General features: G+C 46.2%; 10 protein-coding genes, 1 long non-coding RNA gene and 1 pseudogene across 11 annotated transcripts; 5 read left to right on the top strand and 7 right to left on the bottom strand.

Annotated features, from left to right (window-relative positions):
* Positions 1 to 2,588: 2,588 nt before the first annotated feature.
* On the bottom strand, positions 2,589 to 22,703 carry LOC124472332 (receptor-type tyrosine-protein phosphatase S-like). Its single transcript, XM_047027107.1, has 6 exons — positions 22,305 to 22,703; positions 11,222 to 11,433; positions 8,509 to 8,654; positions 8,162 to 8,303; positions 2,813 to 3,001; positions 2,589 to 2,596 (listed from the first exon to the last, which is right to left on the bottom strand). Exons 1-6 carry the CDS (start codon positions 22,367 to 22,369, stop codon positions 2,589 to 2,591), a joined length of 762 nt encoding a protein of 253 aa, XP_046883063.1. The 5' UTR covers positions 22,370 to 22,703.
* Positions 22,704 to 24,620: 1,917 nt separating this feature from the next.
* Positions 24,621 to 28,088, bottom strand: LOC124473011 (protein fem-1 homolog A). Its single transcript, XM_047028227.1, has one exon. It carries the CDS (start codon positions 27,924 to 27,926, stop codon positions 26,073 to 26,075), a length of 1,854 nt encoding a protein of 617 aa, XP_046884183.1. The 5' UTR covers positions 27,927 to 28,088; the 3' UTR covers positions 24,621 to 26,072.
* A 2,071-nt stretch (positions 28,089 to 30,159) lies between these two features.
* Positions 30,160 to 31,584, bottom strand: LOC124472331 (C2 calcium-dependent domain-containing protein 4C). Its single transcript, XM_047027106.1, has 2 exons — positions 30,832 to 31,584; positions 30,160 to 30,717 (listed from the first exon to the last, which is right to left on the bottom strand). The coding sequence occupies exons 1-2, from the start codon at positions 31,582 to 31,584 to the stop codon at positions 30,160 to 30,162; spliced, it is 1,311 nt and encodes a 436-aa protein (XP_046883062.1).
* A 13,508-nt stretch (positions 31,585 to 45,092) lies between these two features.
* On the bottom strand, positions 45,093 to 47,542 carry LOC124472993 (DNA-directed RNA polymerases I, II, and III subunit RPABC1-like). The gene is made up of 7 exons (XM_047028196.1): positions 47,268 to 47,542; positions 46,939 to 47,113; positions 46,709 to 46,824; positions 46,506 to 46,586; positions 46,328 to 46,386; positions 46,049 to 46,127; positions 45,093 to 45,952 (listed from the first exon to the last, which is right to left on the bottom strand). Exons 1-7 carry the CDS (start codon positions 47,322 to 47,324, stop codon positions 45,887 to 45,889), a joined length of 633 nt encoding a protein of 210 aa, XP_046884152.1. The 5' UTR covers positions 47,325 to 47,542; the 3' UTR covers positions 45,093 to 45,886.
* A 131-nt stretch (positions 47,543 to 47,673) lies between these two features.
* Positions 47,674 to 51,356, top strand: gpx4b (glutathione peroxidase 4b). Its single transcript, XM_047028195.1, has 7 exons — positions 47,674 to 47,793; positions 49,416 to 49,510; positions 49,696 to 49,840; positions 49,939 to 50,090; positions 50,303 to 50,327; positions 50,514 to 50,573; positions 50,947 to 51,356. Exons 1-7 carry the CDS (start codon positions 47,710 to 47,712, stop codon positions 50,989 to 50,991), a joined length of 606 nt encoding a protein of 201 aa, XP_046884151.1. The 5' UTR covers positions 47,674 to 47,709; the 3' UTR covers positions 50,992 to 51,356.
* Positions 51,357 to 52,425: 1,069 nt separating this feature from the next.
* On the top strand, positions 52,426 to 60,942 carry LOC124472330 (phosphatidylinositol 4-phosphate 5-kinase type-1 gamma-like; the record flags this gene model as incomplete). The annotated part of the gene is made up of 16 exons (XM_047027105.1): positions 52,426 to 52,777; positions 55,505 to 55,530; positions 55,709 to 55,801; positions 56,127 to 56,257; positions 56,396 to 56,513; positions 57,555 to 57,707; positions 58,441 to 58,740; positions 58,861 to 59,066; positions 59,167 to 59,250; positions 59,448 to 59,496; positions 59,681 to 59,765; positions 59,903 to 60,073; positions 60,303 to 60,423; positions 60,505 to 60,534; positions 60,657 to 60,725; positions 60,849 to 60,942. Coding segments are annotated over exons 1-16 (1,827 nt in total), but the record flags the coding sequence as incomplete, so codon positions are not given.
* A 478-nt stretch (positions 60,943 to 61,420) lies between these two features.
* On the top strand, positions 61,421 to 64,750 carry LOC124473228. The gene is made up of 3 exons (XR_006956704.1): positions 61,421 to 61,566; positions 62,592 to 62,675; positions 62,803 to 64,750. It is a non-coding gene; the product is annotated as an uncharacterized LOC124473228 (long non-coding RNA).
* A 5,487-nt stretch (positions 64,751 to 70,237) lies between these two features.
* epha4a (eph receptor A4a) lies at positions 70,238 to 84,810 on the bottom strand. The gene is made up of 19 exons (XM_047027815.1): positions 84,631 to 84,810; positions 83,951 to 84,018; positions 82,935 to 83,132; positions 82,676 to 82,786; positions 81,935 to 82,289; positions 76,543 to 76,698; positions 75,553 to 76,044; positions 74,711 to 74,835; positions 74,466 to 74,625; positions 74,184 to 74,295; positions 73,643 to 73,701; positions 73,406 to 73,519; positions 73,090 to 73,275; positions 72,900 to 72,961; positions 72,582 to 72,791; positions 72,256 to 72,432; positions 71,842 to 72,029; positions 71,569 to 71,751; positions 70,238 to 71,448 (listed from the first exon to the last, which is right to left on the bottom strand). Exons 1-19 carry the CDS (start codon positions 84,782 to 84,784, stop codon positions 71,331 to 71,333), a joined length of 3,228 nt encoding a protein of 1,075 aa, XP_046883771.1. The 5' UTR covers positions 84,785 to 84,810; the 3' UTR covers positions 70,238 to 71,330.
* A 6,019-nt stretch (positions 84,811 to 90,829) lies between these two features.
* ccl20l (C-C motif chemokine 20-like) lies at positions 90,830 to 91,987 on the top strand. The gene is made up of 4 exons (XM_047027816.1): positions 90,830 to 90,943; positions 91,248 to 91,365; positions 91,453 to 91,530; positions 91,697 to 91,987. The coding sequence occupies exons 1-4, from the start codon at positions 90,862 to 90,864 to the stop codon at positions 91,806 to 91,808; spliced, it is 390 nt and encodes a 129-aa protein (XP_046883772.1). The 5' UTR covers positions 90,830 to 90,861; the 3' UTR covers positions 91,809 to 91,987.
* A 4,045-nt stretch (positions 91,988 to 96,032) lies between these two features.
* LOC124472785 (monocyte chemotactic protein 1B-like) lies at positions 96,033 to 97,191 on the top strand. Its single transcript, XM_047027817.1, has 3 exons — positions 96,033 to 96,214; positions 96,306 to 96,417; positions 96,613 to 97,191. Exons 1-3 carry the CDS (start codon positions 96,145 to 96,147, stop codon positions 96,722 to 96,724), a joined length of 294 nt encoding a protein of 97 aa, XP_046883773.1. The 5' UTR covers positions 96,033 to 96,144; the 3' UTR covers positions 96,725 to 97,191.
* A 2,654-nt stretch (positions 97,192 to 99,845) lies between these two features.
* LOC124472808 (C-C motif chemokine 4-like) lies at positions 99,846 to 100,927 on the bottom strand (the record flags this gene model as incomplete). Its single annotated transcript, XM_047027891.1, has 3 exons — positions 100,635 to 100,927; positions 100,350 to 100,464; positions 99,846 to 100,095 (listed from the first exon to the last, which is right to left on the bottom strand). Coding segments are annotated over exons 1-3 (432 nt in total), but the record flags the coding sequence as incomplete, so codon positions are not given.
* A 1,397-nt stretch (positions 100,928 to 102,324) lies between these two features.
* LOC124472329 lies at positions 102,325 to 106,288 on the bottom strand (annotated as a pseudogene).
* Between the last annotated feature and the right edge of the window lie 17,073 nt (positions 106,289 to 123,361).

Raw genomic sequence — 123,361 nt, 5'->3', positions numbered from 1 at the left:
TTAGAGCCTGAAGTGGAACTAGAGCACAAAAGCTGGGATTACAAGCGATAACACACAGCAGGGAGAATAACACAAGACAGCAACACACATACACAAACATGCTCACACATAAAGGCTTAGAGACATACAGTACACACACACACACACACATACAAACAGCTGGTCTGCAACTCATATGGGCTTAGGGGGGTGCACTGTGACTGACAAAAAAGAGTGCGTGTTAGGCAGGGTGGAGATTTCCCCTCCATAAGGCTGCATATCTGTATAGAGAGAGGGTGACAAGACAGACCTGGGGTCTGAGTCACTGAAGCAGAGCGGCACACACTTTACAAACACATTCACAACACACACACACACACTCACACAAACACTGAAGGGAAGACCATGAAGCCAGCTCTTTGAGACACACATATTGAAACAGACAAGGCGGCATACAGATAGAAAGACATATGGACGTACAGACACACAGACTGACATACAGACACACAGACTGACGGATAGACACACAGACTGACGGATAGACACACAGACAGACAGACAGACAGAAAGACAGACAGACAGACAGATGGATAGACAGACAGACAAGCAGGCAGAACAGCTACACCTGAAGAGGAAATTGTCTGAGACCAGTGGTTCACCTCAGTAGTTTTTTCTGTGTGTATGTGTGGGTGTGTATTTATGTATGTGAGAGTGTGTGTGTGTGAAAGCCATTTTCGAGCAAGTCAACCGCTGATCTAGAGAAGTTCAAGTTATGGAAACAAACTGCAAGCTCGGGGGAGAGAAAGTTTGTCTTATTAAGGAGCGGAAGTGTGTGTGTGTGTGTGCGTGGAGCTTATTGAGCTGACTCTTTACGCTCTGCTAGCTGCAGCTGACATGTCTTTGCTTCTCTCGTCTACAGATACATGAAAGGCAAGCAAGACAGCTCTCCCACCCCCCCTCCCTCTCTCCACCCCCCCCCCCCCCCACTCTCTCTCTGTCTCTCTCGTCCCTATGGTACAGAGCAGAAATAGGCTCCCAACAGGAATATATTATCTGTGCAACAACCAAGGCTTTAGAAGAGTGAGCAAAAGTGTGTGTGTGTGTGTGTGGGGGGGGGGGGGCTGAACAGGTGAAAGCTTGCAATAGGACACATGAGATCTTACGCTAGCAAACAAATACACAACTGCTACTTCTGACAAGGAAATATAGGGCACACATTTGGAAGAAAGCGAGAAAGAGAGAGAGAGAGAGCAAAAGAGGAACAAATGGAGAGAGAGAGAGAGGGAGAGAGAGAGAGACTTTATTAGTGAATCAATGAGCTTCTGACAAGCTCAGCATCTGATTGGACGACGCACGTGGGAAGTGACCTCAGTAAGCTGATATGGACGGTGTCTGTGTCAGTGTCTGTTGCTGTGGCTCTCATCATGTGACACGTAACCATAGAAACCTGACACCTAATGGCAACATCTAGGTCAAGCAGATCCCACCCCCCCTTTCTACCTCTCCTTTTCTTCAACTGCAGTCATCTTCAAATACAAGACAGGTCTCAGCAACTCAGCCTTCTCTTTCATGGCAGAGTGACAAAAGGAAATGAGACAAGGTGACCAATCGGTGTAGGAAAAGGATGGGAGGAAAAGGAAGGAACTATTTGGATGCATCCATAGGGGCTTTGTTGGTAAGTGAAGGTATGGACTGGATTCTAGTCAAAGTCAATATTCCTAATTTCTCATTTTTATCCCTGTAAAGTCCATTGCTATATGTTGTGTAGGTCCCAACTCCAGACACAACATTTGGAGTGCCTTCCAGATGAATGGGTTGGCATATCTGTGATACCACAGCAGATGGTACTGTATGGAAAATAGAGTTCTCCTCTGAGCTCTGGAGACGTCTGGAAACCTTTGACACGGCCCTGAACCATATGCTCAAGCCACAGGGAGCTGAAGATGTGCGTGTGTGTGCACATGTGAGTGTGTATGTCTCTGTGCATGTGTGTGTGTGTGTGTGTGTACTGGACAAGTGAAGAAGGTCCACGTGTTGGAATGGGGGCAGGGTTGCAGACAAGGGCTTTTTGAGGGATCACTTTTGAACACAGTGGTTCTCAAAATGATTCGCCTCCAGACTCCGAGTGAGGCTTCCAAAACGCTCTCGAGGCCCAACAACAAAATAACCCAAATCCGAGGAATGGAGCCAAAACAGAGACTCTGACGGCAGGCCAAGAGGAACTGGCAGCGATCCACTGTTTGGGAAACTGCACGGTGCTGATGGGGTCATAGTGGGTCTGTGCGTGGCCAGGCTGGTGAAGACATACTTACCAAAAGCTGCTGGACAGAAGAGAGAGAGAGACAGATGGGGGAAACAAAACAGGAGTTTTGTTTAGAGATGCTAGACGGAGGTAGAGGGAGATTCTGATTGCAATGATTGTAAGATAGAGGATAGGGTTAGAAATTGAACTTTCTTCCCTTAAAAAATAAAGACTAAAAAAAAGGAAGCACTGATCTGCTTTGCTTACCAATATTTCGCTCGTGACAGGGATGGGGGGGGGGGGGGGGGTGGACTTGTGGGATATTCCAGTGTCAGTGCATTTAGGAATCTTGAAGATATGCTAAATGTTAAAGCCCTGAACGTGATCAGACAGAATGGTCACCCGCACTCAGTGAACACAGTGCAGAGACCAAGCGACAAAAGCAGCCAGGTGAAACTGAACCACACACACACACACACAAACCTTCTCTCTCAACTCCCAGTCTCTTCCTCCACCCCTTCTTTTTCTCTGTCCCTCTTCTCCCTCCCACACCTATCTTCCTCCTCCCCTCTCCCTCCATCCTGGTCTCACCTGAGCGGAGCTGCTTGATGCGTCCATTGCTGCTGCCTGGCTCCACCGGCAGGAAGTCTTTGAACCAGGAGATCTCTGGGTCGGGGAGACCGCTGGCCGCACACAGCATGGTGGCTGTACGAGTCCTCTCCACCACCTTCAGCTGAGGACCCATGTCTATGGTAGGGAAACCAAATGGCAACAGGTCCTCTGTGGGGAGAAGGGGAAGCATGGGGGGGGGGATAGAGAGGGAGGGAGGGATGATTTCATTAGGAGAGCTATTTGATGCCCAAGTGTTAGGTTCCTTGATACATATTTTGATGTATTCTGTGCACCTCACTGGTTTCTAAATAGATCCTGTGCCCTGTGTCAGTGACAGGGGGTTAGGGGGGGAAATCACAGAGCTAGTTAGTGTTCACAACAAACCTCGGCGCACCCACAACATCTGGAGAGTACAGACGGCAAACTGAATGCCAATCACCCAGCTCCCGTCAATCCCCTCTTCATCAAAGCTGTGTGTTGGATCTTATCAGTCTGGACCAGATCCATCAGATTAGTTAGCCATGTGGGCCAAAACACTGATCTGCCACTCAGGGTCAGTCTGGCAGCTGACAGGAGCGAGATGCACAACACTGGGGGATCTGAACCCAACACTCATTCCTGAGAGGTCCCCGTGAATGATTGATGCTGTCAACAGACACTCGTTTGCCCGCGTCATTGATTTAGATGAGGATTACAGTCTAGTCACTGCAGACTAGGACGGTGATGGAGAGAACATCAATGAGGGCTTTTGTGTAAAGAGTCAGTGATCTCTGCAGGAGAACCAGCCATTCTCTGGCCCCCAGTGGAACACCTGCAGGTAAAGGGGAGGTGAGGCCCTACAACCCCCCATGGTGTTGCTGTGTGTTGCTGTGTTGAATCATTATTCCACTAATAACTATGCAGAGAGCTGCTCAGAAACAGCAGCACCAATTAGAGGGTTCCTTGCAGGGGAGGGGCAGGGCACAGGGGGTAATAAGCAGTTGTTAACAGTAATTGTTAAAGTGTACCAACGATTAGACGGACGATCTGGGAGAGGGGCGTACTGTGGGCATGTCTGTGTGTGTGCACGTGTGTGTGCATGTGCACGTGTGTGTGTGCGTGTGTGCGTGCGCTCGCACATGCGTGCGCGACGTATGCGGGGGAAAGTATCGGATGGAGTTGAGGTTATTGTGTGTGTGTGTGTAAAGATCCAAACACACACACAGAGACACACACAGCCACACAGACACTTTTACAAGCTCTTTCTGAATGCAGTCCAGATGGCCAGAAATCTAATCATGCATTCATCAGCCCCCCTTCCTCCACAACCCCCCTCCCCCCTGCCTCCCTTCCACCTGACACCTTTTGGCAGGCTGACCTACACACACACAAGCGCACCCACACACACACATCTCCCCTACCTGGATACCTTTGGTATAATTTTCATTTCCCTTCCTACAGAGAAGAAGCAATCACGATGACAACCATTTTTCTGCCTAATGGCCTCTGTCCTGTCATGCACAACAACGCATGAGCCACCTGTCTCCAAACCCCAAACACAAACACACTCACCCAGACAGGCACACATCCCCTAATATGGTACACTCATCAAAGACCCAGCCAAACCCATAACCTAGGATTTAAAAGCCTCTCAGCTGTCTGAGTTGTTATCTCTCTTTCCTCCTGCACTCTGTCCCTGTGATAGACAGAGCCATATGCCCTGTCAGTCCTGGAGCACGGTGAGCACACAGCATCTCTCTTTCTCCATCTCTCTGTCAGTCTCTTTCACTCGTTCTCTCTCTCTCACTCTCTTTTTAAAAAGCTTAACAGATTGGTTTGTGGAGTGAGGCGACGAGTGGCGAGGAGAGGAGAGGAGAAGGGAGGGAAGGTAGAAAAGGAGAGAAACGACGAAGGGAAGAACAAAGTCAAGGAGAGTCACCGGGCCAGAGGCTGTGACAACAGCCTAGCAGGAGCTCCGACCACGTCCCTCCCAGCTGTCCGGAGGACACTCATCTCCTGGGCACGGGGCGCAGGCCTCCTCACCCCCAACTCCCCGGGATCAATGCTAATGACCCGGCTGAATGGACGGCGGCGGTCCAGCCATTGACAGGGGAGGAGAGGGAGAGAAAGGATGGGGAGGGAGAGAGAGAAGGATCGATGGGCAGGTCAGAAGACTAGCCCCCTGAGGAGAAGAATATGCAAGGCATACATCTGCTCCCCGTCCCCACCGAGAGGGCTCAGATGGGCTTTTTATCACCCTGCGGCCCCAGATACATAGACTGCCTGGATCTTAATTAGGCTGCAGCAGTGTGCGGGGGGGTGGGGCAGGGAGGATGCTTTCCTGTCAGGTCATACATCTAGACCAGCGATGGAGCAGTGGCAGCATATATGATGTATTCAAGATGAGGGTCCTTAAACCAAATGGTTGAAAAGATGGATTAATGGATGGATGGATGAAAGGATGGATGGATAGGCAAGCAGGCAGGTAGGCATACATGTAGATAGATATATAGATAGATAGTTGAGCGAGAGAGAGAGAGAAATAAATAGATAGCAAAGACAGATAGGCAGACAGATAGATGATGAATAGATCAATTTAGATAGACAACTGGATGTGTACAGTGTTTGTGTGCGTCTGAGAGAAAAAAAAGGGCCAACAGTTTTTCAGGGACAGTTGGACAGGACCAACAATGTTTTTTTCCCTGGGGTTGTGTGAGTCTGGAGGCTAGAGCCTGTAATCCTCGCCTGCTTGTGTTTGGATAGGGACAGTCAGGCCTGGAGCCGACACCAGCATGTTTAGCCAACCGCATCCAGGCAAACATTCAATTACCGCACATACACAAGGACAAACAAATACATGACAGCAAACACACAAACAAACACAAAATGGTTTTTGTTCAAGTTCTCACACAGACACACACTCATGGTTGAGAACACACGCCTACATCTCGTTTTCACCCGAAATAACCGGAGCTTATGTTCTTGTCCTTGCCACAGACACTGAGGGAGATTGCTATTCTGTGTTATCACCTACTACTGTTATCCTGCCAAGGGCTAGTCTACCACCTGGACTAGATGAGTTCCATTACAGTCATCTAAAATTGGTTTGAGTCAGTTTTCATTGAAGATATGTCTATGGGACCAGTATAAAATAGCCTAGGCGGCTAGGTGAGCCACTGATTGTGACAGATTTCCTTGGTATGGTACTGTGCAGTGTCGACAGATAGTTTCAAGGAGACACTTTATATGTTAATAGAAATGTATAATGATGGACTCCAGTCTGATGCTCTCACAGACTTAGTGCCACAGACCACCCCCTGACTCCCAACCCCGCGCTCATCCTCTAGACCTGTATGGCTTAGCCCCCCACCCCCAAAGGCTCAAAGGCCTTGACAAGACCCCCACTACTGCAGGCTCAACACACACACAGACACACAAGCACACAGACCAGATATGAAGCACTGCTAAATGTTCTCCCTTTAACTAATCCCACCATGGAACACGACGTTCTCTGCCCCCCTTCCTGCCCCCCTTCCTGCCATACTGATCGGGGCTCTAATCCTCTCAGGATGGCCTCTGAGGTTCCCAGTGGTTGAGCGCTGCCAAGGCAGACACCAAGGGGAATCAGGGATGTGGCCGGTTGTGCAGAAAGGAGTTGATATTTGCTGTGGTGGGAGAACATTGTTCCCTCCCTTGTCAATTTCTTTGTTTATCGTTTAGTCTCTATCTGTCTCTCTCTCCCTCTCCCTGTCTGTCTCACTATCTCTCTATACGTCTGTCTACCTCCATCTCCTGAAATAGGGCACTAGGAGGTGTTGGTATAATCAGGATTACTATACACAACACAACCCGCACACAAACACACACGCTCACCCACAAGATAACACATGCACTCATGTTACTGCAGTGATGAAATCTCTCGCCCACTGGAGGTTTGAAAGGCGCAGAGCTGCAGATATTACCATCCCTTAAGGCACAGTGATTCCAGAGAGAGGGAGAGAGAGGGAGGGGGAAAGAGAAAAGGAGAGGGGGGACATAGAGAAACAAAGAGTTGGTAAAAGATAGAAACAGAAGGAGTGTTTTGAAAAAGAACAGGAATGGAGAGTTTGGAGGGGAAGGAGGAGATGAAGAGAGGAACCCGCTGGGGAGCAGTAGAAAGGGTGGAGAGCAGGGTAAACTGTAGTTGCAGGCTAGCTGCAGGGAAGGAGGGAAGAAAGAGGGGAGATAGGGAGGGAGGGAGGGAGGGAGGGGAGGAAGAGAGTTGAAAACAACAAACTGAAAGGTAGAAAGTGAGGGAAATGTGTTTGAATAGGTAAGTCGAGTGTGCCACTTCTATTCCACTGACTCCAGTGGCAACTAAAGGCAGCTTTGTTTGCAGCCACAATGACACCACCCTCCAATCACTTACCTAGCCCTGTTCCTGCATCCTGTTGCCTTGGGAAGCTCCCATCCGGTGCATGTGCAACATCTATGGCAAGTTTGACTTGTATGCTCTGTTATAGCAGGATTCCACCCTAAAGGGCTCTAATCTAAGTGTCTCCCGTGGACCAGGAGAGTGGAAATTGGGCTGTGCGTGCATGTGTTTGTGTGTGTGTGATGGGACGATGAGCAGATGGACAGGAGACTTTTCCCCAGGCTACCAGCCTTCTGCTCAACATATAACACCGCCAAATCTACCACTTCTCCTGCCTCTCTTCCACCTCCTCCTCTGTACCACTTGTGCTTGTTTCATCTCTCTCTCCATCCCCGACTCATATTCCACCTCTCTCAATTCTACCCTCAAAACCCCTGTCTCTTGCCTCTTGCCATCTTTTTTCCTTTTCGTTTTATATTTTCCTTTTCATCCCTCCATCCCTTGCAGAAATAAGTCTCCTGCCAAGCTCCTGCTTAATCCTCTGCCTCCCCATGTAGAGTTGACCCGGCCAGCCTCCCCTCTCCCTCCTTGTCCTGTACAGGGCTGGGGCCCACAGCTCCCAAGCTCCCGGCCACAATCTGCAATGCTAACAGTCAGCAAGCATTGGCCAAGGCAGCTACATTAGATTAGTTTAGCACTGAGGAGGCTGGCTACATTAGATTAACACTCTCTCAGTCTGGCCAGCAAGAGCACAGATTCTGAAAGAGGAGCTGGAGGCTAAAACGCTGTTAACTGGCACGCTAACTGGCCCTGCATGCGGCAGGCAGAAAAATAACAGGTTACTGTTGGAACAGGTTACTGTAGACTGCAGGGGAAGACTGCTGTGTGGTTTGGTCACGCATACAAAGCATACACATTGTACACACACACGTGCCCGCACGCGCACACACACGTCACAGGTCACACACACACACACACAGTAGAACCTCTCTTACCTCTAAGGATGGCCAGCTTGGCGGTCACGGCCTCTTCTCCCTCACTGTTGCGTGCCACACACTCGTAGACGTTCTCGTCCCGGGGGGCTCGCAGGGGCTGGATCCTCAGCACGGCGCCCGCGCCCTCGTCAAACTCAACAGTCTGTCATCCACCAGGGCAGCAGGGGGTACACAGGACATGCTCAACGCAGTTTCAAACAGACACAAGCACTATATAATATAAAAACAGTATACTATGTATCTATTATTCAATGCAAATTAATATTTAAAATCCTTTTCCTAGGTTTATGTGACACGTGAAACCAAGGCAGTATTGATAGATGATGCCCAGTCTGATGTAGACCCACCTCTATGCGCTGGGAGTTGACCTTTTTGCCCTTCTTGTTCCAGTTGACCATGGGCTTTGGGTCACCTGATGCCTGGCACACGAAGGACGCCACGCCCCCTGACACGCCAATCTGGTCCCCGGGGATCTTGGTAAACTTAGGAGGGGCTGTGGTGGTGGTGTGTGAGAGAGAGTGAGAGATAGAGTGTGTGTGAGAGAGAGAGATAGAGTGTGTGTGAGAGAGAGAAATAGAGAGAGTGTGTGTGAGAGAGAGAGCGATAAGTAAGAACGGCAGCCAGTCAGCAGTCAGTTAATGAAGAGAATACCGCCTGAAAGTACTGAAACTCATAACCTTGGTTTCTAAAGGGATCCTACCCTGCCAGACAGCTAACCCATCAGAATGGTTGGAGAGCTGTGGGTGACACACGGTAGCTGGCCTTGGCTACCAACCAGAGGACCATGTGAAGGTCGTCCTATCTGCTATTAATAAAAGATGTTTGCGAGCATCTTCAGATGAGAGCACTGCTACAGCATGCAGCACAGATTGTCGTGACACATGAGTGTTACAAGAGTAGAGGAGGTATCGGCTGGAAACTCAGAGGAGATAATTGCTGTAAATACACATACGAATATCTCTGCCATTTGCCACTGCTGCACCAACAAATTATAAAAGAGGTGTGTGGAGAATTAGTCCTGTTATAGAAGGTAAATGTGTGTGTGTCTCTGATCAAATGTACCACATATGTAATCTCTGTTCCTGGTACTGTAGGTCTGTTGTTTCCCACTGTCAGTTATTACCACTAATAGTTCAGCCAAAATCAATTTCAGACACAGGAGAGGTCTGTACGTTTCCACAAAGGAGAGAATGTAATCTATCAAACTATTTCATATCTCATCTCAACTCCTCTCTCTCATTCTCTCCGTCTCTCCTCCTCTTGCTCTCTATTGTTCTCTTCCCTTCGTTCACTCCCTCTCCCTCCCTCCATTCCTCAAACGCTGCTCCACCACCTCCCTCCCTCCCTCCCTCCCTCCCTCCCTCCACCTCTTCATTAGAATCTTCCTCTCCCTGTCCAAAGTTCTCTCACTCTGCGTCTGTGGCCTGTTGCCATGGTAGCCGGCTTAACTCCTCCTCAGTGGCGGAATCGCTTCCATCCATCAGGGTGAAGTCAGCCTGACCCTCACCATAGCAACCTGGCTGCCTCCCTTTCCTCTCTCCTCCCACTCTCTCCCACTCTCTCTCTCTCCCCCCTCTCTCTCTCTCTCTCTCTCTCTCTCTCTCTCTCTCTCTCTCTCTCTCTCTCTTCTCAGGGTGAGGTCCTACTGAGTTGATTCACGTCTGCTCTGGACAAGCAGGCAGGCATGCGTAAAAATAAAAATAAACTCACAGTAGCACCCAAAATTCAATGACAAACTGAAATCCCTTTCTCTCCTCAACAAACTTCACGCTTCACTGGCTAACAGTCACGCACAGACCACCTATGAGCTGCACCAAGGGGCTTCAACACAGTGTACTGTGCTGCTGGGTGTACTATGTGAAGTAGATCGGTTTCAGATCAAACATGAATGGAGCGCAGTGACTGCTCTACTTGAAACCTGTCTCTGTCATCCAGTTCAAAAACAAATTTGAAAGATTTGAACACCAGTTATGTAACCTTGCTTTACAATATAAAAGAACCAAACCCCTGACCTACCTTGTAAAAAAAATAAAAAAAACTACAATTCCATAAGGGTAATAATAGGTCTGTCCCTTTAAGAGCAGGTTTCTCTCTCCTGCTACCAGATATAGCTTTAATGACAGGCTGCAATATCAGCTCTGGGCTTCACTAATGAAACACCAGCAGGCAGGCTATGATCATCCATTAACCCAAAGCACAGGAGTGCGTAGATACTATGTTTGTGTGTGTGTGTATAGGTGTGTGTCAATAGGTGTTGATGTATATATCAGTGGTGATCTGGTGGGTGTTCATGAAACCATCATTCTCACATTCTCCTTTCCTTCTCAAAGGAAACAACCTCCGTGAAAGTGCATGACCATGCAAAGCTTCTCCCCTTCTCACCGGCTCTGAGATAACTAGCCATGTCTTGGGCCTATTAAATCCCATCAGATCTGTGAACACCCTACATCAAAAGCGACCCGGGTCACATTTAGACTGGACTGTGCACAAAACGAGATGCTCTAAATAGATCTTCTTTCATTTCGTTAATGTCAGTCTCCTGGTTGTGTTTCAAGGGCGGCAGCATCTAATTGAAATGTGCTTGGCGTGCTCTGCTCCTGTCTCCGCAGCTGCCTGCTCCTCCACCGTCAGGGAGAGGAGACATTTGGAGACCTAATCAAGCTAGTGATGGAGTACGTGCTGACGCCTTCTCAGTGCTCATCACCGTCCATTACTAACACACACGCACAACACACACACACACACACACGCACTCATGTACGCACACATAGGTAGACACACACACACTCACCCACACACAAACATGAAGGCACATTTAAAGCCCCCACACCAAGACTGAGGCAGCACCCACCGACCATCGCTGACCAACACGACTCCTTGTTACAGCTGTCAGTCAGCTGACAGACAGAGAAAGAGAGAGATAGACCAAAAAGAAAGAGAGGGAGAGAGGGGGAGAGGGAGAAGGAGAGAAGGAAAGACAAAAGAAGGAGAAAGAGAGAGCGTGTCTGACACCTTGTCAGTCACTCATGCTGTAGCTGGTGAGTCAAGTAATTTCCTTACCTAAGGCCTCACAGACTTGGCTCAGGGTGCTTGTTAGCAGGAGCCCCAGCAGCAGCCCACAGGAGGGGGAGAAGCTGAGGCCGTACCCAGGGAAGAGCCTTTTGGACTGGGCAAAGTCTCCACGGGGCCTGGGTGGAGACATGGTGCTGCCGTCGGCTTTGAAGGTGATGATACCGGTTGGGGTGGGGCTTTTCTTGACCGGGGTTGAAACTCTGAGGACATCGAAACAAACACATGTATTTGAATATCCCAAAGCCTTCTTTACGTCATTTGAACACTATTTCTATGAAACGTCAGCATGAAAAACATATTTTGGACCAAGACCTTATGTGTTGTGTGTGTATATTGTAGTATTCATTCACTTTTACCCAAAGTGGCGTGCAGTGTGGGGGTGGGGGTGGGTGGGGAACCTGCAACCGCTAAATCTGCAGACAAATACTCTACCACTGATCTATACCCACACAGGATATATATATAATACATGTAATATGTGTAATATGTGTCAGCGGATGAAAATATCCATCCCTGTGAGGGACATTAACACACACATTTCTGTTAATACAGGATTAGGTGCTCTGATTTGTCTGGCACATTTCTGATTTGGGATTAGCAGCTAACGCAAGGCTGCTGTGAACTATGGGGACATTTCAGTTATGCACGGATCAGCTCCCCGATATTTCCGCTGGTGTTGCTGCTCATACCATCAGAGAAGTGTGAGTTCAATCCATAACGCGGAACAGTAAAGTGAAACACTTAAACAAAGAGGTTTGAAGCCCATGTGTGAAGGCAGGGTTGGAGAACCAATTCAATATCAGCAAATGTATCAGAAGCCCCCCACTAACCACTTCTCCCTGTGCGTTAATCCCCAGCCAGATTTAGGGAATCACACACACAGGCATAGGCACGCACACACAGGCATAGGCACGCACACACACACGCAAACACGCACCCAACGATACACAGGCACGCACACTTTGATACTCGTAGCATAACTCAGCTCTGACAGGCCCGAAGAACACAGCGAGCTGAGCAGAAGCTCCCCGTCCAGGAGTCAATAACTCTTCAGCCCTATCGACCAGCACCGCCCCCCCCGCCCTCCCCCCCGCTCCTCCCCTGTGTGCCAGCACGCAGGTGTGGGGCCACAGAAGACAGGGGCCTTTGTTAACCTGCTCAATATCTCATACACACATTTCTCATCCTTTCAATTTCCAACACAGACACACAGAGCATGGACACGCACACACACACAATACTCACTTCGTCACGCTGATTAGAGCTGAATGTTGTTACCCAATACAGAGACATGCCGTTCCCGAGAGTTACGCAGTAATAATGTGTGGTATTATCAAACCTCTTATCAAACTAATGATGTGCTCAAACAAATCAGTGTCTGGCTCTCCGGCCAGTTTTATATCTAAAAATAAACCCTTTAAAAACATGTCTTTCTATCTGATATAGGTTAGACTAAGCATCGCTTCACCTCTACCTCATCTAGCGTGGCTCTAAGTGCTGTCATGATACAGAAGCTTCAGGAGAATTCAATTGATGGAGATTTCAATAGAATAACATGATAACAGAAAGCAGATCAGATCTCATTCAAGTGCCATCACAGGGAATAAAGTAAATCCTCCTCTCTAAGGAACTCAATTATCAACCCGACAATCAAATTAACAGAAGGATGATGCATAGAGAGATAAGGCATGGCGAACACAGGTCAGTCTGCCTGTCCCCAGGTCAGTCTGCCTGTCCCCAGGTCAGTCTGCCTGTCCCCAGGTCAGTCTGCCTGTCCCCAGGTCAGTCTGCATGTCCCCAGGTCAGTCTGCCTGTCCCCAGGTCAGTCTGCCTGTCCCCAGGTCAGTATGCATGTCCCCAGGTCAGTCTGCCTGTCCCCAGGTCAGTCTGCCTGTCCCCTCCACTCGGGGCCTGACCCTTCTGCGTGTCGTCACCTGCTGGCGTCCCCTGATGGAGGATGGAACCTGGTTCTCCCGCAGTCTTCCTCTTAGCCTCTCCGTGATGGACAGAAACAGTAGGACGGTGGAACCTCCTGCGGGAGAACCACGCCTACAGCCTCAGGCCTCTGCTACTGGAAGCTTCAGCCCACACACAAGGAGCGGGGTCAGGGGTCATGTTGAACTCCTGCCAGGGCACAGGGGCTAATCTAATGTGGTGTGCCAGTCAGCCAGCCAGCCAGCCAGTCAGTCAGTCAGTCAGTCAGCCAGCAGGGTGAGGGTCAGGGCACTAGGAGGTTTAACAGGCTTTTACAACTGTTCTTGAACTACTGGGCCAGCTGTTAGTCTGATTGACGGTACTGTGTGTGTGTTTGTGTGTGTGTGTGTTCAACAGCTGTGGCGTGCTGGCTGTAAGCCTTTGTGTCAGTGGACCACTGACATCAAGAGTAGCTCAACTCGAGCAAAGGGGTCAGCAGGAAAAGGGAGGAGAGGATCCATACCTCTGTGTAGGTCTACAGCCCTGTTCTAGACATCATTACCTCTGTGTAGGTCTACAGCCCTGTTCTAGACATCATCACCTCTGTGTAGGTCTACAGCTCTGTTATAGACATCATTACCTCTGTGTAGGTCCACAGCCCTGTTCTAGACATCATTACCTCTGTGTAGGTCTACAGCCCTGTTCTAGACATCATTACCTCTGTGTAGGTCTACAGCCCTGTTCTAGACATCATTACCTCTGTGTAGGTCTACAGCCCTGTTCTAGACATCATTACCTCTGTGTAGGTCTACAGCCCTGTTCTAGACATCATCACCTCTGTGTAGGTCTACAGCTCTGTTCTAGACATCATTACCTCTGTGTAGGTCCACAGCCCTGTTCTAGACATCATTACCTCTGTGTAGGTCTACAGCCCTGTTCTAGACATCATTACCTCTGTGTAGGTCTACAGCCCTGTTCTAGACATCATTACCTCTGTGTAGGTCTACAGCCCTGTTCTAGACATCATTACCTCTGTGTAGGTCTACAGCTCTGTTCTAGACATCATTACCTCTGTGTGGGTCTACAGCCCTGTTCTAGACATCATTACCTCTGTGTAGGTCTACAGCCCTGTTCTAGACATCATTACCTCTGTGTAGGTCTACAGCCCTGTTCTAGACATCATTACCTCTGTGTAGGTCTACAGCCCTGTTCTAGACATCATTACCTCTGTGTAGGTCTACAGCCCTGTTCTAGACATCATCACCTCTGTGTAGGTCTACAGCTCTGTTCTAGACATCATTACCTCTGTGTAGGTCCACAGCCCTGTTCTAGACATCATTACCTCTGTGTAGGTCTACAGCCCTGTTCTAGACATCATTACCTCTGTGTAGGTCTACAGCCCTGTTCTAGACATCATTACCTCTGTGTAGGTCTACAGCCCTGTTCTAGACATCATTACCTCTGTGTAGGTCTACAGCTCTGTTCTAGACATCATTACCTCTGTGTGGGTCTACAGCCCTGTTCTAGACATCATTACCTCTGTGTAGGTCTACAGCTCTGTTCTAGACATCATTACCTCTGTGTAGGTCTACAGCTCTGTTCTAGACATCATTACCTCTGTGTAGGTCTACAGCTCTGTTCTAGACATCATTACCTCTGTGTGGGTCTACAGCCCTGTTCTAGACATCGTGTGCTGTCGCTGGTCGTCCGGCTTCTCACCCAGTATACCTGTCAACACACAAGCAGGATATGGTGAGACAGCACCGCTAACGCAAACATAAAAGTCCAGACACATGATGCACAAACCCAGTACAGTAAAAGATTGTCGAATGTGCTTCTTTTTTTTCAGCGTTCACACCACACTTTGCTTCTTGGTAAATGACAAACCGGCAAGAGGTTCCATGTTCACCATGAACAATAGAAGCAACACTTTTCCTCCCTGTTCCACTCTGGTCTGGCCTTGAGGATTACACGTTTTGTTTTTCTCACCTCACCCTCACCTCCTCCTCCTCTTACCCAGCATGCCTCTCACCACAACTGGGCTGAGGTAGTCTCACAAGGCCTGTCTCCATGACAACAAGCCAGTGCGCTCGCACACAGACCAGATCGGTTTCTTACCCCCCTTCAAGAGCTGAAAGTTCTACACAACCCCAGGACTGTACGGCTCTCATTTCAATAGTATCACTTAATTAAGCGTTTTATTCTGACTGAGTGGCTAGGATATAGTGTTGTGCCATTTACGAGGCAATTAGGCTCAATGTTGGATCCAGGTAGCTGCGCTTGGTGATGGATCCAGGTAGCTGTGCATCGTGTTTGCGCCAGAAGTAGTTTCTCTGAGGATGTTACCTGATAGAGCTGCAGCTCAGTGCTTCATACACACAGCTGGCGCAGAAAGCCTCACATACTCACTTGGCACATGCGTGCAAATGGACGATAAGCACACACGGACGATAAGCATGTACACCTGCAATCTCTCAAAAAGACATTTGAAGGTAAGGTCTGACACAAGGTATGCATGTATTTTCAGATACTTCATGTGGCGCTGAGCAGAGAAACAGGAAGAGATTGTGCCTGTGACAGCAGCATGGTCCCGTGACCCTGGACCCTTTGGCAGAGATTCTCGCTCAGACACACACACACGAACACACTTACAGCAGATGGCAAAGCACCATGGAGTGAGAATTACTCTCTCTCTGCCGACCAAACACACACTCACACACAATCAGGGATCAGAGAGCCACAGGATGAGGCATGAGCTGCACCACCTCACGTTACATTTTTAGCAGCAGGACAACTGTCTGCATGTTGCTGTCAGCTACACCTCTCTCTCCCCCCCCCCCCTCTCTCTCTCTCTTTCTCTTTCTCTCTCTCTCTCTCTCTCTCTCTCTCTCTCTCTCTCTCTCTCTCTCTCTCTCTCTCTCTCTCACATACACACACACACTCCTTGACCAGTCACACTGCCCAGAGGACTGCAGCAGAGGAAGGATCTAACAACATGACTAATAGTCTTCAAATATATATATATATATATATACTGTATATATATATATATTAAAAAAAGTCAAAAACATTCTGAACCGGAAAACTATCTAGAGATTATCCCATTCACTCGTTTTTAAGCTCTTCACCAGGAAGGTTTTGTCAAATCGCAGAGAGGATATGGCCGACATGGCAGAAATACAAGTTACCTCAGAAGCCCGGGTGCTTAAGCCTAGCTGGTAGTGATCACACATCCCTTGGGTCTCAAAAAGCACGAAATGGCTTGAACAGGAAAACAGTATGGAATGTTTGTGTAAAGTATGACATTTCCTTCCAGCTATTTTTACCATCACAGCAACAATCACCAACATGGTCAGCTAGCTATGCATCTGACGCATTTTATGACATGAGCACATCACCTGGGCAACCTCTTGCTTTTCCGCAGAACCACGGCAACCAAAAGTCCCGGCAGTGACTGTGACGGGAGTACACCTCCTATTCTGCCCACCACACAGACTGGAGCTCAGGGACCTCATCAATACAAGGTGTGGAAGCTGAAAACGAGTCACGCTACTAGGCCACGCTCCCTCCATATGTGTCTTGGAGACGTGTCCAGGTCAGTCAAGACTAGGGACGGTATCCTGACTCAAATCAAATTAACAGATGGTAAGGGTTGGTTTTATATAAATAGATAACTCTACATAAAGAAGGAAGGATTATCTGACAGGATATAAAATACAGTGAACGTGCTTAAAGACCAGCTGTGTTCTACACTGCTAAGGTCAACCTATGGTTGTTTAGTTAAGTATATTGTAGGCAACATCTAACATGTCATTAGGATGACAGATGATATATCCAGCATGTGGCCTGATGTTGTTTGACCTTTGCTACGGTGTGGTGTTAATGGTATAGGCCAAGCTCTGATCCCTCTCTTCAAGCTGTTATGATAAAGATGATACTGTCTGATTTAATAGAAAGGCCAATGTTAAATGCCCTATTTGCAATGAAAACAAACTACAATAATATCATAACTACTATAATAATCCTATGCTACATGCTTGCATACAGTGCTGTCTGTAAAAAATGCATGTCCTCTCATGCACGCATACAACACAAACTGACCTACTGATGTGATGAAAACATCTTCCAGTACTAATAGTTTTAACAGAAAGAGGAACACACCCCGCAAACGTCACATTTTTCTTCAAACGTTCTCATTGCAGCTATCACTTGCTTGGGAGCACACCATGTTTCTGTATACTGGCTCATTACGCAGAATGATGTCTGAGTCCTTGTCAGCTCACTGTCCAATTAGCATATCCCAGCGAGCATGTCAGAGACCTCTACCCACAACACATATAGCACACCAGTCCATAGATCTGCCCCGCCGCAATTCTGACTCCACCGTGAATTTCTGATCCTTTTAATGATAGATATAGATTCAGGCCTTAGGCTAAAAGACCGTCAGGAACATTCTAGAACTGGTGTTCTCTCATCACACCAGTCTTCTAACCATGCATTTTGATATTCTACATGATCTGTAGAGATGAATGGTATTTTTTTCTATACATATGTGAGACCTCCGTCTATGAATCAATGGTTAAATCCATCTAAAAATCAATATGATGGAAATCGTTTTATCATATAAATGAGAACGTGTAAGAAAGTTGCTACTTGCACAGTAAAATAGTTGCAGTATTATCGTATACCGTAAATGGTTCATATAGGAGGTTGTGTATTGGTATTCTCAAAAAGGCTGTGTAGGTTACCCATTCATTCCACTGGAGTTAAGTGTAGCTACACATAGTACACATATGGCTAAACTGATGTGTCTCCTCGACCTGCCTCAATGCATCTAACCAAGTACTTATCTATTTATCGAGCGAGCTAGTTACCTACCCACCATAACTAGAGTACAGTCCTGTTAATATTGACGTGTCTCTCTGAGCTGTGCAGCTGCTAAGCAGATGAAGCATTAAAGGCCCATCAGGCTTGGAGGAACAGAGACCAGAGAAGCTGCCAGGCGACGCACACCACAGCCAATTAGGTCGCTTCTGGAGGAGCCGACAGAAAGCTCCCTGACAACGGAGGATCATCTTCCTCCTCCTCATCATCATCGGCCTCATCATCACCCTCCATGAATCTCAATTTAAGTGACTGAAGAAGGAATACCTTCAGCAGTGGTTGATGAAGAGAGTAATAGGCGCTCATAGCCTAGCCCAGTCTTGTGAGTGTCTGGGGCAGGGGTCGGCTGCATTAGCCCCATTTCTGTCTGCTTGGAGAGAAGACTTAGGTGGAGAAGAGCACTAGAAAATGAGTGCACTGTAATCAGAATTGATTCTGTACTGACTAACCGCCAATAATTGGACTCACAACTACAAGTGGTCCTTAATGTGTTGTCACTGTTTGTGTAATATGTCAGTGCTCTTCTATTGGAGGATTCCACAAAGTGGAAAGAATAGAAAAATAGATGAATTGTTAACAGTGAAGCAGATTTTTGCACTTTTTCAAGTTTAGAATTACATCTGCTACAACATGTTACCATACAGTATCTACACCTTTTCTCAGAGTGCAGAGTGGTGGGTTTATGGTTAATGATCGCTCATGCTAAGATATTCATTATGTTCTACCTTCCATCCGCCTTCTATGTAAACTACTATGGTGTTGATTAGTTGACCTGGAGTTGCATGTCTCTGTTTCCCCAAGCCTCCCTCCAGGGTCTAACTGCCTACTGTCATGGCAGCATCACCTGGATGGATGGCCCTCATGGTGCTCTCCCCCACACCCTCCCAGGAGTTCATTATATCTGGCACCTGCAACACCTCTCTTCCTGTACATACTGTAGCTACATTGACTTCAGGACTAGAATACACATCAGGCTGTTAATACTCTTTCTAATTGTAAGATTACAATTAAATATAGTGCCCTGCATTCATAGCACAAAACACATACATATATTTCTTCCTAACATTACAGTAAACTCAAAGTCAATTCATCAAGTGAAAATCCACTTCAGGATGATGTGATACTGAGGAAAAGTGACAGAATTCTATGGTGATGGATGCATTTGTTTCAGTCAATTCAAGAGGCTATTGTGACCAGTACTGATGGTAACCAGCCATCACATACTGAAGCTTTGGGATGGAGATTAGATTTGCAACGCCAAATTAGTGTTTCTAGGTGGGACAATAAAGTTGTAAATTAAATTGAAAGTCAGAGTAATGATGCAGAAACCCTACAGTTATGTTCTGACCTGTCAGTCACTGAGCATACACACACACACACACCAACTCTCAATCCCTCCTGATCCCTCTCTCCCTGTGGTGAGGGATGATGATATGAAGATGCAGCCATAGCCACTGCTTCCAGAGCCTCCCAGCTTTACCCGGTCCACAGAGACAGATAGGCGGAGTTGTGGAATAGAAAATAATTATATAAAGCAATGCCCAAGCTATACCGTAGCCTGACTTACCCACTAACTAAATTAGAAAGGATCAGAATTTCCTGCGATTCATTTGGCTGACCTCCATCCAGGAGGTTTGCTTCACAACAGTAGGCAAATAGAAATTGAAAGGAATATTTTTCTTCGTAGTAATAAAAATTGCCTTGTTTCAAAACCCTTTTCCCACATAGTGCATTAAGGGCTTTTGAACAGAATGTTCTTGTAGATATTCAAGACACTTCTGGAACTTCTGTTGATTGCACAGTCTGGTTGTGACGAGCCTAAGTCTTTTCTTTTGTCAGCCATTTTGTCACTCAGCCTAACCCATGCTTAATGGCTTGTGTCAGTCAGGGATGTGACTGTCAAACTCACTCAACCACTGGACTTCCTTCTCAGTCGGACAATGACCCGTGAGACAACACATTATCTACAGAGCACATGAATATACTTGACATGGGAAAGCCTTTCAAGGCAGTAAAACGCCTTGGAATGTACATGATGGGAAACAGACTCTTTACTTTCATCATCAGAAAATCAATAAGAACCTTTCTCGCTGTTCCCCCTGCAACAGGGCACATGGGCATGTCTACTTGTACAAAACCACATTCAGCCAGGAAGGATGAGAAAAAAAGAGGAAGAGAGATGATGGAGGGATGGCGACAGAGGAGAGCAGCAGCTGCAGTCAGCAAAAGGCTGTTTCTGAGTGTGTGCTGAGAGCAGAGAGGAAGAGACAGGAAGGATGAGGGTGAGAGGAGTGAGGATGTTGTCAGAAGTGGCATTTCTGCCTCTCTGGGAAGAGCAGGCAGGAGAGAGTGGGAACAAGAAGAGGGAGGATAGGAGAGGGAGAAAAGAGAGGTAGTGAAGGAGTGTGCATTATTCATCCCTGCTGACACACCACAATCTCTGATTCATCTGGAGAAGGGCATCAGTTAAGTCACAGCCCATCGTTCAGCTTTCATGCACGCACACACCCCCCCCCCACACACACACACAAACACGAGTTGGCCTCCCTTCAGGGTTCAAGCTGCTATTACGACAGGTCGCACTGAAGCATCACTAGTTGATTGTAGTTCTGGCTGGATTTGAGCAAGGTCAACCTACTTGGCAATAATCTCAACTAGACTAGTACCAGTACAGAAGTAAAAGCTGCAAAAACAGATTCTGTCCTCTGAATATATCAATCTGCATGACAACCGCTTATTAATCCTTTGACTCATGTCAACAGTGAACAAACAGTATACTGCCGTTGCGGCAGATCTGCAGTTACTAATAATCAGGGAATGCACACATGCAGAGAAAGAGAGGGAAAGAGAGGTAGAGAGAGGTAGAGAGAGAGAGGTAGAGAGAGAGAGAGAGAGAGAGAGAGAGAGAGAGAGAGAGAGAGAGAGAGAGAGAGAGAGAGAGAGAGAGAGAGAGAGAGAGAGAGAGAGAGAGAGAGAGAGAGAGAGAGAGAGAGAGAGAATCACCTTCTGCTTTATTTTGGCAACCAGCCCAGACTCAAACTAGTTGGAAAATACTTCATGGTATATTTAGAGTTTGCAAAAACAACCTTAAGCAAGAAGTACTTTTCCTGCTAGAAACGCTGAATGACTATTTCAAGTAGGTATAGTCAGAAGCAAGGGAGACAGATTGGAGATTACAGTTTACTACTGGCCAAGAATCATTAAAACATCGACCACAAAAAGAAAACCTTTTTCACACGAAAGACTGGAAGGCTAGTCTACAAAAGAAGAAATACATGATCCATTATTTTAATTCCAATTTGACTATGTGTGGGCATAAAGGAGTGAATAAATAACTGATTTAAGAAATGTGTTATGTGGAGAATGAAAACTATAGTAAATGCTCCCATTGGATGACAAAAATATTTAACAACTGCCCATGGCTGCATGTCCAGACCAATAACAGCAGATGCAACGGCATTGTAGCAGGTTATTGATGCACTACCCAATTTATAGGCTATAGGCCTAATGTGCATTCTAGAAAACAATGCAGGTTACTGTTTGTGTGGTACTTAAACTGTCCTACTCAGAGATCAACATATTGCATTGATATATTGCTTCTTTTAAACAAAGGAAACCAATTGACCAGGTGTTTAATAGGCGCTAGACAGTCACTCAATTGCCTGATGAGTGATCCGAAATTTAACAAGGCCGTTCGCCTGGCCACCTGGTGTCATCGCCAGCCAAAACGTATGATGGCAAGAGAACTGTTACGAAACACGTTAAAGCTTTTTAATGAGGAAAGACGTCTGGGGAAATAGAGTTGCATATAGGATTGACTGGGCAGAGAACGTTGGGCATCTAGACCAAAGCAAATAGGAAACAAAGGCGACACTTGTCAGTCGGCCTGGGGGTTTTTCTGGCTGGGGGACGCGGGAGATGCTGTTTCAGTGATGCGCTGCTGTCGCCAAACATCTATTTCTCAGAGTGCATATCCGTAGTCAGTTCAGACAGACTGTTGAAAATATGCAAATATACTGTAAACGTAGGCAACAACTACTAAATAAAACAAACTACAAGGAAATGTATTCTTCGCACAATTAGTGTTCAGTGTAAAGGCTGAGGAGTTACCTTTTTTTTACCGGTCGAGGTGTGAATTAACGCCCAGGGTGCGGTAGCATACTTTAACAAGAATAGCCTAACAAATACACCTATTCGATTCGCACATTTAAATAACCGTGGCTGCACAACCCAGCAACTTTTAATTGCTCAGAAATATGTTTACTACGCCTACCTTTGAGGGTGCTTCGTCCTTTTTATTGTCGGGTAAATTCGTGTGGACGGACCTGCATGTGGCATTTTCGTCAGAAACACGACTCAGATTATAATCCTCTCTGACACCAGGGGTTTGGCTTTGTTGTGGAGAATGCCCACATTACCGGCGTCTTCGACTGTTCTCTTGTCCTCTCTGCAGCGTTAGGACAGCTACTCCCAGACCTTGTGTCGGGAGACCATCGCCGGTCAGACGGCCTCAGATACTGCTGGTTGATGTCATTGATACTCCCCGTCTTCCTCCTCAATGCCCTCTTTCCATCCCCCCTCTATCTTGCTTTCTCTCTCTACCTCCCTCACACACACCAATATTCTCCCCTCCTCCCCTCCATGACGTGATGTAGTCAAGATCTCCTATGGCAACCGCATCCTCATCACCCAAAATTGTATCATCAGATAGCGCTGGACCGCTGACACGAAGCTAGGTCAAGCTGAGGTAGGCATTCTAGATCTCGGATTTGATTCACAATGTCAAGTTAGACACATGAATATTTCGTACTTTAACTCGCTTTAATTGTATTGCAACCCTCTGAATAACAAAAATTTCTAAACACAATAAAAGTCCTTAGAAATAATTCAATTTGTAAGAACTTACTGAACTGGAAATTGTAATGTGTATTACAAAACCTTTAGTAAGAAACGTTCCTGAACCTCTTCTGTCAGCCCCCTACACGTACAGCACAGGCATTGTCAGCAGAACAGGGGTTCCTGTTCCCTATCCAAGATGCAATGCTCATATGCATATTCAAACAGCACACACACAAACACAAGCACAGTCCTGAACGCTGACGACTAAACACACACACACACGGCCTCTCACTCTTAGACAGGCCCTTCACATAATTATGATGATGAATTAGGCTACTAGCCAACACACCATAAAGTCCTCAGGTGTACAGAAAACACTACAGTTAGGGAAGAGATGTAAGTGTCGTCTTCAAACTGGTAGTTTCCCTTTCTCTCATGAAGGCAGCCTGACTGTTCAACAAAGGATAATGAGACAGCCAGTTCAAAGCGTGCAGCTGGATTTTCTTTGTTACTATTGCCACCTAGTGGACTGGTTAGGATGTAGCATACTCCTGACAACGACCGGACGACCAACGACAAAAAAATTAAATACAAAAACACACACAAAAATAAAAAATAACATGAATGTGAGAGTTTTGGTGGTGTGATGATGATATCAACATTAGGCCAACCAAAAAGTTTCCATGATATCCGGCTGGATTACAAATGCTCTTCACTGTGATTCCTGTTTGCCTCGACGGTGACTAACTAGCCCTGTCCCTTAGTGATATGCCTGACCATATATTCTTACAGAGTGGCTGGCAGGCTGGGCCGAGGGCGAAAGCCCCTCAAAATAGCAGGGGAAGTGGCCCTGTCTCCACCACTGCCCAGCAGTGACGTTAATTGCACGCTATTTATACTTTGAGAGCGCAGGATGCTGAAAGATCAAGTTTCTGTTATGCTTTTTTTTCCACCTCACGTTTGAGAGAGAGAGAAAGTGAGACCACACTCTCGACAAATATGGAGAGGCATAGGCTATGCAGTTTGAGAGCTACAGAGTGGCTACTTGTAATGCAGGTATGCAATTTCCTAACTAATACAACAATGTCCTACAAACACATTTACCCTTTGAGGTCTTATGGAAATAAATAACAATCTTAAAAACAATGAGGTTGTATTTAATTTGTATTTTTTACCCGGAAAGGCTGGTGAGGCTCTGCATTAACCAGGTGGGGCCCATAGCCTTACAAAACAGGCCTGAGAGGCAGGTGATGGGATCGGGTGTTCTGCCACCACACCTATTTCAATCCATCTAAATATAAGGATCTCCGTAATACGAGTGTGAAGACTATGAGTCAGGCCCAGCTGTCTAGTTCCTTTCCATAACCATCCCACCTCTCCACGAGCACTGGTTTAGGATTAGGTGCACCCACATCATACATGTCCATGACAACTGAAGAGTTGAAAGAGATCTGACCCTAGACCAGAGGTGAAGGGTCATTGGTACAAAGCAGCCCTTGTCAAGAGGGCAGGAGAGATGTGCACATGCTCTGAAGGGAAAGGACAGGGAGGCCAGATAGTTCCTGTATTCCCAGAGCTCAACCTTGCCACGTTCACATCAGCTCAATTACAGACCTGCAAAGACAGAGAGAGGGAGGGAGGGGGGGGGGGGGGAGAGAGAGAGAGAGAGAGAACAGATGCATAGGGAGCAGGTAACAGAGAGAATGACACCAATTACTACAAGCTGGGCACAAACTCACAGAGAGAACAGTTGCCGTGATACTGAATTTTATTCAAGTATCTCCAACACAGTTTTTGTTCTGAAGTTATCATCAGTTAAATTAATCAACCAGTTGAGAGAGAGAGATAGGCTCGGCTGTGAAAGTCCATAAGCCTGGATGTAAAGCCGTGTTTTAGGATTCAGAGCATTTCAAAGTGCATTCAATCTGATGGGGTTTTACAGAGGAACAGACAAACAAGAAAAAAGTAAACAAACTTATGATAAAACAGGATCAAATTTAACTGAGATTAATAAAAAACAAAATAAGACTACGATGCAGGTGCAGTTGGAGACCACATGCATCTGAGATTATCAATAATAAATTATAATCATCTCATTTGATATCAAACACACTGCATAGATTCCAATGTTTCTGTGTGGATCAAGGAGAGGATTGCCTGAGACTATACAAATTAAGCCTGACCGGTCACTTTGGAGTAGGATAATAGCCTACTCTTTATGGCCTAAAAACTCCTCATAGTTCTGGAGCTAATTGCTGCCCATCCCTGGGACTACTCCAGGGGTGGACCAAGATGTAAAGCAAACACACTCATTCTACAAGGCCTAGGCCATGTGTGCAAGGCTAAGCTAGGCTAAAATAGACCACACTAAAGTAGTACCGTTATGACAGTCAGTCCCATGCGCAAGTTAAGTAGGTTTTCACCTTCTCCCTTTCTAAAAGGAGAAAAGGAAAAGCTGATATTTGGCACGCTGTGTTAACCCTCTCCTTTACATTTGTAAGGTAGGGGAAGGGGGTTAAATAATGCAAGGTTGATGGTAAAAAAAAAGAAAAAAGAAAAAAATCTATGCTACAGAATACCAGTCAGCCAAGCATAGCTTCATTGGTTCAAAGGAGGCTTACTGATAAACCTGCAATGCAAGACTTTGTAACTAACAAGCTATCCTACTCACTCGTCATCCCTCATGCAGTTCACCAGATCACCATGTCTTAAGCCTGCCTAACACAGCACTTTTCACTCCCACAAAAACAATGAGCCCCACCTAACCCCTCAGACACGGCCACACGGATGACAGTCTCTCTTCTTACCAGGGGGAAAAGAGGAAGAAAAGAAACGATACACAAAACCCAAAGCAAGTCCAATGTTGTACCCACCAGAGAACAGCAAACAGAAATCGAGCACATCAACATTGTCCATGTGTTTCAAGGTACCTGACCACATCTGGGCCTCCAGACCCCACCAGACATCCCCCCCCCCCCCCTCCAAGCCCTATGTCAGTGTGTGTGCAGTCGCCAGCTGGTTTATTACGGTGTTTTGGTCAAAGACAGTCTGCTTTTGGACGGAGCGGGGGGGGGGGGGGGGGGGGGGGGGGGGGGGCAAGGGAGGCTGGGGGAGTAAATAAAGAGATGTGGGGTGGGCCCAGGGGACAGTCCCAGGGTGTCTGGTTAAGGGACATAAGGAAGGGTGGGAGGGGGTGGATGGGTCAGTGAAGCTCGATGAACGCTTCCATCTCCTCCGAGATGAGGCCCTTGTAGGGCAGTCTGTGCCTCTCGATGGCTCGGGCAGCCAGGCACTGCAGGCTGACGTAGCTGAGCGGGTAGAGGGCCGTGTGCCCGCTGCTCTGCTCGTCCAGCAGCTCGTACGCCGTCTTCCGCTGCGCGTTGGTGGCGTCGAAGTGGGCCCCTCCCCGCACCAGCAGGGCCATGATCTCCGGGCAGCTGTTGGCGGCGGCCGTGTGCAGCGGCGTGTTGTTCTCGCAGTCGCGCGAGTCCACGTCGGCGCCGCACTCCAGCAGCAGCGAGGCCACGGCCAGCGAGGGGAAGCGGCCCACGGGGTAGCGACCCACGGACGTGGTGTCCTTGTCCACCGCCATGTGGAGGGGCGTGAAGCCGCCGCGGCCGCGGGGGTTGAGCTTGAGGAGGCGGTAGACGGTCTGCTTCTTCTGGTGCTCCTGCTCGGGCGAGCACTCCAGCTTCTCCAGCAGGAACACCAGGTGGAGGATGATGGACAGGGCCTTGGTGAACTGGGGGGCCTCAGGGGGGTTGTCTCTCTGGGCCACGGCGCGCTCCACCTCCCTCACGCTCTTCCCCAGGACGCCCATCAGGTCGTGGAAGGTGACCCGTGTGGCCAGGGTGCCCTTGGCCCGGTCCTGCAGGACGAAGGAGAAGAGCTCGGCGAAGGACAGGAAGCTGGAGGCCGTCATTGGGCTGAGGGGGTCCAGGTTGCTCTGCTGCATGTCCAGGGCGTACTTCCACAAACTGATGCAGCGCTCAAAGTTGCCCGAGTCCGCGTAGACGGCCCCTCTGTAGCGGATGTAGTAGGAGGTGTCCGGATGAGAGGGGCCCAGGATGCGCTCTCGGACCAGCAGCGCCTGCATCCGCATCTCGTCTGGGTCTGTGATCAGAGCCTCCAGCTCCTCTGCCGTGCTCACCTCCTGCGCACAGTCGTAAGCTGGCACCGGGGGCCCTGGAGGCGGCTTGGCCAGCAGTCCAGCCTTGTCCCCGGGCTGCCTCAACTCCATAGCCCTCCTCCAGTATCTCATGGCCCCCAGGAGATCACGTTTCTTATCCACAAAGGTCGCCCCGAGGAGCTCAAGTGCATCGATGCGTTCCTCTCTGGAGGAGCGAGGCTGGTGGGCGAGGTACTCCACTATATTGGTGTGGCCTGTCACACTGGCGGCCAAGAGGGGGGTCATCCCATAGCCGTCCCTCTCCATGCGGGCATTGCATTTCAGCAACATCTTCATGATATCCAGGCTACCAGACTCTGCACAGTCGTGGAGAGCAGTATTGCCTTTCACACTTTTTCGGTTCACGTCAGCCCCTCTCTCCAGGAGGAACTTGGCAATTTCTTTGTGGCCCTTGTAGCAGGAGATCATTAGGCAGGTGTGACCATGGCGGTTAGCTACCTCCATGTCAGCTCGATTCTCCACCAGGTAACGAACAATCTCTAGGTGGCCGTCAAAGCAAGCAGCCCGAAGGGGAGTTGAGTTGGTCAGCGTAGTGTTGTTCACAGAAGCACCGTGTTTGAGTAGCGTCCGGACCACAGGGAGGTGACCGGCCGCAGAAGCCGCCCACAATGGCGGGGCCCCTTCAATCGTCTCGCCGTCAAAATTGACCGAACCTCCGAGTTCCACATTAGCTTTACAATGTTCAAGGAGGTAATCAACTACCTCTAAATGTCCATAACGAGAAGCGATTAAGAGAGGGGTGCCTCCTTGTGTTTTCTCCTCGGCAAGAGCCTCTAACTCTTCGGGACTTTTGTTGCTCAGCAACTTCTGGATAAGTTTCAGCTTACCATCTCTGGCCGCGTTGAAAACCGCAGTCGTTATATCCATTTTACCGTCCTTCGACGCTTGCCATCTACCCCCTAGCTATGTTTTTAGAACTGCGAGGAAGGAGCTGCCTCTTTAAAACCAGCAAAGAAAGCTTGTCTGTGGCTCGTTTTCTCCCTGGCATTTTCCTGCCATTTTGAGGTTGCCGTCAAGATGGGGTTTGTGTTGTTTGACAGGTCTATGTTTACAATTTACTATTGGGAGTTTGGGTAGTGTAGTTTCTGAGACCATTTTGTATAATGAATCGAAACCAATGTCCTCCAATCAGCACTGTATTTCCCATCAGACATTGCGGAGGGATGACGTATCTATCAGACGCAAATATGTGGAATGTGTAGTTTTTAAGAAAATGCGTCCCCTTCAACGTAAACCTAATTAAACTACAATTCCCAGGAACAGCGTAGACACAACACGAATGGGGATCAGCTGGTAAAATGTATGGGGATGACTCAAATTCAATTTACGAACGATGTATCTATCTAACCACCGTTAGTGTATTAATACGTAATCAAATAAGCATGTATTGGAGATTTGGGGTGCATGTGTGCGTCTACGTTTCTGTCAGAAAGAGAACGAGACCACACGTAACTGGGAAATCTCCCATTTGACACCGATACTGTCTTTCTTACCCTTTATCAATAGGGGGCAGTACAGGCTACGGTGAGTAAAAAGAAAATTGCATTCAAAGACGCTTTTATCTAAGCGATTTACAGCACTGGGGAAAATGAAACCTACTGGTCTGGAGTCAAATGCTCTAACCACTGAGCTTACCCTCCTTCATGGATGGAAGCTTAATTTCAAAGCACTTTCGAATTATTTTGTAAGCATCTTTGAGTAGCGAGATCATTTTAGTGAGAGACAGTGCGTGTAGGCCTATTTGTGCATAGTGTATCAAGGCCATTGAAAATGCCGAACAATTGAGTTTTTCGGAAATCATAGCCTCACTGGTCAGCAGAAATGCACATCAGAAACTGATCCGAAAATTAGCAGCTCTAACCAACAATATCAATCTCAATAAAGGCTTTCTCTGTTCCAACAAAGGCTTTTTTCCACAGAGAGCAAGAGAATGAGTGACACTGAGATTGTAATTTGTTTGAGTTCAAGCCAAGCCTTGTCTGTCCTTGCGTAATCTTTCTTTCAGAGAGGTGTAATGATAGTCAGCTCATTCAGCTATCAGCTTTTAATACCCCCTACTTGTCTCATTCCCAGAGGAGACAGACAGGCTTGAAAAGAGAGTGAGGCTGTACAATTTTAATGGTACTTTGAAAACAAAGAGACGGTCTCTACAACCCAGGGAATTACACTTCCTGTGCAGTTACCTCAAAATAATTGTTATATGGGCGATGACTTACAGACGTGTGATTATGCGAATGGTCTCGCCTTGTCAGAACTTTAGCAGACCTTTAGGTTTTAAAGGCACATCACTAAAAGCTGTGAGCAAACTTTACAGCTCAGATAAATTGCTATGGAGGATAAAAATAAAATATATGAACGTTGACAACTTCACTGTACCCATTAGCTTGGAAAGAAACGGTTTTGTTACAGATTTTTAATTCACCATTTGGCCGGTGGTAAACAAGTCACAAACATCAATCATCTTCATGTGACATATGATTCATAGAAAACAAAGCCAAACATACGGTATCACTTTGGCACCTCCCAAATAATCCATCACACTCCACAAACACTGCTTGTGCATGCAAAGGTACATCTTGTAAAAGCACATAATCATTACAAAACCTGACTGTAAACAGAGCATCACAGCTCATTATCACTGATATGGAACTCAGTTACATCACAATATTCACCAAGAGCTGGATAGGCTTATATCTGCAGGCCACACAAGGCTGTGTGTGTGTGTGTGTGTGTGAGAGAGCTTAGTATTGTACTGCTGTGAAGTCAGATTTGGATGGAATTCTATAAAGCCCACTATTGAGAGACATAACATGAATCAGTAATATGTGCAACTGAACATTTCTCGTCAGCTTGTTTTTGTTTGAATAATGACTTGGGTGAGGATATCCTCTGAACGTTAACCTGAGGTCAGCGTGTATACTGTACTGTGAGTCTGAGCCATAGCTGAGTCCCATGTCATTCACCTATCCTGTCTCTGTCAATATCTAGTGATGAGAAGAGGAGTCGAACAGTGTGTGTGTTGGCATGCATGCATGCAAGTGTGCTTGTGCATGCGTATGGGTGTGTGAAGCTATACGCATGGGAAGCGACGGCGGAGGTCCTAGCAGCCTGGCAGCAGCTCCCTGAGCATCACCTCCCGCTCCCCCAGCAACACGTTCCTCTTCAGGCTGGTGCCCTTGTTCACCACCTTCATTTTCATGGCCAAGTTCTTGACCTGGGCCTGAGGCACGGCGTCGAAGAAGAAGTCCTCGTTGAACACGGGGTTCCTGCTGTTCTTGATGATGGTGCTCCTCTGCTTCTGCAGCTTGCCAGGGTTCAGGTACAGCGACACGCAGCAGTTGATGCTCTTCACGTCCGTCTGGCGGTCGTACAGGTCCTCGGCCGCCAGCACTCGCACCCTCAGCCGGGACGCGTCGGCGTCGTAATGCGTGCTGAGCCGCAGGGTTCCGCCCTTGTGGAGGTTGACAGTGTGCTCCCGCTGCTGGAGGTCGGACGCCCCCCCGGCGCCGCTGGCCCCGCCCTTGCGGCCCTTGCAGAAGGCAGGGGAGGGCGGGCAGCGCAGGCGCCGGCGTTGCAGGTTGGGGCTGTTGTCCGCTGAGCTGCAATCATCCGTGGAGAGGGAGCTGTGCCGTGCCAGGGTGCGCTTGGCACGAGACACCTGGCAGAGAAAAGGCAGCAGGGAGAAAATATGCTTAGGAACGTTCTTGATTTGACATGGAGAGAGAGAGAGAGAGAGAGAGCAATTGGCACACAGGTATTCAAGAGCCCCTACCTTAGCTTGAGTCTCCTGGGTGATGGAGCGTAGTAGTGAGGCAGAGCGGGAGAGGAGAGGGGAGGTGAAGGGGGAGGACTCTGCCGAGGAGCAGGTGTCACTCTCCCCCCCGCTGAAGTAACGGTATGGGTTGGTGTCTGCAGGGGCCAGGTGGTTCCCCCCCTGGGTGCTTCTCTGAAGGTTGGGGGAGGTGAGGGGGCTGTTGGGGTCGCTGTGGAAGAGGGATTCCTTGCGGCGGGTGTGGGGAGACTCCACCAGGGTGGAGAAGCCGTAGGACGTCTGGGCCTTGGGGACGTACGGCAGAGACATCGCTGTCTGGGACTGAGGGTCTGCGTTGGTGTTGGGGTCACCTCCGTCTCCCGTGTCTGTCGCGGGGTCGTCCGCACTCTCAATCTGGATGATGTGGCGGTTGGCAGACTTCAGGAGGCTGCGTGTGTCCCCTGCCAGGCGAGAGAGCAGGCGGGGGCTGCCAGGGTTCTTGCTGCTCCGGCCGGGCGTCTGGCTGCAGATGGCGTGGTCTGAAGCAGAGGAGCGCAGGGAGGAGCGAGGCTGGGGCTCCGGAGTGAGAGACTCAGCCTCGGGGGGGCAGCAGATCAATTTGGGGGGAATGAAGAAGTCAGGGATCTTGTCTGGGGTGAGGATGTTGCTGTAGACCGAGACTGGGGTTGTCTGGTTCTGTCTGTTGTTCCCGCTTGAGGAAGATTGAGATCCATTGCCATCTATCGAGCCGCGGAGCTTTTCTAGGAGCCACATGCCTCTACAGGAAACTCAAAAAGCTGCACACACACACACGCACACGCACAGGGGATTAGAGCACTGAGACATTATTGATTTGTTCCATGTAAAACATGGAAGATGTACGACTGACATCTAATTACATTTAATTGTAGAATAGAAATCTATTTTCACCTGTCAGGGGTTTCAGACCAGTTTAGCTCGATCGATAATAGGATATGAAGCTATGTTGGCCCATTGACTTCAGACGCAACAGCGGCCCTCTCTTCTTAAATGTCACGGCACGGGTGTCCTTCCTCTCTAAGGACTGAGCCTCCTTATTGAAGTATACAAAAGATTCCTCAAAATTGTACATCAACCAAAACAACGTCTCATCAAAGGTTCATAAGCCTAAAGTGCCAGCAGCCTGTTGCTTCCATGCCTGCTTATCCAAACGAAGAAAAAACGGTTTCGGTCTGCAAGGCAGTTTGAATTTCCCTTCTTGTTATGGTAAACATAAATGCCAATTAACATGCGAAACAGTTGTAAAAACTAATGAGACAACTAGACCACAATTGAGAGTTGTCTCATTCCAGTACTAAAGACTAGGGCGCGCAACCGTGCCACGGTAGGCAAACTGAATCGTAAATTAAAATTCGAACATACAGTATTGCATTGTATATATTTAATAATATTATAATTTAACAAACACATGTCGATGAGGGCAGATATTTGCCGCAACCTAACTGTAAATTGTGGAGTTGTATTAAAAAATCGACTTTTACGCTCTTCGGGCTAAATGCTGTTTTGTCATAATATAAAAGAAATAGTTAATAATAAAAATAAAAACAACTTAAAAACATGATTCCATAACAAGAATCATGAAAGGAATCGACGTAACTTACCACACAACGGAGCACCTGTTGAACTGCGAACTGTCGGAACTCACCGTTCAGCTGAAGTGTTGACTTGTACGCCCCCGAATGAGACAGAACACTCGTTCACATGCACTCATCTCCGTCTCCAAGCTCTCCGTGCGTAAAACACTCCACGGGGTTTTTCCCAACATAGAAGACCCACGGTTTAGGTTAGCCTTGAGAACAAATATTGTGTCACTGATCAATCCCATTTAATACAGGGACCTTTATACAAGGTATTGTTGAATATAAACCGGTGGGAAGGTCCCAAATGTCTCAATGCGCCAAAGCGATTCTGTAGTTTAATCAGTTTTACCTTAATTGTTTATCGTTAAATTCATACCCTATACATTATTTGTTTGAATTCAAGAAAATTGGCCCAATGCTATTTGTGTTTACATGCTCAGGAAAATCCTTTCAAAGAAAGATGTATCATGTCACCACCATCCCTTGGGATTTAGAAGTTAAACAAAACCAGATATCAAAGAACAATAAATGCCTTTGAATCTTATTGGAATAAAACTGATTTTTATACTTTGCACAGAGCCATTCCCAAGTAATTTGGGGCGTCCTTCTTCAGTCAGATTTCAGGACATCAGTACGCAATGGAGTAGATGGACTGGTCATCAATGCTTCTCTATTGGGTTACAGTATATTGCTAGGCCATCTGGAGCAGGTAGGGGAGACCTGTATAGGAGAGTGTAACCTTAAAATGCATTAGAGTGTCTCTTGCTGAAGCTGCAACACACCCACACAGGCCTCAGTAAACCAATGAGAAGACAGTGATAAACAGCCTGCCGGCCAGAATGGTCCTGCTGAGAAGATGGGCAAGGTTTGGCCGAAGAAGCAATTTTAACGGTGGTATGCAGTGTGCTATTAGCCACCAGTAGTAATGTTCTAGTAATGTTGTAATGTTATATATGACATATGTATTCATACTATAGTCTCAGAAAAGTAAAAAATAAATATATACTGTATATTATATATATATATATATATATATATATATATAGCATATCCATACTATACATGACTACAGTCATAAATTCAGACTACTAGTTCCATCCCCACCTGGCCAGAACTACATTTTAGTCTACCCCCTTCTTGAAGACCTTTGAGCCTTCTACAACTATCCTTTCAGCACTACATCCACGTAAGGACCACGGACAGCTCCGCACTCTCCTCATTCAGAGTTCCATAAATAGCTGTAGCAATATGCTTGCTAAAGCAACTCTGTTAATGTAAACAGCACCCCTCTGGTTCTTGATAAAGCCACATGCTGGAGGAGTGTGATCAACCGCCCTGGCAGTCACTATGGTAACCATGGCACAACAGAGCAGTTAGGCGTTGATAGGGTTGAAGAGATAGATAGATAGATAGATAGATAGATAGATAGATGGAGAGAGATAGAGAGAGTCAGACAGACAGAGATAGAGAGAATATGATAAAAAAGGAAAGAGAGAGAGAGAGAGAGGCTGAAATAGCAGTTGAAGTGGCTGTCAGGTTATTGTTTTTTGGCATTTCAGTTGTGGTAAATGTAGGCCCCAGTTTAACAGCCCAGTTAGGACCATTTGTGTGAGGGCATGGAGAACTGGGTCCATGTCATCCTGACACTAGAACAGATCCCTAAGTGCTTCTGTCTTCAAAGAGGTTTAACACTGCTTCTGAGATCAAGAACCCCCCCTCTCATGTTTAGGGGAATGAAGTAGAAAAGTTCACTTAAGGTTTTTTAGTTGTCCAGTGTAAAATATAATCCATTATTAATATCACGTAAGACTGAAAATACGTGATGGTGCAATTTTCTGTTGTTGTGCAGGAATAGATCGGATGGTTTAAGAGAACACATCTGCATTTTATTATACCATTTTTTCCCCAGTGACCCGAGACGTCAGGCCAGGTATTGGGTGTTTACGTCTGTGTTTGTGCATCTGCGTGTAATATGAGTATTGTTTGTGTGTATGCATGAAAGGGTTACAATCAGTATCCATGGTGACGAACACCGAAGCGAACACCTGCAAATCAGAATTGGACTGTGCTCTTAGAGGAAAGCTCTAATTGGGAAGAGAGCAAAGGGGGATTTGAGAGAGATAGAGGTGTAGGGGCGGGGAGACACTTTTTATTTATTTTAGAAGATGAAGAGAGAGAGAGAGAGAGAGAGAGGGAAAGAGGGAGAAAGAGAAAAGAGAAAGAGAGAAAGAGAGCGAGAGATAGTTAAGACTAAGTGAGAGTTACAAGTGATTAAGGTGAACCTTAACCCTTAAAGGGGAGCATGCATCTCATCTGTCTAGTAAATGTGGAATACCACCATCTAATGAACTGAGCCCAGGCTGGACGGTATGATAATGAAGCCATCTCGGTTCCCCTCAATCAACAACCTCACATTCCTCACCAGGAATTATGTCATCAGAGTATTGATTTAAGATCTTTCTAACCCCTACATCACCGAAGATGGGCTGTGTCTCTATTGTTCAGACTGACGGAGAACATGTGACTCATACCCCATTGTCTACACGCTGTACTGTATGTGGCTCCTTATTTCAGTTTGACATATTGCTCAAGCCTCGGTAGACTGCTCAACGAAAGCGTACACTTCCTACACATGATAAATACAAACACATACATGCTGCTGTATAAATACTTACAATACGTCGCCCACCACACATTAACGCACACACATGCACAAACGCACACATACATAGACAAGGCTATGCAATGTTTACGGTGAGAGTGTTCAGTTCTGTAAGCTCAGTCAGTTTTAATTGGAGTCAGTTGTAAAGCTTTGATAGAACAAGTTTGCTTCTTTTTTTAATGAGCTCCAAGCCAAATCTCCATCTTCCTCCCTCCCTCCTCTCCTTTCTTTCCTCTTTGCTCTCTTCCTATCCTTCCAACCAGATGCACAATCAGAAGCACAGTGCCCCCTCTTGTATCTCAGTTCCCTTTTTCTTTTTCATAGTACTGTTGCTTTCCAGTACATGAATTGACATTACCCAACTTTCCATGTAAAATTGCAATATTCAACGAGACATGGTTCATTACAAAAGCTGACTGCATTTTAAAATGCCAATGGATGAACCTTTTAAGGAACTACAGAGTTATTGACACTCTATCGCCATCTCCATCTCATCCAACCTGTGTTAACTCCCCAACTCTGTCTCCATCCCACCATCACTTGGGGCAGTGGACATCTGAGCTCTCACTGGTGCAGGACGAGTGGCCAATTAAGCTCGGTTCCTGCCCGCTTTTTAATGAATGGTTGTAGGGAGAGTGAGAGACTATGAACAAGACTGGGGCGACACAAAGACTTTCAAAACAAGAGAGGAAGTGTGTATTCATGAAGTTATGGCTTGCTTTGATGGGCCTGATCAAAGAGCCGACAGGAGGGACCTCACAGTCTTGGAAAAGAAGGAGATCAATCGGCCTTCATTTCAAGTATGAGCGACACAAACACGAACGCACATTCTCACCCTTTCACTCATAACGACACACAAGTTTGGCTTTATTTATCTGGCAATCTGCAAAGAAATCTGTAAACTTTTTATGGTTTATCATAATATATTGTAGTTTGAATGTAACTTTGATGTTGGAGATCATTATTTCTATGTGGATCTGCTTGTGTCGCTTCAGAGAGAGGTGCCCATATCATGAAGAAACAGAGAGTTAAACCAAGGGAGATGAAATGGGGCCCTAATCAACTGGGGTGAAATACAGTTGGCCAAATGACTTTGGACAGAATTGGTTTTCTCGTCACTAGTGCTTAAAGGGTTGGTTAATGATACATTTAGTCTCATCTCCTGGGTATGTGTTTATGTGTGTTGCACCCCTCCAGTTTCAACACCAACAAGCACACACACACACACACACATAAAGAGGGAGTCAACACAACTCAGGAAGACATTACAGTAACAAAAGATTTACAACTGAAAAGACGGCAAGAGGTTGAGAGAGAAAGAAACATGCCCCATGCTATAATAGACGTGATATTTTCTTTCTTTTTTTAAATCCCTCTTTCTAGCTTTCTAACTGTTTTATGGGTCCTGTCTTTGTTGTATAAGCTGCCTTCTGTCTTGTCTTTTGGCTTCCCTTCTCTCACTCTCCTCTTCGGTCTCTCTCCTCTATCTCATTCTGTTTGTCTTAGTATTTGCCCTGGGCTTTCATTTGTTGGTCTGTGTCTTCCAGTATATCAGATAATCTATGTGCCCAATTTTCACCACTGCAGCAAAGCACCCACCACTAAGCCCCTTGGAATCCACACAAAGAGTGTGTATGTGTGTGCATCGGTCCGGATGTGTTTGTGTGTGTGTGTGTATATCTCTGTTACAAGCACATACGCAGTCCCTAACCAGCTGGGTTTGTTGTCTCAGGTCATAAAAGAAGACATCAACTCTGTTATAGGAGCATTCATCACTATATTGGATCAATGTAATTCAGCATAATGTTTCTCTTCATTGATTTGGTAAACAGACAGTGTTAGATCCATACTAGACATCACCAGTCTGTTAATCAGCACACACCTGCCTGCCCTGCCTATATTTACATTACTAAATACATGTCCTTGTCAATGGTCTCATGGTACATCAAGGTTCATAACAGAATACAGCTGTCATCATCAATGAGGCCCCGTTGAATAGTTCTGCATAATATATTATTCTACTGGATGTGCAACATATTATCATTAATTAAATAATGTGTACTGTTCTGACACCTGTGCCTGGCATCATTACATCCTGTGTTACTTTCAAACGTAACTTTATATTATCAACATAAAATGACCAAAAACTAATCTGCTGGGTTGTGTCTCGGCATGGGAGTGATGTTTCTCCTGGTAAAGGACTGGGAAGTGAGACCGAAACAGCTCCAGGCCCAAACAGGTGGTCGCATTCTCACTAGCACAGTCACATGACATGAGATGAATATTGTGTTGGAGCGGTGGAGGAGAGCTTTATCCCCTGTAAACCCTGCCTGATCCATCAATATCTACATATGCCATAGCAATCCCTTAGCCCCTCTGCTTCTCATCTTCCTCCCTGCTGTATAGTGCCACTTTAGTGATAATAAAGAATCCAGCCGATAAAGCTGTAAGATTTCTGTTTGATCTTACTTGTCACAACTAATCACAGAATGTAATTGATCAGAAATAACGTTGACGGGATAGATTGGAGAGGAGATTTGTGAAGTAGGTAAGTCAACCTGCCTCGGTGCTACCGACTAAGAGTTAAGGATTACAGTCAAACTAGGTTTACTCTAAGCAAGGTGCTATATGTAATAATGGGGCATTATTTGTAACTTCAGCCCTCCAGTAACCATAATTAAAACGGCACATGTTCCAGACATAACGCTAATGCAGGCGGAGCCCATTCAGCGTTTGGAGTTTGCTCCTTGCCTACCAGTACTGACATTATTTCCAAATTAAAAAGCTTCAGTCTGTGTTAAGCCATTTCATTTCTGACCTACCTTTTCTTATTCGATTCTAGCTTTCAATCTTCAGCTCACCTTTCCTCATTTTCTCTGAGTTGTCACTCATCCCTGCTTTATTCCTCCCTCTACTCCTTCTTCCCTGGCTCTCCCTCATGTCGTTTTCCCATGCTGAGTCTGTTAAATGTCAGGAGTGGTTCTGATTAAGATTCTGTGTTTTCATCCTCCTGGCTACTTACTGTGTTGATTTGACAGACATGATAAAGTCTTCTAGTTACTTTCTCGTCTACCCCCGCATCTAGTCATTGCTGCCTGAGTGTGTGTGTACTTGTGTGTGTGTGTTTGTATAAATGTGTGCTTGCATCTCTCCTCCCCCTGTATCTCCCAGGCATCTGTGCTTCCTTGACATGTCAAACAGAGAAGTCACAGCATGTCTGTCGTAGCAATGAGTTTGTCATCAATCTTTAGTTCCATCTTCAATCTCCAACCAACAGTTCATTCTTACTAATAAGCCAGATAACAGAGGCTAGTTTGAAATATGTTTCTTTGGATGAAATAAAATCAATTAACAACAATGTGTCACAGAGGAATTGAAAGGGATTTCATAAAGTTCACCAAGAGAACTCAGTATGGGGCTGGAAGCCTATCTGACCAGACTGGGCCCTTTGACATTAGAAACACACATCTTAAATTCTGGGAACTGTTGGTTCCATTTTCCAAGGTACAGTAGTGTATAATGCTCTTTGAGCTTTCATTTGGTGAATGAATAGCTCCACATTAGTTTCTAATTCCCATTCATTGTTATATTTAGAGAGACTGTTCCAGGCTGATGGATTCTATTCAGCGCTGCCCCAGTGGTAAAGTGCTCTCCTGCCGTCTCAGAGTTTGATGCCCAACATCAGCAGTGTGCCCTGAGGGGGGGAGAAGGGAAATGGAGGAAGTGAAGCAGCTCTGTAATCAGAAAAGTGCAATGAATTGAGGACCCTCTCGGCATACTTCTAAGGCCGCTCTCGATCTCTCGATTCCGTTTCTTCTGAGCGGCTCGTAGCCTGGATATTAATAGGGAAGCTAGTGAGTGAGTCACAGCAATGCCTCAGTCTCTAAGTGTTTGTGGATGATTTGCTGTATTTATAGTAGCCCAGGCCCACAGCGTGAAGGCTTTAGATACAGAGCAGTACAGGTAATGACAGGATGCCACTCCTTCTCACTGACATAAACATTAACAAGTGAGTGTTGTTTAAAGTGAGGATCATGACAATGGTCATCAAGGAGATTGCTTCATGTCAGGATGAAATGACATTTAAATCTATGTTAACTAGCTAAGCTCTTTTCTAATGGTCAGAATTGGTATGTGTTTGACCGACTGTGATTTTTCATGTCTTTTCATGCCTTTATGTTTTTTACCCCCCTTGCTGTTCAGGCCTTTTTTAAGGTTAGTCAATCTTTCGTCCCCAGACTTTTCCCAACTACTCACCTCTTTGTCTCACTATTCCCTCGCCCTCGACTCCTCTTCCCGCCTGGCCTGGCCTCCTGTGGAGGTCTGAGATGAGGCTGTCAGTCCGACACTGACATGGCAAAGAAGCGGAACCAGGAACTTTCTGAGGTCTCTCAAAAACCCTTCCATTCCAGGTTTGTGTTCTATAACGCCAATCATGACATTTGATTTTGAACCCCAATTTTGGTGGTCAGTCAGAGATTTTGGTAGACACAGTGTTAAGTTCTGTAACCACATTTCAGTTACCACTCATAAGGAATAAAAATAATCTCCCAACTACAGAGCAACAATAACATCTCAACCACAATAGTGCATGTTACATACAGTATCGTATGCTAAATAACATACTCAAATGTCTTTGTTTCTGACCATCACTCAGTACGTTACCTTTTGAACACTACATACACTAGTCCTGTGTGACAGGTCAAATCAAGTGCATCCCAGCATCTCAGCAGTCAGACAGAGACTGTCAGAGCCGGGACTCAAACTCGGGTCTATGGTGTGAGGGTCCGTCTCACAAGACAAGCAATATACTGACAGAGACATGTCATCTGGCTCCTAGCAGGCTTGATTAGAAGGGCCTGGAGTCACAGGAGTGTGGTGCTTCTCTGCTGCTGTCTGGCTGCTAGAACACGTCTCCGCAGTTTGAATAAATGGCCTAGGACACATCTACGATCTGTTAGCATTCAGAGTGGAGGAAGAGGAGAAGGAGGAGAGAGGAGATGGGCGAGAGGAAAGTAGAGAGAGAGATTGAGAGGGAGGGAGAGGGAGAAAGAGGCCGGAGGTGGTGTGATAACAACAAGCCTGCAAGGAGAGTGGGAGATAGCACGACATCATCTGTGGTTATTTCTATGGTTTACACTCCCACTAAGTGGAGCAGACTGTCCCTCAGTTAGAGGTGGACAATAAGACAATGATCTGAGTGTTACATGATATGTTGGGGGTGGCAGTCTCTGTTCAGAATTTCAAACTCGAAATGTTTAACCAAACATTTGACTTAAAAACAAGAACATGGCATTAATCAATTATCACATCTAACAACTTTAGCTCTTTATGATGTATTTGTACTGTTGATCACTCAGGTTAAAAGTGTATCTTGTATGCACTTGATTGGTGACATCCACCCAAACACTTCACAAAACAGTGTCGGAGAAATGTAGGATGTAATATTACTGTTATATATACTGGTGCTAGCATTCCTTGCCAGCAGAGAACCCCCTCCTCACATGACCTATAGATGACACTAGGCTTACGTAGACAAACTGACCTAGGTTGACCATTATCATACTAGAGGTGCAATACATGTGTTAACCTTATCTGTGTTGAGTGAATCATATGGTCAAGCCTAGGGTCAGGGAACTCTGTAAGTTTCCATGTGCATGCGCACTCTGTCTCTGGGATCGATCATATTGACATCTGACATACTGAGGAGGGGACTTCTCACCAATTAATGGTCTACCTGAAGACTGGGGAGTTAGAGAAACTTTGTATTGCGATCAAACTTTGTCTCCTTGCTGGCAAGCATTAAACCATTGTACTTTCTTTGAATCCGAAGACTCTGTGCTTTACTTGAGAAATGATCCTAACACACAGTCACTCAAACCAATACACATCCACACATGCACACACATAATCAAACACACATTCTCAATGTATCACATATTTGCTTACTTATGTATTGTGTACGCACACATCCATAGCACCCAGTCCATCCCATCTCTCCTGTCTGTGCCCACAGGCTTTCAAGTCGTGCCAACTCTTTGATGCCATCTCAGAAACACACAGGGGAGAGTTTATGGAAATGCAAAACTCAAGAGGAATCACATCAATTCCCTTCAGCTGTTCATCTTTTACTATTTCATCCATAGTGTCCTTCTCACAGTTCCGCCAATGACACCTTGTCACATTATCATTTGCACTATTTGTATTTTTTGTGCTATCTGTATTTCTTGTATTTTTAGATGTGTCTACTTTATATTTTACATTTTGTTTTTTATTCTAAATCCCCTCAGCTAGACTTTGTTTCTTTTGTATAGTTAAATCACATATTTCAGTTTTAAGATTCCTATATGTTTAATGTATGCACCTTCCTGCCAAAGTAAATTCCTTGTCTTTCATGGCGATTCAAACCCTTTCTGATTGTGATCCCTTCTGTGTTCTGAGTGTGTTCATGTAATCCCTTGGGCTTCTCTTGCAGGTGTGAGAGGAGTTCAACAGGTCAGTACTCTACTGGAACACCTTGCTCTGCCTCTACTCCTTCTATAAGCCAATATCCAAGCTCTACAGGGCCAATGTCCTTTCGGTTGCAGCCCTGTGTGATCTAGCCTGAAGTGTGGGTGTCATGAGGTGAGTGGTGGAATAATACAACCACAGTATGGCACTCAGAGCTCGTATATACAGTGGTGTCTTGGTTGGTTAGGGTCACATGTGTGGGCAGTGGAAACACTTGCAACGCTTCCCATCCAAAGCTGCACATCTAGCACCACTTGTGTGAACGAGCCTGAAGAAATGAAGGTTCAGCCAGTCACAAAGGGCTACAGCCACTCTCGCGTGCAGGGCTAGCGTTGGTACAGGACACAGGTGACCATCTGAATGCGTGTGTGGGTCTTAGTTGTGTTCCAATTTGATCCAGGTCACAATCCCCAGTGGGAGACTGGAAAAGATCTTAGAATGTTGAGGGAAGGTGTCAATGACAAATCTTAGCAATGAACCTGCAAATTAACCTAGCACACATATCAATGCAATAAACCACAAGAGCATACATTCAAGTTCCTTTCTGTGAATGTCTATCAAAACTGAATAGGCTTACAAAATCTATATAGCACAAAGGGCAGACTGTTGTAGAACTTACATGTGTTATGCATAACAATACAGTACAGTGGTGGGTGTTCATTGAACAGGTCTGAATGGCTTGACTTAAAATATTTCCATTTAACACCATCTGTCAAGCTCTAGTTTATTTCAGACTTACACACATTGTATACTGCACACACACACATACACATTACACACAGTAATAAAGAAGGAGATGAAAGGAATAACTCACATCAGTGGGAAATGCAGTCAGTGCATGGACCACAGCAGGGGTTCTGGTGGCAGTCACCAGCACACAGGCTAATAAGGAACTGTGAGTGTGTGTTAAAGCAAATCAGTGGCTTCTGTTAGAGAAGCAGTTTATAAACAAAACTGATACCCCAGAGGGTGAAAAAGTAAAGCACTGAAAGTAAAAGCCCAACAGAAATAGCAAAACTGGATATTAGAGAAAAAGCTAACAAAGTAAATTAATGTGGAAGAAATGAATGAAAGAAGGAAAAGAAAGCATCATCATGAACACACTCCCCCTGGTAGCAGGTCAGGCCAGCTTGGAAGCAGCAGACAGGTGCTTGGTGAGTGCATGGCTCTTCTCTCAGCTCGGTGGGGTTGTTAACATTCTCATTTCCCTCCTAACCCCAGAGCTGGGGCCAAGCGCTGGAGCAGTGAGTGGCAACAGCTTGTCTTCATCCTCTTAAATGGATCAGAAATACACTTGCTTGTCACAATTTCTATTCTTGATATTGAGCTCACTGGTGAGTCCTGTCTTTTCCGGGTGTCCTTGTGTGTGTGTTATTTCTGATGTTATGAAGCCGTTTTTTGCAGTCTGATTTTAGCCTCTTGACAAATAAAACTGGTCAAGTACCATGATCTGTGTTTTCATATCCCTAAAGAGCATTGATCTGCTAGAATGACACTTGAACAGAATATGCATGCCTTTAATATCTACAGTGGTGGTGGTGGTGGTGGCGGTGGGGGCTAGTTCTGCGTTTGTGATTGTGAGATGATTAACATGAGCATGCCATGGGAAACTCCAAGTCTAAGAAGTTAATTAGTGGGGCTGAACATGAATCACTCACAAACACACATGCAGACGCACACACACACACACACTATCATACTATGGGGTTCACATCTTCAAAAGATGAGAAGCTTCTGATTAAGGGTTGATTAACTGTTGTGTCTGCCATGGGTTTCAAACGGAACCCCTCCAAACACTAATGAAACACCTTACAACCAATTAAGAGTTTAATTCGGGTTTTGCTTCAAAGAAGCGCATCACCGCAGGGGTGATTCACTGTATATGTGGGATACAGACCTCCAGAGCAAGTTTATGAAAAAAACAGGGTTAGGGTTGTTTCTCTTATCTTGTTTTTTTGTCCTTACTTTTCCTACACACAAACACTTTAACATGCTTAAGCAGAAATAACACACACATGAGCAGAAAACAAAAAGATAATTACAGTGATGAACATAAGGTCAGAGCGTGACATTTTAACATCATGGGGTCTCAATCATGCTGCATGTCGGCTTAATGCTCTTCTAAAAACAAATTGCAAAATATGGAACACGCACACAGACAAGCGCTCACACTAACATGTTTTGGGTGAAAAGGGTTTTTCACCAAAGTTTGTGTCTGATCGTAATGACCGGTGGTCAGGTCATCACTGCAGTGGCAGGCGAGTCTCTATGAAACCATCCCCACCAACACCAGGAACCAAAACCATAACATCCTGCTGCTGTTGTTACATAGAGGAGGAAAGGTAGAGGAGTAAATGGGTGCAAAGGTAAGGCAGTGTTAATGAAATCAGAATGTCATAGTTCACAAGGAAAGACATGCTCAGTTGGGAAATATAGCTAGACAGAAGGAATAATCCTTTTTAAATGCCTTTTGCTTTAACCCCACTCTTATTATGAGTACAGAATGTCTAATATTCTGTGTGTGTGTGCATGTGTGTGTTCTCTAATATTTCATCTTAATACATCAACAAGATACCAATCAAAGTTGCAGTTAACTTGTTGCTTGGAAACAGCCTCACTGTAACCGAGCCTCCACTATTGCCCTCCCCACGAGACAGCAAAATGTTTGAAGAAAAGTTAGGGTGAATCCTCACTGTTTCTAAGCAACACGTCAACCGTGTCTTTCCTTTGAGTATCCTTATCGACTCCAACGTAAGGGGGCATGTCAGATGGCAGATTTAATGAGTAAGTCAGAGCCATCTTTCCACTGGTTTTCAGAATCTTGGACCTGGTTTTCTGGGAGGCTGAGTTTGGAACATCTGGTTTTTGAAGGCTCAGACTCTGACTCCAGCTGCTCCTCTGTCAACAAACACACAGGCCCACATGCACACGCATAAACACACAGGCCCACATGTACCTGCATACACACACAGGCCCACACACACACGCATACACACACAGGCCCACACACACACGCAGGCCCATGTACACGCACGTGCACAAAACCAAACAAGCCAAGAAGCAATAGGGCGGCTGTTGCAAAGTCACAACAAGACGCGTTGTGGGACTCTTTCTGATCCTGGCGTAAACCTTAGTTTGAGATAAATTGTGTTTTAATCTTCCCGCTATGCATCCATTCCTTCTGTTTCCAAATAATATGATGGGGGGGATATATTTCATCATCACACTTCAAAATGTCATTCTTTCCATATCGACTCCCTTGACATGTTTCAGTGTGTATGTCAAAGCACATTCTTTAAAACAGATGGCAACCTATATTTACATGTCGACATTACCCTTGTGCAATATGTGGTGGAACGGTTGGCAAGGCAACAGAACCTGAGGACTGCGTTCCACGGCTCAACACCTTTTCCCTATCTCCTCACCTGAACTAATCTGAGACAAGTCCTGCCCCTCCATTTTTCCAAGAAAAAAAAAATGGATCTGTGTTGTTCTTTCATTGTACTTTATGACTTGATCAAGTAGGTGTCTTCTGCGGGAGCAAAAGGATAGGATGGGTAGGAGAGCTTCTGCTATGTAGCCTGTGTGTCAGAAAGCACCTCTCCTGCTGTCATACAAACACACTGTCAGATATTCACAGTTTGGCTTCACAGCATCACAGTACACACATAGCACCGCCTGGAAAGGACACACGAGCCAGAAGGAGGAATAGGAGACAGTCCGTTCCTCTGAAACAGTCCAAGACATACAAATATCTAAATGTTTAATAAGGAAGATTTTGTTATTTACATGCTAATGTATAATTGGTAAATATGACGCCAAATGACGTTGTGTCCTTGGGCAAGGCACTTCACCCTACTTGCCTCGGGGGGAATGTCCCTGTACTTACTGTAAGTCGCTCTGGATAAGAGCGTCTGCTAAATGACTAAATGTACAAATGATGTAAAAATATAGTAAACCAAGTTCAATATTCTATACAAAAAGTCAATGCTAGGCTTCTAGCGCTCCCTGTTGGTCATCTGCTATAACTGCTTGTGTCCTTTTATCAGTCGCTAATAAAATCAAGGCTACAAAATGAGCATTCACAGTAAATTTGGGGTTAGAAAAGCGCAAATCAGAACAGATAGGGTGATAAATGATGTATAACACAATGGCAGAGCTACAACATTCACACAGACTTTAAACACATTTAAAAAAAAACATTTTCATTTCCAACATAAAATTAACAGTTTGCGGAACAGTTTTGAGTAGTTGATATCAGTTGAACGTAGGTGCGCTTGTACATCTACTGCACTAGTCTGTAGGTAATGTAGCGCCCCGCAGTTTCACTTGGCCTGATGATTTTCACCACCTGTTAGAGCAGAGGAAGAAGGAACAGTCATCAGCCATGCAGCTCCACGATGGTCCACCCTCCCAGGGAACTGCATGGTGTGTGCATGTTTCAGACCTGTCCTCTTTTCAGCCCAAAGTATCTGGCCACAGGGTCTCCTGCTTGGATCCTGGGCAGCTGGCTCTCCTTTAGTTTACTGACTGGTCAAGGAAACCCGGACGGCAGACATCATATTGTCCTATACTGTATATATCAACACCGGACCACAGCAACCCATGTAGGACGAGTCACTACAGCTTACTCCTAAATGATTATGAGAAGCCAGTACTTCATTAACACACACACACACACAAAAACTAGTTTTATCCATAAGACTACATGTGTTAGAAAGGATACTATCGAGTCAATAGTTCTGTAAGCTCCTCCTTGGCCATCACTATGTGCTCTGGAACCAGCTGAGGTAAGACAACAGAGGATGAGAAGTGTTCATATTTAATCGGTTAATGTACTAAATCAGTTGATTATGAAGACATTAACAATTAATGTTGTATGTTGCGCAAACTCACTCACATACCTCATGCTCTGTGATGTTGATGAGAAGCTCCTGCTGCAGAAACTGCTCCAGGATGTATTTTGGTGCCATGTCAACTAACGACTGAAAGGGAAGGGACAAGGAAAGTTGACAGGCCTGGCAGGTCATTAGGAATCTGACCATGTTATGGTCTGCTTGTCCCATCTTCTCCTTCTCACTGATATGAAACAGGAAGCTGACAACACCTGTTTGGCAGAAGGTGTCATGCCCATCTGGACCACAATTATGGCTCGCGTGATGTTCTCCTCCTGCATCCGCTGGCAGTACATCTTGATGGTCTTAATTCCCACCTTGGGCTCCTCTGTAGAATAATAAACATTAACTTTATATAATACGGGATGAACACAGCGAATGTAAAGCAGCGTCAAGTGGGTGTTGTACTAGAACTTCGATGTCTTAAAAGATCACTAAGTACCTGGAAAGAAGATGAACATTTGGTCAGTTGGATCATCGTTGTGGGCAACAAGCACAGTAAGATCTGTCCGTCGTGGGCGTCCCTCGCTGGGCTTGTCGCCAAACTGGCTTTTAAATTCGTCCAGAGTCTGATCTAGCTCATCTTGAGTCACCAGGTACCCGCGGTCGTGGCACAGCTATAGGATTTTGAGGAAGATATCAGAATTCACCAGCAAAACACTGCTATGTCAGAGTAACTGTATGTGTATAATGTGGCTGCCTGTTGGTTAGCTACCTGCCAATGCATCTTTATTTCCACGTGTTATGGACGTATGATGTTGAGGAACTAACCTGCATGATAGTTTTCCGGATTTTCCATAATCTGTAGGTTTCTTCTTCGTCATCCATTTGTTGATTAAGCAATTATGCCAGAAATATACAGAATATGCCCAGCTTTAGCTGTTTGGCCACAACGTTCTGAATTCAAAAAACTGTCATTTTGTCACATCCGAACATCTTCCGTACTACAAGGGGTTTCCGTAACGATCGCCTATTCAAATATCGTCTCAAAACCAACCATTATACAAATATACCATCACATATAATGAACACATCCTAAATGGATAATTAATGATTGTATATGCTGTATAAAGCCTGCACTGCGATGGCTAGGGCTTGTCAACTGATGTCGATTTTTTTTCCGGCGAGGTTTTGGCAACCAAAAAGAGCGTACCAAGTAGGGTTTAAGGGGTCCTTGTGGATTTGACCTTAATGGGCGGGTTTATAAATCGTTATGCTGTTGCCTACGATGTGGGTCGTAAAGCCAGCGGTGTTTGTAGTCGGTCTGCTAGGGTGCAGAGGAATATCTAGAACGATGGTATGTATTAATTATTTACATAAACACTAGATGATCATAATATATTCTCAGTTGTGTTTCATGTGTTGTTATACATTTTCTAGGTACAAAGGTCATGGCCACTTCAATTTTAGCAAACTTTATTGTCAGGGTCCACAGTTAAACTAGTCCGATGGCAAACATGCACCCTAATCTAGTTTACACACACAGCTAACTGTACAGTACCACTGGCTACTTGGCTTCCTTAGTCTCACAAGCTAATGTTACCTATCTTATTCTATTGTACGTTAACAACACAGTTAATGTCACCGTTTGAAAATGAGAGATAACATTTCTTGCTCAATTGTACGGTATGTTGTCTAAGTGATGTATTCAAGGAAACGTAGCAGCTAGCTATTCTAGCTTTCTTGAAGAATGACCTGTAGTTTATGGAGTTATCTTGTTAATCTGCATACGCAGTTCAGAAATTGAATTGAAATGAACCATCTGGATAGTTGTGGTAATTCGTATGATTTTGGCATTCTTATGCACTCTGACTCTTTAGCAGTCGCAAAGAATACACTAGATAGGCCAAGCCTTTACGATTGAATGAGTCATTCACGCCTGCTCTGATAAATTCAATTTGACAGATCTAGGATCAGTACTCTTTAAACTGGTCAACACAATGGAAACCAAACCACCTCGTTCTTAGTAAGGACCTCAAACTAGAGTTTAATATAACAAATGTATCTTAATCTAGCAAATACCTAAGCATTAGGCTATTCAATTGTTGAAGAAACGTTCAATCATCAACAGTCCTTTTTGCTGGTACTGTACCGGTCAGGGGGGGATGGACTCCGGACTTGAGTGTTTTAATTGCGCAGTGCCAGAAGCAAGGAGATTGCTCCTGTGCTCGATGATCGACAACTTTGAAATAGTCTCCGGATAGCTCACAAAAAATAATTTGTTATGCGATACCAGGTGTGTTTTAATAGATAATTTTACGAACCAATCAGTCAAGCTGGTTTGGCAAAGGTTTCAGATATCAAACCCTCTTCACCTAGACCAGTCTCTTTATGAACCTGCTGCTTATCCCCTTTAAGGATAAGACCACCTGCAGTCTTTGTGCGCTAGCCTAAACCATAACAGACTAACAGTTAACTGGATCAGGTATTAACCTCAGAGCACAACCCAACTGTTCATTACCAGGATCATCTTGATGTGCTTATGTGGTTGTGATGAGGATAGCACATATATCTCTCTCCATGTGCAGCAATGTTGGCAGTTTGGATCAGTCCTATATCCTAGAGTAGGAACTGGAAATGTTTGTTGTTGTGCAACACTAACCCTCCTTGGTGTATCAGGGTCTTGGATCGCTCTCCACTCCCTCTCTTACCTCCAAGGTCCATTCATGGAAGCACATTCCATTTACGCAATATTGACACTATTGTCTCTGATGTAAAAACATATGCACGGAATGGTGTGTCAATTAAATGTTTATGACAATGAAACCCGATAAGTATAAGTGAAGGACAGTAAGCCATCATACTATCTGTCCTTATGAAGTTGTCTGACCAGCTTCTCTTCGTCTTTCAATCCTTTGTTTGGCACATTTTCAGTCAGTCCACTCAGTCTTGACTGAATCCTATTTTCTTCTTCTGCAGTGCGCTCAGGTAAATGATTGGAAGACAGCCAAGTCTATTTACGAGTTCTCTGCCAAGGATATAGATGGCAATGATGTGTCTCTGGAGAAATACAGGTGAGGCGGCAGAGCAAGATCATACAGGTTTCTCAGCAGATTGCTCATCTCATCTTATCTTTACTATCACAATACACTGCTATAAAATAATTACATTTAGTCATTTGGCAGACGCTCTTATCCAGAGCGAATTAAGTTAATATTTCATCATCCAGAACATGATCTTTCTCAATCTCTCCCTTCAGAGGGTTTGTGTGTATCATCACTAACGTAGCCTCTAAATGAGGTAAGACCAGGGTGAACTACACTCAGCTAGCGGGAATGCACGCCTCCTACGCTGAGAAAGGTTTACGTATACTTGGCTTCCCCTGCAACCAGTTTGGGGGACAGGTAAAAACACATTCTCTTTCGATTTCTCTCGTTTGAGTTTTTTAGGACATGGATGGGTTATTTTGAACATTCTAGTGTGCTTTGTCACTGTTCTCCAGGAACCCGGGACAGAGGCTGAGATCAAAGAGTTTGCTAAAGGCTTCAATGCAGAGTTTGACCTCTTCAGTAAGATTGATGTCAATGGAGATAATGCACACCCTCTCTTTATGTGGATGAAGCAACAGCCCAAGGGGAAGGGAACTCTGGGAAAGTGAGTTTTTGTTTTTCTGATGGGACAATATGCCCTGGTCAATATCTGTCCCTGATTTAGCCTACACACAGACAGCAAAAAGAGGTTAAATGGGTAACCTGTCACTGTGACAATAGACGAAGACAAATAAATCAAAAGTAAGAATACCGCTTACTTTTGGCTCAGGATATTTTGTTTGTAGTGGTTGATTTTCATTTTCACTTCCTTTGCAGTAACATCAAATGGAATTTCACAAAGGTAACAATTAGATGTTTTCCTTAAATGTAACATGCTTCTGTTGACCGACATCTTAACATGCTGGTGGGTTGGCAAGTAGTCTCTTCCCTAAGCAAGCAGGGTGCTTTCTGGAACAGATTCATTTTTCAGGTATTTGTGACTAATGTAACGTACCTCCTTTTAAATAAAATGTTTCTTTTCCAATAGTTTCTGATTGACACAGATGGCCAGGTTGTGAAGAGGTACGGACCAACGGATGATCCCAGTGTAAGTACAGGAAGTATTTCATATCGCGTCTGTTGGCGGAAGCTACCTGCTGTCAGTCTTCCACATACATCACGTGGTATAACGGATGGCCTATTTAGCTCTGAAAGACTGACACCTAGTGGCCAATGTAGGGGTAGCAGTGTGGCTGTTATAAAGGGTAGCTGTATAAAAGTTGTATGCCAAATAATCTTTAATACTCTATAGTTATCTATATTTTGTTTCAGTGATCATATACCCAGGATGGTTTTGGTATATCAGTTGTATGAATTGTTAGGGTTCAGGATGTAGGAGTCAGACTATTATTGTACCCCTGTCCATGGTGCTGAAAACGACATGCTCTCCCTAAAGTTCATTCTAGCCTCTGTCTCGACAGGTGGTTGAGAAAGACCTGTCCAAGTACCTGCCAAAGACTCCGTAGTATTACTCAGTAATACGTCTGACCCCCAGACCTCTCCTGTGAGAGTGTGGGTGTTGGTGGGTGTGTCTGGACCAATGACGGCCTGTCTGTAAACCCGCCCAGCGTGGAGGACAGACCTGATGAACCCAGCGTGCAAAACCCCCAGAACCAGCCACACTACACCTTACAGGACCACAGGAGAGGAGGGCTGTCGGACCAACACAGCCGTTTATCGTTCCGTCCCCCTCCCCAGATAATTTATAACCAAGGCTGAACACGGTACCTATTCATCTTTAATGGCACGTATGTCTGTAGTGTCGAGCTTCTGTCGTTTTGTTCCTTAAAGGAAATTAAATAAATTTAAAACGAGGTCACTGACCAACATATTCATGAATTGTGATTTATTTGACATTTTGAAAGTTTTGTGAGTTCAAAGACATGTTTTAGAACAGATTTGCAGTATGCCAATCCACCGTTGGATAGGAGGAAGCATGATGCCCAAGGTACCAACATAAACCCACGCAGATTAGAATTAATCCCGTATTTCCCGTCTTCCACCACACGAGGATGCTCTAGTGCAGGGGTGTCAAACTCATTTCGCATCGTGGGCCACATACGGCCTAGGGAGATGTCAAGTGGGCCGGACCATTAAAATTATACCATACTCTGCTATAAATAACCAAAATATCATGTCTTTCTTCTGTGTTATCTAGTTTAATTGATATAAAGACCATATCGTATAAAGTCCGTCCAACCGCTTTAACAAGTAATGATCTCTTCGGTGGTGTAGTTGGTTAAAGCGTTGTACGACTACATATTGTTAATGCGAATCTGGGATCCCAAGTTCGCGCCCCAGTCCAGTGAATCTCGTACGATATTCTTTAATTTTTACTGTGAGAAAATGACATAATTCTAAAGGCCTACGGATGTATCACAACATTTTAATGTGTGAGCACTAATCTCAGATCAAAATGAACACATGTAGCCTTAATTAAATATTGAATAACGTAGGGTAGTCTACCGTCGGAGACAACCACTACGCCTCATTCAGCCAGTTTAAACGGCTGCTAGATGACGCTGTTCATTTTCAAAGCGCCGATAGTTCGGCTCTTTGGGCCGGCACAATCCGGAAGAAACCACCAAAGCTTAAAACCAAGGTATTAACAACGTCGTAACAAGCAGCAGATGGCGCATTGATACCGTCTGCTGTTTTCAGTCTGTCTCAGTGATGCGGCTTGTCTTCTACTCTGATGGAAAGAGTGCGCCCCTTAGCGGATAATCCATGAATTGCAGCGAATTAAAAATATTAATTCCATGTCTTTTATGCATTTTTTCCACTTTCAAATGATCCTGCGGGCCTGATCGAACCTCCTTGGGGGCCGGTTCCGGCCCGCGGGCCGTATGTTTGACACCCCTGCTCTAGTGGCAAGGTATTTCAAAAGGCAGAGTGACGCACTACAGCGGTGGTTTTACAAGGCTGCATCTGGATCGAATGCGAGGGAAAGTGGGGTGGAAGGCAGACAACGTGCCATATTCGACAGCCTTTAGGTTATGACATTTGACCGAGTTGAACGAAAATACTGGTAACGGATGCTAACAAAAAACGACGAGGACGGTGATGTTTCCAGCGTGCTGACTGAGTGTGCGCAAACCATTGCATTCGCCCTCTCGTTGATGAAGGACACTGCTACTCGTCACTGGGGACTGTAGATGGAAGACACTACCGCTGTAGCGGGGGAGGCCGGGAGACGGGATGACAAGGAGTCGGCCCTGGGCCTCACCCTACCGCTGGACGTCGCAGACATGGGTTTGTATTGTAACACATTTCCCATCTAGATTAGGGTAGGCTCTGTAGGGACATTAATACATTTGATTGTTTTCGATGCAAGTTCGAATGGCGGCGTGACTGTGCAGATAGCTACGATACATTTCTTTACACAGGACAAGATAATAAATTATTATTACTAAGATCTTTTCAAACCAATCTTCTATTGATGCTCGCGTGCGTTTATGCTGGCTCAAAACAGCCGCTATACTAGTTTCCAATCCAAATTGGGTTTACCGCAGTGACTAACTACGGGCCAAATTCCAAAATGTGTCAAAAACTATAAATAGCCTACGTACTTTTATAATAAATGAGAACACAATACCGGTCCGAGAAAGAAAGACTGAGATGTGTGATGTGTCCCTCAAGGCGTTTACCGACATGTCAAGTGTCCCTGTGCCAAGGTAGGCTACTTGAATTAGTTTAATAAATACAGCAGTCACTAATCATACTTGATCTGAGTAATCTATAGTCCCAACAGTGCTGTGGCTAGGAAGAGAAACAGTATACAGTGGTCTGAATATTTAATAGTCAGTAAGCGTTCCAACTTCGGGTTCCTCGGGTGTCACAGAGTTTTGCTGAGTACAAACTCAGTCACAGCTAAGTGTCAGAAAAAATTACAAATATTTGTATTTAACACACACAGACAGTTGCTCATAATCTGTAATACAGTGTACTGGCTTGCAGGGTAAATACTTTTTATTTCATTTTTACAACAGTTGACAGTTCTCTTGTACCAATCACTGAGGGGATTCTCTCTCACACACACACACTCACATTGAGAGGAGGAGCACATTAACCACTGTAATCAGCTTATCAGCACACAGGCTCATGTGTCAGCAGCAAGGCAGGCATCTGGTCCACTCCTCCCTTCAGCTCATCCCTCACTCGTACTCTCCTCTCCTTACTTATAAACCTAAAGGTTCTAGACACTGATCTAGATTGGCACTATACAATAATCAGCACACATACTGTCCGATTCCCCATGAGTAGTTTCCAAGTAAAAATGTTGACTGTATATGGTGGGGAAGCTTACAATAGCTATCAGAGTGCATGGCTGAATGAGTGAAGTGCCAGCCTGCCTATATCACCTAAATCTACAGCACCAGAGTACATCCTGTTCTGCTTCTGCCAGCTCTGATCAACCCTGTCAGATTTAGACGTCTCCTTTCCCCGTGGTTACTGTACAAACTGGTCCATGGATGGGGTGTGTGTGTGTGTTTATGTGCGTGCGAAAAATAAGTGTGTGTTTGTGTTCCTGTGTGGGTGTGTTTGTTTGCCTATGCGTACAGTGTGCATGCTAACAGATGTTCCTTGAGGTTTAATGTAATGAGAGAGAGAGAGAGGATAGTTGTAAACAGAATGGTTCTCCAGGCAGCAGGGATGCCTCTTCAACTCATGCTGACTGTACTTCCCAATAGCACTCTGCAACAGGCGGCCATTTTCTGAGCTGACTAGTGAGAGGTCTAATCCTTTTTGCCTTTAGACAAACACTCTCACACACAGAGATGGTCACAAACAAGAATATCAGAACCAGTATCAAAACATTATTGATTTACAGTGCACTGCTCTTTAAAAGATTCTTAAAGGTTTAACTTGGCTCTGTTGAGTGCTGCATAGCAGCATTGTGAAGTCATATGAATGTTGGAAAAGTGCTGTATAAAATCACATGTAATGTTGAGAATCGTCTGACCTGATTTTAGTGTATAGAGGACTGTGTGTCTCGCTGGGTTCTGGCTCAGTTTTTCTTTCTCGCTGGGCTCCGTTTCCGTTTTCTCGATCTATCTTTCCCTCTCTCCCTCTCTTTCTGCCGGGCCAACTTCCTGGTGCTATATTTCCCATTGGCCAGTACCAGTCCTCTCCCTTCACTCTGATAGGTTGCTGGAGGAAGACATGTGGTGACCCAGGAGACGCCACAGGTATCAGCCAATGACAAGGAGATCAGATTAGTCAGGAAGTCAATCCAATAGAATGTCACCTTCCCAGGACAGATCTGACCCAGGAATAGACAGCAGAGTAGCAGCAGACATTTGCATTTAGTCAGACACAGACCTCTGGGATACCACAGGCCCAGCCTGCACAGTGACTGGAGGGCTGGATTTTGTCATTTTTATTGTGTTGGATTATCCTACAACTGGAGTGAAGTTAGAAATCCTGCAGGTGAGAGATGTTTGCAGTTCAGAAAACTGTGTGCTCTTGTAAGGTTCTCATTTATACTCTCAAGGAGTTAATCCGCCTTCTAAATTGCTCTTAATATTGAAGCCTGCCTTATTGCTGATGTCTGCTGCATTACAATGAAGTGACTTTCCATATAAAATATATAAAATATAATATATATATATAATAAGAATCTTAATAAATAGAACTGGAATTCCGATGTAATGTGGGTGTACTGCGTAGGGAGTTAAACTTATGCGACTTGTTACATTGTTTGTTTTGTTTCAGAATTGTAAGAGACAGGGTGATCACTATGAGATGGACCATTCATTCTTTTTTGGAGACCATTAGAAAAAATGTACATAGGATGGAGGAACCCCCAAGATACATGAACATCCCTAGGAGGTCCTTTACCTATCAGGGCATCTCTCAACACAATCATACAGCAGAGATAGAAACTAAGCATGACTTTCAGCCACTGCTAAATGTAGTATTGATGATCTCCTCTACTCTCTTCTCTCTCTCTGCTCTTTTTTCTGTTTCCGTTAACAGACGCCAAGAAAGCTCAGATAACAGAGGTAAGTTCCTCGTCCATCTCTCTCTCTCTCTCGCTCTCTCTCTTTCTCTCTTTCTCTTTCTTTCTCTCTCTGACTCTCTCTCTCACACACACAAACACATTCACATACATACATGATGTTCCACAAGTCTCTCCCATTATCGGTCATTCTGATGTTTCTCCATCATGCCTGTTTTCAGATGCCGTCTCCTACAATCCAGCTGGGGCCAGGCCAGGAGAAGAAGATAGGCCACCGGAGAGTAGACGCCTCTGGAGAAACCACCTACAAGAAGGTCCTCTCCCCCCCTCTCTCTTCTCCCTCTCTCCCCCCCCCTCTCCCCCCCCTCTCTCACCTCCCCCTCTCTCTCTCCTCTCCCTCTCTCACCCCTTAACCCTCATCTTCCTCTTCTAATTGTAATTCATCCCCCTGAGAATAAAAGATTCACCATAAATAGAGCTCCTCCAGACTCACCTGTAAATCGTCCTTTACGTATAGCTTGAAGGATCTCACAAGATTCTAGTATTCGGCCATCTACAGTATGAGTACACTCTGGAAATGTGATGTCCAAGCTTTGTCTCCTTGTTTACTGAGGCCTTCTGTGTGTGCCCCTCTTCCAGACCACCTCGTCTGCCCTGAAAGGTGCCATCCAGCTGGGCATCGGCTACACCGTGGGCAACCTGAGCTCCAAGCCTGAGAGAGATGTACTGATGCAAGACTTCTATGTGGTGGAGAGCATCTTCTTCCCCAGGTGTGTGTGTGTGTTTGTGTGTGTGTATGTGTCTGTCCTTTTTGTTTGAAGAGTATCACATGGCCAGTTTCTCTCTCTTCCCAAAATGAATGTAATGCAAAGAATTGTGATCTCTCCCCTCCCTCCCCTGCTCCCCAGTGAGGGCAGTAACCTAACCCCTGCTCACCACTACCCAGACTTCAGGTTTAAAACCTACGCCCCTGTGGCGTTCCGCTACTTCAGAGAGCTGTTTGGGATCCGACCGGATGACTATCTGGTGAGTCAGTTCCTGTAACCCAGCTATCACTGATGATAAGACCCAACAACCTTACTAGGAGTATCCCACATTGTTTACATAGCGCTTACTTGACATAGAGATGTTTTATGACAAAGGATTTTTCATCTGGAGGTGCGTCTTTATGCAAGATAAATAAAGCTGTAGAGGTGTGTCCTGTGTATTCAAACACACACACATATACACAAACACAGGCACATATACCTGGGAACCTACCCGTGCTAACAGAACCTAACAGTCTCAGACATCCCCAGACACATTCAGTCACACGTAGAATCTCACATTTGACCTGCACCAGATGGAGATTAGCAGACTAATACCTTCTTTTTAAAGCACGATGGAAGACACCCAATTTTATTAAAATTTTTGTGAGTGAGAGAATGTGTGCGTTGGTTTGCATGTGTGTGTAGTTGTGTCTTTGGTGCACGTTTGGGTTGGCCTGTGCACAAATGCATATGTGTTTACAAGTATGTATTGTATGACAATGGCACTAGATTAATAATCATTGTTCATATTCAACACAAATACCGTAATTTTCGGACTATAAGGCACACCGTTATATAAGCCGCAGCAACTAAGTTGAGTGATGTGTACATATATAAGCCGCACTGGACTATAAGCCGCAGGTGTTTTCATGTTTAATCACCATATGTAAGGGTTCGTGCACAGAGGGGATTGAGGGGAAAGAGATGGCTGCTTGAGGAAGCTCCCATTTATTAACCGTTAGCCGTTGAAACTAAAATTACGGTAATCCAATTTTTACAATTTCTCTGATAAATCCAGGCCACAGGCTCCATGTTGACCTAGACTACAGAGTATTGAGGTGTGTACCAGCAGAACCACAGTAGAGTAGTGATCTCCATCTCTGTAAGCTTGTTAAAGTGGCTGATCCAGTCTCAGGTGCCGGGCCAAATGTCCTGTCCAGCTAACAAGGACTGCAAGCTTCTGTCCTGTGCCACTTTAACCATTTTAGCGTAACTAGCTATTGACCTTGTGATCTAATCTGTGTGTGTGTATCTCCAGTACTCTTTGTGTAACGAGCCTCTGATCGAGCTCTCCAATCCGGGCGCCAGTGGTTCCATTTTCTATGTGACCCGTGATGATGAGTTTATCATCAAAACTGTGGATCACAAGGAGGCAGAATTTTTGCAGAAACTACTTCCTGGATACTACATGGTGAGTGTAGAGACTTGGCAAGGTTTGATACATGGCTGTCTTTACCTTCAGCCTTACATCCTGGAGTTGACCCGGCTCAGCTGTGACGTGTTTAGAGCTTTGTGTGTGTGTGTGTGTGTGTGCTATCAAGTAGACATGGAGCACCTGGGCTGACCCAGGCCAAGAAGTTTAAGGCCACACACACTAAGCACATGCATGGCCAGGCTTAGCCTCTGAAAACTCACACTGTCTGCCAGGTGGCTAGGCCAGGGGAGGGATCCACAGGGATCTCTCTGTCTCTCACCCTCTCTCTTTCTCTCTTTCTTTCTTTCTTTCTCTCTCTCCCACCCTCACTCTCTGTCTCTCTCTCTGTCTCTCTCTCTCTCTCTCTCTCTCTCTCTCTCTCTCTCTCTCTCTCTCTCCCACCCTCACTCTCTCTTTCTCTCTCTCACCCTTACTCTCTCTTTCTCTCTCTCACCCTCACTCTCTGTCTTACTCTCTCTGCCCTCCATCTCTCTCCCTGTCTCTCTCTCTAAGGAGAAGCCTTGTAATGTGGACCAAGTCTGTTTCTCCCCATTCTAGATAGGTTTACCTAATTACAGCCATACCGACAGCTGTAGATATAGTTATATTCCATACATACGGTATACTGGTAAGTGTTTAACATGTGTATGTAATATAATGAACAGATCAGAACTCCATTCTTTCTCCCACATTTCCCTCTTTCATCCTCCTCCTCTCCTTCCTCCCCCAGAACTTAAACCAAAACCCACGGACCCTGCTGCCCAAGTTCTTCGGCCTCTACTGTGTCCAATCAGGAGGCAAGAACATCCGCATCGTGGTCATGAACAACGTCCTGCCCCGCTCCGTGCGTATGCACCTCAAGTTCGACCTGAAGGGCTCCACCTGCAAACGCCGCGCATCGAAGAAGGAGCGGGAGAAATCCTGCCCCACGTACAAAGATCTGGACTTCCTGCAGGATGTCCCTGACGGACTGTCCCTCGACCAGGACACCTACAGCGCCCTGGTCAAGACCCTACAGAGAGACTGTCTGGTGAGGAGGGAGAGAATGATGGAGGGAGGGAGGGAGGGAGGTGAGAAATGGGAACATACAGGGGGATAGAAAACCACTCTTCAAAAAACCAAAGTGTGTGTGTGTCTGTTGTGTGTGCAGGTGCTGGAGAGTTTTAAGATCATGGACTACAGCTTGTTGCTGGGTGTCCATAACAAGAACCAGGCTGAGCGGGAGCAGCAGTCCCAGGGCTCTCCCACAGGGGGCGATGACAAGAAGCCAGCCCCACAGAGAGCCCTCTACTCTACTGCCATGGAGTCTATTCAGGGAGGGAAAGCATGCAGGGACACACTGGACCACGATGACACGTGAGTCACACACACAAACACACACACACACAGACATACACAAATGCACACTAACACACAGAAACACACACATAAACTGGGCTTTCCCATCTGTCTCCAGGATGGGGGGTATTCCAGCTGTGATTGGCAAAGGAGAACGAGTTCTGCTCTTCATTGGGATCATCGACATCCTCCAGTCCTACAGGTAGACCTCTCTGACCCACCCAAGCTTCTCACACGAGTCATAAGGGACGACTTATGGTCCACTGAGTCACTGAGTCGCATCATAACCTACAGTATGTTCCTGACCGATTCATTGATCCTGCCCTGTCATTTCAGTAATGGATCTGTTACCGCTTTCTCCTTCTCCTTTTGATCTCTGCTCCTTCTCTTGTCTTCAAGGCTTATCAAGAAACTGGAGCACTCCTGGAAGTCCCTTATTCATGATGGGGTGAGGCCTCTTTTTCCTAGTACACATTCATGAGTACACACTCGTCCACACACACCGTGCTCATATATACACACACACACACACACACACACACACACACACACACACACACTCACACACATGTTCACAGACACACACACATACACTCACACTTCTAAATACACCCTCTCATTATCTCCCTCAGGAAACAGTGTCAGTCGTCAGGCCCAGTTTCTATGCTGAGAGATTCTACAAGTTTATGAACACCACCGTTTTCAGGAAGAGCTGTTGTGAGTACGCACACCCACAGAAACTCACACATATTTACAACACAAAAAATGTTTACCAGTGGTGGGAAACCTACATTTTTTATCAGTTGTGGGAAACCTAGAAAAAACCATGTGACCTCTCCTCTGTCCACCCCCAGCTCTGCGGTCCTCCCCATCTAAGAGAGGGCGAGGGGCACTCCCTGTGCCCAGACACAGTGCTCCTGGGGCAGGCTGGTCGGCCGGCCAGCAGCCCTCAGAGAGTGAGGAAAACCAGGAGAATCTAGAGAACCTAAGGGGAGCTCGCTGCCTCCCCCAACTGGAGGAGGAGGGTAAGACAGGACTGGTCCAAACAGACTTGCACTGTGAAGGTATGCATAACATCAATGTAGTTACATTGCTCTCTCTCTCTCTCTCTCTCTCTCTCTCTCTCTCTCTCTCTCTCTCTCTCTCTCTCTCTCTCTCTCTCTCTCTCTCTCTCTCTCTCTGTCTCTGTCTCTGTCTCTGTCTCTCTCTCTCTCTGTCTGTCTCTCTCTGTCTCTCTCTCTCTCTCTCTCTCAGGTCATCCATGCACTCCTCCCTCCTTTGAGGATGCCACCACTGTGTCTATTGCTACCACCCTGTCTTCTAACAACTCTCTCCCCACCACTCCCTTTGATACACCAGAGCATCCCCGCTACAGGTACATACACACACAAACACACGTACACTCAAACTGGATAGAGAGACATGTATATTCTCACCCTTGTTTTCTCCCCTGCAGACGACAAACCCATTCGCCTGGTGTGGTCAGGTAAGCCCAACACAAACATCATCTGGAACTAAGCTTTGAATCATGATGTAGAGAAATGTCTGTGTCTGAAATTTCCTTCTGGCTTCTAATTTCACTTCCTGTGCTGGCCCATGTACTTCCAGGTCTCAGCAGGAAGTGGTGGAGGTTCATGAGGAGAAGCAGCAGAACATCACAGTGGAGGTGGAGCTGACGTAAGCCTAAAGCACACACACACACATACACACACAAACAGACACACACAAACATAAAATTTCTGCTGTGTTTTTGAGGTGCAGGCCGTTCCCTGTGGAATAAACAGTGTATGTTTCTCACAGTCAGGCTCCTAGGACCCCTGAACTGACACAGGGGTCTGAAGTGGTCTCCCCTGCCCCGCCCTCTGCCAGCCAACCCTCCTCCACCCTCCCCCCTTCATCCTCACCTCCCTCCATCCCTTCCTCCTCTGCTCCCCTATGCTCTACCCTCCCCCCTTCATCCTCACCTCCCTCCATCCCTTCCTCCTCTGCTCCCCTATGCTCTACCCTCCCCCCTTCATCCTCACCTCCCTCCATCCCTTCCTCCTCTGCTCCCCTATCCTCCACCCTTCCCCCATCCTCCTTCCCTCCTACTTCAACCGACCAGCCTTCTGATGTCCCTCCTTCCACTCCTCCCTCTGCTCTCCCCCCCTCCTCCCATCCCCCCAGCTTGCCTTCCTCAACCCCTCCATCCACCCCTCCATCTTCTACTGCTCCTCCCTCCTTTCCTCCTTCCTCAGCTCCTCATCCCTCCTCCTCCTCCACCCTGCCTTCATCCACCATTCCATCCTCCTCTGCCTCGACTGCCTCCCACTCCTCCACCCTCCCTCCTTCCTCTATCCCTCCCTCAGTTCCTTATCCCTCCTCCACCCTCACCTCCTCCACCCTTCCCTCGACTCCTCCCTCCTCGCTTCCACCAAGCCCCCAGGTGAGGGCGGGGCCCCCCGCATCCAATCATCTCTCGGCGGCCAGCAGCCACAACTCACTTGAGGGGGAGGTGCCTGTGTCTGACATCTACTTTGTAAGTCCCTCCCACCTCTCTTGCTTCCTGGTCACATGTTAGCTCATTAAGCAGACAGTGTTGGAACTCCTGGTCCTTGTTGAGTTCAGATGCTGTGTCTTTTTTCTGACAGTGGCACAGTCAGGACAGCGTGTTTGAGCTTTGAGGGTGAGGGCCAGTGTGCCTGTGTGTGTGTGTGTGTGTGCGTGCGTGCGTACGTGCCAGAGAGAGTTGAATTTCACTGTAGCTATTTGCTTTTTTTTGAACGAGAACACATGGCTACCATTGCATGTGCCCGAGTCTTAATATATGGACACACCTACTGAACACTTAATGACATTTAGTCATGTAGAGGTAATTGCCTTGGGCTTTGCATGCTGCATGTGTATGGATGTGTGTGTGTGTGTGTGTGTATGTGGTGTCCTTCGTCTTTTATCCATCCATCATCACCAGTGACATTCTAAAGCAGAGCATCATGCTTCATGTGGTCTGTAATCTGTCCCTCAACCTTTTGAGCCATGTCTATATGTTCTCCATTTTCACTCTCTTTTTCTTTTTCTCTCCTCTCTTCCATCCCACCCCTGTCTATTATTTCCCACCTGTCACTTGTCTCCTGTCCTCCACACACCCTCTTTCCTCCTCGTGTGTGCGTGCGTGCGTGTTTGTGTGTGCGTCGATCAGTATGCGGATGGAAGATATTGGGTGTACTCTCCCGTTCTTGGCCGTCGTAAGCTCAACTCTAGCTCGAGCTACAATGTAAGTCCCAGCCTCTGTAGAAACCTATGGAACACCAGTAGCTGCCCCCCCTCTCCTAAACCCCCCTCTGCCTCAGTCACTGGTGAATGGGTGGTGTAGAGCATGCTGCCACTGGAACAGGACTGTACTGCACCTTTAAGGAGTAACCCTCTGCTCTCTTCTTCTCTGCTTCAACTCCATTGAACTGTTCTACTGTGCTCTACCCTAATCTGTTCTACTGCACTCTGCTTTACTCTCCTCTGTTCTACTCTACCCCCCCCCCCCCTGCTGGCTGGCTGGTGTGCCTGCAGACTCAGGAGGACAGGAGCTGGGTATACTCTCCTCTGCACTACGGCTCAGAGTCCAGACCAGCCTCCGACGGAGAGAGCGAGACAGTGAGTACACGCTTCACTCGCACCCTTCAGACAAGTGTGCGCTTGTCATTCGCGTTTGGTCCCTCCCTCTGTGTTTCCTTGAATGCCCTTCTCGCATTCACCCCGTTCTTGATCCGTCTCCCCCTAGTAAGCTGAGTGCTGTCCATGCTGAGGAGAGGACCTACACTCTGTCCACGCACTCGCTGATGCTTTATGAAGCCTGTACGAATGCTCCCAGATGCTTCCATGATGCTACATAACCTCTGGTGTCACAAGCTGCACATGAAGACCTGTAATACGGACTGAGATTGAGATAGAGGAAAAAAACACACAAATATATACACACGCACATACACCAATGTATAAACAATCACACACACACATATACAGACCTAAAAAAAAAAGTATGCAACACTATTGTACTATTGGGAAGTAAACCAACGTATTGAATAGGATATCTGTAACCATCTCCAATACACCATGTACAAACTTAACTCCATCCAGAAGAGAACTCTGTGTCTGACCCAGAGAAGTGACCCTGGCTCTGTACCTGGTAATGTTATGTGGTGAACATGCTTTTCCGGTGTTTGATATTTCTGTTCCTCGTGCTGGTCTTTCAGTCATGACGTGTTCATGTTAGTTCAAGGTTGACTATCATGTGTTCTAATGAAGTATTTGACTGGTGTTTTTTTTTTTTTGTATCTTTGCATGGTGGAGGTGTGGCTTTTATGTGAAACAACCCCTTTTGGTTTCCCAGTTGTTGTTTTGTCATGTGGGACAATGTTACTGTCTCCAGGTGTTCTGACATGCAGTGGACTCTCTCCCTAACACGGGTACCGACCAGTCTTGTTTTCCTGTGTTTGGGGTCCTGTACCGTGTCTGTCCAGACTCTGGCTATGCAAACAGACCAAGGTGTGTGTTTACGTTTCCCCTGCAGAGCTGTCCTGTGCTCCAACACGTCCTGTGGTCATCCCAGCTCCTCAGTGGGACACTTGTTGCAATATTCATAATCAATGTATTTTTAGCACTTTATAAGACATGTATCCAACAGTGGTATTGAAAACTGTTTCTGGTTTCAATCATTGGTTATCTTTGCTTTCACAGATGTATAGTACTTTGTTTATTGATGTATTTGTTTATTGAACTTACTTTTTGAAATGATCTGTAGTATCTGGTGGTTGGCTTATCAGAGTGATCCATATGCCCATTCTGTCAACTGCAGTGTTTATTGATGATATAACTGCCTTATAGAGAAGACATTCTTCTATTTTCAGTTCCCCTACATATTCGAATGCTTTTAGAGATGGCACTAATGTTTTTTGTATTATTATTGATCAACAATATGATTTGATTTTCAAACATTTAAGGTTTTGTCCTTGGCTTTAAGGGAGGTATCCTAAGTCTGATCTAATCATTTCAGGATCCTCAAAGGATTTATTTTTTAAAAGAAAATGAAAGGAAATAATCCATAATCCTGTTTGTTGATGAATTGTAGAAAGTCTACATCCTTGTTTCTGTGTGTGCATGCATGTGTGTGAGTGAGTGTGAGTGAGTGATGCCTCGTGTCAAAATGACAGAACAAAAGAGAGAAACAAATGGATGTAACGATGTACTGATCAAAGAAGACCTGTTGCTCTCACCCTGCCTACCATTAACCAGAGGTACAGAGTTCTTCCCAGGACTCTGTCCCATCAGCTATGAGCTATTAGCTGTCAGCTTTCAACTATGAACCATTAGCTGTTAGCTATCAACCATGAGCTATGAGCTATCAGCATGACTACGAAGGATATGCACCTCCAGGGGCCTCAGAGGCTCACATTGGAACACTAGTCATTACTAAGTCTAATAAGGAAGCCTGGGCATGAAGGGATCTGCTTGCTACACAAGCTGAGATGAGCCTGCACGTCATGTGGACCAGGTTAGCCCAAGCTGGTGTGGGGACCAGAGGATTGGGTTTGGGACTTCCTGTATATGTTGATAAGAGTATACTGTGATATGTAACTGTGATGGTCACATGTGTCTGCTGAAAACAACATGCCTGTCTGTTTGTACAGTGTTTGTAAAAGACGTTAGATGATCACTGTGTAAAAAGATTAAAGGATATCTTGTGTAAGAAAGGAAATGGTGGGGAACACATTGTCAATTTGTGATTACTAACACCTGAAACATCTTTCCAGCTATAATGTTTGAGATTTTAAGTGAACAAGGGCATTTTCTGCACAGGAGAATATATTCAAAAGAATGCACAAAGTACAATTATTTGACCACGTGTTGTGCTGGAGCTGGCACCATACATTGTGTTTACCTAAGCCAACCACTAGATGGCAACAGAACACCCAAAAATACAACAACATTATAACTTACCCTACCACTCAATCATTGATTCCACTTCAAAATGGTTGGGAGTTACCAAGTGTGTGTGTATGTTTGTGTGTGCGTCAGACCAATGCTTATACATTCCCTTTCTTATTACTTGGGGTGGTGGTATCTCTATAAACAGACACATAGTTTGACGTGAATATCCTGTTCTTTTTGCCCTGGGTCGAAATGACTCAGTCTCAAGCAGCATGAAGAGATATTGTTAGTCTCTGGTAACACACAAACATACACATACAAAGCATCTCCGTTTCTTGCTTACACTCTCGCATGCTCAGCCTGGGGTAAGAGGAGCACAACTTAAAGGGTAAACAAAGGAGGAAGAAAAAAAGACAAGACAACAAATGTCTAATTATATGTTTAGAATATGTATTTTACATTGACCTACTATCAACGTAGTAACCAACATAAAGCAGGCTCTTTGAGCAGCTATCCTGTGTCTGGGGGTAGGAACTCTGGGTGGGGTCAGAGAGTCACAACCTGTGTGTATACCAGAGGTGAAATGAACCATCACACAGTACAGCTTTCATCTGCAGCACATCCAAACAAATGGCTTTGTTCTTTCAAAGGAGAGGGAGAAGAAAGCAGCCAATAAACAACCAACAGGGAGGGACAGACAGTGAGAGTGTTCGTGTGATTTAGAGTCTGTCTGTGTGTGTGTGTGTTTGTGTGTCTGTTTGTGTGTGTGTGTGAGTGTGTAAGAGATCAAAGCTGCGAGGAGGATTTGGAATCCCTGCGTGGGAGGTGAAGCCTTGCACACCTGCACACCTTCCCTTCCCCTGACAGCCCCCACAGTAGTAGAAGACCATCTCACTGTAGGAGTGAGTTGAGCGCCTTTGGAATCAATACCATCATATCTTCCTCCCCTGCCATAGATATTTCTTGCTCTCAACACAAGGATATTGTCTGAAACACAATTTAGGTGACGTGCACAACATTTTGAGGAAAAATCCTTTCTTCCTTTTCTAGTCTTTCACAATGTTTCTTACTAGGCAGTATCTCTCTACCTTCGCCAGGAGGGAGAAAACAAAGCCATCGATTTCTAATCCTAATCCCCCTTTCTACTGCCTCTCCTATTGATCATCACTCCATCCTTAATGAGATGAGGAATAGAGGACTGATGAAGGACAAATCTCCCTTGGCCTCTGCTGCTCGGATCCTTTTCCCTCCTTGTCTCCTCTGTTCCCCCTCCCTGATACGAGGGCTCTCCCTTCCCCCTGGTGTCTTTTGACCCCGTGGAACCAAGGAGCCCCAAGGTGCACGAAGTGCTGTGTGTTGGTGGTGTGTTTCTGGTGATAAGGACACCAGAGTCGGACCAGGATCGGGTGTCTTCCTCGAGGGGTTGAGGGTGGGTGCTGATCTGTTGGCGTCTGGGAAGCCCTCTGGGTCACTGCTTGGAAAAGGTCTATACAAAGAAAATGTGATTAGATGTACTTTGATTGGAGTGGTTGAACACACCTACCCAGATCTGGGTCTCTGTTCTGGGGACTGTGTTCATGGCCAAACCAGCCTGTGCAGCGAGAGGCTGAGGCTGACTGATCACCTTCCTCCTCACAGTTTCGTATCTTGGCAGTAAAGATATCCGCCCTCCATCCCCAAAACTCTCAACACCCCCGCATCCAACCTATCCTAAACACTCCGCCCACAGCCAGCCCCTTGCTCTGTCAGCGAGGGTCTAGTGTTTCAGTCTAAACAGCAGTAATGGTCCAGCCTGTGTTTGGCTTTAGAGTGCCATGTACTGGGCTCTGAGTACCTGCTATTCTATGCTAATGGCTTCCCCCTGCTGGAGTGTAATGCTATAGCTGGGCTTTCATCCACTTGATCTTATGTAAACATTGTACAAGCTGTGGGTCTACATCTTGGTTGTCCTGGGGGTCATTATGTGGGTTCATTACAGTGGCTGCATGACACCAGAGTAGGTTGCTGTGACTTCACTCACTCACTTCCTGGTTAGTGTGAACTCATCTGTGAGACCACTTTCTCCCAGTTTTCCGACAGTCTAGTCTCTCTCAGCCCAGTCTCTCTGTGTCTAATCTCTTTCGCCCCAGTACATCTGAATCTTGCCTATCTCTTGGCCCAGTCTATCTCCATCTAATCTCTCTTAGTCTAGTCCCTATCAGGCCAGTCTCCAGACAGGCAGGGCAGTGCCTGCAGCAGCACCGTGGCAACCCTCAAACTACTATTATGGGCTGTTTCCCAGAAACACATAGAAATACTGGGAGTAAGGTATATCTTATCTTTGTTTAAGACGGTATGTTTTATGTATCCAAGATAAAAAACTGTAAAGTGTCAAACGTGATTGCCTACTGTTGCCTACAGATCAGAGTTACGGTGTGTGAACTCAAGCAGATGGAGAGGGTGTGTGTGTGTGAATTTGATGTGTATGTTATGAGTGTGTGTATACAGCAGTGTGGGATTAATGTTCATCCACAATCCTATTCCCCAAGGGATTATGGGTAAACAATGACAGGGACGTGGGAGGTCTGCAGACCACACCCTCCAACCCCGACCTCAGGAACGACCTATGAGTGACCCCTGGTGTGCACCAATAAGATCTAATCATCTGCCACCAGCAAACCTGTTTGGGGAAATCAGCTTGTGTTGTGGTGCAGCTCCAGTATTGCTTCCTACAACCGAAAACACCCCCACTCATCCAGATGAGTCTGTGAGTTATTTCCAGTTGTTTGTTACGTGTCAGTTTTAGTGAGTTTGTGACTTATTAGGCTTCCCTTCCTTTCCTAAAAGGTTTCCTTTCCAGTGAGAAAAAACAGTAATCCACATTTGACAGTACCAAACAGCAATTCTAATGTGACTCTATCAAAGATCAAATAATATTGATGTATCAGCACACAAATGAAGAGCGATATACAGTCACTGCAGGACACAAAATGCTACAGGTCTGCTCATTTAAACTTTCTCTAATCGCCTTTTAATGTCTGTTAGACTCATGAATCGTCTGATAATGTCTGTCAGATGTTACCTGTCGGCTAGCAGCAGGCAAACTGGGTTCAGGACACGAGTGAGTGGCTCAGATAATGAGAGAGAATGAGGTTGCCAGATTGGGCAGGTGGTCAGGAAGAAGAAGGGTGGGGTGGGAGGGGGGGGGGGGGTTCTGGAAGCTGCTGAGAAAGAGAGAAAGTGGAGAGAGACATTACTTTGGGTGACATTCTATGTCTCCTCTCTATCCTGAGCCCATAGCATGCACACACACACACACACAGACTTACGGCCACTCCATCAGGGTTACCGTGGGAATGCCTGTGGCATTATATCATTCATTGAGGTGAGGATTTTAATCCTGAAACAAATGTAGACCCTGTGAGTGTGTGTATGTGTGTGTGTGTGTGTGTGTCTAAACCTCATCTCACACACATTAAGACATGGCCGACTGCGCAGTAAAGACACCCCACTGCCACTCCCACATGGAAGAGCAGACAGGATTAGCCAGCTCTATAAGAACACTAATCTGGTGACAAAACCTCTCAATAATGTCCCACTGAGAAAGAGAGAGGCGGAGAGACAAGGAGAAGGATTCAATTTAAGCTGTCCCTCTAAGTTTCATATATGGAGAGGGCAAAAAGATACAGACGGAAAGAGAGAATGAGAGAGAGAGAATGAGAGAGGCACATGTCTGCTTTTTGGCCTGTGGGACTGGTATGTTCCCTATGAATCAACACACAGTGTATTAGTGGGCCACAGTATCTGCTGTGTGCAGGTGGAGTGACAGAGGCGTTCACGATGTAAAAGCTACTTTTCAGTACGAAACAAAATGTGCTTCTCGAGGGTACCAACATTCATGAAAAGATTCATTTAAATATTTTGCCAATAGTCTGAATTAGAGTCCCTCTATTTGTGCTGATTCCTTGATGCTCAAACCAAACACCCATATTTACAAACACACAGACACACAGAGAGCTATCCAAATCTGTGCCTTACACAGTTAACAGGATCAGCTCTGCAAAATAACTGTCCTACCATATCTCAGCCCTGCACCCATACCCCCTGAAGGCTATGCGTGTGTATGAGGTTGTAAGTGTGTGTGAGTACAGAGTATTTTCTCTCTCTGTACAGACTCATATGTGTATATACAGTGGTGATCCTATGCTCTAAAGCTATGCTAATTGTAATATTTTAATGGAAGACGACTTTGGCCAGGACCACTGGAGCAGGTATTGACATAAAGCACTGTGCTGGAGGCTGAGCCTGAGTCTGGGGCTGGCTAACTGCACCACTGTGCTGGAGGCTGAGCCTGAGTCTGGGGCTGGCTAACTGCACCACTGTGCTGGATGCTGAGCCTGAGTCTGGGGCAGGCTAACTGCACCACTGTGCTGGATGCTGAGTCTGGGGCAGGCTAACTGCACCACTCTGCTGGATGCTGAGCCTGAGTCTGGGGCAGGCTAACTGCACCACTCTGCTGGATGCTGAGCCTGAGTCTGGGGCTGGCTAACTGCACCACTCTGCTGGATGCTGAGCCTGAGTCTGGGGCTGGCTAACTGCACCAATGTGCTGGATGCTGAGCCTGAGTCTGGGGCTGGCTAACTGCACCGCTGTGCAGCGTCACTTCAGCGTAAAGCAGCCTTTCTTTCTCCCCTCCCTCTCTCTTTCTGTGTTGCACACTCTCCTTCAGACAGATCCGGCTCATTAAACATCATCAGCATACTGCCTGCTGTGTGAGTGTGGATGTGTGTGGATGTGTGTGTGCACCCGTAATATATGCGCTTCTCGTTAGTATGGGAAAACATTGACGTTTTGCAAAGATCCCGGATCATGTTTTCCTCTAGTTTATGTATCAAAGGCTTCCTCCAATCAGTTCTTCAGTGTGTTTGTTTGTGCCTGTATGTTTCGTGTGTCTACGTGTGGCGTGTGTGTTCTGGAGACAGATGTTTGCTGATTAGACGAGTTCTGACTGCCAGCTCAGCTGCCCGATTCACCTCAGACAAAAAATTGACGAAACACAGGCTCTCATGGGGACAGCTTCCTCCTTCACACACACACACACACACACACACACACACACACACACACACGTGTGTGAGTGTGAAGGCAACTCTCCAGCAGGGTTTTCCTCAGGCTGTTTATTCCTACTGTTTGGTGCAGGAGACCTTCCTCTGCTGACACACACACACACACATCTGTCTGAGCACACTGCTCAGGCTACCTGGCACCACCTTCTCCTCTCTGTCATCAAGCCTGCTCCTGACACACAGTGTGTATTTAGGGCATTTATTCAAATCCACGCATCTTTCAACATCAACATCTTTCAAGTTTCTATTTTACAATGTACAGTCTAAATAGAGTAAAAAAAAGAGCATAAATTAATTAATTCCTTCATATAGTGAAATGTGTTTGAAAATGCTAACATTACAGATAAGCTGCTGCTGATCTATATCTCTAGGCAGAGCTAAATAAAACAAGACCATTTATACAATGTTAGCATGTTCATGTAGTTTCAGATCAGACACACTGTACAAGCTGAGAATGATACATTCACCTGGATTCCTCCCTCTTTCAGAATTGTATCTTTGCATATAAAAAATATTCAAAGGCTGACAGATCAGTTCATCAAACACTGTCTTGCTCGCTCATACGCACACGCGCGCGCACACACACACACACACACACACACACACACACACACACACACACACACACACACACACACACACACACACACACACACACACACACACACTTTCAGTCATGCATGAGTATTACACTCCTTCAGCTCCAACAGAAGTGAAAACAGCCCTTTAAGAAAAAAGACATTAGCTGCACCAAAAAACTGCATCTACTGTAATGTGACATCCTGGAGTTCTCGAGTGCTCATGGGAGATGTAGTTCTTCTTGTAATAATGACTGAATGGGATAATGAGCAGGACAAGAGGACGTCTGAAGGACACCAGGACTTTGGTAGCCATATGTCACAAAATACTAACTCTGAACAATACAGTGAATTTCTGTAAGAGCTTAATATTTCAACAAGCAGGAAGAATAATGACTAAAATGGCATTGACCGTTGGACATTCAGAATAGTCAAGACTATACAGCAATGAAAAAAATCACATTAAAGTCACACGGACGCCACAGAAACGAATGTAGTTCTTTAGTTCTGTCCAGCAGCTTGTGCTGTCTGTGTCCACCACCTCATGTGTGACGGTGTATAAAAGTGCGTTTCTTCCATCTTCCCTTTCTCCGTCTCTCTCCTGTCTGTTCTGTGGCTCATTTTGCTTCCTTCCAATGGAACTCCCTCCACACCAGAAGTCTTAAGTGTGTGTGTGGGTGTGTGTGTGCACACCAGGCTCACACTGGAACCATCCCATCCTGCACTTGTTGCATCTGGGACAGCATTTCCTGTTGCAAACTAGCCAGAATCAAGTCCTGGTGTGATGCTGTCAGGATTCCTGCCCTGGCCATGTCCCTGATGAGATGAGAAACAGGAAACAAATATATACATTTGGGGATCAGAAAGTACAAAGACAATCCCCTTTGCTGGAGACGCTGGTGTGGTGAAGGTGTGATCTTTGGAGGATGTACTCACTGGTGTGTGAGGCCCAGCAGGCTGGCTGGCCTGCTGTATCCTGCTGCTACCAGACTCTCCCAATACCCCTCCATGCCAATAGCCTGCAGCCACTCCAACACTGACCACTCCGCCACACACACCTCCGGAAGCACGGACACACACACCTCAGAGCCCACTGGCCCCAGCAGAGTGGGAATGGGTCTGCAGACAGATGGGGAGGGAAAAAACGACTGCTTAGACCCTGTGTAGAGCTGACGGTGAGTGTGTGTGTGTGTATGTGTGTGTGTGTACCTCTCAGAGCCTGTCCGTCTCAGAGTCCCTGGGTTGCGTATGAGTTTGTCCAGCATGTTGAGGATCTGGCTGAAGCTAGGCCTCTCTGATCTCTCCCTCTGCCAGCAGTCTAACATGAGCTGGTGCAGACACACTGGGCAGTCCATAGGGGGCGGCAGACGGTAGCCCTCTTCGATAGCTTTGATCACCTGAAGAGAGTGAACGACAAGGAGAGAGAGAGACAGAGAGAGAGAAGAAAAGAGAGACAGAGAGAAAGAGAGAGAAGAAGAAGAGGTAAACAGAAAACGAAACAGAGACAGAGAGAGGAGAAAATAGGTTAAAAGAGCGGTGAAAACAGTAAGTGGTATTCAGGAAACATCTTCATGTTTAGAACAGGTCATTCCACGGTGACACTGGTCCCTTAGTTGTGCTTACGTCCTGGTTGTTCATGTCCCAGTAGGGCCTCTCCCCATAGGACACCACCTCCCACATGACAATGCCGTAGCTCCATATGTCACTGGCTGGGCTGAACTTCCTGTAGGTGATGGCTTCTGGAGCAGTCCATCTGATAGGGATCTTCCCCCCCGGAGAATGGTACGTCCCAGTCAGCTCCTGCAACAGCCGGAACAACAGATTAGATTACAAACGCTGTATTTCGAAGTTATCAATGCTATTAGAGCTTTAGTAGGAGATTGTAATAACTAGTGTGTGTTTGTGCCTCTGTTTGTGTGTGTGTGTGTGTGTGTGTGTGTGTGTCGTACCCGTGTGGTGTATGCAGCCTCTGGGTCGTCCTCCAGGACTCTGGACAGGCCGAAGTCAGACACCTTACACACCAGGTTGCTGTTGACCAGGATGTTGCGTGCTGCCAGGTCTCGGTGAACGTAGCCCATGTCTGACAGGTACTTCATGCCAGAGGCCATGCCACGCAGCATGCCCACCAGCTGGATCACCGTGAACTGGCCGTCATGTTTCTGGAGGGGGCAGACAAGAGGCAGGTCTGATGACGGTGCACAAACTCACAAAGACACGACACTCTTCATCTCAACACACAAACTTGTTATCAGAACACACACACTCACCCTAAGGAAGCAATCAAGAGATCCATTCTCCATGTACTCTGTGATGATCATCACTGGTTTGCCTAGAAAAGGAAGACACAAACTTTATGTAGGAAAACTATAAACAACATGTAACCATCAGCAAATTGGCCTATGAAAGCCACAGAGAAATGTCAGATGATTCATAATTTTTCAGATCTGTCAGACTCACATCGAGTGACCACGCCCTCCAGCCTGATGATGTTTGGGTGGTCAAACTGTCCCATGATGCTGGCCTCAGACAGGAAGTCCCGCCTCTGTTTGTCAGAGTAGCCCGCCTTCAGACTCTTGATGGCCACGTAGATCTCCCTCTTCCCCTGGAGACGCAGACGACCACTGCACACCTCCCCAAACTCTCCTACACACAGACACACACACACACACAATACAATGGCAGTTTGTGTGTGTGAGAGTGTGTGTTTATGTGTGTGTGTGTGTGTGTGTGTGTGAGAGTGTGTGTGTGTTTATGTGTGTGTTTGGCTTCTTACCCATGCCAATGACTCTCTCTATGTGGATGTTAGAGGCATCAATCTCCTTGGCAAACTCATGGACAGCTAGGTTAGGATCCTCATAGGTGAACGGGTCTATGTAGATCTTCACTCCTAGGGAGACAAGAGGAGGATAAAGAGTTTTGTGTGTTTACGTTTGTGTCTGTATGTATGTGTGTGTGTGTGTGTGTGTGTGTATGTGTGTGTATGTGTGTGTGTGTGTGTGCAGTAGTGTACCTGGGTTGAGGTGTTTCTCCTCCTCTGAGTCCTGCTTGGCTTTGCTGTACTTACTCCTCCTTTAAGAAAACAGTAGAGGGGAGGGAGTTGACTAAGATCTTAATGATGGATTGGTCCCTTTTTATATTATTTGTTTGTGTGGGTTATATATACTTCCACTGTAACTGGAGGAGAGGTGAGGGAGGGAGGGGAAGAGGGAAGGAGTTAGGGAGGGAGTTAGGGAGGGAGTTAGGGAGGGAGGGAGGACAAGGACTCAGGGCCTCGGGATGTTGAGGATGATATGAAAGGTGTGTCATGTTACAAAACCTGTCGGAACACAACATAGTGTGTGTATGTGTGCGTGTGTAGGCCAGGGTTATTGGGATCCAGGAGCTACACTGTTGTTGTAGACACGACTGATAAATCAGGCACAAGGGGATTATCACAGTCTCCACTCTAATCCCCCATGAAAGCTCCAGGTGACACACACACATCACTTTACAGAGTGGTGTGTGTACTAGTTGGTGTGTTTGTGAGTGTGTGTGTGTGTGTTTGTGCGTACCTGCGGCCAATGATGAAGACTGTAGAAGAGATCAGCAGTACAATTCCAACCCCGCTGATTGACAGCAGCAGGAGGGCTGGGTTAACTCCCTCTCCAATCAGAGGGAAAGGATCTAACAGGCAGAGGAGAACACAGGCTTAGAACTAGGAAGTTTTTTGGAACCACAAACCAGTTTGATGGACAACCAAAGAGCTGAAACAACAATATCATAAGGGACCCAAAGTGTGACAAGGAGGGTAGAGAACATGAAACTACTAGAATGTACAGCACAGTAGAGGGTACCTGAGTTAGTTGAGAACTCAAACGGAGCGCTGAACTCTCCGTATCCGGCTGCCGTCCGAGCGCGCACATGAAACACGTACACGGTGAGAGTGTTGAGGCCCGTGATGTCAGCAGTGCGAGACAGCGTCCTCATGATGCGATAGGACCTCTCTTTCTGATCCTGAGAGGGGGAGGGAGGCCTGAGTCAGTGCCTGATGAGAAAAGTTCACAAATACACAAACCATATTTCCCAGCAGCCACTTCACCTTCTCGTAGTACTTGACTTCATACTCCAGGATGACCCCGTTGGGTCGGTCTGGCTGTTGCCAGAACAATGTCAAACTGTGCCTGGTGACGTCACTGGCTTGGACGGACGTGATAAGTGAAGGAGCTGAGAGGAAGAGAAGAGAGGAGAAAAGAGAAGAGGTTGGGTATCACGGCAGAATATGTCAACATACCATTCCAGATCAGATTGTTTCCCCTCGGGTCCGTGTTTGATGTTACTGACACACCGCCCCACTATCCCTAAGCCTTGACCTAGATCACACCTCCTCATCACTTCCTGTCCTTTTCTCTTCATCATTGTCTCTGCTGCTTTTGTGTTGTTCTTCTCAGCGCTGCCTGAGAAGACCAGCGCTGCCTGGTCTGTTGGACACAACAGACCATGTTGTGTCCAAGACATGTTTAATAAGTCATGTGACCAGGGCCACACAAACTACTCTTAGACAGTTGAAATGAGACGTCTTGTCATGTTTTTGCAGAGCTCCTCCAGCAGACTTTCTCATACATGCTGAGGAAACTGATACACACACACACACACACAGGACAGATGCAAACAGCACTGCACACATCATCACATACTCCTAATCTGATGATCCTCCCATCCCTTTCATGTTTCTGCCCCACCTATGAAGCTGGTCATAAGATCTATGAGACTTTGTGTGTGTGTGAGTGTGTGTGTATGTGTGTGAGTGACTGTGCGCGCGCTCGTCTATGTGGCGCTGACCCACTTAAGAGGCCACAAGCATTGTTTGTTGCTGGAGTAAACACATTATTCAGGTATTCTGTCGAAGTAGGAACATGCACACAAACACACTGTGACACTCACCAGCCTGATTTGTGGTGACAGTCACAGACACGCTCTTGGCCGCCCCTACGCTGTGGGGCTGGGAGACCCCGTTGCGTGCGTGTATAGTGAAGGTATAGCGCGTGTGCGACCTGAGCTCGCTCACACACACTCTACTGGTGCTCAGATCCATCTGCTGGGGCAAGAAGACGACATCCGGACCACAGGGCAGGCAGAACTGGAGCCCAACACCTGGAGACACAGATCCAGAGGGTTCTCCAGCCTCTTCAGATCCAGGTTGGACTACAGATCCCAGAGGGGACTGACCTCCAGGTCCAGTCCACGAGCCCAAAGGCTCAGTCAGAGTGTGGTTGCCACTGGGACTCCCGGTTTGACTCTCACTGCCACAGATCAGGCAGTCCACGCTGTATCTGATGTCAGTTCTCCCTCCCAGCCAGCGAGGGGCGCTCCACTCCAGGACCACAGAGGTCTCGTTCACCACAGAGATCAGCTGCTGCGGGGCCGAAGGGGGTTCTGGGAGACAGTGGGGGTAAATTGAGATTGTTAGCTGAGGTTGAAAAGGTTAACTATTCAGAGTTGAGAAAAGAGCGATACATTGTGAGTGGTGGAACATTAGTAATGTTCCATCTCATACTCCTAACATGATTTGGAGATGTTTTACTCTGTGGCATGTGTTTTATCAGTATTTCAATGTGTCGTTATGGGAGAAAAAGAGAATGTTTGTGTGATGCACATTTTCTCAGGCTGTGAAAACCATGAGCTGTATATAGGCATAATTAAGTTTATGGCAAACAGAAGGTTCCAGTCATCTATGTGTGTGCGCGTGGGAGAGCCAGAGAGAGGCAGAGAGAGGACACAAAGAGGACAGCAAGAGAGAGAGATATCAGAGATAGCTATGCAGCCAGTGTCAGCATATTCAAGCCAGAGAGAACATGACTGGCATCTTAGTCATAAGTCACTGGGTCAAAAAACAGAAGCAGCATTGAGGTGTGGATGCGTGTGTGCACTTACGTGTGCAGGGCATGGATGCAGGGTCTGTGTCTGAGCGGTAGTGACCTGGCTGGCACTCACAGATGGTGGCAGCCTCCCTGAGAGACTGGCTGTGGGGAGGGCACTTAGAACACCCCCCCTCTGAGGACAACCCTCGGTAGAAACCCACTTCACATGCTAAAGAGAGTGAGAGAGAGAGAGAGACGTTCCTCCGTTTACATTCAACACAAATAGCTGCTAATGATGAATGCACCGACATGAAATCAACGCTCAAATTGCACTGAGAGACATGTCTCTATGGTGCACCCTTTTCTCACTGATTTCTTTCAAGGACGCTTTTCTTTTTAATGAGGTTCTCATCTCTCTGCGTTTGACAGTCCTCCCATTTCTGATAATCCCTCGTTTTCATCTTCCCTCCATTCCCGTTTCCAAGGGTGATGAAGTCATCCCACAGGGAGGGGAAGAGGAATGCAGGAATGACAGAGCTCTGTGTGTGTGTGTGTGTGTGTTTGTGTGTGTGTGCGTGTTTGTCAGAGTGGTTTATGACACCCTCATCAGAAGAGGAAGTCTTCTCTGTAATTTACACACACAGACCATTCCATCCCATCTGTACAAGCAGCGATAGGATCTCTCGCACACTCCGGCTCTCCCTCCCAATCACCCTCTCCAACCCTCTGTTATTTTCTTCTCTCACACTTCCTCCTCATCACATGCCATCTCTCCTTCTCCCTCATCTTTCTAGTCCTCCCTGCTTCGGCGTGTGAAAGACAAAGGAATGCTTAGAAGCTTGCTAGTCGTTTTTATAGCTCTATTTATCGATACTGGGTCAAAGATAGACAAGCAACACACACTGAACACGCGTGCACACACACACACATACACAGGGCCATGAGTTACAAGTTATGGCTGTGTTTATAGATTTTTGCCTACAGGTTTAAAGAGGGATTGAGTTGATGTTTTGCTCATCCTTGCCCTCCTCATTGACTACTTGTGTTGGTGGAGGAGCCAGACAGTTCAGTCCTCCATCCTCACCCCACACCAGTATGGGCTTAGAGGGAGGGAGAGAGGGGCACAGACTGAAAGAGAGAGAAGTATTCCATCTCTGATCTACCGGGGATTTCTTTGACAGGCAGGAGAGGGTTAATTACAGAGCCAGGGGGTAAGCGCGCACGCACGCACGCGCACACACACACACACACAATGGCCTGAGCAGCTTTTGTCCCCAGCCATCTCTTGTTCCCCGGTACAGAGGGTAAATTCAAGGCAGGAGAGAACGTTTGAAGCCACAGTCAGTCTTTAGCTGTCTCTCTACTGCGTCTCTCATCATTGTCTCTCTCTCTCTCGGTTTTCTCATCTTTTTGTGATCTCCCTCTCTTCTGTGCTGTGATGGTTTAAAGAAGAGGGAGCGTTGACCTGAAATAATAGTTCATAAGAGAGTCATTAACCCTACACGAACCCTGCACAGCACAGGGCCAGATTAGTGCTGACACCACCATCAAACCTCACACACACGCACACATATCACTGCGTGTGTGTGTGTTTAAGTGAATAACAGGTTGGGTGTATCATGTGTCGATTTGATTGACAGCTCTACGGTCATCCATCAGGGCCTGCAAGACAGGGACCCTGCCCCTCAATAACAACCTGGTGTGTTGACATTCTTTAGTAGTCAAGAGAGAGAGAGAGAGAGAGAGAGAGAGAGAGAGAGAGAGAGAGAGAGAGAGAGAGAGAGAGAGAGAAATAGAGTGAGGGAGAGGACACAGAGGACAGTAAGCACCCCCATACATACATCTACTTGGAGGGTAGCCCAGGAATGTCCAGTGTCTGCCAGGAGAAGCAGGGGGGGGGCATTGGGATGGCAAGCGGGGGTGGAAAGGAGGAGGAGGGAGAGGAGGGGAGGCGGAGAGGTTAGGAGGAGGAGGAGGGGAGGGAGGAGGAGAAGAAGGAGGAGAGGTAGTGGGGGGCGGCAGGTGACAGAGAAAGGGAAACAGTTATGAAGCTGTGTCTGATGTCTGTGGAACCCCAACCACGCAGGCCTCGCATTCCTGCATTCTATGTGTGTGTGTGTGCGCGTGTCTGTGTGTGTGTGGTGGAAGTGGGGGTGGAGTGGGGGTGGGGTCTTTTGTGTCCTTCTCTCCTAGGTCTAACATCAGTAAGCAGTTGCCAGCCAGCCTTTGCAGCCAGACTAGCTAGAAGCTATTTGGCAGTGCAACAAGCCTCCTTCCATCTCCCATCAAACTACTTTTCCTGAAGCATAGAGCTTAACTACTCTCACCCTCTCCCATCTCCGACCCCCCCCCCTCTCCCTTTCTCGCTTCATCCTCCTTTCTTTTCTCTCTCCTCCTGCCTTCTATCTATCCAGGAAAGAGGGGTGGAGGGGTTATTGTTGCAGCAAGCTTTTGACATGCTAATGGATTCCCTGTTACTTTAATAGCTCTCCAATACACACGTTCTCCTTCCCACTGAGGCGTTCTGTCCTCCAATGCAAGCCTCCGCTGGCAACAGAGCTTTCTCAATCAAAGAAGAAAAACCCCAAACACTTTCTGCACCGATGGCACAACCTCTCGATAAGGCTCCGTGTTAAAACTAGAACAATGAACAGACTGACGTACGATCCCTCTTCAACCAAATTCCTCCAGGCTAAAAGAACAAGACCCTCACTTGACGTCTGTCCGTCCGTCCATCCCTCCTCTCCTCCCTCTATCAATCACCAGGACAGGTGGCACATTGGGGCCTCTCCTCCTCTCCGCCCAGGAGAGAGAGAGAGAGAGAGAGTGTGAGAGAGAGAGAGAGAGAGAGAGAGAGAGAGAGAGAGAGAGAGAGAGGACGGCCTATAACAGTGGGTCAAGGAGAAAAAACAAACACGGGCACACCCATTCTCTTAGCTTGATTTGCAATGTGCCTCATTTGCATCTGAGGTGCATGAACAACATATGTAAATGATGGGGCTGATAGCAATCAAAGGGCACCTTTCTGGGGTGTTTAGTCTCTGTTCCCTTATCTGCTCTCTTTATCTTCCCCTCTCCTCCCCCTCCACTACTTCATCCGTTCCTTCATCCCTTTCTCTCTGCCTGCTAAGGCTCTTTCTCTCATTCATTCCCTCACTCACTGGCTCGATCCCCTGTCTATAATCAGGCACACAAACACACAATCATTATTCAAACTGAGCATCCCCTTGTTTTAGAGACAGAAGGAAACAGAACACACATATCCATGTGAGCACTCACACACACGTCCAAATATAATGAGCACAGTCTCATATCTGATGATAATTACCCTGGCTGACAATAATATTCCAAACAGAGCCGTTTCATTATCTCTCACCACTCCCTCCCCCTCTCTGTCCACTCTTTCTCCTCTCTGTGCTCTCTTTACTTCTTCTCGTCTCCATTCTCTCTCTCTCTCCCTCTTTTCTCCTCTCCCTGCATCTTTTTCCCTCACATTCCCATATTGTTCTGTGTATGGCCTACTGGTCTGCAGGTGCAGAGAAGGTAAACACAAACCTGAAATCTCTCTAAACGCTCAGACACTAAACTTATCTCCCTCCCTCCCTCACTCCCTCCCGAATGCCAAGTTAGAGCCTCCAGAGTCGCAACAGATGAACAGCTAGATCTGAACACAGTCCTACGCCGGCCCTGAAACCAAACAGACAAAACCAATAGATAATCTTTCTCTTCTCAGTCCGGCTGTGTCATTCACATTGAAACTCTCTCTCTCGTCTCTCCTCCCCTGTTGTCTCTCCGTCCCTCTCTCGTTTCTCGTCTCATCGCATCGCAGCTGTCAAACTTTTGACGGCTTCATCAACCGTCGTGACCCTGCTCTGTGCAGCTTAACGGGAGGTGTGTGTGTGAGTCATTGTGTGCGTATGTGTTTGAACGCAGGAGTGTGTGTGCCTGTCAAAGTTTTGGATGGCTTCATCAACCTCGGTCGTGACCCTGCTTTCTGCAGCTTAACTGGGTGACTGTGAGTGTGTGGGGTGTGTGAGTGTGTCAGAGTTTTTGACGGCTTTATCAACCCCAGTCTTGACCCAGGCCATAACGGGGGGGGGGGGGGGGGGGGTGAAGTTGGGTAGATAGGCTCCCTTTCCACCCAGTGACATAGCAACAATAGTGGTGGTGGGGGGGGGTTCTCATTGATGCCTTCTGCCGTCAATGGCTTTTCCACAGACCCCTCCCCCCATTCACAGACTAATCCTGCCTTCCTCCTCCCCTCCCTTCCCCTTCCCCTTCCCCTCCTCTCCACCTCCTCTCCGTCTAACATTGAAGATGAACCACTGCACCCCTCCAACCCAGCTCTCAGCACTGTGTTTCTGTGTGTGCGTGTGTGTGCTGCGGTATGTAGACAAGAGTCCGGGCACGCGAGGCTGGGAGAAGGAGACACCTTTTGACCTCCTTCATGAGAAAGGAGGAGAGGGGGGGGTTCAAACTCTCTTCTCCCTCCCTCTTTCTCTCCGTTGCCCTTTCCGCAATCTCCCCACTCCCTCACTATGAATTACTTTCTCGCTTTCCCCCTCATCTGCTAACATCTCACCCTCTCTGTCTAACCCTTTCTCCCTCCATCTCTCTCATTGGTCTTCCTGTGGCACATGAATCCTCACAGAGTAGTCACCAGTCACAGTGAAACACTGTGGCAGCTTGTGGACTCCGGAAGCTTCTTGAGAGGGTTTAGAACACCCTTGTCTTGGCGTCTGATTCATCCCTGCTATGAAGAGGGGCCCAGAGAGATAGCACTCGACATCTGCTGGGGGAGGCAGAGTCAAGGGTCCCTCCTAAATCGTGTTGAAGAGAAACGTCTTTGAGACGTCAGGGACTCCCATCCCACAAACACCCCTTCATCTCCACATTCAAAAGAGAAAAGAGAGAGAGGGATGGAGACGAAAGACAACTTGGTGTCTGTCACATAAAACATTTTCCGAACCACCGGTTTTACTTCCAAACACACACACACACACTGATACTGTACAACTGTGTTTGTTATGCAATTGGGACAGGCATCGTAAATAATACTAGATACTATGCAGTATTTCACTGACCCTCAATACAGTGTGTGTGTGTGTGATTGAGTAAAGGGAGTAACGGCCTTGTAAAACGTCTGTCATGATAGCCTGTTGCTCCAGGACTCTTTTTCCTTCTCTTTTTCCCTCCAGCACACAACATCCAAACCACCAACACTCATGTTAAGTCCTAGAGCCTCGGGTTAACCAAGACCTCATATAGAGAACAATTACTCACCACCAAACATAGCCTGTGGGTTGGATAAAAAGCTATATAAAGCCATATAAAGAATGTCAATTCTGCTTGCAGCTTCCATCATTTGCAATTCCCCAAAAATGCGGATCTCCCAACTGACTAGCAGTCTCACTTAACATTTTACACTCAGTTAGTATGAAAATGTAGAAACCAACACGGCCTACCTTGACAGGCTCCACCTTTCTCTTCGTATCCAGGGTCACAAGCACACCCACCAATAGGAACCAGCCATTCTCCGTCGGCGCCGCAATACATCTTAGGCTCTTCCCTCTCCTCGGATTGGTTTACACACGACCCCCTGACCTCCACCAGAGAGGAGGTGTCGGCCCCAGTGACGGTATCCGGGAAGGTTGCCAGGTTCCGGACGGTGAGTGGACAAGTCTTATAGAAGACCCGGACAGAGACCAGGGCGATGCAGGCGCCCACGTCCTGGAAGGCCAGGTAGAAGCCCTTCCTGGTGGTGACCTTGACGTCACGCACCTCCGTGTTCAGCTTCATGACGCGGTCGCCTACGTCCACCTGGTGACAGAAGGGCAGTCTTGAGGCTTGCTACTGAGAGAGGAGAGCATGTGACTTACTCTACACAGCATAGCCAGCCTCACAGGCTCTCTAAAGTCTTAAAGTCTTAACTTTTGAAGAAAAACTCAATAAGTGGGAGATTGAGGGTAGATGCCAGATAGACTGACAGAGATAACTAGAGAGACTGACAGAGATAACTAGAGGCTGACAAAGATAGCTAGAGAGGCTGACAGAGATAACTAGAGGCTGAAAGATAGCTAGAGAGACTGACAGAGATAGCTAGAGGCTGACAGAGATAGCTAGAGAGGCTGACAGAGATAGCTAGAGAGGCTGACAGAGATAGCTAGAGAGGCTGACAGAGATAGCTTGATAGGTTGTGGTGAGACCTGGGTAAAACTCTCGTCAGCGGCCACTGTGTCTATCTTGGTGAAGCTGCTTTCTCTGATGTAGTCCTGCTTGGCATCATTGGACTCGTGGGAGTACAGGTTAAACGTTTCCTGGGTGACGAGAAGAAAACAGACCAAACAATGTTCAATTGCGATGTAAACACCAAATGAGTTTTCATTGTTGTGTGCCTATTCTTTGACAGTGAATAGCCAGTAAGTGGCTGGACTGAGCAGTTCCAGCAGGAAGCTCCGGAGGTACCTTGCAGGTGCCGGTGACCCCAGGCAGGCTGTTGCAGTCCCGGAGGGTGAACTTGACCTCCACATAGACCCTCTGGGCTCCAGACCTGGGGATCCAGTCCGTCCTCAACCAGTTGTTCTGACTGGGTTCTAACACGTTGCACACCTGGTAGGTTCTGATAGGAACGTTCTTCTCATCCATGATACTGACTTCCTCCCACTGGCAATGCGCACACACACACGCACACACACACACACACACACAGTTAGAGATGAATATGTCAACATCATGTCAGTGATTACACAGCTCCCTTAGTTCTTTGACACAATTGACTAAGAGACTTGGACTGTGACCTTCCAAATAGCTGCATTGGCCCAAGCAAGCTTAATTGCCATTTTATTACTGCCAAATTATAATCGGCCTTCCATCACCCCAATGATGAGAGCTGTGTGTTTGTGTGAGAGTGTGTGTTTGTGTGAGAGTGTGTGTTTGTGTGAGAGTGTGTGTTTGTGTGGGAGTGTGCGTGTATGTGTGCACGTGTTTGGCAGAGGTTCTAAAAGCCCTTATGGGGCATGGTGCCTTCTTTTCTTCTCTTGTTTGGAGTCTTTATAACCAGACAAAAATCACAGCTGTCGGGAAAAATAAAGCATTACACTCAACCCAACTGCGCATAGATGAAGTGTGAGAGTGTGTGTGTGTGTTTGCTTGTGTGTGGAAAGGGATGAATATAGTGAATGTGTGTGTGTGTGTAATCAAAGGCTCAGTGCGAGAGGACCAGGACCTTGTCAATCATGTGGTGTGAGAGAGAAAGAGAGCATGGTGACTGCAGAAGGAAGAGTCAAGTTCACCAGGAACTGTTAAACCAACAAAGAGGTAGGAAGGTGGAGGGTGGGGGGATGGTGGGGAGGAGGGGGAGGAAAAAGAGGAAGGGGGGGGATTTCAGCCAGATCCTTCCAACTACATATCTGAGCTAAACACCATCACCCAGTCATGTCTTAGCCTGGCCAGCATCAGTGGGGGAGCAAGGCAGAACTCACCCCTCCCTCTGTGGGGCTGGCTAGCCACTTCAGCTCTCCAGGGACGGTCCTTGTGTCTAGTAGCGTCACTAAAATACACGTATTCACACAGGTGAGACGGGTCACATCAGGAGAGAAAAAGCAGGACACGATTTCTCTCCGTTCAAGTTATGATTGACAGTGGCCCAGGTTCAACGATTATTTTGGTGTGATTAAGTTGTAGGCTGCAGATGTTGCAGCCGAATATAGATGCAGAATATTTAAAGGATGCCTGGAATTTTACATTCAATGCATAATGTAGGCTAATTGGCCACATGCCACCTTTTTTTTAATAACAGACGATTGCTTTAACGAACAGATCTTTACATATTATCTTTTTAAAGTCTAAAGGTTAGCTTGAACAATTTAAAGAGCACGCAACAGAATGATCATCAGTGACCAACATGGTCAAGACCATCCAGGGGGCAACGCTCTGAGCGGCACTGGAAAGGGAAGGACATTCCACTAAATCCCAAAATTCAGCATTTTCCCAATGCGAACGCGAGTCACAATAACATTTTTGTGTTTCAAATGTGATTAAAAAGCCTATTGTTCTCATGACGTGTTCCCCTATGCGGATACGGAGCAAATTCAAAAGCAGCTGAAGTCGCTGAGCCCCCCCCCCCCCCCCCCCCCCCTCCAATACATCTACAGACTCCTACCTTCGTTTGGAGGGTATATCCGTGAGGTAGAAACAGCACTTAAAATCCAGAATGACAAATACGACAATCGTAATAAATTCGTTGCCGCCATTTGTGCGTTAGTGAAGTATGTGTGTAATCCGTTTGCTCCGCGCACGGGCTGCAGAAGCTTCATCCCGAAGGGAAAAGTGTGTGTGTGAGTAATTGAGTGTGAAAAAGCGCTGCGAATGCTGCTGGCACGGGGCGGTCTTTCCCACTCTGACGCATGCCTCGCCATACCCACAATTATCAAACAGGTAAGCATGTTGGTATATAAACCCCTTTGTAAAAAACATTGAACAGTCGAGGTTTGTACCATAATGTAAATACGTATTTAAAGTTCATTCATATACTATGAATTCATTTATGTATTCCCTGTTCACGTTGCCTAGTTTTATCCTATGGCATAACACTAACCGGTAAAATTAACAGGAGTGACTTTATGACAGTATCATGACTAGACTATCGAACAGACACCAGGTGTGACATTAGTCAAAAGTGATTCATTTAGTGTTAGGTGACATCATTTAAGCAAAACAATAGCAACAAAGTTACTATGAGTGAAATCACAGCCTGTGGTCACGAGTGTATAACATGTCAAAGTTTAAGTGGTTGGGATAAAAAGATACGCGATAGTACAGCCCAGATGAACCTACAAAAACGGACTTAGTAATGATTAAAATGTTGTCAATCATTTCTATATACAAGGAAGGACAGCACTTGAATGAGAAAGGATTGGTGGGTAAAAGAAAGGGGTAGACACCAAAGCACAACAGCGTCCTCTGTTGGCGCCACAGCCAGGAGGAACTACAACTAGACGTCTACAGATGGAAAGTATTCAAAGCAACACAAGCTATCATCCTAATTGATCTTTTATTGGTAAAGAGACACATCTAATAATCCCCTTCAGGGCAGCAATCTCTTCAGAGACACAGCTACTGAGGGGATGGAACAAGGAAAAGGAATCAGGACCTCCAAAAAGGATGAGGATGATTTGGAGGGAGATGGGGAGGTGAAACAAAATGGAGAAGAAACAAGTATTTAGAGGCAGGGTTAGTGACTTGTCCGCCCACGCCCGTGATACTGGTGAGCAATGGTACAAAGCTCATTCCTGAGTGAGCTCTGTAAACAGATTATTCTTTTTTTTATATAGTTTGCAGCTCTTGAGTTATGTACATGGCTGCTGCTTGTGTTCGCCAACACCGAGAAAATTTAAATAGTGTTTTCGCTGTGGTCTAAATGTATAGGACTGATCTTGTGTCGGGCGGGGCCCTGTGGGTAGTGTGTGTGTGTTTGTGTGGGTCTGGGTGTGTGTGTTTGTGCTTCCGTCTCCACCTCGCTTTGTGTCGCTTCAGTTGCTACGTTCTAACCATCTCGTCCCCCATAATGCACCATAATGGACCCAGGAAGAGCATCTGGCGCTTTGAGTGTGTAAAACCATCGCCTCGCATCGACCTGCCACTCATGCCTTTGCCTCCATAATACCGTTTTCACGTTGTCATTCTCCTCCAATCCCACGACAGACTGCGCAATCACAAAGACCCAATTAGCCAAAAGGGGATGGCGACTTCGCCCCGAGAGCACGAACCAATCGCATGGCCCGATGGAGGACGAGGACCTATCGAGCGGCGGCGCAGGTGGGAGGGGTCTCGCCGCAGGGCAGCGGTGACAGGGTGACATGGTTGGAGCGTTGGCTGTTGTTTCTGGTCATTTGTGTCAGGAGAGTTTTGATTGATGACCGTCGGGATGCTTGTCCTTTTCTCCCTTGAGGTTCCCATGTCTGCAGGGACAACACACAACCACCCCCCAACACCCCCCAACACCCCCCGCTCCCCTGCCCTCGGCCCCCTGGCCCACAAACCCACATATACCTAGTTACTCACACAAACACTCACCGGATCACACGCAAGCTCACACACACACACACACACTGGTTTTGTTCCTGTTTGGGGCCCCAGATGGCTCCTGCCCACACATCTGCATTGTGTTCCAATAGTGAGCCTGAGTGTGTGTGAGCTGGAGATAGAAAGAGAGGGAGAGGGCAGAATGGTCATGGTGAGGAGGGGGGGGGGCGGTGGGGTGCAACCTGCCAGCTAGTCTCGTTTCATAATGGAGTATAATATAAGGTGTAGTGGAGTGTGTGTGTGTTAAGATTTGGCCTCGGGGATGGTAGGTGTGTGGGTGTACTGAGACAGATGAACAAAGGGAGAGAAGAGACTTTTAGATATTTCGAAAGCTCCACCCTCTCAGCCAAGCCTGGATCCTCAGAGAACTACAGAAGACTTTCTGTGGAGCATCCTGTAGGCAGTGTCTGGGCGATTTGGGCAGGCACCATGCTACACACTCTTCTGCTGCCGTTCTCTGTACTGTATCTGCTATTTTGCGTGCGTGTGTGTGTCTGGGCCTTATATAGAATCAGAAGCTCATTAGCATGTTGGAGGCGTATCTTCTCTCAGCGCTCGCCGTTACAGCTGTCCCTCCACGGAACCAAGAAAGTGTGTTTCTGTGTGTGTGGGTGTGTGTATGTGTGACAGTGAGTGTGATACGGTTCACTAAGCGCACAAAAGAACAAGAGAACAGCAGGTGTCATCAATAAAAAACAGGAGGAGGCAAAAAGTGTGTACGTGTGTGTGTGCGCCTATATGTGTGTGGTTCCATTAGTTTGCTCACTTTGATGCTGGAAGAATAAAGCCTGGAGCCCTGCCTGTCCGTCTCTTCTTCCTGTCTCGCTCGGGTTTTCTGGGTGTCTTAGAAGGAGAAGAAAACGTCAAGTGTTTTCATGTACTGTTTGTATACTGTATACTGGTTGTGTTGTGTGTGTGTGTGCAAGAGAGAGTGTGTGTGTTAGTGTAAATATTGTGTCTCGGCAAAGCAGTGTTCCTAAAACCCATCTGTTCCTCTTGTGTGCAAACCTTCTCAGAGCTACACTAGGGAATACAGTGAGACAGAAAGAGAGAGCGTGAGGGAGAGCTACCTGCGCTGGGAGAGAGGGGGCACGAGGGAGAGAGAGGAAGAGAGATTCCGATGTGGTCTTGATTCCATCTGTCAGTCAACAAAGTCATGATGACACCCTTGGGTCACCTTCTGACCCACAAGACTCCATCCCCACTTTCCCCTGAGTGTGTGTCTGTGACAGAGAGAAAGAGAGATTGTGTGTATGAATATGTGAAAGTTGATGTGTGTGTGTGTGCCCTTATCATCCCTCCCCTGAGGAGCCCATCCTGTTTCCCCTTCAGCAGGGCGACCTGGCAGGGAGATACCATGACCTTGTCTCTACGGGGGGGAGATAAGAGTGCACCCTAAAAATACTCCCCTCTGAGACGTACCCCCCTCCCTCTCTCCATGGCCCATCCTGGGGGTCTCCACCACCATGGCTGATACGGAGAGAGTGCGACCAGACTGAAACTCCTCCAGGCACTGCTAAATGTCAGTGTGTCCTGCACTGTCTTTCTTTTCCCTCGTTCCCTTCATCCTCAACCTCCCGCTTCCACACTCGGTCTTCTAACTTTCAGTGTCACCTAAATGACTAATTCCTTTTTTTCCTCCCACCCTTTTCTGTGTGCATCGGCTAACCTACACTCTCATCTCGACTGTCTCCTTAGTGTTCTCCCACTCTCTCTCTCTCTCCCTCCCTCTTTCTCCCTCCCTCCCTCTCTCTCTCTTTCTTCCTTGGAACACATTGGCAGATGGGATGTGGGTGGAGAGGAAGAATCTAGGTTGTAGTGGGCTCACTTCTATCAAACAACTAGCAGTTCCTCTCTAATACCTTCACTTTTACTTCAAACAGGAATCCAACATGTCATTAAAACGGGGAGCCGGATCATGCCATTGGCTGCGTCCATGGCAACGTTCACTTTATGTGTTCTGTATGTGCCCTGGGATGGCACTGTGACACGTGGTCTTGTTCGGGCACCATCAACGCATGGCTGTTTTCTCATTACCACCGGCCTCTGTCCATGTCGCCTGTGCCGTTTCGTTAAGGGTTAGTATGTTACTAGCGTCTTTTCTTTGGGGGGCAAAGACTGGGGGAGGGGGGTCCCTTTACTTCAGTTGGTCCAAACCCACACAGGAGAATACAATTGGGTAGATGTGTGTGTTTGTGTGAGGGACCTTTCCTTCTGTTGGCCCGAACCCACACAGGTGAAGGGGTCTAGGTGTGGGTGGACAGCTCAATGAGGACTCCCTCCCTGCCTCGCCCCCTCCCCCTGCCTCCTTCCATCCACCATTGTGGTGCCAGAGTGATGGAGAGAGGCCCTGGGGGAGTCCGATGTGACCAAGCAACTAAACACGACTCGAGTCCTGTTCCTAGTGCATTTGTTAAATGATAAAGTAAATGATACAAGTTTTTACCAAGCACAAAAATGCCGTCCAGTGATTATGAGGGTTCGTGAGCCCTGTGTAAATGCTGGCTTCATGATCTCGTTCACACTCTCTTTTACATACACAACACCCCCCCCCCCACACACACACACACACAAAGTCATCTTATATCAAATGCTTTCCTGGGATATCCCTTTCAAGTGCTTCCCACATGTCCAGAGGGCCAGATGCCTCTTGCTGTGTGTGTGTGTGTGTCCTCACACACATAGAGGATGTTTTCTTTGGCAAAGATAAGATCTCAAGTTATATGGTTATAAGGAAATAACTATACAATATGATTAGTACACACCTTTTCAGGATGTTGTGTGTGTGTGTGTGTGCTGCATGGGGAGATAAGAGCGGGACATAAAGAGGATTAGCAGGGATTAGGCTGTAAAACCAGAAGATTGCTCGGTTATCTTGTCACCTTTTCGTTTATCAACAGTGAGGGAAGGGCACCACGTACCCACATACACACTTACGCAATCCTGTCAAGCTTGCAGTGAACATGAACGGGAGCCCAGACAGGAGTAGACAGGAAGAGAGGCGCTTATGAGACAACAGAATACTACCCTCTACTGGCTGTGCTAGGAATTGCATAACCAACTCTGGAAAATGCTTGTGTGTGTGTGTGCGTGTGTGTGCGTGTGTGTGTATATGGGGGTTAATGTAAATGTGTGGCATATGTGTGTACGAGTGCAGACGATAGCAGTGAAAAGCACCTCCAGTCAGGCCACGGTGAGTCATAGTTTTGAGAGCTGCATCTCCGGATCTTGACCCTAAACACGAGTTTCACATCAAAGATAGTTGTTTGTCTTTGCCCTCCATGAAAACTCCCCTCTCAGGATTGTCATTCAGTCTTGTACTCTTAAGGGATAAGAAACCCTTTGGATATTAAGTTAAGTTATTACATTTTAATAGTTAGCGAAATGTTGTCATTATTTCAAGTCAGGTTAGAGTGCTTTAGTATCTACTATCTACCTTTTAGCACATTCTGTAACTTTTCGAGTAAATTTTAGTTCTTACTGTTTAACTAATACTTACTAACTACTAGATAGTTAGTAACTTATAAGTGTGTTATTGTTTGTTTGTTTGAAGGCATATAGGTTGAAAACTTAAACATCATCTCTTATCTAGGTCAGACTAGCATGACGTTTGTGTGAAACTTCTGCAAAGACCACTAAATAGGTCACAGTGACGAGTGGTTTTATTCTAATCATCTAGTGCTTCTGAAGCTCACCACACACACACTTCCATTGCCGACTCAGTTCAATGTGCATCTTTGAATTCTGAAAATAATGTGAGAATGTTTCACTCAAATAAAACATTATTCTGTATATTATATAAAGTATGATATATTAAACATTACAATAAAACAAATAAGATGGTTTGGGTGAAAAATAACTGCATTTAGAAGAGTCCCTGGCAGCAGTGTGATGAAGTCATGTGTTTTTGTTTCCTTTATGGAGATCAGTGCTTGTCCATCCACATGGCTGATGCTGAGTACTGTGTCTATCCACGTTCAGCCTCTGTCCATCCACTTATGGTTTGAGAGCACATGCTGACATCTCAGCGTTACACAGCATCAACAGCAGTATACAAGGGGTTGTGTGTGTTTATGCGTGATGTAATTGCCCCACTAGCATCTCTGGCTGAGGTGACACGGTAGCAGGAGTGAGCATCCTGTTCCCAATTCACTTACCACATACAGGCCTAGAACGTACAAAACAAGTAATATAACATGTATTTCACACACACACACACACATACACACACACACACACACACACAGGGTATAAAGGAGCAGGCTGTGTGTGCTGGTGTCTATCTTCTCTGGTACTTCATACCCTCATTATGGCTCCCAGATACCTGGTTACCGTGGTGATCTCCCTGCTGTGCGTCACGCTAAGCATGCTCAGTCCACCTGCATCTGCCTGTGAGTTTACCTGATTATCCCTACGTCTATCTATTAGCTAAGGTGGAGGTAGATTACACTGGTTTAGATAAGACAACTGTAACTGGAAACTCAATGGTTTTAAGTGTTAGCAGTATTGGTTGTTACAAAAGGCAAAGTATGGGGGAGGTGTAAGGGTTAAGTAGTTGTTGAAAAGGGGACCAATCTCTTCCACACTGTACCAAGTTTCGCTTGTCTTATAACTAATAATTTGTGTTGCTGACTAAACTATATCTTATAGTAAGATTTCAATGAAGTGGTTTTATCCAATGTTGTGTGTGTTCAGATGGCCCCCGAAACTATGCGTGCTGTGTGAGGTACACCAAGACCCCCCAGGATGTGGCTCTGATCAAGGGCTACATTGAACAGAAATCAGTGGAGGTGTGCCGTATCGAAGCTATCATGTAAGCTTGAGAACAACATCCCGCCAGCACGCACAGGCTCTCCTTGGGAGGTACTGTTGAAGATAAACTGTGTGTTTGCTCTTGCAGTTTTTACCTCAAACCCAATAGAAAGGTGTGTGCCGACCCGAAGGCTGGCTGGGTGATGAGGGTTCTGAAGCAGCTCAGGTACAGTCTGACGGCTCACTTATTTCAATGGCTAATCTCAGGACATCTCACTTCACCATGACAACTTCTGTCTCTCTCCCGCTTGTCCCAGTGCTTCAGTAAGTTAGCATCACTACCGGTCATACCACCAGTTCTAGACCCCCCTCCTGTTGTGTGTTCTATGCAGTATCAAGCTGGAGGAAATGTCTGGTAAGACCCTGGGTAGAGGCAGGAGCCTGGCCACGTCCTTCCCCAGCAGCAGCAGCAGCAGCAGCAGGAGCAACAACACCACCCTGTAGAGCCGACACGGCATGGACCACACTGCTGAACCAGCGTGACGTGGTTGTTTTGGATCGTCAGGCATTGCTTGAAATGTCAGGGGTCTTTCTGTTATAAGCTGAACTATTAGTCCACTGCTTTAAAAGAAAAGCTTTTTTTTTAGAACTGTCATCTTTTAATAAATAACAATTTGAGATGATACCTTGCTGACTGTGTCATGTTGTCATGAGTAACATTTGAAATGTGGACCATCACTATACAAGCACAGTGCTGACACATGTCATTCCATAGACACACAGATGAACAACACTGCGTTACATGAGGTGTGTTACATGTTATGTGTGTGTGTACACCTGAACATCCTCCACACAGTGGATGGAGCAGTAACTGGAGTTCTTCTTCTTTGTGTAGCCTGCAATAATACTTTGCACCCAAAGGGTGGCAGCAACCACTCAGAACAAACAAAGCATTTTTATGAGATTTTCACCGACAAACTTCAAACTTCATGACCCAAACTTAAATGAGTCAATGCCTTCAAGACATGAAGGCATTGTAATAACAAACTTCATGTTTCATATTGTAAACATTTTTTATTGGTTTAAAACTGACTTTACACAATTCCAGTAGTCACTTGAAAATGTTTCTAGTCTTAATAATTTAACTAATGCATCATTGTATTGCAATGGAAATTGAAACAGCTAATAATAAATACAATACATTAAATAGCTTTCATAATAATAACATAAATTAAGATAGAGGTTGAAGAATCGAACATTGCTGGTCCCTCAGGCAAAGATGATAGTGCTGGGCGATAGATGAAGATGAAGGCTTCCTCTATGGAGAACTGGTAGTAGTGGCTGCCTGTACCTTGCGGGCTCTCCTTGAACTCCTGGAATACACAACACACAGAGCAAGTAAGACAGTTAGTAGGTTGCTTCAGAATATATCTCCTACAATTCTTTTCTTTCCTTTGAGTAAAATCCAAATTAGGAGATTTGAATATGACTACTAGTGTTACACCACTCCGTTCATCAGTTCAGTGTACTGTGTCGTGTTTGGATACTCACTCGAGTTCTCTGATCCTCTGGAACACCCAGTCCTGTTTCCAGTGGCTGCAGATGTGTCCCGACTCTGTTTGGAAACTGAAAGAGAGAAAAGAACACAACTTTAACCTTGACATTGAGAAGATTACGTTCTCAAGCACACTCCAGTTAGCATGGCACGGATGCTTGTTGGTGCAGCACTCTAACAGTGTTGCAAGGACATGGCCTTCTGTCACTGCCTTTAGAGAGTGGTTGTGGTTGTGTATGTAGGGAACAGGGAAAGATGAGGGTCGTTCTTACATGACTGCCTGGACACAGGGAGGGTTCCGTTTCTGGATGGAGTACCCTATGATGGGAACCGTGATGTTCTGTGTGGAAACCTTGGTGCAGCAATCGTAGATTTTAGACTCTGAAAAAACACACTCGCATGTTAATCGTATGCATTGCATCAAACCACATTTATAGATGTTTGTTTTTCCACTCCTGGGGATCGGAAGACTACCGCCTTAGTACAAGAGGAGTCTCTCCCAGCCAAATGCATTGTGTTCAGGACTCCTACTAAGGGACTGTACTCACCAGTCCCAGTAGCCATGAGTGCCAAAGTCACAGAGAAGAGAGTGATGCAGGCCAGGGATCCATAACTCAGCTGCATAGTTGCTCTGGAGGTTGTGTGGTGATCTTAGCTGGTGCTGGAGGCTGGAATGGATGGAGGATGATTGCTGGCTCTTGAACCAACACCCTTTATATTGTAAAAATGAGGAACTTGATGACTGTGGATCCTAATCTGAGGCTGGGGGACGGAGAGGATGGGGACAGAGATGGAAGGGTGGGGCTGCTCAGTGAATGCTGTATTTCATCATCAGAAGTTTCCCAGAATGATTGCTTAATGCAGCGATGGGATCTTCTGACTTACAGTAAATATGTGAGCTATACACTCTCTGGGTGTATGTACAGGAGACATAGGCTGGGTGATTCTTAGGAAACCCTGAAGAGCTTAGGCAGGGCCGGACCTCCCTGTGAAGAGGTGGTTAGGAGAGGTTTCGGATCATAATGTCATGCTGCATGGTGTCAGTTTTGTTCCAGCTCTGCCAGGTAGCGGTGAGCTCTCTGCAGGGCTGTGGTGAGGGGGGGAAGTTTATGCATCAGGGATAGAAAACCTGCCTGCGTCCATTTGTGATCCTTTTTAGATAACTTACCTTTCTGCTCATGTGTTGCTATTTCCAGAGGCTTTCTTCTCAAAATGATAAAGAACATTCGAGGTCATGTGGTGATGTCAGCAGGAAGGGCTGGCATCAGAGCCATCACAAGATCATGTCTTACTGATGACTGCATCATTTCTTCACCCCTCTCTATTTCCGTACCTCCCGGCTCCACTCCGGATCTCGTGGTCATGGTGAGAGCAGAAGAGAAAAAGGGGAAGGAACAAGAGAGGAATACTTTTCGAAACCCTGCCTTCCGGCGGGACAATTCTCGCCCAAAAATGGTCAGGTTGTGGTGGATGGAGCTCTCTAGTCATCATTGTTGAATTGGAGGGGAATGGATTAAACCATGAACCTTTTACTGGCCACCGAGCCAAGGCTTTTGCTGCTCAGTCAGCCCATATACAGCTGATGCTGAAGGGGATCAACTTGTGCCTGTCCACCAGTACTTAGAGGTGTAGGCTATACATGCTGTAGAGCTCTGCAGAAACTTGGGATTCCCCATAACTGAAAAGGAGAAGCAAGGATTTCTGTTTGTGTGTGTGCACTGCTCAGGCTTTTGAAGAAGACAGAAGATTGTGAAATATGGCAATGACTGAATGAATGAATCTGAAAATGTGCCAAGAACTTCCCCCTTTTCATTAAGTTTCCATTCTCATTCATAAGTCATGTGCTTGCCAGCTTGCCATGCCAACCTGACCAATGCATCAGGTCACCATCTAGGTAAACCTGTAGCAGTAAGTTCCAGTCATGTTACTGCAGTAAGGTCTGTTGTGGAGAAGGATATATCCAATATGTCCATAGTCAGCTAGTAACCTGGGTCACAACAGGGAGCAATCATCTCCCCACCCACTTAACTAATGCACTCAATAAACAACCAAGTAGCAGGACATTGGTTGGACTAAGAAAAGGCCGATACTGTCTTGCTGCAACTTCCTGTGTTATGAAAGGGTCATTGTTGTCTTTGTGTAACACACACAGGTGACCAGTCCCTCAGGTCCTTGGCTGAATCCCCTTCTGCTCTGAGATTCAGCCTGTTCGGCTTATCTGAATATGAATACATTGGCTGTAATCGTTAGTTAAGATGTTAAACGTTTCTTATGTTTGAATGGACTTCTACAGCCTCAGCGTGTGTTATTTAAAGACTAGCCCCAAGGCTGTATTCTCTGTGAGATTCTCTTTCTCTGTGTCTTTATGTCTGTCTGGGTGTCGGTTTCTCTCTTTCCTACTTTCTATCTCTATTTCAATTTGAAGCCACACCAGACAAATGTGTGTTTAGGGTGTCTTTTTAAATACACCCCCCCTCCTCTGCGTCTTTGCCTGGAACTGGTGTACATTGACCAGATAAACTACACACTGGAACAAAAGTGTACGTGTGTGTGTGTGTGTGTATTTCTATGTATGAAAACCCCCCATCTCAATGTAGCTGCTGCAGTTTTGAATGCATCAACAATCTATTCTATGAACATCAACTCTAGGAAGTAAGGGAGAGTTTTAAAAACCTAACCAACAACCTCACAATGGATTGTGGTAAGCGTTTAACAGGATGTGACTGTAATATATAATTATTTGGCTGTAGAAACAACATCAGCCTAGTACCAGATCTTGGCTGCTGCACCAGAGATGTACAATTTTGTTTCTAAATGAATCTCATATATATTTCTAATTGTGAGTGTTACAACGTAGCCATAAAATAAATGATGGTTACAATTTTCAAATTGGTGCAGAGACATGCGTGTTGCCACACTCCGGCTCTTTAAAGAGTTGGTGGTTGAGCATGAAAACCTCCCTTGATCTCTGTCCATGCAGCACAAGGCTTGCACAGCCACGAGTGGGTTCTTTGACCTAGCTAGGGGTTTGTAAAATGGAAAGCTTCTATGACACCTCACCTCCCTATGTGGGGGGAGAAGACTGTTTTAGTGGGGGGTGAGGGCCACAATAGCTCTGTACTGAGGGAGGAAACCCAATCGGGTAAATTTCCTGTGTGTGTGTGTGTGTGTGTATGTGAACATGGCCTCAATATGGAAAAGTGAATGCCTTTGTTTGATGTTGGTGGGCTTAAAAGGGGACTTCAGAAGAGAGTATGTCATAACTGACAGAAGCAGCCAGACACGATGAAGCTGGCCTGCGCTCTCCTTCTGCTCAGCATCAGTTGTCTCCTGATGGACACGACATCAGCCCAAGGTAGGTTTCAGACTGGGTTCATCACATTCTGGAATTACAGTGGTGATGATGACGGGGATGTTCATGAAGATTCATTTTCCATCCTGTATAGTTAATAAGGTGGGCAGCTGTTGCCGTAAAACCTTCAGTATGCGGATCCCTCTACGCATGCTGGGTTCCTACTACGTTCAGGACATCGCCATGTGCCCCATCAAAGCAGTGGTGTAAGTTATCAAAACTTCTGATAACTAGATGTTTATATACTGGTTTAACATGTTCTTCTTCAACTGTCCAGATAATATTATTATATAGTAAAATATACATGCTCACTTTTGTTGGCTGAATGATCACAGATCACAAATTGCACATACGAGTATTGTGTATAGTTTTTGTTCTGATTGTTTGTTTGTTGCCTCCAGTTTTGTTACAGTGAAAGATAAAAGACTGTGCTTAGACCCCAAGGAACTCTGGGTCAAGACCGCTATAGACTACCTGGACAAAAAGAACACCTCTCAAACACGCCAAAACTGAAAAATCAACAACCCTTTCCAAAAGGCTAACACAAGGCCTTGTAAAGCAACACACACAATCCTCAGGACTCCAACGAGCAGGAACACTGACACTGAATATTTGAATGTATGACAAGTATGCCTTTACTATATACTAATATTATTAGATTATGTGTACATTTTTCCTTGACTGTGAATGTGGCCCATTATTGTGGCTCACCTTGATTTATGGATGCTATTATACTGTATATTTATATTTGTAAATGTACAAAGTAATGGCAGTTTGGCTGGGAAGGCTGTCCATTGCTATTCTCAATAAAACTTTGTGCAGTAAGAAAGAATGTGTTTAGAAACGATCACCAATACGAATATTTCAATCACTAAATTGAATTCACGTGTTGAGCTTGAGTGAATCCAGCAGGTTTATTCACAGAGGTTATGTAGAGGGCAGTGGTATAGAACAGAGAAACACAAGGGCTTTGGGGACAGCGCTGTAAACAGCAGCACAGTAGCGCTGTCGCTTTAGGCTGCTCATGCTGCATGTAGAGTGGAGAAGCTTCTTCTCCCCTCCTTCTTCTGGATCTCATCGCCTTTGAAATCATTAGAAGATGTTAACACGACACCTACACTGATATATCTGATTTGGCCGCCATTCCTTTCACCTTAGTTTTAGTCTCAGATTCAGATTCAGTGGCTACAGGATCTACCATATGAAAGGAACCTTCTGGAAACGGCATTTGAACAAAATGGCCTCCAGAGTGTGCAGTGGCCTCTCTGTGCCTCTAAGCTGTACGTTCCAAACCATCACCATTCCAGTATGACGTGTCGGTCATTATTTAGCGGACGGTGAGTAAACGGTGGTCCTAAAGACAGTGGGTTTCTTAATTTAGCATGTTTCCACGGCAGTGTGAGAAGGAAACGTGGGTTTTACTGTAGTGACTGAAAGGTCGTGGGAGTGAGGATTGGTGAGGCAGAAGACTTGTCAACCACAGCGGGTTTTTCCCCCGTCTGCTGTGCTCTACCTCCATCTCTGTTTTAACCTACATGACTGGAGGTTGTGGGCTAGTCACATGTAGGGGATGAGATGATCACTATATTCTGCAGATGATATGAGCATCAAACTGTAACTTAACGTTACTGTCGTTGTATGTAAAGTCCCTGAGATTCTACAAGCTCCAAGGAAATGTATTGTGTGCTGCATTTCCAGCATGAGCCCTCTGATATCCTCGACAACGATACGTGAGATTGGAGACAGGAGACAGGATAATGGGTCTCTGACCACCATGCAGTGGAGCAGACCTACATTGTGATTGTTCTCCTAGTGACCCAGAACTCAAAATGACCTGTCTCTTTGGTTCTCCCCTCAAGGTCTAGCTCCGAATGCCAGGGTCAAGACGCTTGACTCCTTGTGAAGCCCATGACTGAAGGGATTGCTGTTAACAGTGAGCAAACCTGCTAACTGTCTAGTGGTTTACAGTTTGTTTGGTTGTGGGAGTGATGTGTTTCTTACCTTAGAGAAAGTTAATGTGTTGTGGTTGTCAGGGGAACAACAGTGGGAGTCATAACCTTTCTCTCTCTGGCAGACCACACACACCCTCTCCATCTTACTTTGGATGATTTCATGGAGACACACACGCACTATTTACACACATTTTGTGAAAATCCAGTTAGACTTTAATAAAGACCCTGCTCTATTGACTTCAACATTGAGGATGCGTTTGCATATCGGTGTCAAGCTTTCATTCTTTCTCCACCCTGCAAGTGTGGTGTGTTATTTGTATTGCTGCAATGTTTACTTGAGGTGAAGAGGAGATGATAGATTGCAAGCCATGATATTTCCTGTTCTACATACTAAAAGGGTATTTCTAAGAACAATGGCCTAATGATTGATCACTATCATTTTCAATGTACACAGACAATGTTGGGCTAGGTGGGGTGCAGGAAGTGGTGAGTGTTGTGGCTGACAAAGCTACACATCAGTTCCAGAGAAATACACCAGCCTAGCACCTTAAAATGCAAATAATGCTATCAACACAATGCAATTGGTTTGCCAAGTCTTGCAGACTCAATGTGTGTTATAGACAGGGGTGTAATCACAGACACACATACATGAGATCATATCTAACCCACATGTAAAAATTTCCTTATAATGAATGTAACTGTAACTGTCAAATCAAGTTAGTGGGATTAAATAAGTCTCATTTATCTAAGTCTACCCTGACTCATGTGTAGAGCACCCACAAGACCAAACACATGACACGCACACACACACACACACGCTTTATTGGCCATCCCAGTGACTGGTGGCTATGTCGTAGCAACAAGGACTGCAAGCTCAAACCAAGCCTTTATACTAGTGGTAATGTGTCGCAATAAATATTCATTTTGAGGTTTCTGATTTGTGTAATAAATTAATACAATTAAAAAATATGTCTGGAACCAGGATGTTTTTATTGACTGACATCAACAATATTCTATTTCATTTGTGGAGACAAAAGGAAACAAAATAATGTGTATGTCTTAATATGCAACAATACTTGCATACATATATCATATGCGATATAATACTGTATATATTATATATACAAGTATACACGTATACTCATATATTCATATGTATTGCTACATACTTCCATCACATCAAACAGAGCTATTTGTAAAATGTAAATATAGAGATTTACAGTCAATCATGAAATAAACATAAAACAATATAAATACATGTGTGCTCTGTGTCATGACAACAAGCTCAGTTTGACAGTCCGTGTGCTGCATTACAATAAGACTCTCAAGGTCTAAACTTCTCTGCCTTTCTTTGCGGGCTTCCTCTGCCCTCTCTGTCTAGGTTTCCTGTTCCTCCCGACTTTCTTCTGTCTTTTTCTTTGACCCCCATTTAACCCCTTGTGTGGTTCGTGAGACACGACTGGTGCAGGGCTGGTTGTGTCTCTCTTCTCCTCCTTCCTCGCTACCTCCCCCAATCCTCTCTTCTCCTCCTTCCTCTCCACTTCCCCCAATCCTCTCTTCTCCTCCTTCCCCTCCACTTCCCCCAATCCTCTCTTCTCCTCCTTCCTCGCTACCTCCCCCAATCCTCTCTTCTCCTCCTTCCTCTCCACTTCCCCCAATCCTCTCTTCTCCTCCTTCCTCTCCACTTCCCCCAATCCTCTCTTCTCCTCCTTCCTCTCCACTTCCCCCAATCCTCTCTTCTCCTCCTTCCTCTCCACTTCCCCCAATCCTCTCTTCTCCTCCTTCCTCTCCACTTCCCCCAATCCTCTCTTCTCCTCCTTCCTCTCCACTTCCCCCAATCCCCTCTTCTCCTTGTCCACCTTACCCATGGCCCTCTTGCTCCAGTCACTGTTAGGTGACGAGCAGATCCTAAGTCCTTTCTCGGTGAAAAACCTGAAAGTGGAGAAGGCATTCACATCAACCTCTGTTGAAGAAGCTACAGTACATATCACATGCTGCATTGTAACAGTTTATTCCAAAGTTCTAGTAAACCAAAAGTAAATTTGAGTTTTGTTGACAGTCTAGTTAATAAGAGTAAATCAGAGGGACCAAGCATTGTAAGGAGCCCGTACAGGACAGTATTCGACTCCTGTATGGTCCTGTGTTTAGTACTTCTCCAGAGAACATAACCCCGCTGGAGTACTCACACTATGGCTGGGATATCACAGAGTCGATCAGTCTGAACCGTGTAGTTCTGTATCTGGTCCAGTCGGACCCTTGTTGTGGAATGGCCTAAACAGCACTTGGTGAGAGGTCCATTATCTGTAGTGAGCAGAGAGAGAGCAGACATTCACTAACACTGGACTGGTTTACACAAACGGGAACCAAAGTCAGACAGACAAGCACACATACAGTACACACACAGACACACAAACAAACATAACTACAAACACGACAAACACACACAAAATCGAGATCATTGGAGAACTCACTTGCGTACGCCCTAGCCATCCATGCTATGATGGAGAGAAGCGTGGAGGAGACCAAGCTGGACCTCATCTTCAGGTGCCTCAGGTTCAAGCCTGTCAGTAGCAGAGTAAATATCGGATATGTCCTGTTGCTGCTTCCCTGGATCCAACCTAGGACTAGTACAGCTACAATTACCCGTACATATGTTTTGACCAAAAGGACTACTTAGCTGTCTTCTGTTTAGATCTACCTGCTCCAATCCCCTGACCTCTGTGATGTTCAGTGCTCCTCTGGCCCCCTGGATCTTATAGAGATCTTATCCAGTCCCTCCCCTCTCCCCTTTAGTTCTCACCTCCACCCCCCACCTCCACACAGACAGGCCTGCACACTCCCCCTGCCCTCACCAGAGGAAACAATGAGAGCCTCCTTTGAAAACGACCCCTCTTTGTGGCTTACACAAGTATGCAATGGCACACCAGCACACACACACTTTCAGAAAGACTTACACACAGAAACCCATACACACTACAAGCCACAGGTCGTTCTCTGAAACACGAACACGTCTGTGGTGTGGAAAGTGACGGCATGGTTGCAAGGTGTTCATAAATGTTTGTGGACAGGAAGCAGCCCCTGTTCACAGAATGGCACAAAGTCTCCACCACAACTCTTTATCCATTTCACACAACATGCTAACTTGTGGACATGAACGTGTATGACCATGACACACACACACACACAATTTTGCCTACACACCACATGTTCCTTTCCGCCTACCCATGTACAGGTATAGTCATCTTTCTCTTTCAGGATCTGGTATGATGTGTATGCATAGGTGTGTCGTCTTTGACAATTAAGTACATTTATTTGACTGGGGTGAAGATTTGCAATTGATGAGCTGCATTTTGTTAGCGCTTTTTTTACTGGAGGCCTTAGCCACAGTTTAATGTAACTCCCAATAGACTGTCTGAGCACAGACACACTGAGGGAGAGACAGAAAGAGAGAGGGGGAGAGACAAAGACAGAGAAATAGGATGATATGATGAGCTTAGCTCTACATGTTATTGGAAGATCATCCGTATTCCTGAACAAAGCTGATGTCTCATGTGACGAATAAAGTTGTTTGCTGTCCCAGCTGGACCAGTAGATGCCTAATACAAGTTCCCTTTCTCTTTGGAAAACATCAACACGAATAAGCACGGCAGCTCTTTCTGCTCTCTTTTTCTCACAACAGCTTGTGTAAATACAATGTGTTCATTCTCCATCTACTCAGATCAGTTCAGAATGCTTTATTGGCATACATGTTCAGGTTACTGTAAACAATATTGCCAAAGCAGTCCACAATGAAGGGACAATATATTATTTACAACATATATCACAGCATATGATATGTACATACTCACTCTCTTTATCTATTTTACTCTGTTCCTTCCTCTCTCCCCACACTAGCACCCCCTCCACCCCAACACCCCCCCCCCCCCCCCCTCACCACCACACACACACACAATCAACAATGCATACAAGCAACCAGTTTATTGACACAGGCTAGAAACAACCTAGCTAGATTATTCATTTGTTGTGGTATCCAGTCATTGTCCCTTCGGTGTGTCTGCAGGTTCAGCATTGGCGTGGCAGATGGGAATTAGGATCTTGATAAAGCGGGAGATTGGAACGGAGCTTCGCAGGAAATTACAATCAATACTGACTCTCATATCCTCATCCGATATTGATCTGAATGTGGGTAGCAGAGGCACATTGTCAGACTCATACATGCATGTTGAATGGGAACACACACACATCCGCATAGGGGTTGCATTAAACAAGCTTATTGTTTTATAGAACCCCGGGGAGATAATAAGGGTGAGAGCAAGACAAATGTCAGACATCACACACACACAAACACACACACACACAAACACACAGACAGACAAAAACCAGAACTCTGGTAAGTCTTTGATTGAATAATTGAAAAGCGCACCGCATTGCATGGGTCTACATTGGTCTGTTCTGTGTATGTGTGTACCTGTCTGTTGTGGGTCTGTTTCTCTGGGAGTCATCAGTCATCAGGTACTGGGTATTGTGTGATTAGTGTGTGCTGAGGCTGGGATTTTGAGATCACTGTCTTTTCTCATATTCTAAATATCTGTCTGTGAGTCGAAAGCTGGGACTTGGCTGATGGCAAAACACACACACATACACACACAAACATACACAACAGACTGTCTGTAGCCAATGCCCTGAATAAGGCATCTTGCTCCAGACAGCAAGTTAGATAATTGTACAAAAAAAAGATGTGGGTTACACAGATGTGGGTAACACAGATGTGGGTAACACTTTTCATGCAAGTCATGTAATACAGTTTTTTCCAATTGCTTACAGTAAGCACAATTTTGAAAACAGGGCTCACTTTGTCAAAACACAACACACAACTACACTCAAGCAGCAGAACACTTCCAATCTTTTGCAAAATGAAACACTTCGTTCAAAACTATACAATCATGTATAAAAACTAATTTCTGTCACCATATGCCACACATATGGTTCATAAAATTGGACTCTGTTTGAACCAGTTACACACTGTAGTGCAACATTTTAAACACTTTTACACTAACTATTCTTCTCTAATGATATTACCTGCTTGATTTCGTCAGAGATATTGTTCCAGTCGAGTACGTACAAGTGTATGAATATGTTGACCAAACACAACACACAAGACCTGGGGGCCCGTTCGTCGTAAGGGTTGAAGCTAAGTTAACCCTCACGCTCTCCTCATTGTCTATGCAGCTTGCATTTATCCCTCGCGCTGTCTCCGGGTCGTTGTGACCCACAGCTCCGTCTATTACGCCACCTTCGCGCTGTCTCGGGGTCATTGTGACCCACACTGGGGGAATATAAAGGTTTCACTTTATTTTATTTTTTTTGTATTATGAGAAGTTGTCAGAAGACCGCTGTGGGTCACAAGGAACCGGAGACAGTGCGGGGTCGCGTAATAGACGACACAGACATTGCAGTGTAAAAAAAAAATATATATATATAAAGAGGCAGAGACAGCACAAAGAACAAGCAACTCCCCTTGTGGTCTAGTGGCAAGGCTGCGAGCCTGTCAACTCCACAGCCCTGGATTGCACCCCGGCCAGGGAAAATATGATTTATTTATATTTTTTTATGTAGACAGATAATGTTTCACTTTTATTTTTGTATTACGAAAGGTCGTCAACACGAGAGTGGCGTAAAAGACTAGGTATGGTGAGTCACAGCGCAGACCAGGATACAGCGCGAGAGTGTAATAATAGGCAGGTAGACAAGGCTAGAAATAAAAAGTTTCACTTTATTTATTTATTTTTGGCTATGAAAAAGTTGTCACAATGTCAGTTTGACTCACCACGACCCCGAAACGGCACGAGAGTGGCGTCATAGACTAGGCAGACAACGCGAGGAATAAAATCAAATGTTTCACTTTATTTTATTTATTTTTGTACCATAAAAAGTTGTCACACCGTGCATGACACCGTGCATCACAATGACCCTCAGACAGCACTATGGATAGACCTCCAGCCTGCCGTCCTGATACATCATCTATTCATCCCATGCATGTAGTGGTGGTGGTGGTGGTGGTGGTGGTGGTGGTGGTGGTGGTGGTGGTGCTGCTGGTGGTGGTGGTGGTGGCGGCGGCGGCGGCAGCGGCACTGTGCTGTGACTTGAGCAAGCCCATCTTCTGCATTCGACTGAGTTGTTCAGTCTCCTGCACACACTCCCGCAGGTCGTCCAGGGTCAACGGGAACCTCTCCTTGGCCGAAGCCCATCTCGGTGGGGCATGTGGGGCAGTATACACGCAAACAGGATTTGCAGACATGCCTCTTACAACCGCGACAAACCGTGAACGTTTTACGGTCCTTCTTCACCGGGCAGACTTGACATCTCTTCCTTTTACTGGCAGGGACCGGCGAGGTCGGTCCTGCCGATGAGGAGGCGGCGGCGGCGGCTGCTGCTGCGCCATCCTCTTCGGGTTGTCGTCGAGGAGGTGGATCGCGACAGCTGGCCATCCGTAGATCTTTCACAACCGCGGCAGCAGCTTCCGCGCGGGGCAGACATCGTCTCCTCTCGATCAGCGGAGTCACGAGGGCCCTTCCGAGCTGCTCGAGGAAAAACCTCCTCTTGTTGCGCTTACGCGGCATCCAGTTGGGGTGGACCTCTCTACATATCACAAAGGCGTTGTAGGAGGAGACGTCAACGATGTTGCTGAAGATGACGAGGGGCCAGCGGGCTGTCTTCCTTTTACAGCTGTAGGCCGTGATGACCTTGTCCAGATTGTCTACACCTCCTTTGTTGCGGTTGTAGTCTAAGACGATGGTCGGTTTGCCGTCGTTTCTGTCACTAATTTCGTCGTTTGCGTGGCGTGTGCTCATGAGTAAAACGTTCTTATTTTTCTTTGCGAGGTAGGAAACCAGAGTGGTGGTGGGAGTGAAGGCGAACTGCGACGACAGCACCCGTCGCCTCTTCGTCGTCGTCAGCAGCTCGGACGGGAGCTCGGTCCTGTTCTTTCGCACGGTGCCAACCATGGTCAGGTTTCTCGTCGCCATGAGCTCTCGTCCGAGTTCGTAGGAGGTGAAGAAATTGTCACACGTGACATTGCGATCCTTCAGGCCGTCTGTCATATCGAGCACGACGTGCATCCCCTGGTTCCTCTCCGGGGCTCCGTCGCTCAACCTCCCGGTGTAAACTTGCATCTTCCAAGCGTAGCTTGATTTTGCGTCGCACGTGACCCACGACTTGATCCCATACTTTGCCGGTTTGCTCGGCATGTACTGCTTGAAAGGACACCGTCCTCTGAACGCGACCAGTTGTTCATCCACGGTCACTTCGGGCCCTGGGTCGTAGAGGCGGGGTAATCTCTCTACCCACATATCCCAGACCTCTCGTATCGCCACCAACTTGTCCGTGGCGCGTCTCGTCGCTCGCGTCCCACGGTCGTCAAATCGTATCAACGTCGAATAGGTGTAGAAGACTTTCAGCTACATGGTAGCGCGGAAAATCGCTCTGCCGCTTTGCGCGTCCCATAGACTGGCGGCCGCTTCGCCTCGGGACTTGTACACCCCTGCCAGGATTAGCAGCCCTATGTAGGCACGTAGGTCAGAGGCGTCCATGGCTTTCCACTCCTCTCCGCGTTTCAGATAGCCTTCCCGATTTGTCTCGTCCAAGATCACTGTTTCGATTTGTGGCGTGACAAAGAGTAAAAAGCAGAGACGATGTCGAGAGCGTGGGAAACGCCGTACGCTGTGGGTCCTCTGGGGGTCCTCTCACGGCTGTCACGTTGCGACAGCAGCCTCGGATTCCTCAGATACGCAACCGAACGCCATTCAATTTTGCCATCTTTCGACAAGAAAGTATCTCTGTCGATTTCAGGGGCTCGGGCGGCGGCGGCTGCTGCGTTGTCGTCGACTGCATTATACTCTTGCCCGTCTGCTTGTTCCGACACATGCTCCGCGTACTCTTGCCCGTCGTCTTTTTCTTCTTCTTCTTCTTCTTCTTCTTCTTCTTCCTGCTCTTCTGCCACATGCTCCACACACTCTTCGCCGTCTTCTATTTCTGACACATCCTCGGTCTCCTCTTCGGACTCACTTTGCTCGATATTTGCAAACATCTGTTGTAGAACTTGCAGGGCACTGAAATCCCGAGCCATAGCTGCGTGACCTTAGACGGCTGTCCTGACCCCCAACGAATGTGTGTTAGTAGCACTTGCCTACAGCTCACGTGATTACATGGACAAATGATTGATGATATGATCGACGATCGTAAAGGCCGTGGTTGGACTAAATGGAATGGGAGAGTGCGATGTTTATATATTTATATAAAGGTATATAAAGGCAGGCATGTCTCGCCGCGGTTTCCCCTGACGCTCGACCTGACGTTGCCCCGGCCTCAAATTCCGAGGGGTGACACGCCTCTGGGCGAGCGAGCGTGCGGGCGGGAGGGACGCCCGGCTAATTCTCCCGCCTAGAGGGGTCGACGATCGTAAAGGCCGTGGTTGGACTAAATGGAGTGGGAGAGAGGGATGTTTATATATATTTATATATATATTCTCCGGCCGAGAGGGAAAGAAGTTTGAAACAGCACAGGAAATCTGACAGAGTTCGATGCAAAGTGTTTCATTAGAATCCAAGAAAGCAATTCATTTGACTCAACTTTTCATGATGAAATAAATAAATAAAGTGAAACATTTTCTTTACACTCCGCGTGCTCTCTCTCTCTCTCTCTCTCTCTCAAGCCCTAGCCACCTAGTGTTAACTAGTGATATAACGTGGTATATTCACTTTGGGGGTCACAATGACCCGAAGGTAGCACAAGGGTTAGGTAAAATTATTTACCTACACGACGGTGGGTCACAATGACCTGAAGGTAGCACAAGGGTTAATCACTTGTCCCTTTAGCCCGTAAACATTAGCGAGCTAATTGAGAACCGCAAATATCGGCGAGCTACGACGAATACCCATCATTTTTTAGGCTAAGATAAAAAACGCCCCTCTTTTTGGTTCATGAAAGCAACTTTCGATAAATCACCACTGTAACATAATTTAGCACTAACCTGCTCCAGAGCAGGCTAACGTAAGTGTAGCTGGATATTTGCCACACCCCCGGAAAATAATTGGCAGCTCCCTTTTTGAGAGACCCAGTTGACCGAGGAGATATATTCTGGTTCGATTAGCTTTCCATACCAATAGAGTAGCCTACTTCGCGATCGCCAAGATCCTTTATTTCACACGGATGAGTTCTTGTTTGAGCGATATCAATTCAGCAGACAAGGACTCATTTATTTGCAAGACCTTCTCGGGCATTGAAAATATCACACGCTGCAGCAAGCTTTATGCTTTATGGGCTTATGCTGCTGTATGTGAATGTAACGCTATGTTTTAAGAAATGTCTTGTATTATCTGTTGTGCCTGTGCTTTTTATGTTTCACTGTGGGAGAGTGGGAAACTTCATATCGATTCCTTTTTATGTCTTGACATGTTCTTGAAACTTTTACTGTGCTTCAGATTCTATGCATAGCCTTCAGGTTTTTTGCGTCAGGTAGGCCTACATTTTTATACAGTAGGCCTATAGGCGATGCAGAAAACATTGGCAAGCCGCAGCTGATGAATCAATTCATATTCCCTGGCCATGTCCCAGTCAATGAAATCAAAGAGGGATTTACACATAGGCCTACATGCATATACACGTTCATAGTAGGCAGACATCCCAACCTGCAGAGACTCATATCCGGGAGGTGCTCCCCCCCCCCCCCCCCGGCATGAAAGGCTACTTTTGGATTGCTAGAGGAAACAATCAGTGTGGCATTGCTTTTCGGGCAATGTACCCAATTGTATAAAATGTGCAGCATCAGTTGAATGGTTTCAAGAGTTTTTTTGTTTGTCAAATGAAGTTCAAAATCAGTAAACCACTCAACTTTGCAAAGGTGCATTTCCTTTTCTTTTACAAGTATTTTTTGGGGGTCTAGCTTGGCATACTTAAACAATGGCACACTCCACTTTCTGCTATGTACACAGTAAGTAGTGTCCATCTACCATATTTTTACATTTACCATAAGATAAATGCATTCCCTGCATTGAGCATGTCTTACTTTGAAATAAAGCATTACTAAAACAATTGAAATTCCTTTCTATTTGATCTTATAGCGTGAGTACAGTATATGGGTCAGCAAATAAACATTCTGCTGGGTTAGGATACAACATGTAAAGCTGTATGGATAAATTATGGATGTTATATCTAGTCAGCAGTGGAGTTCATGTGTTTGGCACAGCACAAAATACGCAAGTATTGGCAGTAAAGCTGTCAATTTTTTGCTTGTTTATGCTGGTAAAATTGCTGGTATATGCTGGTAAAAATGACTATTTCAAAAATAATTAGGCTTATATTATTTGATAAGGGAAGAATATGCTCTTTTAAACTGCTACAGTCAATTCTCGTTTATTGCCAATATGCTCTACTAGGTCTCTGTCTTCATTCCTTAGAAGATTTTCGAGAAATTTTGAAACTGATTAATTAATAAAGGACAGGTGATGGGACGGTTTTTCCAAAAATTTGAACTGCTGTGTGGTTAGATGTAGGTTACCCAACTGAAACAGTGGCTGTTTTTAACCTGAACCCCTTTCTTTTAGGATACGCCTATTCTTTGCATGTCAGAGACAAAACGTACGGCCTTTGGGCAATCAAGACCCAGATTATGAACTCCGCTGGTCTTTTATTGATGAGGGCATGAAGGTTGTGTTCAAGAAAACAATTGTTCACAGGTCTGTCAGTTTGGGCACACATTGTTAAGTCTGTCTAGAAGTAGGAGAATGAAGAAACTTTCTTCACAATTGACAATTTCACTGTTACTGTAGATACGCTTCATGGTTTAGCAGTGTATGTGGCAGAAGTTCAAAAGTGGGAAAACAATGACTAGTTTGTCTTTTTTCAATCATGGCTAGATCCAATTCCAGAGAATCCCCTGTCTCTGAACATGAAAAGGTTCTTTGATGAGACAGACTGACTGTCTGACTGGTCAGGCAATGTGTCTTGTAAAAAGCAGATGACTCTGGTCATTTTTTGAACTACTATTCTGAGGTTGGGTGATGCTTTCAAACCTCCCAACAGTGTCTCCCTGGATCGATACACAGACCTTTGGAAGACAGGCCGAAAAGGCTCTTCTCTCTTCCACTATCTTATTCTATTAATCTTACATTATTTTATAGGTTGTTTTAAAGATGCAACATACCACACAAACACACACACCAACCCACTTATCTAAGTGCATTTCACTTGCAGTGGATTTAATTAAAGTCTGTATATTCCTACCTACATAAATCTAATTTTACCAATAAATGAAATCAAACTGTTACAATGCATTTGGTCCTGTTTGTAGGGTACCATGTTCAATGCAGAGGAATGATAGTGATGTCCCAATAATGATCACGCTGCCTCCCTTAGGTCTGTGACAGGCAGCTTTTCAACATTGGTGTAAATGAATATCAATCCAAAGGGATTAAAAATATATTTGAAAAAGTCCAAGCACCATTCAGGCTATTTTCTAATTAATTCGAATCAAAGAATACATTCTCATTTCATTTATAAAATTGATGGAGTTCATATGAAACTGACCTCCACCCCGGTATCAATCTCCTCTCCATTGACCCTTCACACAATGCCTCGATTGTGGATCAACCGTCCGTTTAGAAACCATCAATATCGACCATCACAGCCGACTGTATTACCATACATATTAGCATACATTCTGCCAGGAGACGAATATTCTAGAGTATTAGAATAGTAAAGAATAGCGACAGCCGCTGGTCACGACCAGCCTCATCTCAGGATCCACGGTCCATCGAAGCTGAAGTGCGCTAATCAATAAACGGTTTAATTATTGGAGCACTCGGCTTTGCGGCTCTTCACGGTTGAGAGACGATGCTGCAGTTGATCTAGAAAAGATCATTTCAGATAGATTAGTTTTACCGCCTCAATAATAGGCTGTATCGCTGGTCTCTGGTCTTTTCAATAAGCTGGCTACTGCCCCTCCGCCTTTGGCTTTGGAACATTTGTTGAAGATGATAAGACGCAAGCTTAAAGTTTTTCTAGTTCTGGGATATTAGAACCGTTCTAGTTGGCACTGACGTTTCACAAAGACAAAAAAAACAAGTACTTACAATCATGCACTTTTGGTAAGGTGCCACTAGATGACACTCTTTGCTATAAAAAAACAAAACAAAAAACGAGCCCTTAATTAGAGGCAGCTTTGAGTTCAACTGGTTTGTTACCTAAAAATGCAGAACAATTTAATGACATGTCCCTACTATGGACTTCACTCTGTAGGCTTGTCTAAGGGGCTCATGGTTTTTCTGCATTACAGTGATGAAACCTAGCTGTGAGTACAGACGGAGACATGTCATCTGTGGTGTAACCTACCTGTAACCTTCTTTTTGGGGGACTTCAAATGAGCTTTAATGGGTTCATGCTTGAACCATGTATTACTGAGATCAAAGACCCTGTCCCTTTGGACCACTCTTCTCATTCATGCCTTGGTGCATCCACGTCTCCCTCCTGCTCTGTTCTGCTTTGATCCTGCACTTTAACCGCCCCATCTGAGCAACAATGAATTCACCCCTTCTTAGCGTTCCCCGCTCCCTCAAACGCACATATTTGAATGCTCTCTCTATCTGTGTAGCACACACACACACACACACATCCTAATCTTAACTTTCACTCTCCCCCTTTCTTCTACACCCTTCCCCCAATCTGTCTCTCCTTCCGTCCTTCTGCCCCCTCCTTCTAGATCTTCCCCATTCTTGTCGCTGAAGGGTTAAATAGGGTCACAGTCAAAGCTCAGAGCTGAGAAAGTGTGTGTGTGTGTCTAAGAGTGTGGCCTCTCTGTTTGGCCGAGATTATACAGAGTTCCCGACCTCTAGGTGCTGAGAGGCCCATGTTTGGAAACACAGGCAGTGGCTTTGTCCTCACTGGCCCAGCAGGGGATGTCTGTCTGGGGGGCTGTCCTCAGGCGAGCCCCTGGATAAAGCTAGGCCTCCTGGTCTGGCGTGTTCTCCAGCCCTGGGGACTAACTAAACACAACTTGGCCAGCTGACCGCCGCGTGCAGGAACTATGGTTAAGTTGGATGGGTAACTGGGATGTATTGGACCTCTAGGCTAAACATTGATTCCAACTCCCTCAGCATTGACCCAGTGTGCTGGCCCCTATTGCCATTCAAGTGTATCAGCTTGATCAGATGTTTCAAGATATGAGAGAAAGCTCCAGGGTGCGTGCGTGTGTGTGCGGACAGATATTGATCAAGGCGACATGGCAGTTTGGATGGAGTGTGGATCGCAGACAGCTGTGAGGCCTGAGTGAGGCTCTGTTGATCTCCTTGTCATGTACATAGATTCCTGAATGTGTCATTTGATCAACGCAAATGAATTTGTTTCAGTTTTAGGTCAAAGTGAGTCTGATCGGTGGTCTTGGGGCACGCATACACACACACACACACACACACACAGAGCCAGCGAAGACACACGTGGTGCCGTGGTTATTAGGAGCATTACCACAGGCAATGTGATCAGGGTGCAGACAGGATGATGTGTTTATATCACAAGGAGGGAAAAGGGGAATAGAGGAGGAGAGAGATGAAGTGATGAATGTGAAAGAGAGGAGACAGGAGAGGGGGAGGGGCTGAGGACCGAGGTGGGGAGGAGATTGAAGAGGGAGATAGAAAGCAGAAAAAGAGACTTCCTGTACTGGTGTGAGGTGTGTGGACTGAGTACAGGATATGATGGGGGAGGTGTGTGCCAATCAGATTATAGACCAATCACATGTGGCCCATCAAGCTCGGCAGGGTTAAGTCAATTACACACACACGCACACATATGCATATACACACACATAAACTTGATCTAGACATTAGTATGCATGGAGATACATTTATTTTGCCCCCTTTTTCCGGCTAGTTTATGGTGTGTGTGTGTGTGGTGTGTGTATTTGTATGACGAATGGATGGATGATAGTGCCCATGTACTCTCTCATGAGAGCCTGAGAGATTTTAGACGTCTAGCCTCAGTGATGGTTTGAGAGCGCACCTCCGGGAGTGGAGTGACACACACACACCCACCCACCCACACACACACACACACACACACACACACACACACACACACACACACACACACACACACACACACACACACATAGATCCTCTGCGGACTGCCTGATAAGCAACATTACTCTGCCCCTCTCTCCCTCTCCCCCTCTCCACGTATTGCCTTTCATAAATCTCTCCTCCCCTCTCGCTCTATCTATTACCTTTCACTACCATCCTTCACTTTATCTTGTACCCTTCTCTCTGTCATGCCGGGCCTCACTTTCTTTCTCTCCTCCCTCACTCTTCACTCTCTCTCCCTTCTCTTTCTCTCTCTCTTTTTGTCTCTCTCTCTCTGTGTAATGGGGCTAATTTGTTTAGAACACAGAGAGTGTCTGTCCATTAGTGCACGCCTGTCTGTGTTGTGAGAGATTGTGACAAATCACACACGTGCATGTGTGAGTCCATGCATGGGTGTGTGTGCATAGGTGTGTGTGCATGGGTGTGTCTTTACAAGTATACACATCTGCGTTCCCATACATCCTCGGTTCCTCTCGTAGTTTTCTCGTAGGTTAGAATGGAAGTTGTATGTCACCCCAAGGGACACCGTATAGAAAGCATGGTCTCTTCATGGACATAAATCAACAACATTTTATGGAGTGACATTTTCTCCCAAAATCAACAAATGATCAGAATGAAATCATTGGAGTTTGTTGTTCACAGTCAGTTTCCCGGCCCATAATGACATCACCACCAAACCAGGCAGGGCCATCTATGCCCAGATGACAGACTACCGCCAACAGAACGACTGTGGTCTTATTCTTAATCATCTTATTCCTGACAGCCCCATCGATAAGGCTCCGACCACGCAGGAGTCTTTCCTCCCCTTCGCCAACTAGCTGTCACCCCCTGGCCCAGCTCCACTCCTATAAAATGCCTGTTTCTTTCCATCCTTACCTCCTTCCTCCTAATGGCATGTCATGCTGACTAGACGACAGCCCGAGTAGGGCTGGGTCCTTTATTTTCTTCAGATTTGTAGATCAAGGATAAGGGGTTGGGGGGGGTCAGAAATAGGGATGAAATAATTCAAGGGTAGATTTGTCTTTTCAACCTTTGTCTTTATAGAGAATGTTTATCACCCCCGCCCACACGCGCACACACACACACACACACACACACACACACACACACATGTACCTATGACATACTTCAGTTTCTCTATCTCAGTGCTGGGGTCACTTCAGTTCCTGGAGGAAGCTGATACAGCAAATCAAGGTCAGTTTTCATTGATCATTAAATCATGCTTCTTGTTTCAGAGCTACAGGGCTTCCCAGAATCCTCCTTAGTCTTCCTGGACTCAGCTCAAGAAAACCCTCACTCCATTTCAGTCAGCAGTTGGAGCAGTATAGGTGTGTGTGTATGTGTGTGGTCTTTGTGATACAGGGGATGTTGTAAAATCATTACTGGAGTGTCACAGACCAAGTAGACCAAGCCAGCTGAATGATACAGGTGCACACAACAGACCATTTATTTAGAATGCTTTCTTTCTTTCTCTCTTTTAATGGTGTCAACTCTGTGAATAAGGAGAGAGCTTCCCTTTCTCCTGTAACCAGCCCAAACTGGCAGAGGTTCCTTAGTTTGAACAGCCAACAGCAGAGGGCTCTGATGGAGGGAGGATGGGGCCAGGAGGCCGAGGGCCACCGATAGAGGAGGGATCTGGACCTGGACCTGGACCTGGACCTGGATCTGGATCTGGACCTGGATCTGGATCTGGACCTGGACCTGGACCTGGACCTGGACCTGGACCTGGATCTGGATCTGGATCTGGATCTGGATCTGGATCTGGATCTGGACCTGGACCTGGACCTGGACCTACAGACCTGCTACATGGTCAGAGAGCTGGGGTTTTGGATATACGTCTTAAACAGTGTTGATAAGAGTGGGGTAGGGGAGATTTGGGCTAGGACTCGAAGGCTGGGGTTAGCTGGGGGTTTGGGGGTCTTCATGACTAGGGGGCTCTGGAGGCTGGTGTTTGGCCCAGCCTAGAGAGTCAGATGGGGGCAGGGAGGGCTTTGTGTGCTGGCCCTTTCCCACACTCCCTTTCACCTTTTGTTTTGTGCCAGCACCGGGATCCTCTGACATGACGAATCACCCCGTCTGTCTGTCTGCCTGCCTGCCTCTATCACAGCGTGTGTGTGTGTGTGCATGTGTGTGCATGCGTGAGCGTGTTTGTGTGTGTGTTTAGATGTCCATTTTGTGCTTGGACCCATCAACACTACCTGTCTTCTATGCTCAGCCTCTCTTCTTCAGACTCCAGAGCTAAAGGAGTTGAGGTCTCTATGCACTCAAAGCCTAAAACACACACACACACTCACACACGCACACACACACACCATACAAACAGACACACACACACTGGCCCTAAATGCCAGCACCAAGCTGTTGGCCATAAAGTGTTCAGCCAGCCACAATAGAGCCATTACCACATGAGTGAGTGAGTCTGAAAGGAGCAAAGGATATGTGTGTGCTGGCTGTGTGTGTGTTGTGTGTGGTTGTATGTCTGTGTTGTGTGGTGTTGTGTGTGTGACGGGGTTCCTAGCAGGGCAGACGACCCTGTCATCACCTCTGGCCTACCCCTGCCCCTCACTTCTACCCTGCTACCCTCCTTTCATACTCTCTTTAATGATACTGTTTAACTGTGTTTGGAAAAGAACATCTCATGTAGATGTATTTGTTGTGTGTGTGTGTGTGTATGTGCGGGGGGGGGGGGGGTGGTGAAGGAGTGTGTTGATGTTGAGAGAAAGATATAAAGAGAGAAAGAAAGGGAGAAATTTAGAAAAAGAGAGAGCCCAGAGGGGTGAAGGGTGAGACACAGAGCAACAGATTCAAACTGAACTCAAGAGAATTACAGAAAGAAGGGTTGGGGTCTGAACTGTTTATATAGGAATGAAAGAGGAAGATTCACTTCCTCCAGAGAAGAAAGAAAGAGCAAAACAGTGAAGAGAAAGGTGGAAATTAAGAGTCAAATAAATTATAGAGTTCTTCAAAACTATTCCGCGTACAAATGTCAGCAAAAGCAACAATTTACACTGGTCGACTGATGACCTCAGTTATCCCTTTGGGCTTCCACCATGTCAGTGTCTTGTGAGTGTGTTGTGAGTGTGTTTGTGTGGGGGGTTGTGAGTGTGTTTGTGTGGGGGGTTGTGAGTGTGTTTGTGTGGGGGGTTGGGGTAGTGACAGGGATTTAAGGGGCACATCACGCTGTCACTGGTGGAATGCATTACAGAGCAGTGTTTTGTCACCAGACGGATGAATGCAGCTTCATGGTGAGAGGGAGAGAAGAGAAGAAGAGAGAGAGAAAGAGTGTGAGAGAGGGAAAGAGAGAGTCAAGAAAAAAAAGAACTGGTCGTTTTTTCTCCTCACACTCAACTAGGAAATTAGGTCATCCGACTAAAGCCGGCGCACGGAACAAATCGTCATCATAATTGGACCCTTAACAAATCTCTGGAAGTAGGAGTGTGTCTGTTCACACACACACACAGAACGACAGACACACACACACACACGTACATGAAGGTTGGAGCAAGGGAAGGATAATCTAGACATAAATCACTGTATGTTTGAGGGTTTTATAGCTTTTTCAACAGGCTAATTTCAGACAGAAGCCTGATAAAGAAATGTTAGTGGTGGTAAATATAATTGTGGTCGTGAACCCACGTTAAATCATCCTAGGGCTTGCCTTGTCTGGAGGGGGTTGGAGAGAGCGGGGTGGGAGGGGGGGGGCTCTAGTCCAGGAACTGACCCATGGGGCATCAGTTCGCTACTGATACAGCAGCGTATAAATTGATGGTAAACTCAATTCGATGCAATCCTAAAGATCCTATTTCAGGCAGGATGATGGAAGTTTCAGATGGGTGTCATCCAGTGTGTGATTATTTTATGGATCTGAAGACTTTGGTTGAGGGAGACACTGACAAGACTGTAAGTGGTGGAATCCTTAACATCCTTCACAAATGTGCACACACACACACACTCACAGCACACACACACACAGCACACACACACACACCCACACCTACCCACACACACACAAGAACACTTGAGCAGTTAAGCGAGAGAGGGTGAACATGCTGGATGAAACACACGTCCCTGTTAGCGGAGTCTGTCTCCACATGGGGTGTCACAGTCTGCTGGGTTAAAAAGCATCAAGATTGAGAGGTTGACCTCCTGCACTCTCCTCCTTCCCCCCTCCTCATGCTTTCATATGACAGGCAGAACACATGATTTATTCATCCAGAGCCCCCTGCACACATACCGACAGTCTGACACACACGTCATGCTAACTGCAATTTAAACACACACTTTACCTCTACCTGAGAATACATCTACATCTAGAATCTGAGGAGATTTAAGATGACAATGAAACCCTCCAGGCTGTAGCCCAACACTCAGAAAAGATTGTCTCTTTATATATAAGGGTGGTTTTGTAGATTAGAAACTGTTCTCACATGAAGAGTTGCTTGACCATCTCTGGAACTAAAGACCAAGGCTAATGTCAGGGCTTAAATTAGTCTCTAGATTGTTGTGAGTCTTCAACCTGACACTGATGGGGTTGGAGTATATGTGTGAAAGAGATGCTGAGGGGCTGATTGTTATGGAGTTAATTTGGTGACAAGGGAGGGAGCGATGACTCATTGAAGTGATTCCAAAACCCTAACACCCACCACTATGTGGTAGTATGGAAAATCCCACCATGACAATGCATTGTCGCAGTCCAATACGTTTATGTAAGCTACTGCCTCAAAATGAACTAAACTACAAAACTAACATTCGCGTTCTCCCCTCATGACCTTAAGCTCATCTTAGACTGATCAACAACATCTTGGATTTCTTGAAAGTATTCCCAAAAGTAGACTACAGGGATGGAGAGTTGTGCGCCCGTAGCCTGAGGGTTCTCGCGCATCCATAGCATATCCCACGGAGACTTCGTGCATGTGATTGACAGCGCTTGGCTTGCGCCGGACCCTCCTTCCCACGTCTCCTCCTACTTTCCTCCTCTCATCCTCTGTCTCCTGTCCGCTCCTCTCCCTCTCTTCACAAACGCGGGGACTCGTTTACCAACTCCATAGCGAAAACAGGGATGCAGCGAGCGCGCGGCGCAGCCTGAAAATGGCACCATTCTTTCCTTGGATCTATCCATCTCTTTTATTTTCTTCCCTTTTTATTTTTCACGAGCTCGTGCCAAGTGCTGCCTTGCGGAATTACCCGGAGAATGAAGGTGAGTGCAAAAGGGGTTTTTCTTCTATTGGTTCGGGGATGAAACGCTGGGGTTTTGCGGTGTGCGGTAGGTGGTGGGCGGCAGCCCCCGTTCCTCTCGTCGTAGATGGAACGGAGAGTCAGCCGTTAAGTGCACTGTCGGTGTGGTCGCTATGAATCATACATAAGGGGAGACCGGAGAGAGTGAGAGAGATAGAAGTAAAGAAAACAGTCCATCGTTTTTTCGTTTTTAAGCACATTGACATTAAATTTGTATGCTTCAATCACGCAGTCAGCATCGTGAGTAGAGTAGCCTACACAGTTGCTTATGGAATCATAACAGTGACAGCATAACTTATACTTATGTTTTGTTGCTACAGCAAGCATTTAGGAAACACTACATTCAGTGTTAGGTCTCTATACCTAAGGTGAATAATGCCAACATCTTTATATCAATAATTACCAAGATAGGCTACCTCCCACAATGATATGCTAATGTTAAGCAATTGTTGTATCAAATCATTCGGATGTACGTCTGTAATTTTCTTCATAGACTAACCCCTGACTTTGGAAACAGCAATAACATTTGATTTGTCACAGCTGCCTCTGAGCCTCTTGTTTTTTATTGTATTACCATTGATGCTCAGCTTGAAACGAAAGCCAAGGCGTAGAAGCTTCTACGTATGTTTATACTTCCTAACAAACTCCAGAAGTCAGGCAGGGCCGAGGATTTTAGAACGAATTGTGAGGAAAATTTGACATGAAATTACATAGCCCTCAGTTTGGGAGATTCTTTGTGAGTGCCAACACAGATAATGGTGTTAGGCTACGTCTAAGGAGCGGTGAATGGTTCGGTTGTTTTTGTACAACTAATCTTTTCAGCAAAGTTATTGTCTTTGTGGGGACTGGATGGAGCGCACCTATAGTCTCGCACGGTCTCCGACTACGAGCTATGTTGCGGGGACTAAAGCATTCTATAGATACAATATATACTGTACCTCCTACACTGTCGCCCCTATTGATAAGTCTTTCTCTCTCCCGCTCTGTGAATGTACTGTATGTATGTGTGTCACTGCCCTGTGGAGTGGGTGAAAGGCTCAGGGGGACGGGGCTGGGAGGAAGAGAGATGAAGGCTGACAGGAGAGTATGTGAACAAGAGGAGGTGAACCAACATAGGAAACAACAGAGACAGATAGAGGGAGAAACAACAGGCTGTTTAAATATTAATCTAATGAGCGTGCATGATGAAACCTACTGGAAGCAAAGGAAACTCGTGTTGATTTAGATAAATATTGTGTGCGCTTGAATGAGCGAGACAATGTGTGTGTGTTGTTGTGTACTTGTGCATGAAAGTGGATAAAGGTTATTTCATAAGTAAAGTGTAAGTGTTGTGACGTTGTCCTTATCAGTGGGAATTGAGAGTGCCTTGCTCCAAGATCTTTTTTGCCTGTGATTGCGTTGTACAGCTGTAGGATTTTATTTCAGATTCTGTGTGTGTGTGTGTGTCTCCTCGGTGATAGCCGACTGCCTCAGAGAGTTTGAGGGGGTTGACAGGTCGACGGGCCTTCCTCAAGACTAGGGAAATGCTTCGCTCATCTTAACAGGCACTGACTGCGTGTGTGTATACGTGTGTGTGTATGCGTACGTGTGTGTTCATTGTTGCATCCCCCAGTCATGTCCGCATCCTGCTGTTTCCCTCTCATTCTCCAACTATTGGCCTAATTGGCAAATCCAAGTATAAGTATACCGTGTGTGTGTGTGTTTGTGCGTGTGTGCGTATGTGTATTCCGTAGGCAGCATAATCCAATGAAGCCAGTCGTCTGAGTCACAGTACGCTGTGCTTTGTTTTACCTTGCAGCCTCTCTCTCCCGCTCTCCTTATATCTGTCTTCCTTCCATCCCCGCTCGTCCTCTTTCTCTCTTTCTCTCTTTTGGCATTCATACTATCATGCTCTGTGAGTCAGTGTGTGTGTGTGCTGTGTGTGTACGTGTATCTGTGTGTGTGTTTTATTTTAAGCACCAACAGAGATCAGTGGCTGTGGGAATCCTCCAGGCTACTCTTTGTCTTAGCGGCCTGTCCGAGTGTGTGTTTGCGTGTGTGTGTGTGTGAGTTTGCAACTGTGTATGCCTTCTAAGCAAGACCGTCTCCGCCATGAAACGAGAGACCCTTTCTAGAGCTGACATGTTTATTTCAACCAGCAGAGGGCAATCTCTTCTCCTCTCGCTCCTTATCCCATGCCGTAAGTTGCTGTTCAAATAAAGAGTGTTTATGCTATAACAGGGAGAGATCATTCATGCGTATGGATTGAGACATTCCCAGGTTACTAGATGTACAACTCACCACTGCGCACATCTGCTACTTTCATATTGCACATCTACAGATGGCTTCCTTTTAAGGGGCCCTCGCTGAAGATGGAAGATATATTATTCCTGATTGACTTAACGTCACGCACCCTTTCCACTGTTGCCACGTCACACACACCTCTTCATTATTAGCAGCGACCAGCAACTCTATAGCTCACTGTCAGTTGGCTGGTTCACAAAGATGTCCCCACCCTTTTGCGGCCACAATATGGTTGCAGCTATTGCAAATGTCTGCTTGTTAATCTCGTGGGATCGTTAGCATGGTGTATTAGAGGGTCAAAAGTCATTTCTGGTTTAATTGCTTCAATCTATAATAGTTGTACTTATCGGCACACCCATGTGTAAGTATGTGGGTTTGTGTTCTGTGTGTGTGTGTGTGTGTGTGAAGGGACGTTAAAGAGATTGCACCCCTACCATGTAACGGCCGTGACCTTGATCTCCCTTCCACTCTTAGACGAGAAAATTGATCACTCTTTCTTTTTCTTCATCTCTCTCTTTCTCTCTGTATTTCTATCTCTCTCCTTCTCTCCCCTCTCTCTCTTTCTCTCTCTCCCCCCCCCCCCCTCTCTCTCTTTCTCTTTCTCTCCTCCCCCTCTCTCTCTCTCTCTTTCTCTTTCTCTCCCCCCCCCCCCCTCTCTCTCCTCTGGTCTTGTTTCAGACCTGTTCCTCCACTTGCAGTCCACCAGCTGTGTGAGCCTGGAGCTACAATAGAGCTGCTGTAATGGGGTGGAACCACCAGATCCTTTTAACACACACACACACACACACGCACACACACACACACGCACGTACACACATACACACACACACATTACCTAATGTATGGCCCTAGGCTGATAGTGTGCTGTGATTTGCTGGTCACAGTCTACAGTGCAGTGTGTTGTGTATCTCCTGGCCTGGGTGGTAGATGGGAATATGAATACATCTCATTGAGAAAGATGTCTGTGGCAATGATTGCTCCACAGCCTTATAGCTTGTGGGGAGGGCTCTAGAGAGAGAAGGAGAGAGAATGTGTGTGTGTGTGTGCAGACCTACCAAATACCTAATTCTCCATAACATGCAGTATAGCCCCCCCCCCCCCCCCCCCCCCTCCATCACCCTGGGGTCAGCACAGGTTTCTACTGTTGTCTCTATTGTCGCTGTTTGTTGTGGTTCTGTCTGTCGGCTTCTTTCACAGCTTCTCCAGGACAGCTCATTAGCTGATCTGGCCCGCTACCCCCCGCCTGCCTGTCTGCTGGTCAAACCACCAGACCTTGACCCCGAACAAACTAGTGACCCCCATCTCTACCCTCCTCTCTCTATCTAGTGACCCCCATCTCTACCCTCCTCTCTTTATCTAGTGACCCTCTTCTGTCCATCTCCTGCCAGCTTTCTTCCCATGGATTCGCCCCCCCCCCCTTCTGCAGTTCCACATAAGATACTAAAATACTACCTATTCCCCTCTTTATATCTGTGTCTCTGTCTCTTTTCTCCCATTCTGCTCCTTATCCTGCATCCTTTCGTTCTGCTCCTCATCTCCTCTCCCTCTAACTTCTCTCCTGTCCCTCCTGTCCTCCTTTCCTGACCTTTCATTTGGTTTAATTGAATTTGTCTGTTTGCTCTCCTCCCCGCCTCTCTCCATCCTTCCCTCCCTCCCTCCCCCCCTCCTGTCGTTCATTCTGCTGGCTGGGCCCGTGCTCCGGGTCTAAACGGCTGAATTAGTAGGTTTCCAAACAAACAGTGTCCAGTTTGAATGACTGATCCAGCCCTGCTCTCTTCCCTCTACTCTCACTCCCCCTCGCTTTCATCACTCTCTCCTTTTGCTTCTCACACCACATATTCATTATCTTCTAATCTGTAAATACTAAATAAATGTTCACAGTCAGTTACACATTTTATCTTCCACACTCTCTCTCTCTCTCTCTCTCTCTCTCTCTCTCTCTCTCTCTCTCTCCCTCTCCCCCCTCTCTCTCTGTCTGTCACTCTCTCCCTTTTTCTCTCTCTCCTCACGTGTCCTCTTCATCCCTCCTATGTAAGTGACTGTTATTACAGTCCTCAGCACCAGAGATACTGAACGTAACGCCGTGTGTAGACAGTATCCCTAGATGAAGGGGGTGTGTGTGAGATGTACTTGCATTGTTAGTCTGTGTGTGTATGTGTGTGTTCTCTGTCAGACACGGTTCGAGCACCAGGATAGTGTACTCAGACAGACTTCTGGTCATCTTTGCAGTGTCTGAATGTGGCTATTTACAATCGCAGGTCCAATTTACACACCTGTCACCTAGACCTGTCTAACACTGTAGCCTAGCAAGGGATGTGTGTGTGCGTGTGTGTGTGTGTGTGGGGGGGGGGTGTATGTGTGTGTGTTTGCAAAAGAGAAAGAGAGTTTATGTTAAAATGTCCCTTCAATGTGAACTGCTTTGGCAATACTGCTCAACCCGAACTGTCGTGCCAATACAGCATTCTGAGCTGAACTGAACTGAACTGAACTGAGAGATAATGTGAGAGAGAGAGACATTATACTTAATGTAAGTTCTCAAATTAATGTACGCTGTAGATTTAAGAAGGGAACTGTTAAACATCAAATGTTTAGTTGAAGATACTCTGATAGTTGCCAAGCGCCATTCTCAATAGAAGTGAACAGCTCAATAGAAGAGATAAACAAGTGCTTGTTTCTTCAGGTGTAGTTTACTGTAGTTTATTCTGTTGATCCAGTTCTCCAACTGACAGGTCTTTTGGCATGTCATTTCACCAAACCATTTCAGAAAATGTAACTTTCCAGGTTTTACAGTGTGTATGGATACTGTGGTGTACACACTCAGACCCATGGAGCCTATAGTGCTTGACCCTGAAAACCTTTTATGAAAAGGCTGTCAGAATTCTCCTCCACTGGGTCAGATGAATGGTAGTGTGAGTGTGTGTCCACCGTGTGTGTTGTTTGTGGGCCTTCCTTGGTTCCACAGCACTCGTGTTGCTCTTGTGTCGCTTGTAGCAGCAGTGTTTACGTGGCTTCTTGCAGTGTGTGCGTGTGTGTGTGTGTGTGTGTGCGCAACTGTGTTCCTTGTTTCACCTCTCTTGTGGAAGGGGCTTATTAAAAAACAAGTGTCTGAATCTGACTAGGTGTCAGAGCTTGACAGAGGCAGCCAACCTTGGAATGTTCCAACAGACACACACACACACACACTCCAGAGTCTCCTCAAGCGACAAACTGGGGCAGTGCTCCTGTCACTGATTGTCAGGGAGTTTCTCAGCCTCCTGCTACAGTATGCTAAACAGCAAAGAGGAAGTGGTAACCAGGACAGCAGTCACACACATCCCCTCATGTCACTGCTACAGTAGCGCAGGCAGCAGGGGGGCTGGGATGACCTCTCCAGAGTTGGAGGCTTGATGAGAGGGATGGACGGATGGAGGGATGGAGGGATGGACGGATGGACGAGGACGTTCAAACACGGCTTCGAGAACGGAGAGGAGAGATGGGCGGAGAGAGCGTGAGCGGAGACACCATGGAAGGAGCAGAGAGCAGGAAGGCAGAAGGGAGGACTTCAGTTGGTCTGT

This window comes from Hypomesus transpacificus, chromosome 10, assembly GCF_021917145.1.
Source record: "Hypomesus transpacificus isolate Combined female chromosome 10, fHypTra1, whole genome shotgun sequence".
NCBI lineage: Eukaryota > Metazoa > Chordata > Actinopteri > Osmeriformes > Osmeridae > Hypomesus > Hypomesus transpacificus.
The sequence above is the reverse complement of the archived record's forward strand: the minus strand, read 5'-3'. Positions and strand labels throughout refer to the sequence as shown.

Excerpts from the sequence above, each read along its gene's own strand:
- LOC124472332 (XM_047027107.1), bottom strand. The coding sequence starts at position 22,369 with ATGCCACATGCAGGTCCGTCCACACGAATTTACCCGACAATAAAAAGG. Across the intron at positions 8,655-11,221 it reads CCAAGTCTGTGAGGCCTTAG|CCCCTCCTAAGTTTACCAAG; the intron begins GTAAGGAAATTA and ends CCACCACCACAG. Across the intron at positions 8,304-8,508 it reads TCAACTCCCAGCGCATAGAG|ACTGTTGAGTTTGACGAGGG; the intron begins GTGGGTCTACAT and ends GGTGGATGACAG.
- LOC124473011 (XM_047028227.1), bottom strand. The coding sequence starts at position 27,926 with ATGGATATAACGACTGCGGTTTTCAACGCGGCCAGAGATGGTAAGCTG.
- LOC124472331 (XM_047027106.1), bottom strand. The coding sequence starts at position 31,584 with ATGTGGCTCCTAGAAAAGCTCCGCGGCTCGATAGATGGCAATGGATCT. Across the intron at positions 30,718-30,831 it reads CCCAGGAGACTCAAGCTAAG|GTGTCTCGTGCCAAGCGCAC; the intron begins GTAGGGGCTCTT and ends TTTCTCTGCCAG.
- LOC124472993 (XM_047028196.1), bottom strand. The coding sequence starts at position 47,324 with ATGGATGACGAAGAAGAAACCTACAGATTATGGAAAATCCGGAAAACT. Across the intron at positions 46,128-46,327 it reads ACAGAACTATTGACTCGATA|TAAACTAAAGGAGAGCCAGC; the intron begins GTATCCTTTCTA and ends TTGACCAGTCAG. Across the intron at positions 45,953-46,048 it reads TTGGGCTGAAAAGAGGACAG|GTGGTGAAAATCATCAGGCC; the intron begins GTCTGAAACATG and ends CTGCTCTAACAG.
- epha4a (XM_047027815.1), bottom strand. The coding sequence starts at position 84,784 with ATGAAGCTTCTGCAGCCCGTGCGCGGAGCAAACGGATTACACACATAC. Across the intron at positions 74,626-74,710 it reads AAGTCAAGTACTACGAGAAG|GATCAGAAAGAGAGGTCCTA; the intron begins GTGAAGTGGCTG and ends TCCCCCTCTCAG. Across the intron at positions 72,962-73,089 it reads GGAGGGCGTGGTCACTCGAT|GCAAACCAGTGATGATCATC; the intron begins GTGAGTCTGACA and ends TTCCTTTTCTAG.
- ccl20l (XM_047027816.1), top strand. The coding sequence starts at position 90,862 with ATGGCTCCCAGATACCTGGTTACCGTGGTGATCTCCCTGCTGTGCGTC. Across the intron at positions 90,944-91,247 it reads CAGTCCACCTGCATCTGCCT|ATGGCCCCCGAAACTATGCG; the intron begins GTGAGTTTACCT and ends GTGTGTGTTCAG. Across the intron at positions 91,531-91,696 it reads AGGGTTCTGAAGCAGCTCAG|TATCAAGCTGGAGGAAATGT; the intron begins GTACAGTCTGAC and ends TGTTCTATGCAG.
- LOC124472785 (XM_047027817.1), top strand. The coding sequence starts at position 96,145 with ATGAAGCTGGCCTGCGCTCTCCTTCTGCTCAGCATCAGTTGTCTCCTG. Across the intron at positions 96,215-96,305 it reads GGACACGACATCAGCCCAAG|TTAATAAGGTGGGCAGCTGT; the intron begins GTAGGTTTCAGA and ends CATCCTGTATAG. Across the intron at positions 96,418-96,612 it reads TGCCCCATCAAAGCAGTGGT|TTTTGTTACAGTGAAAGATA; the intron begins GTAAGTTATCAA and ends TGTTGCCTCCAG.